The following is a 121896-nucleotide window of genomic DNA, read 5'->3' as shown; positions in this document are numbered from 1 at the left end:
CACACCCATTTTTGTCATGGCACGCTACTCGCCGCAGGTCACTTCCTCCCTCAAGTGTCCCTCATTTTGAAGTTCAAAAGTTGGGAGGTATGATTGAAGTAATTGTAAAGGTTTAATTTTTTTTTTAAATAACAAACATGTCATACTCACCTGCTCTGTGCAATACAGGGCAGCCCCAATCCTCTTCTTCTCGGATCCCCTGCCGATGCTTCTGGCCCCTCCCTCCTGCTGAGTGCCCCCAGAGCAAGCTGCTTTCTTATGGGGGTGCCCAATGTGAGACACACAAAGCGTGGCTCAGGCCTGCTCCCTCCTCACTGGCTGTGATTGACTTTAGTGATAACCAATGGATCCTGCTGCTGTGTCTCACCCAATGAGGAGGCAGAGTCCTAGGAGAGCTTATGCTTTCAAGCACATCATTGGATCAGGATGGGTCTCAGGTAAGTATAAGGTTGGGCTTGGGGGGGAGCTGCACACTAAACATTTTTTACCTTCTTGCATAGAGTGTATGAAGTTGAAAAACCTTAAGCCTTCAGCCATTGGTCCTTCTTCCAACCTTCAGTAGTAACGGGTAGAGCTTCATGGCTCAGACAAGGTTTTTTTTTTATTTTGTTATCTTAGTAATGGCTTTTTTACAGCCATTTGACCTTTTAAACCTGCAGTTTAAAGTCTTCTCTTCAGAGATAAAACAAAACTTCGGTACTTCGATCAGTGTTAAGCTATGCTGGAAGCTTTTGCCCTGTGAGCCGCCTGTCACATAATGACTCTCAGAAGCTTGTCTTCTGATTCTCCTTCACTGATGTGTGCTAATGAGACTGCACTGATGAGGCAGCACTGATGGGCTGCACTGATGGGCTGCACTGATGGACACTGATGAGGCTGCACTGTAGGGCACTAACAGGCAGCACTGACGGGCATTGATAGGAGACACTGATGGGCACTGATTGGCAGCACTGATGGGCACTGACTGGCAGAAAACTGCTTGGCAGGGGGGAGAAGCCAGGAGCACCAGCAGGGGACCTGAAAGGGGGTAATCAGGGCTGCTCTGTACAAAACCATTGCACAGAGTACATAAGTATAACATGTTTGTTATTTTATAAAAATCCTTCACATTCACTTTAATAATTAACCCCACCAGACAATAAAACTGAATAGCTTCTTTATAGCTCCAAAACTGTTATGTGCCCTGTAAATTGGGGGATGGCTGCTTTCATCAAAGAGCCATTTTGCTTGTAACAGATTCCCTTTAACCAATCAGGAAGCACAGAAGATTAGAACAGTTGTAGCCTCAGTGATCCCTTAAGTGACAAAATACTGATATACAGCCAAATGGAGGTGATTGTCTGAGCACCCCATACATTTGAGTCTTACTGTAAACACACTGGATATATCGGATACTCAGGTAAACTCGAGTCAGCAGTTGATTCTTCATGCTGAGTTGTTCTTGGGCCCCTGCATTCGCCTCTGGTGGGTTTTTATAGCCATCATACTTCAGTACAATTTACAAGTAAGAAGGTATGTAACAACATTTTCTGTTAATAGTTAAATATTTATGTACAAACTTTCACAGGAATTATATGTATTTTTATGTATATTTTAGAACTAGCCCCTATTGCACTACTGAAGAAGTGGAATCATTTCCAAAAACACATTAAGAGAAATCTCCATTCCTCTGCTGCATTAGCATATCCAAAAATACAAAAATGATTAACAAACAGTGCAGCACATAAAAAAAAAAATCCTAAAAATTATAATCTGATGTGCACATCCAGTTAATAGCACTTGAAAGTGAATTCTTTACACATATCAAACAACAGATGTCAATATAAATGTGTTCAAGCATAAAATATTCCTGACCAGCACACAATGCCAGATATATCTTTTTCAAACTATATTATGTGCAAAAACAATAAGTGATAGACCAAAAAACTATTATAGTCCATACAGAAGGAAGTCCCAATTCCATGAACAAGCTAGGCATAGGCACGTATAGAGTGATGCCGGGGATGCCATGCAAGCACAGCAGCCGCAGTGGCGGAGCTGAGAATCCAGGCACAAGACCAGCTGGAGGGATGCCGGAGCTGCCATTTTTGTAATTGCAGCAGTGAATACGGGGACTCCTGATAGAGCCAGGCAAGTAAATGCTGCATGGTTGTTTCTAGGGGGTGCTGGGTTGGGCTGTGGCCCCCCAGATTTCAGTTGCACCCCTCCACCCATAACCTCCCCACACAGCACATTTTACTTCTCAGGTAGGTATATTACCTATATAAGTGATCATTAACTTGTGATCTGCCCGACTTTTTCTGCTCATCAGCTATGCTTATTGTTAGTGTATTTTACAAAACAATTCCTCTTCTGCCAGTGTGGCCCAGGAAAGTCTAAAGATTAGACACCCCTGAATTATAACATAATGAAAGAAGCTTTTGACCATTTGATGATGTTCGTGAATTTTTGATAATGCTTTACAAATACAAACTAGAAATGTGAGGTTGTGTAATGTAAAGTAGGAATACATTTATTCCCAAAATTCAAACCCTTCAATCTGTCAGTATAATGACTATACATTGTTCATAAGAGGGAGTGGTTCTTTAAGCAAAGAGTGTTCTGGGTGTAACACCTCTATAATATTTCATCCACTGAGTTATCTGCCTGCAATTTTAGAGAGATAATTATATCTACAGAATATTACACCTTGCTATTAAAAAATAAAAAGATATAAAATAATAAAAATTATTTTTTTATAAAAACAAAAAATAGTATAAAAACAATATGATCTTCCATTTTTTCTTTAACTACTTGCCACCCAACATCATATCTCTATATCTGCAGCCTTGACCCAGCATCTTTTTTTTCAGCTGGTGATGTTGAATATATTAGAAATGATCCAAGCATCTAATTAGCCGCTGGATCACTTTAACATGGAGTGGAAGGGAGCCCCCTCCTTTCGCCTCCTTCCTAGGCTATCAACAGGGAGCCCAGAACTAAAGATAGTGGTTCCATCAGCTGAACATAGAAATGACTGAGGACCGAAAAACATCCCCAATCATCTCTATGGTCTAAGAAACTGGAAGCGACACGTATTTTACCTCTTCTGGTTTCAGTCTAATGTAAACAGACGATTAGCGGCCTATGAAAGCATCAAATCAAACTAGTCTAGGTTTTATCTGATGTTTGGAAGGGCAGACCCCAGATCTCTCTATGAAGAGGGCCTGTCATTGCTCCAGCTATCACAAGGGATGATGTTCATCCCTTGTGATAGCCATAAAAGTCCCCCATGTGCTCGCATGCAGAGGCAAATGCATACATTTGTTTGCACCACACACCTATGGTACCACCACAGACATTGTAGTGAGAGCAATAATTCTAGCACCAGGCCTCCTGTGTAAATCTAAACTGGTAGCCTGCAAAAAGGCTTTTAAAGCATCGTCTGTGGAGATTTTTAAGTACCATCTTTTGTCACCATTCTACGAGCTGGTGCAATTTTAAAGTGTGACATGTTTGGTATCTATTTGCTTGGCGTAACGTCATCTTTTATACTTTACTAAACAATTTGGTATATTATTGTGTTTTGTGCATTAAAATTAAAGTGTATTATTTTCCCTCAAAAATTGTGTTTGAAAAACCGCTGCGCAAATACCCTGTGACTTAAAAAAAATTGCAACACCCACCATTTTATTCTATAGGGCCTCTGCTAAAACATATGTAATGTTTGTGGGTTCTAAGTAATTTTCTAGCAAGAAAATGCTGGTTTTTACATGTATAAGAGGAATGTCAAAATAGGTCTGGGGATCAGGTGGTTAATGTTCTACTGTATATATTAAATATGGTCAAATATGCTAGCATTTTGTGTTTGGATTAATAAAAACAAGCATACAGTATTGCATCTCTCCCCCGCCAACGTTAAGACCAAGAACTGGGTGATCACATGACCATTGATTGCTCAGTTCTCAGTCTTCACTGAGCAGAGAGCGGTGACTGTCAGGTCAGGCATCTGGGTGGATCCCAACATTATTGCTGGGATCCTTCCAGAGCCTGGACCAGCTCTGCGATGCAGAAATAAGTGCACTCCCATGACCCTCAAGAGAAGTATGGCCAAAAAAATCTCTTAACACCTCCTTGGGCTCCTTGACTGCAAAGACTATTTTATGGAAAATATTACTCTAGCCTGTAGGTCCCATTCACAACGCTGTCACATGAAATTTTTTCAGGTTTTTTTTGCATGTTTGCATGCGACACACTTAGGGCAACCCATTCATTGGTGTGACAAAAGTTTTATTACGTTTTTTAAATAATATTGTATACCGTGAACATCAGCATGAGACATGGATATACCAGTATACAGCGAGAGAAGTACACATTCATTATTATGGGCTGCCCAATGTGTAACAAACGTGCCAAAGAAACTCCTGTACCTTTTTGGGGTGTTAAGCTTTTTTTCTTTACTGCACATCTGCTGTCTGTGTTTGGGGTGCCATTAATAATGAATGGCTTCACAAGTGTGATGGGCATTTTTTGCACATTCACAAGTAAACGGTAAACAGATGTGAATGGAGCCTAAATAAGAGATGTTTAGCCCTTTGCTGCCTGCCCACAGAAGTTTTACTGCAGATGGGGGGAACAGGCAGGCTGGGCAATGTACTAGTATGTTGTACACTAGTGTACCCCCTGAGGCAAGCAGTGGCACGATCCTGTTACTGCTATGTCCTGTGGACACAGATCACGGCGCTCAGTATCCGTCCACTATGAGCGGTCGAGGTATCATGTGATCACTATGATTACATATTGGTCAGTGATCACATGATTACAATTTAAGCAGTTTCCATTCACGGCTGCTTGCTTAGTATTGTGAAGCTGTGATTTGCTCACAGCTATCACATGGTACCTGGCTACCTGCACCATGTGATTAGCTGTAGCCAAACACATACAGTCAGGTCCATAAATATTGGGACATCAACACAATTCTAACATTTTTGGCTCTATACACCACCACAATGGATTTGAAATGAAATGAACAAGATGTGCTTTAACTGCAGACTGTCAGCTTTAATTTGAGGGTATTTACATCCAAATCAGGTGAACAGTGTAGGAATTACAACAGTTTGCATATGTGCCTCCCACTTGTTAAGGGACCAAAAGTAATGGGACAGAATAATAATCATAAATCAAACTTTCACTTTTTAATACTTGGTTGCAAGTCCTTTGCAGTCAATTACAGCCTGAAGTCTGGAACGCATAGACATCACCAGACGCTGGGTTTCATCCCTGGTGATGCTCTGCTGGGCCTCTACTGCAACTGTCTTCAGTTCCTGCTTGTTCTTGGGGCATTTTCCCTTCAGTTTTGTCTTCAGCAAGTGAAATGCATGCTCAATCGGATTCAGGTCAGGTGATTGACTTAGCCATTGCATAACATTCCACTTCTTTCCCTTAAAAAACTCTTTGGTTGCTTTTGCAGTCTGCTTTGGGTCATTGTCCATCTGCACTGTGAAGCGGCGTCCAATGAGTTATGAAGCATTTGGCTGAATATGAGCAGATAATATTGCCCGAAACACTTCAGAATTCATCCTGCTGCTTTTGTCAGCAGTCACATCATCAATAAATACAAGAGAACCAGTTCCATTGGCAGCCATACATGCCCACGCCATGACACTACCACCACCATGCTTCACTGATGAGGTGGTATGCTTAGGATCATGAGCAGTTCCTTTCCTTCTCCATACTCTTCTCTTCCCATCACTCTGGTACAAGTTGATCTTGGTCTCATCTGTCCATAGGATGTGGTTCCAGAACTGTGAAGGCTTTTTTAGATGTCGTTTGGCAAACTCTAATCTGGCCTTCCTGTTTTTGAGGTTCACCAATGGTTTACATCTTGTGGTGAACCCTCTGTATTCACTCTGGTGAAGTCTTATCTTGATTGTTGACTTTGACACACATACACCTACCTCCTGGAGAGTGTTCTTGATCTGGCCAACTGTTGTGAAGGGTGTTTTCTTCACCAGGGAAAGAATTCTTCGGTCATCCACTACAGTTGTTTTCCATGGTCTTCCTGGTCTTTTGGTGTTGCTGAACTCACCGGTGCGTTCCTTCTTTTTAAGAATGTTCCAAACAGTTGTTTTGGCCACGCCTAATGTTTTTGCTATCTCTGTGATGGGTTTGTTTTGTTTTTTCAGCCTAATGATGCCTTGCTTTACTGATAGTGACAGCTCTTTGGATCTCATCTTGAGAGTTGACAGCAACAGATTTCAAATGCAAATAGCACGCTTGAAATGAACTCTGGACCTTTTATCTGCTCATTGTAATTGGGATAATGAGGGAATACCACACACCTGGCCATGGAACAGCTGAGAAGCCAATTGTCCCATTACTTTTGGTCCCTTAACAAGTGGGAGGCACATATGCAAACTGTTGTAATTCCTACACCGTTCACCTGATTTGGATGTAAATACCCTCAAATTAAATCTGACAGTCTGCAGTTAAAGCACATCTTGTTCGTTTCATTTCAAATCCATTGTGGTGGTGTATAGAGCCAAAAATGTTAGAATTGTGTAGATGTCCCAATATTTATGGACCTGACTGTATATTGTATAGCTCTGTGCAAACTGTTGGTGCTATATAAATGCTGAATAATAAGAATAATAAATGACAGGGCATTGTTTACTCCTACTGATACCAGGGCATTTTTTTACTCCCACTGGCCAGAGTCCGGCCCCTATAAAGTCTGAAGGACAATAAACTGGCCCTTTGTTTAAAGATTCCTGATATATACCATAGTTTGTGGACTCTATAACTTTCACACAGACTAAATATTATACACTGATTTAATTTATTTTTACCAAAGAATGTACTAGATTACATTTTGTTACCTTTAAGGAGGGATGGGCTCCTCCAGGCACACCTGCCCTTAACTTAACCTATTACCTGCCCTTAACCTATCCATTGATACATGTGCTCCCACTTTGGAGGCTTTGGAAAATTTTACTTAGGTTCACAGTATACAGAGGCCCCTTGACGTGGGACTGTGGCTTAAGCATGTATCTGCAAATGTGTGCAAACAAAATCCTCTGTAACGCATACTGTTGGATAGGCCCAAATTGGTTGTTTCGCAAGCTGGCTGGTAAGTGTTGCTGGGAAATCTTTTGTTTTGAGATAGATTCAATTTTGGCCTAAATTTATGAAGAAAATGTATTTCTTTGCTAATTTTATAACAAACTTTTTTTGTCAAAATGATCTGTATTTTTTCGTTTATATAGCAAATAATAAAAAACCCAGTGGTGCTTTAACCACTTGCCGACTGCACATAGCCGAATGACGGCTTCACCACGGCCGGCCAGTTCTGGGAGGGCGTCATATGACGTCCTCCCAGAACGCGCCCTCCGGCTCTCCCCCAGCGATTTCCATGATCACTGTGTCCTACGGACACAGCTGACCACGTGATGTGGTAAAAGGACAATCACAGCGGCCTTTTACCACGTGATCAGCTGTGTCCCATCACACAGCAGATCACCAGGTAAATGCAGTTGCCGGTTATCGGTTGCACTTTCCTTACGCTGGTGAGGAAAATACTGCCGATAACCGGCAATTGTCAGAGGACTGATGATCAGTGCCCAGCAGTGCTGCCCACAAGTGCCCATCAATGCCTAGTAGTCCCACCCACCTGTGCCCAGCAGTGCCACCAGTCAGTACCCAGCAATGCCACCTATCAGTGCATCCTCATCAGTGCCCATCAGTGCTGTCTATCCCTGCCATCTCATCAGTGCTTCCTATCAGTGCAGCCTCATCAACGCACATCAGTGAAGGAGAAAAAAATACCTGTTTGCATAATTTTATAATAGAAACAAAGAAAAACTTTTTTTCAAAATTTTTGCTCTTTTTTTGTTTATAGTGCACAAAATAAAACACCCAGTGGCAAGTACATACCACCACAAGAAAGCTATATTTGTGTGAAAAAAAATGATAAAAATGTCATATGGGTACAGTGTTGCATGACTACGGAATTGTCATTCAAAGTGCGACAGCGCTAAAAGCTGAAAATTTGCCTGGAGAGGAAGTGCCCAGTAGGCAAGTGGTTACAGACCGCCAAAAGAAAGCTCTATTTGTGTAAAAATGATAAAAATGTCATTTGTGTAGTGTTGCCAGTTAAACTAGCACGGTGCTGAATAGCACAAATGCCCTGGTCATGTAGGGGGGAAAACTTTCCAGCAGCAAAGTGGTTAATAGGCACATTCCTCGGTCATCTCCATCCCGATTGTGGTCACAGACTCTCATCATTATTGTGCAGCTAGAGGAAAGGTAGAGGGCACCCCCACGTGATCGCCGTGCGCACACTCTGAACTGTTGCCAATAGTTGTTACTAAACTTCTAAAACTTCTCTTCTACGTCGGAAGCAAAAATGTGACAGCTTTGCCCAATCACAGCGACCTCTCCCGGTGCCCACATCAAACATGGCTGCAGCTCGTCTTCCCATTACAGTAAAGCAGACCCAATCAAGGAACAAGTCAGTAGAACTCCATGCCACGTTCCGTTGCTACGCAGTGACATCAGAAGGCAGGACGACACCCAGGGTCGGACAGGATTGGTGGATTGAGGCTCCGGGAGGCGAGGCCTGTGTCGGTGAGGTCACGGTTATGTAGAGTTTGGGCGTGGTTTGCTGGCACGGAGTGGCAGTTAGTGGAAGTCGGCAAGCGATGATCTGGGGCCGGGGCTGAGCCGGGTACGGAGCGCCGGGAGGATCACAGCGGCCGCTATGGAGGACGTGAACTCCAATGTGAGTGCCGACCAGGAGGTGAGGAAGCTGCAGGAGCTGGTCAAGAAGCTGGAGAAGCAGAACGAGCAGCTCCGCTCCCGCTCCACTCAACTACCGAACTCAGCCCGAGCTCCTACACTATCTCCGCCCGGCCACATCACCAACACCGCCGCCGCCCTACTACTGAACCCGTCCCCGGCCATCCCTGACAAGGCTGGAGGCGGGAGAGGGGACGGAGCCGCCTGGGAAGAGTTCCTGGAGGCCGTGTCCGAGGAGAGGAGAAGGGAGGACAGCGCGCTCCTGCTGGACCAGGTGGTGCCGCTACGGCCAGAAGACATGGACAGGATGGTGGACTTCACCGAGGAGGAGAGCTGGTAATCCTTCCCCTTCCTATACACAGGGTGGAGCCCCCCTCTGATGTCATCTGTACCCGTGATGTCAGAGACCTCTGATGTCATCTGTACCCGTGATGTCAGAGACCTCTGATGTCATCTGTACCCGTGATGTCAGAGACCTCTGATGTCATCTGTACCCGTGATGTCAGAGACCTCTAATGTCATCTGTACGCGTGATGTCAGAGACCTCTGATGTCATCTGTACCCGTGATGTCAGAGACCTCTGATGTCAACTGTACCAGTGATGTCAGAGACCTCTGATGTCATCTGTGCTCATGGTGTCAGAGACATGTGGTGTCACCTGCACCAGTGATGGCATAGACCTGTGGTGTCACCTGTGCCCGTGATGGCATAGACCTGTGGTGTCACCTGTGCCCGTGATGGCATAGACCTGTGGTGTCACCTGTGCCCGTGATGGCATAGACCTGTGGTGTCACCTGTGCCCGTGATGGCATAGACCTGTGGTGTCACCTGTGCTCGTGGTGTCATAGACCTGTGGTGTCATCAGCTCATGTTTACGTGTGATATCATTGGGCTATGATGCCATCAGGGTTTTCTTTACACATGGCCTCATATCACCTGTCATGGAGCCAAGTATACCTGTGATGTCATGGGGCCATGTATACCCGTCATGTTATTGGGTTATGTATACTCATGATGTCATCTAGCCATGTTTATATGTGATGTCACCATATATGCTGTCCCTTTGACAACGGAATGCCATTTACGAGAAAGCTGACGATGTTATTTATAGCTGAACTCCAGCCTTTCTTTCACTTGAACTCGTTTGTTTGGGACATGCTGGCCATAATGAACTATTTCCTACACTTAGCCCTGGTGTACACTACTGAATTTTTTTTTTTTAGCAACTTCTGGGCGATACGTAAAGTTGCTGGTCATGTGACAACATGTAGATTTTAATGGGTGCTGTCTTAATCGCAGCAACTGTAGTCACTGTGACTTTTGGGCTACTCAGGTGCAGCATGAATTTATAGACTTCTGTGTAAAATCACCAGGAGGTCGCCTTGTGTCTATCTGTGTGACTTCTGACACCCTGTATTGCTATGTTGGCTGCAAGCAAAGTCGCAAAATATCAGTTGCTTGGAAGTCACACCAGGTTGCCTGGAAGTCATACAAGCAAAGTCGCACGAGTGTGAACCAAGGCTAACCAGTGTGCCCAATGTATAATCTGTACATAACCTCAGCTATATACAGTGTGCAGTGCTGTGTTCCAGCAGTGAGACGAGACCTTCCCCTCCTGATACTGGAGCAAAATTGAGTTGGGCTGAGTACTGCTCAGCCATTCACAGGAAACCTATTCTCTGAATGAATATAAATCTTCCTCTGATTGGATGAGCAGACGCCATCCATCTGTCTCAGCCAATCGGAGGAAGCTTTGTATTCAGAATATAAAGTTTCCTGTGAATGGCTAAGCACTGCTTAACCCAGCTTGATTTTGTTCCAGGAGCAGGACTGCCGAAACACGGCACTGTATGTAGCTGATTCTTCATATAGTTTATAGAACACACACAGCGGGCACACCTGTTTGTAGGAAACGGTTAATGTGGGCCAGCTTGATCCAAACAAACTAGGTAAAGCCGAACTAAACCCTCCTATACTTTTCAGCCAAGGAGGCTGCCATCTAATGCCTGGTGCACCATGATGAGAAAATCAGCCAAAAGAAACACGCATTCCAAGCAGTCGTCTGATAATCTATTCATTAGTACACACATTTCAGAGCGATCGTCAGATAATCTATTCATTAGTACACAGCTTTCAGAGTGATTGTCAGATAATCGATTTGTTAGTACACAGCTTTCGGAGCGGTCGCCTGATAATCTATTCATTAGTACACAGTTTTCAGAGCGATCGCCTGATAATCTATTCATTAGTACACAGTTTTCAGAGCGATCGTCAGATAATCTATTCATTAGTACACAGCTTTCAGAGCGGTCGCCTGATAATCTATTCATTAGTACACAGTTTTCAGAGCGATCGTCAGATAATCTATTCATTAGTACACAGCTTTCAGAGCGATCGCCTGATAATCTATTCGTTAGTAACACAGCTTTCAGAGTGATTGTCAGATAATCGATTTGTTAGTACACAGGTTTCAGAGTGATCGCCTGATAATCTATTCATTAGTACACAGCTTTCAGAGTGATTGTCAGATAATCGATTTGTTAGTACACAGCTTTTAGAGCGATCGTCTGATAATCTATTCGTTAGTACACAGGTTTCAGAGCAATCACCTGATAATCTATTCGTTAGTACACAGGTTTCAGAGCAATCGCCTGATAATCTATTCATTAGTACACAGGTTTCAGAGCAATCGATCGTCTGATAATCTATTCATTAGTACACAGCTTTTGGAGAGATTATCTGATAATCTGTTTGTTAGTACACAGCTTTCAAGAAACTATCATGAAAGTTCATGCAAAAATATCCGAAGGGACAAGCACAAAAATTTTTCTGTAATTTAGTAGTTGTAAGAAATAAATTGAGTGAGAGCTGATTCACACATGTGCGGTGCTGATTGAAGCTCAGGTTTCACAGCTAATTGACACAGTAGTTGTTCACCGGTTCATGTCAGGTTTACATCAGGTTCAGGACAGGATTACCTCTCGGGATTGTGGTATAGAGACAGTTCCCATAGAAGTCAATAGCCTGTAATCTGCACCTGATCCGGACTGCACTGCTCAGAAATCGGACAGGACTCTTTTTTTCAAACTGCACTGAATCTGCACTGCCAATGTATCCGACATGCACTAGATTGCCAAAACTATTGGGACAGCCCTCCAAATCATTGGATTCAGGTGTATAAAATCAAGCACCTAGGCAAGCGTGGTACCGTGATAGGTTGCCACCTGTGCAATAAGTCCATCTGTGAAATTTCCTGGCTACTAAATATTCCCTGGTCAGCTGTTAGTGGTATTATAACAAAGTGGAAGCAACTGGGAACAACAGCAACTCAGCCATGAAGTGGTAGGCCATGTAAAATGACAGAGCAGGGTCAGCAAATGCTGAGGTGCACAGTGTGTAGAAGTTGTCAACTGTCTGCAGAGTCAATAGCTAAAGACCTCCAAACTTTGTGTGGCCTTCAGATTAGCACAACAACAGTGTGTAGAGAGCTTCATGGAATTGGTTTCCATGGCTGAGCAACTGCATCCAAGCCTTACATCACTAAGTGCAATGCAAAGTGTCGGATGCAGTGGTGTAAAGCACGCTGCCACTGGAGTCTAGAGAAGTGAACGTGTTCTCTGGAGTGACGAATCACGCTATACTATCTGGCAATCTGATGGACGTGTCTGGTGTTGGCCAAGAGAATGGTACTTGCCTGACTGCATTGTGCCAAGTGCAAAGTTTTTTGGAGGGGGGATTATGGTGTGGGGTTGTTTTCCAGGGTTCGGGCTTGACGCCTTATTTCCAGTGAAGGGGACTCTTAAGGCATCAGCATACCAAGCCATTTTGGACAATTTCATGCTCCCAACTTTGTGGGAAGAGTTTGGGGATGGCCCCTTCCTGTTCCAACATGACTGCACCAATGCACAAAGCAAGGTCTATAAAGATGTGGATGAGCGAGTTTGGAGTGGAGGAACCTGACTGGCCTGCAACCACTGTCCTGACACCAATCTGATAGAACATCTTTAGGATGAATTACACTGCAAGCCAGGCCTTCTCGTCTGACATCAGTGCCTGACCTCACAAATGCACTTCTGGAAGATCAGTCAAACATTCCCATAGACACACTCCTAAACCTTGTGGCCAGCCTTCCCAGAAGAGTTGAAGCTGTTATAATTGCAAAGGGCGGGCCAACTCAATACTGAACCCTACGGACCAAGACTGGGATGCCATTAAAGTTCATGTGCGTGTAAAGGCAGGCCGACCAATACTTTTGGCAATGTAGTGTATGTGAACAGGCACCATAGGAACCAATGTTATTTCACATGTCATGTTCAAACGGCATCCAATCCGCATGTATGTAAACCAGCACTGACCAAGACAGCACATGATAAGAAACAAAAGAATACATTTAATGTACATTATATCACTTCCAAAGTTATATTCTGTCTTACAAGAATTTCCGTAACTTTAGTAAGTTATTCATTTCGATATGAGACTAGCATGCAAAAAAAGGGCCATCATTCGTCTGATATGATCGTGTGTACGAACCCTTAGCCTCTCATGGATCTGAAACTGCCATGATGCTGCAGGTATGATCAGTTATGACTCCAGCCATCTGATGGCTTGACAGTTCAGTTGAGCGCACAGGTAAATGTGACGGCTCTCCCGGTATGCCTGGAATGTAATTGTTTTTGAAACTGTTAAATTGATGGGTTTAGTTCTGCTTTACAGTGAAAGTAAAGCTGGAAATCAGTTTTAAAGCCAAACTCCAGCTTTCTGTCACTGTAATATAGTTTGGACTAAGCTGGCCCAAATGAACTATTTCTTTCAGCAGATGCAGCAGCTGTGAGTGTTGTATAAATTGTATGTACCATCAGCTATATCCAATATACAGCACTGTGTTTTCAGCAGTGGGATGAGAGACCTTTCTGCCCTGCCCCTGGAACAAAATTGGGGATGGCTGAGCACTGCTCAGACATTCAGAGAAAGCTTTGTATTTAATTGAGTACAAGGCTACCTCTGATTGGCTGAGGTGGAGAGGTGGGCGCATGAAGTCATGGTCTCCACTTCAGCCAATCAGAGATAGCCTTGTATTTATTCAGAAAATACAAAGTTTTCTGTGAATGACTGAGTGGCTTTCAGCCCGACTCAGTTGTGTTCTGTGAGCGAGAACATGGGTCAGTTCACTAATGATGATCACATGCAGTATTTGTGGGGGCTTTTTTTTTTCCGATAAAACATGCAATAATAAATGAGCAAATTCATCAAAGTGCAATATGAGATTTAAGGTAAATACCCCCTAAAAATGAGATAAATCACTATTTAGTCAATTCACTAAATTGGTCATTTATCTCATGGTACAGACAGTGGATATGTTAGGAATGTACAAATATGGGGAAACTCCGCTCTGGGCAATGAAGTAAATGTATACAATGTATCCATGTAAAAGTGTTCTGTCCTGAGCCCAGGAAAGGAAATACATTGTAACATTTCACTGGAAGGAGATGGTTCTGTGAATTAGGTACACTGAAGATGTTTCCATAGACTCACAAGATTTCTGTGTGCCTTCATTCACTGAACAGTCTTCATCTGGTGAAATGTTGGCCTGTGAAAAAAAACTGCAATAAAACAACTTAATATGTCACTAGGTTTCAGTGCCAAATATTGAAAAACATAAATATTTTAGGCATTTGTTAGTGAACCCTTTTTTTAGTGAATTGGTTACTTCTGAGATACATATGGAGTTATTTCAAGGCAAAAATCCATGTGCCATTCATCTCTTCGTGAATTGAGCCCACAGCACTGTATGCAGCTGATGATACATATGATTTAGCCTGGGCTCACATATGTGCAGGGCCAGTTTGCAGTGAAATTTGTAAAAGAGTCTGGCGCAGTTTCATTCAGTGGTTTAGGTGCAATTACAATGCGAATTGTTAAAGTGTATGACATTGGAAATCACACTATGACCGGCCCACACATATGTAAACTGGCTCCATAGAAAAGGATTTTGGTTTGTGCAAATTAGGTGGTGTTCATAAGGCATCCAATTCACATATATATGAACAAGGTTTGAGGCTAGGTTCACACTTGTGGGTATCTCACCTGTTCCTGCACCCAAATCGAGCTGCTCTTGTGAGACATACATGGCTGCTATTAATTCTGAATGCCCCCCCCCCCCCCCCCCATGCATCTCAGCCACAGCACATTTTTCCTGTAGGGAAACGCTGCACAGCAGCCCATTGAAATGAATAGGTTGTCATGCCCAAGCAAACACAGGCCGCGCAGCTCACTGTAGTGTGAACCAAGCCTACTACATTCCTCCCACAGAGATATTGCATTCTGACAGTAGGGAGACTTCTCTGCTGCCAGAATACACTGATCAGCACCATTGGCTTTTGCCAGCGGTGCTGATGGAGAGAAACATTTCCAACGGGCTGGTTCGACACAAGTTGATCAATAGATTGACATGTAGAACCTGACTGCCCATACCTGGATTTAAAATTTGGCTGATCCTTGCTGAAGTGACTAAATTTGTTTCCATTTATGGCTGGTTTTCGTGAAGGTAAAATTCAGCAGCCAACTTGCTTCAGACTATTTTAAAGTGACAGCTGGAGTTTGGCTTTAACCCACGCATGTAGTGATGGTGCAATACAATGTGATTGTTTCTGCAACCTGATTTGTGTAGTAAATGTAAATGATTCTGCAGTGTGTCAAGTTTTCTGCACTGCCTGTGTAGATGGGTCATATAATACACCTGATATGCCAACAACATGTATACCATTTTTTGTGCTTAGCAGATGGTTTTGTACCCCATTAGTAGAACTATCTATGTGTACATTTATAATTTGCACAATCCATCTTGTGATAACAAGTTTCTAAGTGTGAATAGTTTTGCTTTATCTCAGACCTTCACTGAACTCCAGAGTATAGAGAGGAGACATCCTTATGTGTCTGTACTGATGGTCATCACGTCATTCCTCTATCAGATACTAGTTCTTCCACTGATGGTTGGGGGATAAAATGGTGAAACGTGGCAGGTTTGTCCTGTTGCTTACTCTGGTCGAATGTGGCTGGCTTCAAGCGTCACTTCACCCTATCCAACACCAAGAGCCCTATTGCTATCTAATACCTCTTGCTTTAATGTTTGAATTATTTAATTTTTTTTAATTAACTTTTAATTTTCCAGCCACTTTTTGCCCCTTGTCGCCACGGCCAGGTACACAATCTCCGGTCTCCTGCTGACTCTTGGAATATCAGCGTCTTCAATCCCAGGAGTCAATGGGCATTCTCCGTTTCTGGCATTGTATTATTTCAAAAGTGGAAATGATGGAAAAAAACAGACAGGCTGGTTGTACACAAGTTGATTGATAGATCAAATTGTATACAATCAGCCTGCCCATACATGAATCAAAATGCATCCAGTCCCTGATGGACCGGACTAATTTTGGTCAATGTATGGCCAGCATAGACAGTTCTAACCACGGTTATCTTTTTTTTTTTTTTACCATTTTATGCTACAGTGATTGGCTATCACCCTGTTTGATCCTGTCAGTCTTCTGAGAATGAGATCTCTCATTTCTGGACCTGTGATTTCTGTTTAGGGGGTGTCACAATGAATGGGAGTGATTTATGAAAACTGTTTGCAATGAGGGGTCTTATATCTGCTTGTCTGATACTCTGCTGATCCCTTCTCAGCTACAATTACAAATAACAGTCTAAAGTGGGCATCCAAGCCAAATCTTTTTTTGGGTTTTGGATATATTGGGAAGATCCACACTCACTTTCCGTCCTAGTGACAATTGTCACCAAATAAAATGAAATCTTAATTTTCACTGGAATAGGAGGAAATAGGAAATTTCCAAAAGGGGACAACTTATTTGGTGACTATCAAAGGTTGGCTTTCTTGACAGTGACAGTCATGGGACCAATGACGGTGACACTTGGAGGTTCATAAACTTGTCATTAGTAAACATATTACAAAATCATATTAACCTGTCTTGCTGCTCATGTTTAGCATTGCAACATAATTGAAAAATGTCCCTATTGTCTTTTTGATGTTTTGTGAACACCCATACATCTGAGTGCTATTGAGATGTTGTGTGTGCCCCCATACATCTGAGTGCTATGGAGATGTTGTGTGCAACCCCCATACATCTGAGTGTTATGGAGATGTTATGTGTGCCCCCATACATCTGAGTGCTATTGAGATGTTATGTGTGCCCCCATACATCTGAGTGCTATTGAGATGTTATGTGTGCCCCCATACATCTGAGTGCTATTGAGATGTTATGTGTGCCCCCATACATCTGAGTGCTATTGAGATGTTGTGTGTGCCCCCATACATCTGAGTGCTATTGAGATGTTGTGTGTGCCCCCATACATCTGAGTGCTATGGAGATGTGTGTGCCCCCATACATCTGACTGTTATGGAGATGTTATGTGTGCCCCCATACATCTGAGTGCTATTGAGATGTTATGTGCGCCCCCATACATCTGAGTGCTATTGAGATGTGTTTGCCCCCATACATCTGAGTGCTATGGAGATGTTATGTGTGCCCCCATACTTCTGACTGTTATGGAGATGTGTGTGCCCCCATACATCTGACTGTTATGGAGATGTTATGTGTGCCCCCATTTATCTGAGTGCTATTGAGATGTTGTGTGTGCCCCCATACATCTGACTGTTATGGAGATGTTGTGTGTGCCCCCATACATCTGACTGTTATGGAGATGTTATGTGTGCCCCCATACATCTGACTTATGGAGATGTTGTGTGTGCCCCTATACATCTGACTGTTATGGAGATGTTGTGTGTGCTCCCATACATCTGAGTGCTATGGAGATGTTGTGTGTGCCCCCATACATCTGAGTGCTATGGAGATGTTGTGTGTGCCCCCATACATCTGAGTGCTATGGAGATGTTGTGTGTGCTCCCATACATCTGAGTGCTATGGAGATGTTGTGTGTGCCCCCATACATCTGAGTGCTATGGAGATGTTGTGTGTGCCCCCATACATCTGAGTGCTATGGAGATGTTGTGTGTGCCCCCATACATCTGAGTGCTATGGAGATGTGTGTACATTTGTTATATCTTCTGAATCTTCCCTCTTACTACTCTGGTAATGATTTCTACTAGAATGGACAAATGAATTAGGAGAGGGGATGCTTGAATGTGTTTTACTAGTGTAGGATTAGGTCTTGTCCGACTGGTTGTTCTGTAATAGCCTGCTTTATAGCTAATGATAGATGTAAAGCTGGTTAATCCACAGGCATCAAGTGGGTCAAGCAAGATTAGTGGCTTCTGATCCCATCTATCAGATTAGAAACATGCGTCAGATAAAAGGAAATATTGCCACTTCTTTTACTATCTATATGTACCATAGACACCATTGCTAATTACTTTACATTTTGCAATGTTGACTAGAAACCTTTATTGACCCATGGGCTTAATCGTGACTTGAGTTTGGCTCTTTAAACCAGTGTTTCTCAACCATTTTTTTCAGTCAAGGCACCATTTAAAATCCTCCACAATCTTGGGGCACCCCATTCTAAAATGTAAAAAAAACCCCAAACTAATAGCTCTATATAAACCAACAATATCCACACACATAGGATATCCGATATTAGAGGTGATTTGTTCTTCCATAGCAAAGACATCTTTGCCTACTGGTACTGAATAGTATTCTAATGTTTCTTTTCTCACCCAGCTAATGTGACCCTAGTGCTGACGGAGATGGGGGGGTCAAACAAGAATGCCGTGCAGGTACCTATAGTTCTTCTTACCAACCGATGACATCATCACTGTTGTTAGGATGTCGGCGGCTAGAAGTTTGTAATGGTTCACAATGGAGACCTGTGGCTTTGTGTAACTACTGCTAAAGGCAGGATTGATCCACCAGCTGACTTGTATACAATGTTTGGGCGCATTTTATGCTAAGTCACCCCTGAAGAAACCTGAAGGCAGCCTGGTTGAAAAAGGCTGTTTTAAGCCATTGAATGCTTATTTTTCTTTTTCAATCTTCATTGTTGACTGAGGTTACAATGTAATTTCGACCCCTTCAGGATTGACATCCATGTTTGAGGTTGTTGCCTATACAATATCTATGATAGTGTTTTTGCATTATCCAGAAATGATGTAAATGGCCCTACACTCCATTACCATTCCATTTTACTGGATGAGATTACTTCTTTAGGTAGCTGTACAAGTTATGAGATGCATTTGCATTAGCCAAAGCTCAGCATTTTCACAAGGAGTACTTGACACTAATATATATGTATGTCAGATATGTTATTTATGAGCTGGAAGAGCTCCCCTGATTGCAGTATTACATAAATGCACTGGAGCAGCAGTAATATGTCGCACTAATTACGCTGGTGGTCATATATATTTCGGATGTGTGATGCAGAGCCCCTTGTCATTACAGCGTATATGTAAACCCTAACTACAAACTTATGTTATTTGTTCTCTTTTGGGTCTATTAAATATTTCCTTTAAAGGGTTTTTCTTATATCTGTTTGATAAATTAAAAAAAAAAAAATCTTTTGATCCTGCCAAAACTATTGTCAGCTGATAACTCCCAGTGCTTTCTGCCTCTACTGGCAGTCCTTAGCAATATTCTCAGTTCTCTTTGTGGACTACAGGACACTTCCCCCATGTTATGGTAATGAGGAGGCAGTGTTCTGTAGTCTTCAAGTACTTCCTGTCTTAGGATGACAACACTGCTTCTCCATAGATACAGTGAAGTGCCAGGACAGGATCACCAGGTGAAACTAAGGGGGAGAAAAAAACTGAAAAAGTAGTGCAGCCACTAAATCTATGGTCTGGTATGCTGCAATATATTACATTTTTGTTCTAAGGAATTAGGTAAGCTTTAACATTATATTCTTTAAAGCCTTGGGCTGAAATCAGATGGTCAATTCTGTCACCTGAGATAAATTGGCAGGATAGTTACATTCCTATGGAATTGTCATTGTCCCCCTCGCCAGTTTTGTACTAGCCTGTCCCTGATCCAGTGACATGCCATTGATAAAGCTGCAGACAACTTGTCAAAAATCTTCCCTGCTGGGCCAGTTCATGTGTTGTGCGCTCCCATTCATTCCCATGGAGAGCTCTGGAGTGCAAGCTTGCACTAGTGACAAACTTTCCATAGGAGTTAACTGCTTCCACTCCATCCTATAGCAGAAACACTGCTACAGGACGGCACGGGTGTGCAAAATCACTGATCTGTTCGTGATTTTGCAGTTCTGGGTAGGAGGAGGGTACGCCCTACCTGCGCTGCCATTCGCTGCCTCAGCTGTCAATCACCAGGTCCCAGCCGGTGATTTCTCGCTGGCATCCGGTGATCGCCAAGTATCTCTGATAGCAGAGAGACCTGTGTGCAAAAACAACACAGATCTCTCCCCTGTCAGCTCCTGCACACTGCATAGTAGAGCCATACAAAGCAATGTGCTTACAGTAAAACACACACCGCACACCGTTAACCCTTTGATCGCCCTAGATGTTAACCCCTTCCTGCCCAATGCCATTAGTACAGTGTCAGTGCTTTTTATTAGTGGTGTCACTGGGGATGTCAGTGACACTAAGTCAGTTCCCCCCCAGTGTCAGAATGCCCACCGCAGTCCTGCTATAAGTCACTGCTCGCCATGATTACTAGTTAGAAAATTCCAGTATCTATACCGCCATTTGTAAACGCTATAACTTTCATGTAAACCAATTAATTCACTTGTATTGGGATTTTTTTTTTCAGCAAAGACATGTAGCAGAATACATTTTGGCCTAAATTTATGGCTAAATTAGATTTTTTTTTTTTTTTTTTACTGGACATGTTTAATAGCAATAATTCAAAAATATTGTTTGTTTTTTTTTTCTCAAAATTGCCGTTTATTTATTTATTTTTTTGTTTATAGCGCAAAAGAAAAAAAAAAAGCATGGGCGATCAAATACCACCGAAAGCTCTATTTTTGGGGAAAAATGGACGTAAATTTAATTTGGGTGTAGCGTTGCATGACCGTGCAATTGTCAGTTGAAGTAATGCAGCGCCGTATCGCAAAAAATGGCCTGGCCAGGAAGGGAGGGGGGGGGGTAAATCCTCTGGAGGGCAAGTGTTTAATGAGAGAGCAGAACACATGCACTGGCCCAGGATTTTGGCAAGTTGGTGTACTGTCACATGTCCACAATTGCATGTGTGATACATGTAACACCTATCACAAATCTTTTACTAAAAAGAAAAGGCTGTTTGATTTGTAATAGATATATTTCTATTCTGTCAATAACTTGCTCAATAGATCCCCTTCATTGCAGTTCATTAAGGCTAGGTTCACACCTATGCAGTTTGCGTTTGATCCATTTCTGCAGTGCTTTTTGCAGTGCGTTTTGCATTGTTTGCACATGCGTTTTTTCCCCTTTTTTTTTCTTTTTGCTAGGCAGATTAAAATGCAAAACGCATCAAAAATGCAACAAAATGCACTACGAGCTTTTCTGCAGCGTTTCCGCTGAAGTCTTTCTATAGAACCAAAAACGCAACTTTTTGCATTTAAAAAAAGAAGTCCCTGACTCTTTCCAAAAAATGAAGCAGGTGAAAACGTGGAGATGTGAACGTGTCCCATAGGTAATTTTGTTAAATGGACTGTAGTGAGTTTATACAGAACGCTGCGGAAAACACTTAGGTGTGATCCTAGGGTACAGGCTTGATAAAGGGCAGCCATGCGTGAAGCTGTCACTGATTTGAGAAATAAGAGATGTGGGCTGCAGTCTCATTTATATAGGAGTTCTAGAAGTAGACAGCTGTTACTTCACTTGACTCTTTTTGTCAGTTACATTGCAGTATTACATGTGGCTTTACAAAAGGCCTGAACCGATCTCACTGTGATCTTGGAAATAGCTGAAAAATGTTTCAGCCAGCAATAGACACCCGGTCACCAGGGTTATTAGTATATTATTTATCTGACATGGAGACATACATTTACAACCGCTTAGTAAAAGTCTATGTGTAAATATATCTGTAGAAAAGACCCAGCGTTTTTTTTTTGTTTTTTTTTTATTTTACAATTACACACTATACAAAGGAATAAATATTAAATAATAAAAATGCATACACACCTTGCTAATGCATAATGTCCCCTGCTCAATATCTCACACACTGATGAGTGGTGTTCCCTGTGCAGAGTGTCCCCTGCTCAATATCTCACACACTGATGAGTGGTGTTCCCTGTGCATAATGTCCCCTGCTCAATATCTCACACACTGATGAGTGGTGTTCTCTGTGCATAGTGTCCCCTGCTCAATATCTCACACACTGAGTGGTGTTCCCTGTGCATAGTGTCCCCTGCTCAATATCGCACACACTGATGAGTGGTGTTCCCTGTGCAGATTGTCCCCTGCTCAATATCTCACACACTGATGAGTGGTGTTCTCTGTGCATAGTGTCCCCTGCTCAATATCTCACACACTGATGAGTGGTGTTCCCTGTGCATAGTGTCCCCTGCTCAATATCGCACACACTGAGTGGTGTTCCCTGTGCATAGTGTCCCCTGCTCAATATCGCACACACTGATGAGTGGTGTTCCCTGTGCAGATTGTCCCCTGCTCAATATCTCACACACTGATGAGTGGTGTTCTCTGTGCATTGTGTCCCCTGCTCAATATCGCACACACTGAGTGGTGTTCCCTGTGCATAGTGTCCCCTGCTCAATATCGCACACACTGATGAGTGGTGTTCTCTGTGCATAGTGTCCCCTGCTCAATATCGCACACACTGATGAGTGGTTTTCTCTGTGCATAGTGTCCCCTGCTCAATATCGCACACACTGATGAGTGGTGTTCCCTGTGCATAGTGTCCCCTGCTCAATATCGCACACACTGATGAGTGGTGTTCCCTGTGCATAGTGTCCCCTGCTCAATATCGCACACACTGAGTGGTGTTCCCTGTGCATAGTGTCCCCTGCTCAATATCGCACACACTGATGAGTGGTGTTCCCTGTGCAGAGTGTCCCCTGCTCAATATCGCACACACTGATGAGTGGTGTCCCCTGGGCACACACTCTTGTAACTAATGTATGGTGTACCCTGCATGCATACGTACATATGTCACGCACACACACGCTTCCGGCTCCCAGTTTGGTGCAGTCTTTACAGATTTACCAGCCTTTGAAACTTTCTTCTATGAGTTTTCACCTAATGGGTCTCTGTCTTGTGCGTAGGATGCATGTGCAGTTGGGGGCCACTGCTTTTCAGTGCCCTGGCGTTGTGCCCCGCCGATTCAGTAGTGGCTTCTGTCTTTCTGAAATCGGCTCTGTGCCTGGCTGGTGCATGGGCAGTACCCTTCTTTGAAACCTAAGCACAACACTGCCCATGCACTGGCAGTGCACAGCATGAATGGCTCCTACTGCATGTGTACCTACTGGGACCAGCACCAGATCTCAGACAGAAGCACGATCCCGAGGGGGGGAAAAAGGCATCAAAGCATAAGGGGTGAGTCAAAAAAAAGTTACGCTTTTTGCATGGACACCGTGACACACAAAAAAAAAAAAGTGCTTTCACAGTGCAGAATCCATAACAAATTTTATCTTGAACTGGTGAATTCACAGCCCACCTCGACACTGCCTCTATGCAAAATGGTTTGTGTTTCAAGAGCGTACATAGTGTCCCAAGGACCCTGCACATACACCCGTAACTGATGGCATCCCCTGTGCGCACATCTAATACATATGTCCCCTGCAGTCACACAGGTAACTGATGAAAAGGGTCTTGTTTGTGTACACAAGTGTCTGAGGCATAGTGTCCTCTCGTGTACGTGTATATCTGTAACCGATGGATGGCGTCATCCCATGTACGCGGACACTTGTAACCTATGGATAGCATCCTCCCGTGTACACATACAATTGTAACTGATGGATGGCGTAGTCCCGTGTACGTGGACACTTGTAACCGATGCATAGCGTAGTCCCGTGTATGCGGAAACTTGTAACCGATGGATAGCGTCCTCCCATGTACACGTACACTTGTAACCGATGGATGGTGTCCTCCCGTGTACACGTACACTTTTAACTGATGGATGGCGTAGTCCCGTGTACACGTACACTTGTAATTGATGGATGGCGTAGTCCCGTGTACGCAGACACTTGTTCCCGATGGATGGCGTCCTCCCATGTACACGGACACTTGTAACTGATGAATGGCGTTCTCCCGTGTACGTGGACACTTGTAACCGATGGATAGTGTAGTCCCGTGTATGCGGAAACTTGTAACCGATGGATGGTGTCCTCCCGTGTACACGTATACTTGTAACTGATGAATGGCGTCCTCCCGTGTACGTGGACACTTGTGACCGATGGATGGCGTCCTCCCGTGTACGTGGACACTTGTGACCGATGGATGGCGTCCTCCCGTGTACGTGGACACTTGTGACCGATGGATGGCGTCCTCCCGTGTACGTGGACACTTGTAACCGATGGATGGCGTCCTCCCGTGTACACGTACACTTGTAACCGAAGGATGGCATTCTCCCGTGTACGCGGACACTTGTAACCGATGGATGGCGTCCTCCCGTGTATGTGGACACTTGTGACCGATGGATAGCGTCCTCCCGTGTACATGTACACTTGTAACTGATGGATGGCATAGTCCCGTGTACGTGGACACTTGTAACTGATGGATGGCATAGTCCCGTGTACGTGGACACTTGTAACTGATGGATGGCGTTCTCCCGTGTACGCGGACACTTGTAAACATTTGGATAGCGTAGTCCCGTGTACATAGACACTTGTAACCGATGGATGGCGTCCTCCCGTGTACGTGGACACTTGTGACCAATGGATGGCGTCCTCCCGTGTACGTGGACACTTGTAACCGATGGATGGCGTCCTCCCGTGTACGCGGACACTTGTAACTGATGGATGGCATAGTCCCGTGTACGTGGACACTTGTAACCGATGGATGGCGTCCTCCCGTGTATGTGGACACTTGTGACCGATGGATAGCGTCCTCCCGTGTATATGTACACTTGTGACCGATGGATGGCATCCTCCCGTGTACGTGGACACTTGTAACCGATGGAACACGTCCTCCCGTGTATGTGGACACTTGTGACCGATGGATAGCATCCTCCCGTGTACACATACACTTGTAACTGATGGATGGCGTTCTCCCGTGTACGTGGACACTTGTAACTGATGGAACACATCCTCCCGTGTATGTGGACACTTGTGACCGATGGATAGTATCCTCCCGTGTACACATACACTTGTAACCGATGCATCGGGTCTCCTTTGTGCACACACATGTAACAACTAGTAACAGTTGCCTTGTGTTCCGACATTTCCCCATACCAAGACCCTGGTTGCAAACTTTTTTAACTATGCACCTCACTGATCCATATTCACAAACATGACACTAGGCTAATGACAATTACACTAGTCCTGCACTAGTCCTGCGGACACACAAATATGCGTTCAATACTGGAGGGTCTAGCAAGCACAGATTCTCGGATTTAAGGCCTCATGTACACTTGAGCTCCAAAAGCCTGTTTTGCACGTGTTTGATGTTTGTTTTTTTGTTTTTTTTCTGCCCTTAAACACCCGTCCATGTTAGCCTGTGTGTCCATGCACACGTACGTGTTTACAGGAGTTTAGTCTCCGAAAAAAAGAAGCATTACGTTTGTGTTAGAGAGAGGAGCATTTTCATAGAAAACCACCTAAACGCTCCTACTGTGTGTGTATATCTGTCTGTTTCTCTGTCTGTACACACAGGGCTTTTTTTCTGCTGGAATGCTGTTCCTCCACCTCCGGCATCCCTCTCCTCTCCTCTCCAGCCTATCACATAACACAGAATCCAGTAGAGGAAGTTTTCTATACCAATCACTTCCTCTACCAGCTTCTGTATGCTAGCGCCAGCATCTAGGGCATGTGCCCACATCTGTTTGATGGATGCCCTGGGACTGGGTCCAGATGCTGCAACTGTTAGCCTTTTATGGGGGAGAAGGTGAGCTGTGGATGGGGGGGGGGGGGGGAGAGAATGTGAGTCTTGACCACACCCATTATTTGGCAACACTTCTTTCATGAGGAATTTTGGGGTGGGAGAAGTGGGCTGGGGGCAACACACACACACACACACACACACACACACACACACACACACACACACACACACACTTTTTTTGTTTAGTTCCCTCAGTGGCTGTGCAGAGTGATCAGAAGATTAATAGAACAACCACTGTCAGACCTCAGGGGGCTTTTCAGCTTCTAGAGTTGATAAAGTTAGAACCAGAAGACAGGTTTATACTGATGGGTGATTGTGAATGATCAATGGTTCTCCTTAGGCTTTAGCTTTCAATTGACAGCTGGAACTTTTCTGCTGATAGGGTCTGTGTTTGATATGAGAACCATTCTGACCTCCTCCCTGAGGCCATGCATCGTTCTAAAGCTTACCCTAGATTTCCATTTTATAGTACATATTTGATATAGTTTAGCCCCTTGGATCCATCTCCTTTACTGGGATTTTTGGTGTATCTGTGTTACAAAGATCTTTGTATTGTGTGCCATATACAGCCATAGGCAGACAGCGTTCTGTATGACATTTACTTTGCTCTCTATTTCACATGCCAGCATTTTGACTATTTTGTAATCCATTGTCAGTGTAAACAGTAACTTGGCAGCGCACATGAGCAGTCTTTTCCATTTATAGATGTCTAATGAATGTGGTCAGGAGCACACAGTATTTCATTCTTTTCTACTTCACAAGATTTGCCTACGGAATTCATACTGGGCCTAATGATGTCATTGTGCTTTGCTCTGACAATGGGTCCTCCATAAGGGACTGTGGAACTCTCATAAACATAAAGCCTATACAAGTCAGATTTACCCCCCGGTGCATCAAAGCCGTTTTTGAAATCGTGCGACTTACAGTGAAGTTGCACGATTTCAAAATTTGGTGACCTGCTGATTTCATTGCAATTTGCAAGACATCTGACACAGATGTCTATGCAAATCACAACAAAAGTAGCAATACTTTAGAAATCGGTGTGGCTCTGGCCAAGTTGGAACCGCACCGATATGACCACTCTAATAGCGGACAATAATGTGCGACTTGGCATACGATTCGCAAGTCGCATGAAGTCACAACCGGGTTGCTTCGGGAGCCATTTACAAAAACTGGATCCCAAGTAAAGTGCTTTTTCATAGAACAATTTCATATATTCTGCAGAATGATAATTGATGTATTCTATCATGTTATTGCTGAGTTTGTGATGGGAAAGTGTGATACTCCCGTGGACATTGCAGCAATAAATTGGGGAGAGGGAATGTGATGTTTTTCAGGTACATAGTGCTGCATAGGGGGATGCAATGATGTTTTTAAGGGCTCTGCTGTTCCAGGAATTGGCCACATAAAGATTGCCAGATACAGTGCTCTTTTAAGTGAGGGATGGGGGCATTGTGTCAACTCCAGGGCCTCTGGTGCTAAATGGGGAAAAATGCAACAGATAAAAAAAGTGTGCACAAAAAGTTGTGTGCGTGTGTGTATATACAATAGATATAGAGATGTGCTTTTACTTATTGAAATGAAAAGTTTATAATTTAGTTAAGCCATTAGATCTCACGCAGCATCTCTGATTCTGAAATATGTGAGTGTTTTATGCTTGGGCAAGGCATCCAGACATGACAAGGGTCTTAGGGCTCATGTACACTGCAGCTGAGAAACTCACATTTAGGAGCTGTTCAGCGTTTTTTTCAGCAGCCCCTGAACTCACCCTAATGTTTTCCTAAGTGTCCATGTACACAGTCGTTTACAGTTGTTTTTTTTTTTAATGCCGAAAACTTGCGTTCAGCAGTCGATTTTATTAGCGTTGCAAACGCAGAACGCTTGTAAACGCGGCAAATCGCGTTTATAAGCGTTTGCGTTGATTTTTTTTTTTAACTCTTCCAGTTCCCGATGCTGTGCAGAGCCTTTTTTGTATCAGGAAAAAAGCATGCAAAGCATTTTCAAGGTACTCAGATGGACAAAACGCTGAACACAGGATGTTCCTACCAAGCTTGTCACACATTGTAATGACCAATTTACAGCTCAGACCTCTCCCACCCTTGGAAACAAAAGATATGTTAATGAACATTCACACCTCCAATTCCTCATGAAGACCCCCTGCCAGGTGACCTTAATGACTCACTCCACCAGACACCTTCCCACCCTTGGAAACAAAAGAAATGAACAACTTACACCTAAGCTAATCTCAACACATACTGCTGTCTCTGCTTCTACTCTCTGTATTTCTCTGAAACAGTCTGAAATAGTTAATAATTTACCACTTTTCAGTGCATTCTGGGCATTTGGGAGGTTCTCAACCTATGGCCCTCCAGCTGTTGCAGAACTACAAGGCTCATGCCTCTGCCTTTTGAGAGTCATGCTTGTAACTGTCAGCTTTACAATGCCTAATGGGACTTGTAGTTCTGTAACATCTGGAGAGTCACAGGTTGAGCCCCATGCTTTAAAGTATATGTAAACTGTCACCTTGTAAAACAACCCATACAGATTAAAATATAAATGAAAGGTAAAACATTATAAATATCTTTTAGCCCTTTTTTAATAAGTGATCAGATTAGCTGCGTAAGGAGAAGGAGAGGACAAACAACAGGACACTAGTCTTTCCAACACCCGGCATTTCACACAAATGAAGCAATACAAAGAGAACCTATACTTTTTCATATAAGTACATGATACAGCAGGCACATATCAGGAATATGAAATTTTGGGTTTACATATAAACAAACTCCTGAAGCTTGAATATACATCTAATATGTTTTGAAATGCACATCTAAATCATTTGTCTGTGTGCCAAAACCCTCAAATTAAACAGCCTGAAAATGATTCTACTCAGGTATATATGCAGCCTTACTACTGTCCGCTAATGTTTAGCAGGGAATTGTCCTAGGCTGGGTATACACTAGTCAAATATTTAGACCCTTTGCAATTTGCCTACCAGCCAGGACTGGGAGTGGAGGATACTATCAACTTCATGCTAAATCGCATGTATGCACACTTGGATCAGCCAGCGAGCACTGTAAGGGTCATGGTTCTTGACTTCTTCAGTGCTTTTTCATACTATCAGGCCGGATCTCCTGAGCGAGAAACTAGCAGCGATACAGATTGATGTTTCCCTTGAGTCACTGATTGTAGACTGCCTGATAGGAAGACTGCAGTATATGCGTATGCAAGACTGTGTGTGTCAGGGTGATTAGCAATATTGGGGTTCCACAGGGGACAGTTCTCTCTCCTTTTCTCTGTACTGTCTATGCCACTGATTTCAGTTACCAGACAGAATCTTGCCATCTTCAGAAGTTTTCTGATGACTCTGCGGTAGTAGGATGTATCAGGGATGGGGAAGAGACTGAGTATAGGTTTGCAATGGAGAACTTTGTCTTCGTCACATTTAGATGCATGATTATCCTCACACCATGTGACACAGAAGCTGGTTGTGGATTTGAGGAGGAGGAAGGCACCAGTGACCCCCGTCTCCACCTTAGGAGTGGATGTAGTAGATAATTACAAGTATTTGAGGGCGTACATAATAATAAGCTGGACTGGAGTAAGAACACATGAGGTGCTCTATAGGAAGAACTAGAGCCGCCTCTATTTTTTTAGGCGACTGTGGTCTTTTAACATCTGCCAGATGATGCTGAAGATGTTTTATGAGTCTGCAGTGGCTAGTGCTCTCCTGTATGTGGTTGCATGCGGGGGAAGCAGACTTAGGGTGGCCAACACCAACAGACTCAACAAACTGTTTCGCAAGGCCAGTGATGTTGTTGGAATGGAGGTGGTCTTTAAAACGATTCTAAAGGCATCACTTTTTTTTCAAAACAACAAACGTCTATACTTACCTGCTCTGTCTAGTGGTTTTGGGGTTTTGGACAGAGCAGCCCAGATCCTCCTCTTCTCAGGTCCCCAGCTGGCGCTCCTGGCCCCTCCTTCCTTTTGGGTGCCCCCACAGCAAGCAGCTTGCTATGGGGGCACCCGCTGCTCCGTGTGTCCATTCACACAGAGCTGCGGCTCATCCCTGCCCCCTCTCCTCATTGGCTCCCTTGCTGTGATTGACAGCAATGGCTCCTGCTGCTGTCTCAGCCAATGAGAAGAGGGAGTCCTGGGATAGCTGAGACTTGAGTGCATATCTCTGGATTGAGAGGGGGCTCAGCCTTTACAACCCCTTTAACATTGTTTTAGAGGAAAATATTGTTCAAGGTCCGTTCAGTCTTGGACAACTCCTCCCACCCACTCCACAATATACTGGTCAGTCTGCGGAGTACCATCAATGACCGATTGTTACAGCAACAATGCACCACAGAGCGACAAAGGAAATCATTTTCGCCTGTGGCCATCAAATTATATGATTTTTCTCTGTGAGTGCTGGATGTGAGGATTTAATTTGGTTTATGTTTTGGATTATTTGTAGTTTTTATAGTTTTTTAGTATTGGGTTACTTATGATTTGGGGTAATGCTAGAGAAAGTGGTGGATTATTTGCGTTTTGGTAGTTTGGTTTCCTGTTTTTTTTTTTAAATCTGTGTTTATGCTATGTTGTATTTTAATAGTATGGATGGTTTATTAGAGTAAAGTTTTAATTTAGTTTTATTGCTGGTATTGGGAATTTTATTGTGTTATTTTGTCTTTTTCCATTCCTTTGTTGTGTTCTTGTGTTGTCTTCATTGAATGTGGCTGTATTTTAGTAATTTCCCTTTTGGGATTATTGAAGTATTCTAATTCTGAATTTTGACTGAAAATTCGCAGAACATTCAAATGTTTGAAAAGTAGCTCAAGATTTTGTTTGCTTGTAACATTTGATTTTTAAATTACTGGACTTTAGCAAATGAAAACTACATACACTGTTAGAAGTTCATGCATTCAAGAAGTTTCCATCCTGCTGCTTTGAATATTCTTGTTACAGAGGTAAAAACGAGCGTTGATTTGACCCCACTAATGATTAAAAAATGAATGTTCTCGCAATTAAAAATATCGAACACAATTCTGCTAGTGTATACCCAGCTTTACTTGTGCAGCCATTATACACCATGGTATTTCTGTTAAAGAAAGCACATATTAATTTCTGAATAATGATTGCAAGATATGTTCCAACTGGCTCTCTTGCGCCCTGTTCACACTGGTATTAGAAACAGGCATTTGGGACCTGTTTTTGACGCTCCCCAAAGGCCTAGCAAAGCAGCCTACAGTGGAAAATGTGGATAGTGGACAGAGCTGTGCACATTTGAAAAACATGTAGCGATTGCGTTGCTGCACGGCTAAAATGAAGCTACTTGTTGAGTCTGGGAGGAGTTGAAGCTTGTCAAGCCATAGTAATGCGCTGCAAAGCCTATGGTGTTTCCAGCGCAATTAACAAGTGGTTTATTAAATATCCGTAAGGTGAAAAAAAAAACACTTAATTTAAAAAGTTACTTAGAGGCCTTGGGTGTATTTTTCTAATGCTTCTTAAAGTGATTGTAAACCTCAGACATGAAATATGAACAAAGCGTATCTCTCTATAGTGTGTTACTTTTCTCAATCCAGACCACTAAGTGTCATTTCTGTCTGCTGCCCCTTTCCTCTGCTATCAGCATAAATCACTTCTGTCAAGTTTTCCTGACACCAAGAGAAAAATGGTGATGGGTGGGTGCTCCAGCAGATTGACAGCCTCAGATCTGTTCCTGTGTGCTGTGGGGAGGGGTGTCTTTCTTCCAATCAGCTTTCAGAGCCCTCCTTACAGAGCTCTGCAGTGTGTAATTTCAGCACCCCACCCTGTTTCCTGAACTCTGAGACAAGCTTTATAAATTCAGTATTTTGAACCGCTGTAGAGCAGAGAATACTACAGATAAACAGGTACAACTTATGTAGGAGAATTTGTTTAACCTCTGTGTATCACCTGAGGCCATTCACTTCACTGAGTATATGTAAGGGTTTACAACCAATTTAAATGCATGTCAAATGTGTTGAAAACACACATTAATGCTAGAGGCACATTGTTTTTTTTGCACGTGAAAACTTAGCCTTACAGTCAGCACAATAAAGAATATCTGTTGAATAGTCCACATAGATTTGTTGAAATCTTGTCAGCTATGGCCATCCTGAGGCTCCATATGTTTTTGCCACATTTGCAGAAAAGCTGCTACTATGTGTTCAGACTTTGTGGCAAGAGCGGGCCGACTTCTCTGTTGAAGAATTTTTTTCCAGGATTCAATATCAAATCCGGCTCTAGTATTTACATAATTAAAACCTGCTTATCCTTCAGAATCGTCATCTCTGGGTTTTCCCATTAAATTTCTTCAGCTGATATAGAACCTCAAATGTATGTTGTCAAGAGAACACCAAAAGATAGCAGCCATTCCGGAATATAAGGCTAGAAATGTAACTGAAATAACGATCTGTAAATACTAGAGATCCCTCATCATTGTGGGCCGCATTCCTGTCTGATTGATACAACGGTACAGTATTTAAATTACAGTACAAAAAGTGGTTCATGTAAAAAGGGCGTTAAAGGCCAAGTTTGCGTTTTGACAAGGGTCATGCTCGGTGCATGTAATGGGCATGTGTGCATTTCAGCACATCATGTGTAGGGCAGCTAATTTTATTTCAATGGGCTACCCTACGCAGAAAAAACACAGAGGAAGTCCTGACCCTTTTGCCAAATTGTGCCACACTGAACCACATGGTGCTGCGGCACCTTGTGTTTTGGCATGCATTACGGGAGCCATTAATAATTACTTGCATGGCTAAGTGTCTATTAACCACTTGCCCTCCAGAGGATTTACCTCCCCTTCTGACCAGTCCCTTTTTTGTGATACGGTGCTGCGTTACTTTAACTGACAATTGCACGGTTATGCAACGCTGCACTCAAATGAAGTTTATGTTCTTTTTTTCCCCACAAATGGAGCTTTCTTTTGATGGTATTTTGATCGCTTCTGCATTTATTTATTTTTTGCACTATAAACAAAAAAGACCAACAATTTTGAAAAAAAGAACAATATTTTTTATTTTTTTTTCCTATAAAACATATCTAGAAATAATAAATGTAAAAAATCAAACTTCGTCATAAATTTAGGCCAAAATGTATTCTGCTACGTCTTTGCTAGAAAAAAAAAATACTAATACGTGTAAATTATTTGGTTTACGTGAAAATGTTATAGCATCTACAAATGGCGGTATATATGCTGGAATTTTTTTTTTTTTGTAATACTAATGGCAGCAATCAGTGGCTTATTGCGGGACTGCGGCAGGCATTCTGACACTGGGGGGAACTGAGTAACTGCCACTGATATCCCCAGTGACATTACAAGCAGTGATCAGTGCTAGTAAAATGCACTGACACTGTACTAATGACACTGGAGAAGAAGGGGTTAACAACGGGGCGGTCAAAGGGTTAGCTGTGTGCTGTTTTACTATGTGTCCTGTGTGTATGTTTTACTATGTAAGCAGGCTGCTTTGTAGTGCTCTGCAGAGCACTACAAAGCAGCATGCTGGTGCTGACAGGGGAGAGATCTGTATTGTTTACATACCAACCTCTCCCCTGTCAGTGTTCCTCGGCAATCGCCGGGTGCCGGCGGGGAATCCTGGACCTGGTGATCGACAGCTATAGCCGCCAATGGCGGTGTGCCCCCTATCCGGAAATGCAAAATCACGTATATATACATGATTTTGCGCAGCCCTGCCGCCCTGTAGCAGTAGTTCTGCTATAGGGCGGTCAGGAAGCAGTTAAGGGGGTGGTGCGATGAGAAGGGCTTGTCTGTTGAGCGCATGATTTTTCACATGTTCCTTTTACACAAAGTGTGCAGCTAGTCTTCAGGAAAATTGCCTGTACAGTAAAGGGACCCCAGTAGGTAAAGAAAAAGATTGAATATAATTGCCATACCTGTAGGCCCCAGATGCTGAGGGGAGGAGAATCTGTGCAGGAAATGTACCACATCACTACTTGCAGACAGCAAGGTACCATGGGATATGTAGTCCTTAGAAATTGAAAGTAAACAGCAGAGGAGTAGCTGCTGCAATGCATGTAGGGAATCCAGGCAATTGTGGAAATAAACAAGCAGCAGACAGGCAGAACCCGCAAAATGAAAGGAGATTTTCCAAGTAAGCTTCTATTGGATTGTCAAATATAACTTTTGTTTGTATTGTTGGTACAATGTTATAACTATAAAAGAGTGTATACTGTGACTTTACTTTTTGTTATAAAAAAATAATTTTAAATAAGGTTTTCACAATTTCCCCCTCCCTATGAAATTCATAGGCTGCATCATAGGCCTCAGAACCTATACTGGCCCAAAGAGAACATGAACTGGCCTTTCACATTGGATGATTGTCTGATCTAAATTCTGTGTGGGGCCACATAGCTTTGCTGGGGATGGCAAGGGGGGACCAGTTGGGAACACCTTATTTATACCTATAGTTATCCTTTTAAGCATTAAAATATATTTAAACCCAACATTTCATATTCCTGGTATGTGCATGTTGTACTACAGTATGTACTTATATGAAAAAGTATCCTGTTCTCATTGTATTGCATCCTCTGTGTGAAATCCCTGGTGTTCCTGCCAGTCCCTCTGCTTTCCTATTGAAAACTGACTATAGTAGGCATGAGAGCACAGCGTGGTCAGTTCTCTAGCTGTGTTGGGAACTCAGCCTGCTCTTCTCTAATGATCAGACTTGTGCTGACACGGCCCCCCCCCCCCCCCCCCCTACTGCTGCTGTTTCTCCTCCCTCGGCTTTCTGTGCTCCTTATGCAGCTGAGAACAGAGGGAATGGAATCACTTCTAAAAAAGGGAAAAACAGTTTATAATGTTTTTAATATCTACTCACAAATGTTTTATCTATAATTTCTATTTTAAACTTAATGGGTTGTTTTACAAGGTGAGGTTTTATATATACTTTAGTTCTGAAATTGTAATTAATTGAAATTCTGCTACAGGCAGCAAATGTTGTATTAAGCTGTAATAAATCTATAGCATGTAGGAGTTGGAGTGTAGAAGTATGGCTTCATTTGCCAGGAAAAGAAATGCAAAGGGGAGGTTGATTTTAGGTCACTGGATAGTTTATAATGCACATTACAGAATCTGATAGAAAAAAAAAGCTTCAGGCTGTAATGTTGCATGACTCCAGCAACTGAGGAAGATGAGAAGAGACAGCTCAACATATCCAGGAGAGGTCATGTTATACGAGTGTGCAGACTACAGCTCTACTTTCATTCTGATTAATAAAGCAGTTGTACTCATTCAGACATCCTTGTGTCTTGAGTCTTTATATTTTAAAGATATATAATTTTTTAGAAATGGTTACAAATAATAACCATAATAATGAATTTGAAAGTTTAAATTTGAACTCTGGGAAACCTGAAAGACCTTTCTTGCAGTGTGGGATTGCCTGCACTGCAAGGGTTAACTGCTTGCATACATATAGGGAACAGGTTACAACAGTTTAAGACCTTTATTTAGACTTGCGGTTGACAGACGGCAAAAGTGCGCGGTTGTGCCATGTTTTTGCGCCATCAATTTACGCAGTGCTTTACATATATATTGTACATTCACATCAGTCCCTAACCCTCAAGGGGCGTACAATCTAAGGTCCCTAACTTACATTCATACATACACATACTAGGGCCAATTTAAACAGGATCCAATTAATCTACCAGCATGTCTTTGGAATGTGGGAGGAAACCGGAGTACCCGTAGAAAACCCACGCAGGCACAGGGAGAACATGCAACATGATCCTTTTCTCCCTTGGGCTCCTCTGCTCTGCTAGACCAGTCCCTGCAGCCTCTTCTCACCTAAACTCCAGTGGTCTAAGGTCAGCTGGCATCATCAAGACCAATGCAGGGCTCATAGCCCTGCACTGCATGTGGGGATGCCAAGGGACAGTCTATCGCCAGAATGTAGAGAAGTGCCAGCTGTTGTGAGTGGAGAATCGGGTAAGGAAAATTGCTGTTCTCATCTCCTTGACACAAAAAGTATTTTAACCCTTGCAATGTTTGCACAGCCACAACAAAGGAGTATGTTTATCTATACCAAATATGGGCTTTAATAGTTTAAATAGTCAACCCGTGTGTTTACTAGAGGCTTTTTTTTTTTTTTTTTTTTTTTTATTCACACACTTTAAAAAAACACATACTAGGTTTAAAGATTAGTTAATACCCCCAATGATATGTTTTCTAAAAACAAGACCCTGGAGAATGAAAGTAGTACTAAAGGCAAAATCAGAAATGACATCTATGAAGCAGTCAGTCAGTATCATTCCCACAGCAGTCTGTCAGAAGAGATCCAGGGCATTCCTTGTAATGGAATGTCAGAATACCTTCTTTGATCGATTGCTTGAAGGAAGAATAACTGCATTTTATTAAAGGATTGGGAATACCTAGTCCCCTCCGTAGGTTTTGGTAAAATAAGCAATTTCAACTAATTCTGGCTGGAGAATGTGCCCAGAGAAATTTGGTAAATTCCCTTTGTATGCTTTTCAAGAGAGGAAGGAATATTCTATTAAACTAACGTGTAAAGTAGTTCTGGTATTGTTTTTTTTTTCCTTTTTTTTTTTTTGTTTTGTTTTGTTAAAGGATATGTTTACCTTTTTGGCATAAAATAATAAATGCACATTTTTTTTTTTTTTGCAGGTAAAAAAATGTACATTTACTATTTTTTGATTTAGGAGCCTGGAAAGCATTGTATTCCTGCTAATCGCTGGTGCAATACATAACTCTGCAGACCTGTCTATCTGTGTTCGCACCTCATAGGAGCAGACAATTACACTGACAAGACACAATGAACTACGACAGCGTTCCACAGCACCGTGGTAGTAGTTCATTGAGAACTACAAGCTGATAACCACAAAGGCTGAATGAGTAATGCGGCCAGGCGGGTGGCGCCCCACATGGCCACGTTTTTTTTTTTTTTTGTGACAACAGGGGGGGGGGGGGGGTCGAGAATGAATAGTGACACTGCTTGTCGCCTACATCTACTATGAGGAAGTACTGTAGAAGGTGTCTCAGTATTACAAAGAGAGACTTGCTAGCTGCAGCAGGCAGTGCATTTTGGAAAATCTTCAGTGTGTTCATAGGGAAAAGTATACCTTATGGTTCTGCTCCAAGCTATGGATGGAAGGGAAGGGATCACCCCACCGGCAAGTGAGCGGAGGGGAGCATGAGTCCGAGCAATTCCAGTGTCTACCAATACAAGTGAAGGGATGGATGCTGCTCAACTGACCCCAGGAGTCCAATATTGAGGAATGGCACCAGCAGCCATTCTGGCCACGCCCTCTGATGTTTCACCCCGCCCTCTGGGGGCTTGGTCACAGAGGCAGTGAGGATGTGTACCTCTGTGACCAAGACCCCGGTGCACGGGGTGAAATGAGTCAGAGGGCATGGCCAGAATGGCGGCTGAGGCCATTCCTCAACGTTGGACTCCTGGGGTTGGTTGAGCAGCATCCATCCCTGCTTGTGTGTTCAAATACACAACTTTTACACTTTGCCTTAAAGTGGTTGGTAAGGCTCAAGGTTTTTTTTGTTTTGTTTTTTTACCTTCATGCATTCTATGCATGAAGGTAAAAAACCTGTGTACAGTAGTCTTACCTGAGCCCCATCGCAATCCAGAGTTGTGCATGAGGACCTCAGTTGTCCGGAGACTCTCCCTCTTCATTGGCTGATTGTCGATCACAGTAAATGAGCAGACGGGGCTGGGCTAAGCTGCGGCTCTGGGTTTGAATGGACATCCAGAGCAGTGGCTTGAGAGAGAGCCTGCTTGGGTGTCCCCATAGCAAGCTGCTTGCTCTGGGGACACTTGGCAGGACTGAGGGTTCACAAGCAGGTAAGTATGAGATATACATATATATATATATATATATATATATATATATATATATATATGTGTGTGTGTATATATACATCCTGTTCCAAATTATTATGCAAATGATATTTTTCTCATTTACCTAAATAATTGATGTAAATAACAGTCAGCATAATTCTCATGTTATCAACTATTAAGTTCAATTCAAATTTTATTGCACAAACCTCCTAATAACAGTATTTTTTTTTTTAAACATAAAAAACTTACAATGCACTGTTCCAAATTATTACGCACAGTAAGTTTCAAAACACTTTATAGGTTGTAAAGAACTGAAAATTGTCATTTGTTGTGTTTGCAGCATATTTACTGAAATCAAAAGCTATTTCAGTCAAACTTTTAACAACATTTTAACTTTTTAAACATTTTAACAGGTCACGTTACATTTTAACATATGACCCCTTATTTGATAGCAGCTTCACAAGTCTTGCATCCATTGAACTTGGGAGTTTTTGAACAGTTTCTGCTTGAATTTGTTTGCAAGATGTCAGAATAGCCTCCCAGAGCTGTTGTTTGGATGTAAACTTCCTCCCACCCTCATAGATCTTTTGCTTGAGGATGCTCCAAAGGTTCTCAATAGGATTGAGGTCAGGGGAGGATGGAGGCCACACCATGACTTTCTCTCCTTTTATCCCCATAACAGCCATTGATGCAGAAGTATTCTTTGCAGCATGAGATGATGCATTGTCATGCATGAAGATGATTTTATTATGGAAAGCATAGTTCTTCCTTCTGTACCAGGGAAGAAAGTGGTCAGTCATAAACTCCACATACTTTGCAGAGGTCATCTGTACACCTTCAGGGACCCTAAAGGGGCCGACCAGCTCTGTTCCCATGACTCCGGCCCAAAACATGACTCCACCACTGCCTTGCTGATGTCGCAGCCTTCTTGGAACAGGGTGGCAGTCTACCAACCATCCACTACTCTATCCATCTGGACCATCCAGGGTTGCACGGCATCATCAGTGAACAGGACTGTTTGAAAATTAGTCTTCATGTATTTTTCTGCCCAATACAGTCATTTCAAAGGCACTCCTAGATTGTAAGCTCGAAAGAGCAGGGCCCTTGATCCCCTCATGTTTTGCATTGTATTGGTATTGTTCTGTCACATGTTCTGTCTCCCTTTGTAATGTACAGCGCTGAGCGAACTATTGGCGCTTTATAAATACTGTATAATAATAATAATAATAATTTCTGCTTGTGAGAATTGGTTAGTGGTGGCCGAATAGAAGGTTTATGCACAGTTGCAAGACTCTGGAGGACTGTACACCTTGATGTCCGTGGGACTCCAGAGGCACCAGCAGCTTCAAATATCTGTTTGCTGCTATGTAATGGTATTTTAGCAGCTGCTCTCTTGATCCGATGCATGGATCTGGCAGAAATCTTCCTCAATGTGCCTTTATCTGCACGAACCCGTCTGTGCTCTGAATCAGCCACAAATCTGTTACTAGTGCGATGATCACGCTTAAGTTTTTGTGAAATATCTAATGTTTTCATACCTCGTCCAAGGCATTGAACTATTTCACTCTTTTTGGCAGCAGAGAGATCCTTTTTCTTCCCCATATTGCTTAAAAATGGTGCTTTGCTTAATAATGTGGAACACCCTCCTTTAGTAGTTTTTCCTTAAATTGGGCTCACCGGCCAATCTAATTATCACAGGTGTCCGAGATTGTTTTCAGTGATCAAAAGAGCCCTGACACACAATGCCATCCATGAGTTAAACTGAAAAACAAAATATTTAATCTTTGTGACACTTAAATGGAATTTGCATAATAATTTGGAACGCGGTGTGTGTGTGTGTGTGTGTGTGTGTGTGTGTATGTATGTGTGTATATATATATATATATATATATATATATGTGTATGTATGTATATATATATATATATATATATAATCTCTTAGATTGTACGCCCCTTGAGGGTTAGGGACTGATGTGAATGTACAATATATATTTAAAGTGCTGCGTAAGTTGAGCGGCGCTATATAAGTACCTGAAATAAAAAAATATATATATATCAAATTTTTTTTCTCTTTTTTTGCTTTTTAAATTGCCTTTTATTATCACTTAAAATGTGTGCAGAATAAACAGCTGTGTATTGTGTATTGCTTGACCTATCACATCCAGCTGCGCTGACCTCAGACACTCTATAGGAGTTGTAACACTTTTGTACAGTTTGGTATTTTAGCACTATACATCTATTTCTATATCTCGGGAAGTCTAGCTCCAATGTCATATGCATTCCTGTAAGCTTATCAGACAGTCTGCTGAATCTGTGTAGAATGCAAATAACCAGTGGTAAGAATCCACCGAAAACAGAGTCTACTTTACATACATATTTTGTTAGTGAGCGGAGTTCCAGTCAGTTCTGTGTTTGTTAAAAGTCAGCATCTACAAAAACCGTATATCCATTTTGTTTCTGCCATTAGGTTCTATGAATGTATCAATATGTGTAATAAGCATGACAAGGCTGGGATAAAGGGTTAAAGTATAACTAAAGGCAAATTCTTACTTATTACTTCACCTCTCGGGTTTTTATCAACATCTGCACCCCCCGCTAGGGAGATCCACCCTCTCTATTTATCCTGTTTACTGTTCTCACCAATAGTGAGAGAAAATTCCAAATTTTGGGTTGTCGCCAGAACAAGAAGAGAAGGGAAATCTAAGAATGGGGACACTAATTCTGGTGACAACAAGGGATTCCCTCACCTTGGAGTAAATTCCTTCTTGCTTCCTTTTTTCTGGCTGTGGGACAAGAAATGCAAGGAGGTCTCCCCATTGAGACACAGAGGCCAAAAAATGTATTGAGGTGTTACTCTCCCTTACTCTATCCAAAATGACCAAAAGGTTTTGCCTTTAGTTCGACTTTAAGAAAAGTTAGTTTAAGTGGTTCTAAAGGGCTAGTTCACACTAGATGCAGTTCAGTGTGCTTTTTTTTCTGCATCAAAAATGCATGGACAGTGTTTTCCATGTATTCCAATGGCCCTAGTTCTCACCAGTGCATTCAGTTTCCGGTGCAGAAAAAAAAGTAAAGCATGCTGCATTTTTTCTTCACAGAACCATACTGGAACATAGTAAACTTTATCAAAACTGCACTGGAATGGAGTGTGGTGTGAACTGTAAGAAAAAACGTATCCGGAGTGCATTTTTATACTGTTAACTGGCCCTCAAGGTTTTTTACCTTCATGCATTCTATGTATGAAGGTTAAAAAAAAAAACCTCTGTGCTGCTTTCCTCTCCAGCCCACCTAAGCCTTAATACTCACCTAAGCCCCCTCTCTATCTAGCGATGTGCACTGGATTCTCGGGTCTCATGGGACTCCTCATTGGCTAAGACAGAAGGGGGAGCCATTGGCTCCCACTGTTGTCTATCACAGCCAGTGAGCCAATGAAAGAGAGGGGGGAGGAGTTGAGCCGCCTGTCCGTGTGTGAATGGATGCACAGAGCAGTGGGTACCCCCATAGCAAGCTGCTTGCTGTGGGGGCACCCAACAGGAGGGAGGGGCCAGGAGTGCCAGCAGGGGACCCGAGAAGTGGAGGATCTGGGCTGCTCTGTGTAAACCACTGAACACAGCAGGTAAGTATAGACATGTTTTTTATTTAAAAATAAATAAGCCTTTAGAATTGCTTTCAATTTACTTTATAAAATGTATATATGGTTTGTGAATGCATTACAAATTTATAAAGCACTTTCTTGTGATTTCAATATGTAAAAAAAAGCGCATATTTTTTATTTGGGTTTTTTTTTTTTTTTTTAATCGTAGAACTTGCCTGCTGCAATCCCTGCTCACTCTGAGCACTCCCTGGCATTCCATACTACTGGTGAGGTGCTTGCTCCCCTTAAAAGCACTTCACAGGTTATGAAGTATTAATTTACACCAATAAGCCATAACATTATGACCACCCACCATAACTTCTCAAGGCATGGACTCCACTTGACCTCTGAGGGAATGCTGTGTTTTCTGGCTTGTAAGTGCTTTAAGTTGCAAGGTTGGGCCTCCAGGGATTGAACTTGTTTTTCTTGCACATCCAACAGTTTATCAATTGGATTGAGATCTGGAGTATTTGGAGGCCAAGTCAACAGCTCAAACTCATTGTTGTGTTTCTCAAACCATTCTTGAATTCATCAGGTCAGGCCACCTTTTCTCATTGCCCTGTGGTCCAGTTCTGATGCTCACATGCCCATTGTAGGTGCTTTTGGCCATGGACATGGGTCAGCATGAGCACCATACACAACAAACTACAATGCACTGTGTGTTCTGACACCATTCTACCAGAACCAGCATTAACTTTTTGAGCAATTTGAGCTACAGTAGCTCTTCTATTGGATTGGACTACACAGGCCAGCCTTCCCTCTCTACCTCCATTAATGAACCTTGACTGCCCATGACCCTGTCGCCAGTTTGCTGGTTTTCCTTCCTTGGACCACGTCTGGTCGATCGTGACCACAGCAGGCTGGGAACATCCCACAAGAGCTGCAGTTTTGCAGTTGCTCTTGCTCATCTCGTCGTCTAGCCATTATAATTTGGCCCTTGTCAAAGTCGCTGAAATACTTACGCTTCCCTACTTTTTCTGCTTTCTACACACCAGCTTCAGAGACAACATGTTCACTTGCCACCGAATATATCCCTCCTACTTTCAGATGCCTTTTTAATGATATGATCAATGATTCACTTTACCTGTCAGTGGTCATAAAGTTATGGCTGATCAGTGTATATTTTACATTGGAGAACAGTAGGCAATCCATCCTGCCCAGCCTTCTTTTAAAACATCTTTGGTGTCCTGTCCTTTCTGCAGTTGTTCTTGTAGTGATTGGCCTAGTGATGGAAACAATTTTGTCTGGGATGACCTCCTCTGAGGAATGGTAGGGGTTGTGGCAGCCATCCTCTGTGTTCTGTTCAGACAATACTTTTTATAGGCTTGTTTGTAATCTGTCAGAATTAGCAGCTGTTGTCAGTTTTGCCTTTAAGCTATCCTGCTGCCACCTCATTATAGACAGAAGCAGTGATAAGTTCAGCCCTGCATACCTTGCACACATAGTAACAGATTTATAGAGTCGCAGAACTTGGTGTGTGACAGATGTGTGCGTTTCATGTGACAAGGCTGATCTTTACTTAATATTTCAGGGTGTGGTGAATCCACACAACACAGGCAGAGTTTGGTCTTCTTTTAATCACTGTTTTGCAATCTGTTTAAAATGTTTTTATTTAATTATCTGTAAAAGTTTGTTTTAAGCATGTAATATAGCCACGCTTTTTTAATATACGATTACATTTTAGTACTAGGATTGTCGTTTGAGTATATTTTATAGTCTAGTCTGGCTATTTTCAAGCAGGGCCCCTTCAGAGGTTGTTAGGGGTTCTTGTGGCTGGGTTACCTCCAAACTCATGGTGCCTGCATAGTTCTGAGTCCAGCACTTCTTGGAAGCAGGGCCAGATTTAGAAGGGGGCAAAAGGGACAACTGCCCTGGGCCCCCCTCTATATAAAAGAATATAAAACAATGTTAAAAATTATATAAAATATATATTTTTTAAAATACCGGTATGTATTAAATTACTTTCTTTTATTAAATATATCTTGGTGAGTAATATTTTTCTGGCCATTATCTGTAAAAGCTTTTACTCTGGACTGGTATATTGTAATTTTGGTGGCTCAAGTGAACCACTTTTATAGAGCGCCATGACTGCATGTGTGCATACGTGACCTCCGAATGACATTGTGTCATTCATTTTAAATACAATGTTTGACGATCACTGAGAATGTAAACCAAGTCTGTGTAGAAGGAGCCCCCGAAGAAAGAAAAGCAAAACCAGCGCTCAGGTCCATAAACGTCCTAGGAACACGATAACGGTCACTCGCTGAGGTGCAGTCCTCTGAAGATCTGGGAATCTTGATAATACTGGAAAAGAGCAAAAAAGGGCGCACTCTCCTCATGCATTACCGTGATAAAAAAAGAATTTGAGAATGACAAAAGTGTATACTCACAAACCAAGAGTCATAAATAAAAGCAAGGAACCAATGTGACAGTCCCAGCAAGTGGTGGTCTTGTGACAGGGTGTGCTAACGCGTTTCAGGAGACTAGCTCCCTTCCTCAGAGCCCCCCATACCCAAAGTGCCCCCAGTCCCCCAAAGTCTAAATTTGGCCCTTCTTGGCTGAGCCAGCAGTATGACACCAATGATCTTATGTTTAGATGTCTGGCCACCAACGTAAGGGCATTTTCCCAATGACTGTCCAACAAAGAAAGCATGCTCTATTGCAGAACACCTGGGAGACAGGGAACTGGTGCTCTGGCCCAATTGCTTTTGGAATGTAGCAATAATGCTCTGATGCAACAAAGCCAGTTACTTGGTAACATCCATTGTGTAAATTCCTTATCAACTACATGGCAGGATACATTAGTAACATGCTAACGCTTTTTGGCCAAAGCCTTTTTCATATATCAGTTACTGTAAGTAAGGCTTCAGCCAAAACACATTTGTTGTTTACTACTGTTTCCTGCCGTGTAGCCAATAAAGAATTGATGCAATGGATTTCCCAATGACTCCTGAAGGATTTGAGGGTTCCGTAAGACCTAAAAACTATTGTAAGGGTTCCTGTGGAGTAAAAACGTTGAGAAAAGCTGGTCAAGACCTTATTCCTTATTGTATTTTTCATTCCGATTCAGAGAAGATTTAGTGACAAACATACTTCAATTTGTGTGCCTTTCGAATAGTTTTTCTTTTTATCTGCCCATAGGGACCAATCAAATTGTGTTTTCTGAGAGTATTATGTTGGTTGCTTTGGGCAACAGCAGTGGCGGTGGATTTTCATACTTCTAAGCTGAACATGCACTGTACACATTTTTCTGATGACTTGGCTGAATTTTGCGTGAGTGGTGGTGTTGTCTCCTTCCTTCAAACATCCTTCATGTAAAAAAACTTGAAGGACTCTGGCAGAAAATTGTCAGCTGAATAACTGCTACATCTGGTTGTATGCACCAACTGTTCAGCCATTCATTGTGTAGGAATCTATATGTGTATGGCCAGCATAGTCCGGAATCCTGATAGATAAGACTGCGTTCTGTCATCATTGCAGTATTATGTTCTATGAGTTATAAACTACTTTAATGCCTAGTTAATCAGTGTTTAATTGATTAACAAAAAAAAAAGTCAGCATTTCTATACGTCATGTGAAACCAGTTGATTTTTAGTATTTTATAAGTAATTACTTTGTCTTTTTTTCTCGTATGAGCAAAGCATGTTGTGAAAAGTTTACCAGGCAGCCAGAGGGGTGTTCAGACAGCAGAGGAGTGATGGAATGAAGAGAGAGCCCAGGCTCCCATATTTTCTTTTGATAAAAGGTTTTCCGTGCTTCATACCTTCATAGAGAGTATATTCTACACTGTTGAAGTCTCCCCTTCCTGCAGTGAACCTAAATGAACAGAGATGCATGCATTTCTCGAAGTTTAAAGTAAAGGGTCTTTGTGCTGCTCCTGGCTGCCGCCCACATGTATGCAGAGCCTTCTCTACCCTCTTAGAGTCACATAGCCTATATTCACTGTATGTGTTCCCATGAGAGACTTGTTTACATTTCTTGCTGGTGATGTCCCAGAGATTTGCACTCTTCAGGAGTGATTGATAGTCAAGGGCCTCCGACAGCAGGATGTGCACTGCTCCCTATGCCGTATATCAAAGGGGCAAATCGGTGGCACTTTTGATGGGGGGAACTTTATCTGTACATTAATGAGCTTGACTATTGACTATATGTAAATTCTGTAAATATTTTCCTGTTATGTGGGGGGATGTAGACCGCTGCTTAAAAAATAATTGTTTTCCTATAATACCTAGCTTGTCCTCATCACAAATACACTCATACCCAGTGGTGTATTTAGGTTTTCTGCTGCCCTAGGCAACACAAAAATCGTCTGCCCCCACGGACACCAACCAGCACTCCCTCCACCCCTGACATTGACCAACAACACCCCTGCCCCCCACCTGGGTGAACCTTCCACTACCCCCCTTCCTGGCAATAGAGAGACACTCATCTTCACAGCTCTGGACATCCCTGGGAACGAGAGTCAGACTCTACATACACCATCAAGCAGCCCACAGCCTCTCTCGGATCCCACCTGGTTCCCATGGCGCACATGTCCCTTCTTTCATCCCTTCTTCTGGGGCGAGGGGCTGCCCCCTGAAAAATGCCACCCTAGGCAAATGCCTTGTTTGCCTTGTGGTAAATACACCCCTTCTCATACCCGTAGCTGACAGCCATGGCCTGTATAGTCCTAGGGCATAGGGAAGCGATTCACTAAAATTATAGCGACAGTTTTCTAGCATCGTGGCTGCATTAGAAAATCCTGCATAAAATCCATGAAAGCCGTGCAACAGTTTACTTGCTATTTCAGATTGTACCAAATTCATGTAGTTCTTTGTTCAACACTTTTATATGCTGGTGCTATGGCCATGACTAATTAAGAAATACCACCATGTCCGAGATCATAAAATTGGAGGTAAATAAGACCTCTGCCATGGTGGAGTAAATTGTGTCACATTCATGAGTATTGTGCCACAGTATAGTGAGCATTCAGCCCTGGTCCATACTGATGCAGTGAGGAATTCACATCGGTTTCTGTGCGATTTCCACACCGCATCATAATTGCACCCCGTTCATGGGAACCGCTGCGGGTGTGTATTTTAAGTTAACATGCAATGTGCATAATTGGATCGAATGGGTGTGAACGCACATGTGATCCGATTCTGATGTGGGCAAAAAAAAAGGGTCTCGCACTACAAAATGTATGGCTCAAATTGCACTGCCCAGAAATTGCATGTGATTTGCACAGGAATGCGCTGCGGTTCCTGCGCAAATTACATGCGATGTGCCGCACCGCATCAGTGTGAACCGGGGCTCATAGCTAGATTTTGTTTTTTCTTTTAATTTGACTTGAGAGCTTTCTATATGCTAAACCCCATTTTCCTTTTCAGGTTGTATACGTCACCAAAGAAAAGGTTATCGTCATCGCAGAACACAGTCAGTCCCCTGGTTTGGTGTCGGCAGGTTTTTGACAGTCCCACACCCGACGTGGAGTGTGCAAAAAAAAACCTTATTCACAGACTTGAACAAACAATGTCAGGTGAGTACTACTTCATACACTGTTCACATTACATCGCAATACATGGCTGAGGCTCTGCTCTCCTTATTGTGGTCAAACCATTATGCAGGAAAAGTGGGGAAAGATTAGAACCACTTTCTGTGTGCTCACTGATACAGGTAGTAGTGGGAAATCCTGTCAATGGAAACAGTCTTTATCAGGCTTTTATAGCTGCTTGCATTCTTGATTCTATTTCCCACTTAGTTCTGGGCTGAGTGTTAGGAGGAGAGGGAGAAATCTCCTTGCACACAGAAGTAAAAGCCTGACAGAGGCTGTAACTCTTTTCTACACCACCCAAAAAATGTCATGACCACAGGAGTTAAATACCAAGCTTGTTTACAGTTTTTAAAGTATGGACATTTGTATGATCTATTGACCACAGATGTGATACTAAAGCCAAAGACTGTGCAGTTGCACTATTTCATTTTTTCTAGAGTTTGAATGTGGGAAAGCGCTGCTGATTTTCATTATCCAATCACGTGCAAGCAAAAGTAAAAATGCTGTTTTTTTTTTTTTTTTTTTGTTTTTTCATTTTGCTTTCACCTGATTGGGTATTCTTTACAAAGTGAAGTTTCCCCACATTCATTCAGCTCTGCAGAAAATGAGTGGAACAGTTTGTTCTTTAGTAAATCAACCCTTAATGTGTGGACAGATCTTGATGGGTCAGATTAGTCTAGGTGACTGTGTACTGAAATGTTCAGGCTCTTGAATATATTTTTTTTAAAAGATGCAAATACTTTGGGACAATTTCCAGTGTAATTGTCTTTCTTGGAATGTTACATAAGGAGTGTTCTTTTCTCAACATGATGTGCATTGGTTGTATTTTGAAGCCATGCAAAGTTGTATCTGTCCTTGCTGACTTCTAAACAAGTATAACCACTGAAATTTTGTTTGGATGTCCTTAATAGAGTTGCTGACCACTATGTGTTCTATAAAAGATAGGTTTATGCAGGCCATAGATGGGTCGAAAATCGGCCGATTTTTCGGCTGAAAAAAAAATCGGTCGATTTTCGGATCGTTAGTGGGCTATTTGTTCGGCCGTTTTTCGGTATTTTGGCCGTTTTTTTTTTTTCGGTAAAGTTGGAAAAAAATCGGCCGATTTTGCCGATCGGCCGATTTTCGCGGCAATAATGGGCAAATCGCCCGATTTTTTTACCGATAAAAAATCTGCACATGAGCAGTGACCTGCAAGAGGAAGACAAAAAGAAGAAAAAGAGGAAGAAGAGGATGAAGATGATGATGAAGAAGAGGATGAAGAAGAGGATGATGATGATGATGAAGAGGATGATGATGATGAAGAGGATGATGATGAAGAAAAAGAAGAGGAGGATGATGATGAAGAGGAGGAGGATGATGATGAAGAAAAAGAAGAGGAGGATGATGATGAAGAAAAAGAAGAAGAAGAGGATGATGATGAAGAAGGAGAAGAAGGATGAAAAATAAGAGGAATTCCAGTCCTGCAAAAAGTGTCCCTGCAGAGAGCTCTGCTATTTCTTTGACAGTTCCTTGACATTTACAGAGGTTGCAACATTGTATCTATTTGTTTCCGAATAAAAACATCTGTATCCTAAATGGATACAAATAGATACATTGTTGCAACCTCTGTAAATGTCAAAGAAATAGCGGAGCTCTCTGCAGGGACACTTTTTGCCGGCTGTAGACGGGATGAAAAACGGCCGATTTTCTTTTTTTTTTTTTTCTCCATTGGTGGTAACGTCGGCCGCTTGAACGACCGATTTTTCGTTTTTTAAAAGAAAAATCGGCCGTTTTTCTCCCCGTCTATGGCCTGCATTACTCCATGAAACATTATAGGGGAGGTTCACTAAAACCGGTGCATACAGAATTTGGTGCAGCTGTGCATAGTAACCAATCAGCTTCCAGGTTTTATTGTAAAAGCTTGATTGAACAAGCTGAAGTTAGGAGCTGTTTGATTACTATGTATAGATCACCATTTTTAGTAGGTCTCTCCTTTTATGGGCTCTTTCACATGGGACGGACCCATTTAGCGGATCCGCTTGCTGAGCGGGGGAGCTCTCTGCTGATCCCTGCTGAGCAAGCGGATGACCGCTCTGTGTCCCCTGCACTGCTGCAGAGCAGACACAGAGGTGCTCGCTCTCCTCAGTGGGCGATCAGATGAAAACGGACCGCCTGTACGATTTTATCCGATCCAACGGATGGAAGGAGAATTGGTTCCCCATCCGTCCCTTTTTGGCGGATCAGATCGGATGTTGGCGGGTTTAAACGGACACATGTCTGTTTACACCTGTGGCTCCATAGAGGAGAATGGAGGTTCCAATCAGGTCCACCTGAAAAATGGGCAGGTGCACTTGATCGGAACGTATGTGTGAAAGACCCTTATGTCTGTCAGTATGTTCATGTGCATATAATGCAGTATTCGATTTTTGTCAGATTTCCAAGCAAAGGCTTTATTTTTAATTGTTTTCATATTACAAAATGTATGTGTTTACTACTTGAGAATAATGCAGTTCTTTCAGATAAGACTAGCACAGCAGACTTTTTCTTTGGTCACAAGCTGTTTTGTGAAGAAATTAAAACCTAAAGGCAAGAAATCCTTCTCAGATTCTGATGTTTTCAGATACAGTTATTGCTTGTTACCAGTGCAACTTATAAAACCACATTAAGCGGAATTTATCAAAACTGGAATGGATATAATTTGGTGCAGCTGTGCATAGCAACCTATCAGCTTCTATTTTCAGCTTGTTCAGGTTAAGGAGAAGTACAGCCAAAGGTTTTTTTTGGCTGTACTTCTCCTTTGGATAATAGGAGTACAATTCGCTCTGCATTCCTGTGACCTGTTTTCTGCTGACCGTGGGCTTAAGCCCTCTGTCGGCTGCTGTCACTTAGCCGGTCAGGACTGGGGAAAGAACCCGAGTCAGGATTTAAAGCCAGGATCTATCCTAGAGTCTGGAGCAGCACCTGGCTCAGCCTCTCAGCAGTCCACTGCGGCTCTCTCCCCTCCACAGCCCAACGGCCAGAACAGAAAGCGCGTTGACTGACAGTCACTGCTCTCTGCTCAGAGTGGCTGTGAGAACTCAGCGATCAGTGGTCATGTGATCGCTGAGTTCTCACACTTAGAATAGGCAGGGGACAGATGCAGCAGCGGGAGTAGGCAGGGGGCAGGTGCAGCAGCGGGAGTAGGCAGGGGACAGATGCAGCAGCGGGAGTAGGCAGGGGGCAGGTGCAGCAGCGGGAGTAGGCAGGGGGCAGGTGCAGCAGCGGGAGTAGGCAGGGGGCAGGTGCAGCAGCGGGAGTAGGCAGGGGACAGATGCAGCAGCGGGAGTAGGCAGGGGGCAGGTGCAGCAGCGGGAGTAGGCAGGGGACAGATGCAGCAGCGGGAGTAGGCAGGGGGCAGGTGCAGCAGTGGGAGTAGGCAGGGGGCAGGTGCAGCAGCGGGAGTAGGCAGGGGGCAGGTGCAGCAGCGGGAGTAGGCAGGGGGCAGGTGCAGCAGCGGGAGTAGGCAGGGGGCAGGTGCAGCAGCGGGAGTAGGCAGGGGGCAGGTGCAGCAGCGGGAGTAGGCAGGGGGCAGGTGCAGCAGCGGGAGTAGGCAGGGGACAGATGCAGCAGCGGACCGAGGTAGGCCAGATTTTGGCTGCTCAGATTTTGATAAATTCCCCTCATAGCTTTTTGTTTTGGCTCCATGTATATATCTTGAAGATTACAGAACAGCCATTTATTCTAACTGACCCAAGATAACATATAGTGCAGCTATCCGTGTGTGTGTGTAATGAAAATAGGAATATGGATGCTACCATAGATTTAAAAGTTGTAGACTACATTGCTCTGTTATCCTGTTCATGGCATTACTACCTGATAATTCACTGACCTAAATCGAGTGTAGAGGGGAGCAGTTCATATTTTCCAGATTTGGGGAATGCTTGCTTGTTCTGGATCCCTGACTCACTAGTTGGTGAAACCAGAGACTGACAACATTGGAGCCAGCACTTTTTAAGATCAATTTATAAATATGGCACTCACCATTGCTGTCCCCACAGGTTCTCTTTAAGGTCATTGAGAACTAGGGATAGCCTGCTGCATCTGTGCCAACATTGACCTGTTTGGCTTTTTGAGAAAAAGGAGAGCTCCAAACCTCTTAAAGAAAGGGGGTGGAGGACCTGTGTTTGGTCAGTCAAATCATAGCTGTTATTGGTGGGGTTTGGTCTACAAAAAACACTCTTCATTCTCATAGGTTATATTTAGGGATTTAAACAGTTCTACTATAAAGCCAACTTTGTGTAGTTATACAGTTCTGTTGTACATTTTTTTTTTAAGTAAACATCTTATATTTTTGCCTGCTCTGTGCAATGGTTTAGCACAGAGCAGCCCTGATCTTCCTATTCTTGGGTCCTCCATTGGCGCTCCTCCTCTTCTCAGGGCATCCGCTTAGCAAGCCGCTTGCTCTGGCAACACTCCCGAGTCCCACTCTGCATGTCCATAAGACACACAGAACAGGGCTCAGCCCCACCCCTGCTCCTTCACTGGCTGTGATTGACAGCAGCAGGAGCGAATGCCTCTCCTGGGAGAGCAGCCACTCTCGTACACATCTCTAGATCGCGATCAGGTTCGGGTAAGTATTAGGTGGCCTGCAGGGGAGCTGCATACTGAAGATTTTTTTACCTTTGTGCATAGAATACATGATAAAAAAGCTTCAACCTTTACAACCACTTTAATGTCTGATCACATTTGACATACTAAACTAAATATTTCTCTGTCTTACAGCAAACAAGAGGCAGAGTATGTACAGCATTCCTTATAGTTCATCCAGCTATGCTAGCTCCTACAGTCCCAATCCCAATGGAAGTCCATACAACAGCGGCTTCAACTCCCCATCCCCCACTCTAGTAAGACCTCCAGTAGTGCGGCAGCTGGTTCTGCCTAGCAACACAGGTGAGTAAACATCAATATTTACTTGACAAGTACGGGTTCCTTTTTTCACACATTATCTTTTCTGTGCCATTTAAAAATGTGTCTGCATTATGTATGTGCTTTAGGAGTTTTGTTTATGGATTTGCATGTTTTATCAGCACAGACATGTTGCTTTCTTCTTGGTAGTTACAGCGATGTGGGAATCTTAGATGTCCCCCATAGGCTTTCTTGGTAGCTTTAGCTGACTTGTACAACTGCAGAAGGGCAGACCCATACCGCTTTAGGATTACATTTATGACACAAATATTATCTTCTTTTCCAGACACCTACAGAATTTATTTTGTCATAGCTGTATTTAGCAAATGGTTTAACCAGTCAAGGGTATTTGTTCATTTGTTCGGGCAGATGCAATAAAAAAAAAAAATTACCGTTTCAGTTGTCTGTTCTTAATAGCAGGATTCTATGAAAATAGCAGCATGGCCTTATCCAAAAAGAGTTTTCCCAAATAGTTTTCCAGGACAGCATATGAGATGTAGGAACCTCCTTCAACAGGAACAGGAAACGCATCACTAAATAAACTTTAATAGGAAGTCCTTCCATTGAACTGGTGAGTTTTTGTGTTTTTTCTGGCCTGAGGCGATGCATCGCCTGGAGCCTGGGTGAGAGGGTCCTCTTTCTCTGGCTTTCCTTATCGCCCACCTATCTGGCTCTCCTGAGAGGTGCTAGTAGGGTTCTTGGCTAGATTGCCCTCAAAGACCCCTCCTCAGTATAGGAAGGAGGTGGCTGGGTTCCCAGTCGGTGTGCCTTGGTGCGTGCACTGTAGGGCACTTAGTGGCTGGGTCTTATGCGGTAGCTGCATTGTTGTGTGGCCTGGCTGTGTTCCTGTTGGACCGGATGATTCAGGGGCGTTAATCCCAGGTGGGGTGAAGCCATTTCCAGGTGCCGAAGCCTGTGGTTCTAAGCCTTGTTCTCGGTGAAGGGGGAAAGGTTTGATGGTGTCTTCCAGTAGAGGCTTCTTAGAATGCTACAGGTAGAGAAGCTAATACTGCATTTTGGATTCTTCAATGCCAATTGCAGCTCAAGCGGATAAGTTGGAGATTACTGTACCTACTTTCACTTTTTCCCTAGGTTTTCACCTAGCGTGTAATCTGTCATCTGGGGCCGTTTGGTGTTGGGCTTTCCCTATCTAGGGCTTTTTAGAGGGAGTTTGGGGTTTGTGTCTTGTTTCCTCTCTCAGAGAGGAGGAGTAATCTGCCAGTGCTTATAGCAACCTTCTCTACAGTGAAAGAGGAGTTGACCTCTACCTTGCAGTCTACCTTTGCCGATCGGCCGATTTTCGCGGCAATAATGGGCAAATCGCCCGATTTTTTTTTTACCGATAAAAAATCTGCGCATGAGCAGTGACCTGCAAGAGGAAGACAAAAAGAGGAAGAAGAGGATGATGATGAAGAAGAGGATGATGATGATGAAGAAAAAGAGGAGGAGGATGATGATGATGAAGAGGAGGAGGATGATGATGAAGAAAAAGAAGAGGAGGAGGATGATGATGAAGAAAAAGAAGAGGAGGAGGATGATGATGAAGAAAAAGAAGAGGATGATGATGATGAAGAAGAAAGAGAAGAAGGATGAAAAATAAGAGGAATTCCAGTCCTGCAAAAAGTGTCCCTGCAGAGAGCTCTGCTATTTCTTTGACAGTTCCTTGACATTTACAGAGGTTGCAACATTGTATCTATTTGTTTCCGAATAAAAACATCTGTATCCTAAATGGATACAAATAGATACATTGTTGCAACCTCTGTAAATGTCAAAGAACTGTCAAAGAAATAGCGGAGCTCTCTGCAGGGACACTTTTTGCCGGCTGTAGACGGGATGAAAATCGGCCGATTTTTTTTATTTTTTTTTTATTTTTTTTTCCATTGGTGGTAACGTCGGCCGCTTGAACGACCGATTTTTCGTTTTTTAAAAGAAAAATCGGCCGTTTTTCTCCCCGTCTATGGCCTGCATTACTCCATGAAACATTATAGGGGAGGTTCACTAAAACCGGTGCATAGAGAATTTGGTGCAGCTGTGCATAGTAATCAATCAGCTTCCAGGTTTTATTGTAAAAGCTTGATTGAACAAGCTGAAGTTAGGAGCTGTTTGATTACTATGTATAGATCACCATTTTTAGTAGGTCTCTCCTTTTATGGGCTCTTTCACATGGGACGGACCCGTTTAGCGGATCCGCTTGCTGAGCGGGGGAGCTCTCTGCTGATCCCTGCTGAGCAAGCGGATGACCACTCTGTGTCCCCTGCACTGCTGCAGAGCAGACACAGAGCAATGACACTATAATGGCTGAGGTAATCGCCTGTATAACACTGTCACCGCAGGCCGGTTATACAGAGGGTTAAACAGAGTAGCGCTCTTTTTAGAGGCAGAAATTCGGAAATTGCAATAAAGAGCTATAGAAACCGTTCAACACTTTCAGAAGTGCTATCTGGAGTATTCGGTCCAGCGAAAGCAAATGCCCTCTAGTTTAAAGGGAGAGGAGGATGATTCTTTCTGTGTGTAAAGTTGCTGATTCCCTGGCAGTATGTGGATGTCCTTTTAGGTGCTCTCTAGTAAGCTTGGCATTCAAGGTAAAGTGTCTGTTTTTGCATACTGACATGTACAGTATTAGCCCTTAAGGGAGGAAAAGGTTTTTCCAAACCAATGTAAGCTCACAGATCACATTAATTGTTCTTAACTGTTTCTATTAGCTGTTACTTGGGTGTGGCTGTCTCACAGTTGTTGGGCTTGCCTTCCTACACACAGTACAATTTGCAGACTATTATCACAATGCAGCCAGAGCCACCAGAAATTTCACCTCCACCTCTCTTCACAGTGCTTTCTATTCTCACTAGAGAGGAGCTTGAGAGGCTGAATTATATAAAATGTCTCAGCTCTTGATGAAAGCCTTCTTACCTGATATAGTATGGCCTTCACTCCTTGGGATCGGGCTATATAGACCTCAAATATACTGTATACCTCAGTGGTTATGTGGGGCTACATTCACATAACCTCACCATATACTTTCCATTGAGATCTCTCTCTTTGGGTAAGCCTTCGCATAGGTCTGTGTTTTTGTTTTTGTTTGTTTTTTTTCTTTCATTTTAGGCCTAAGGTTTTATCTTGTACTTCTCATCTAGGGCCTGAGGTGTAGTAACCATTTTAAGCTGCTGGTTTTGCATGTGAAGTCACATCATGTCTGCATGGGACTCTTATACTTAGTCTTGTCAAGACCTTAGGCTTTTCAGGTCCAGGCTTTTATTATACAAGTTTACTTACTGCCACCTCTAACTTCTAAGGATCCTCAAAAAATGGGATGTTTCAAAGGGTTACATGTTATAGCTAAGGCTTATATGCATTTTTTTATGACTTCTTAATTTGGGAGATTCACATTCCTTATCCACTTGTGGATAAGGCCTCCAGGCTCATTGACCTTACATCTAGTATTTTTTTCTACAGGCTGGGGTGTTTTTTCATACCTTACATTGGGAGGATCCCTATTAGACTATTTAATGTATTTGTTAAGGGACCTTATGTATTGTTTTTTTATATAATATAGATAATTTACTGTTCAGTAAACCATGCTCTTGATTACATTCAGGTCTGGCAATGCAGCAGCAGAGGCTTCTGTCAACATAGTGTTTGGCAGGAGGGTCCCCTGCATGGCATTTAGGTGTCAGCAGAAGATATTTGACATTTTACATTACATAAGTTGTGCCTTTTACAAATATTGTAGTGGGGTTATCCTGTACCACATTATTAACCTTTTACAAGACTTCCTATGCATATGCTCTGACGGTAGAGGTTTAAAATATTTATGTAATGTATTATACTGCATATCACAGCTTGTTTTTGGTCTCATGTTGCAACAGTTACACTGGCTTTTGTCAAATGGTCATGTTGGAAAACCAGCATTTGATCAGCGCTTGAAGCCAATGGCAGCAAGTGCTGAGCAGTGTATACTGGTGGGGGGCAGTTCCCCTGTCAGAATATAAAGACAGAGAGATTCCTGCATCACATATTGTGATATGTGACATGTGTTAATGAAGGGATCTGTCCGTTTTTTTCCTTTTCAACCAGTTGGAAAAAAAAACTGTGTGTGTACTCAGCTTTGGCATTATACTATGGTTGGTCAGCAAGTGGTTAATAAATAAGCCCTTATTACATTACATATTTTGGTAACTTTTTTACTTAGTAGAGGTTTATGATAGAGCTCTGTATATGCATGTTGTCTAACACATAAATGTAGCTGAGAACTATGGATCTATATTGTTAAACTAAAATGTAATATATTGCAGCTGACTAGTCCTTTGATGTGCTGGCTGCATTAAAGGAGAAGTTAACCTTTGGGAACATGTTACATGTTCCACCCATTTTTAGGGTGGAACATGTAACATGTTCCAACTCCTCCAGCTGCTGCCTCCTCCGCCACTTCTAGTGACTGCAAGTGGGGGATTTTCTCCCCCTGCTAGTTGTCACAATTTTAAAAGAAAACACTCTTCCCACCCGGCTGCGTCATTCATTCACAGAGTTCTGTGAATGGGAAACTACAAGTACTGTCAGCCTTTACGGCTGTCGGCCTGTAGTTCTCAATGAACTACTATGGCGCTGTTGAGTGCTCTGGTAGTTTATTGTCTCTTCCTGTCGGTGTGTATCTTCCTACCCATATGAGGTACGAGCAGACAGATACACTGACAGGAGTCCTGCATGGCACCTGCGATCTGCTGATCAAGGGGACAATGCTTTTGCAGGCTCCAAGTAAAATAAATAAATGCACTTTTTTTTGTACCTGCAAAAAGATGTGCATTTTTTTTCAAGGTGAACTTATCCTTTAACTTTCATTTTTCAGGTGAATATTGTCAGTAAGTGCAGAAACTACCAGTTGATCTTGGCAGCAATGTAGTGTCTTTGTCACTTTCTGTCAACAGAAAAGACAACAAATAAAATCCTCAATTTGTTTTGCAAACTATTAAGTTCATCAATCAACCATGCAGTAAATATAAACAAAGGCATACAAGTCCAACATGTGTGAAAGCCATGGTTTTGCCCTAGATACAGTGGAGAGGTGAATGTAGCCATGAAGGGACAGGAAGTGTGTTATTTATTTACCAGGTGAAAATGAAGAAGAAAGTTTAAAAAAAAAAAAAAAGTTAAATAAAAGAGAACATGAATGCAGCCGCTACATCTATGGATCAGTAAACTGCAGTATATTTAATTTTTTATTTTTTGGTTTAGAGTTTGAGTTTAATGATTCTTTATCAGCTTCTTAAATATAGCATCTCAATATTTATTTTAGGTATGAAGCTTGGTCTATGAATATTTTTATTACTTTACCCTAGGTTCATACCTAAGCATTTTCTGCAGTGGTTTGCAGAAACACAGTACATTCCATTTAACATGATTTCCTATGGGACATGTTCACATCTGTGCATTTTCTGGAAAGGGTCAGGGACTTTTATAGACTTCAATGGCAACGCTGCAGAAAAGCATGTATTGCGTTTTTGATGCATTCTGCGTTTTAAATCTGCCTAGTAACAAGAACAATTTAAAAAAATTAAAAAGGAAAAACGGAAAAGCAACAAAAACGCAATGCAGAAATGGCTCAAATGCAACCTGCATAAATGTGAACCTAGCCTCGCTACTGAGAGACTGAACTAATGTTGCCCATCACATCGGATGAATACCGCTTTCGAAGAGATCATACGATAATCTGATCATTAGTACACAGCTATCGAGAGCCGATCATGATAGTTCATGCAAAATTATCCAAAGGGACAAACATGATACCAGAACGTACGATTTTTGTTTATTCAGTACAGTGTTCACCCGAAAAAATCTCAAGACCACGCATGCTCAGAAACTAATACAATACAGTACATCACTTCCGAAGTTATATACTGACGTACGAGAATGTTCGTACTGTGGTAGCCTCTTCGTGATCGATATGAGACAAGCATGCAAAAAAAAAAATATGGATGATCATTTGCTATTTTCATCGTGTATGAGGCTTTACAAAGATTTTATTGGGTGTGTAAGCCCTAGACAAAAACTGGTTATAAACATGCAAATGTGAACAACCAGATTTCCCAAACAATCCGGCAAAGTATATCTGATTCGGCACCTTGTTATTTCTGAGCATGCCCAGCCACAGCATGAGGAATTAATTTTAGATGGCTCAGCTTGCTTTCCTTTTCTCTGATGATCTGGTTAGGGGGTGTAGTGTCATTATGTAGGATCAAGCTGTATGCTTGGCTGCAAGGGCCCCTAGCAACCAGACTCTTTGGACATCTCTAGCCAACGATAACAAATCACTTCTACAGTGCAAACAAGCAGGAAATAGAGTAGATAGCATTACCATTATTTCTAGACATATCTACAATTATGCTTATCAGTTAAAATGTTTAAGTGGAAAATCTCTTTAAAGAAGTCCTTGACATCATTTGATCGGGCTATGTTATGCTTGGTCTGATTCCTGACAGTATTTCCAAAACACATAAACACATAATTTTGGCTTGGCGTACCATGTAATTTGTGTTGGAAAGTGAGCTTGTGCCTAATAAGGAACTGAAGCATTCACTGCTATACCAGTTATATTTAAACACCAGAATCAAATGGAAAGTGCCCTTGTAAGTAACATATATTATGTGTAGAAATGCATGCTTATTGTACATATTTGTTAGTATTTTTACATATTTTTTTCAAATAGAAGTGATTACTAAAGTTGATATTCCTAGAGTTACAAATCACAGAGGTCTCTTTATCCCATTGAAGTTGTTCTCAACACCCTGACCCTGTACGAGTATTAATGTTCTTAAACCCAGGACCCTGCTTTAACTATATCCAGTCTCCCACAGTACACAGAACATGGAAATGCAATTATTTTAGTAAATATAAACTGCTAAATACCTTTTCTCATCAGCAGTATATAGCATTCTTGTGACTTCTGTCAGTGTCTAGGAGAGCTCTGGTTAAAGCTTGTAGGAGGAATTTTCTTTCTGCTCTAGGAGGATGGAAAACCCCTGACCTCTGCTGATTGGCCCTGTGCTGATCACATGCACCCTCCCAAGAAAAAAAAAACCTCTAGCAATACACACCAAACTGAGCATATGCATGTGACCACGGGTTCAGTCTGTATCAGGTGGTCATTTCAAGAAGAGGAGGGGCAGAGAAGACAGGATCAAACAGCCTTTTTACACAATGCGGAGGATTAACCCCTTAGGTTCCACAGTGAGTATAACACACATGCTTTACTGCATATACAGACTGATTTTACTGTTGTGTGTTTAGTAACACTTTAAGGCAGTCAGGGGTGCAGGGGCTGCATGAAAACAATAGCTGGCAGATGAGATTCCTCCATCCACCCTGTTTTTAGCGTAGATGGAGAAATCTGATTATGAATGGCTAAAGCTGGCAATAGATGGATCGAAATTCAGCTGGTTCAGCAGGAACCAGACACATTTCATTTTTGGGCAGGCTGGTTGTACTGAAGTTGATCTTTCAATACAACTTGAGTACAAACAGCCTGTCTGGATTTTTTCACTGCTCACTGCCAGCAGGACACAATAGCACTTTCCTTCAACTACAGAAACTTGCATGATGTATGGCCTGCCTAACTATATTAGATGCCAAACTAGTGAACCCTAAAAATGTCAAACATCAGGACAAAAAAGTAATTCTCACCCTACTAAGAGACCTGAGGGTAAAGGTTTTCTTTAAATGGGTTAAACGCATACTGTGTATATGGCAGAAAGTGTCTGATATTGGTCAGAAAAAAACCTTGTTTTACTTTATACTGTTTTAATGTAAATAAGACTTTTTTCATTTTTAATAATGTATGTGTTTTATTGCCTAGGACTTTATAAAAACTCATCTGACAGAAACCCTCCTCCTGACAGCCCACAGTCCTCAGTGGACAGTGAGCTCAGCACATCCGAAATGGACGAGGACTCCGTAGGTTCAAATTACAAGCTAAATGATGTCACAGATGTCCAGATATTGGCCCGGATGCAGGAAGAAAGTGAGTATGGAACATTTAATTAGAAATATATCCTGCTTTATTCATATAACTCGTTATAATACTAATTATCTACAGGAAACCATGCTGTTGTCTTAAGATACAAGTTTACAGGCTCCTTATATTATGCCACTGAAGTGAGATGTATTGTCCAACTTTTTTTTCTTTCTTTTTTTTTTTTTTTTTTTTTTTTTTTACAGCAACACAATACCATCCCACCTAAAATTGTTTCTCTTATACAGTGCCATTTCTATTATGTTTAAAGTGATACTAAAAACATATTTTTTGTAAAATAAACCTGTCATACTTACCTGCTCTGTGCAATGGTTTTGCACAGAGCTGCCTAGATCCTACTATTCTTAGGTCCCCCACTGGCGCTCCTGGCCTCTCCCTCCTGTTGCAGTTTGCTATGGGGGCACCCGCTCCTGAGCCGCTGCTCCATGTGTATTTTCACACATGGAGCCACAGCTCAGCCCCACCTTCTCTCTCTTCTCATTGGTTCATTGACTGTGATTTACAGCAGTGGGAGCCAATGGTTCCTGCAGTTGTCTCAGCCAATGAGGGGAGGGAGTCTCGGGATAGCCGAGACTCCAGTGCACATCACTGAATCAAGAGGAGGCTTAGGTGAATATTAGGGGGGCTGCTGCACGGAGAAGGTTTTTTACCTTCCTGCATCGAATGCATGAAGGTAAAAAACCACCAGTTTTTACAACCACTATAAATACACTTGACCTGGTCTTACACGTTTTGTAAGGTAGCAGTAGTGTCTGCAAGTACCTTTTGTTAGTTTTCAGGGTTTAGCCCCTCTCTCAGGGGTGTGGAAATTTTTTTATTTTTAAAAGCTACTTGTCCAAGGGACTAAATCGTGGTTCCAATCTACTTGCCCCTTGTGACAATCAACTTGTCCTGATAAAAAAAAAAAAATAAATAATTTTAAGCAAAACCGTATTTAAATGTGAGGTGCTTTCAGGAATGTCTGGGGCTTTTAAAAATGACGGGCTTTATGGCGACTTAAACTTTTAATGTATTCAACATTGCGCTGCTTCTCTCCTACTCATCTCCTTGTCTATCTCCAGCACCGCCCCCGGGGAGTGGAGAGACCTTGCAGTGTAATGAGCACTGATTGGGTGCTCATCAGGAAAGGGGAGTGTCAGGCACTTTTAACGCTAAGTAGAAGCTCATCTGCTGAACGAGTAAATAAGGAGCCGGCCCTCATTGAGAAAATAAAAACTTTATTCCTTCAGGTTACCCTTGCACATGGAAGTACTGGGTGCTCAGTACTAGCACCTGCTGAGGAGCCAAATCAAGCACCAGTGTCCGCTTCGGTAGGCCCCGTGCATACCTGGGCGTTTTGGGATTACGGCAGAATCGCTGCAATTCTGCCTGCAATCTCAAACCCACTACAGTCACACTTCTCAGATTCAGGTGTCATTGTTTTCACTGACACCTAAAATGCAGTGCGGTTTTGCCATGCGATTTACTGCGTGGCAATTCACATCATGTGAAGCTTGTCCCTCAAAAAGGAGAATGAGCTTCTTTTAAGTGATGAGCTTCACAATATGCAATTTGCTGCAATTGTCATGCGATTTCACATCTTGTGAAGCTTGTCACTCAGGAGCTTCTTTTGGCCGACAAGCTTATTGCAATGCGATTTGACACGCAATATTCTTGGCAAAACTGCACCACGTTTTAGGTGCCTTTGATTATAATGGCACTTTAACCTGCATTTTGAAATTGTGGGCAGAATTTGCAGCGATACTGCTACAATCCCAAAACACTGAGGTATGAATGAACCCACCCTGGTTGACACATAGTGAATCTGCACCACTCCTGAATTCGGAGTCGTACTGCCACTTTCATGAAGACTGTGCCTGTCTGCGCTACAACAGGATGAAAAAATGAATGCACATCAGTTTACATTATCACTGCTAATTCCCAAGCCTGTAGCTTATGAATCGGCACTTGGCCACACTTAGCCCTACCCACTGCTTTCTGGATTGACAGCAATGCATATATTGCAGAAACCTTCCCACTGTGAGCTGTAGTGTCTGGGAGGGGGAGTGTGTGGGAAACATATGAAGGAGGCTTAGCCAGGGGAGGTAAAGGAAGTTTTTTGTTTACCCTATGAGGCTTGAGCATCATCTTTTTCATACAGGGGACTTTAGTTGTACTTTATTTTTGACGTGTTAGACCAGGGCAGGTTCACTTTAATTTGCCCACCCTGATTTGTTTAAGCCTGTAGGTGTGCCTTGCACTTTCTAGGTTTCCTTTTAAAGCTGAGTTTAGACATTTTCGCCTGCCATTCGTATTGTTCATATTGCTTGCTCTCGCGCTATTCATTGTGTTTCTTTGAACACTCCTCCATTTACAGAATGCAGTACATTGTGGGAGAATAGTATTGTGAGCAGTATGAATGACAGAGTGGGCAGAAGGGGGCAGGTGAGCCGTGTAACTTTTCTCAGTAGCAGCGGTGCTGCCAACATTTACAACACCAGAAGCTAGCCTCTCAGGGCTGTATCCAGGCATTGCAGGGAAGAATTTTTACCCGAAGCAGCTGCCACATCATTAAGCATAACTATTTTTTTCTTTTTTGGATACATCACCAACGCACTAAACTTCCTCTTTCAATTAATTAGCCATACCCTCGGTACTTTTTCTTACACTTGGCCTACGTATTTCACACTGATCCTTTTACACTTCTGATACAACATTGCCAGTATTTTTCACATTCTGGTAACAGATATTACTTTTTTTTTTTTTTTTTTTTTACAAGAAACATGCCTGCTCGGGCATCAGTACACAGCGGCTATTAGACCTGTCAGTTCTGTGTAATGAACATTTTAAAAAACCCTTGTGTCTCTGTGTTCACTTCAGGCTAGTGATCATAGTGTCACTGGACAGTTGTGGTATTATAATAATGGACAGGATTGTGGGATTAGGGTTCCGTAAATGCAGCTTTTTGTTTTATTTATTTCTCTATTGATTGAGCTGGATGCACTCCTAGCTCCTTTCAGATCAGTTTTTACTTTTTATGTATTTTTGTAGGTGAATAAGAGAAAAATGTTTCCCGTTCTTTTCTCATACCAGGAGTAAAAAGAAAGGCCAGCAAGCTTTATACAGTGCCAAGACATAGCCTGAACTGTACTGGGGGAAAAAAGAGCAAATGGTCAAAGTTTCAAGTCTCCAAATGTGCTGCAGATAGCAGTAAACTGCTATTGAGCTTATTGGTCCTTAGGGAAAAATCATGTTATTTGTGAAAGGTTTCTTCTCAGAGGGTTCTGTTGGCTCACAAAGTGTCTTCCTTTTCTACATTAAGGCCTTCGACAAGAGTATGCAGCTTCAGCTTCTCGTCGCAGCTCTGGTTCATCATGCCACTCCATGAGAAGAGGGACGTATAGTGACCAGGAACTTGATGCTCATAGCTTAGAAGATGACGAAGAAGGAAGTCACCATTCAGCTCACTTGCCTGTGAGCAGATTCTCACCCTCACCACGTCACTCTCCTCGCCCCTCTCCCAGACAGTCTCCCAGAAACTCTCCACGCTCCAGGTCTCCGGCACGCAGCTTGGATTACAGAGGTGTGTCTCCTCAACCCATGCTTAGCCGCCTACAGCAGCCCCGCCTTTCGCTTCAGGGGCACACCACAGACTTACAGACAAACGTGGTGAAAAATGAAGGTAAATTACTGTTTAAAAAAAAACACATGTGCTTTCTGTTGGATAGCCGTTGTTTTAGAATTTTCGTGTAATGTGAACCTATTTGAGAGGATTTCTACTTTCACAGAAGAAGTATAAACTCCCAACCACTTGTCCAAGGCTAATGTTTGGGGATCTCGTCCGTTAAAAACCCATGGTGATCAACTTTTTAACAGCTGAAGCAATCGTGTAAAGCTACCACTGCTCAAGTGGCATCGTAGGGAGACTCCGGAATGTTCCAGATGTGGAGGCTCCACTGCGGACCTCTTCCACATGCTCTGGAAATTTCCAAAACTAGTTAGATATTGGCGCACTGTAATTAATGTCGTAAATCAAGCATTTCAAACACAAATACATAATGATCCACTAACCTGCATACTCAGATTCCTAGGTGAGGAACTTTTCACCCTTCATACCCAGACTTCTATCTCCAGATTATTTATAGCCCGCAAATGTATTCTGAAATGGATCACCCGAATTCCTGCACCTTCACCCCCCAAGATCACCCCAATTTTTGCACCTTCACCCTTCTCACCCCAGATCATTCTAGTTCCTGCATCTTCACACTTTAGTTTAGCCCCAATTCCTTCACCCTTCAGGTCACCTCAATTGCTGCACCTTCACCCCTCTGATCACCCCAATTTATACACCTTCACACCTGACATCAGCCACAATTTCACACCTCAGATCAGCCCCAGTTCCTTTACATTCACACCTCAGATCAGCCCCAATTCCTTTACCTTCACACCTCAGATCAGCCCCAATTCCTTTATCTTCACACCTCAGATCAGCCCCAATTCCTTTATCTTCACACCTCAGATCAGCCCCAATTCCTTTACATTCACACCTCAGATCAGCCCCAATTCCTTTACATTCACACCTCAGATCAGCCCCAATTCCTTTACCTTCACACCTCAGATCAGCCCCAATTCCTTTACCTTCACACCTCAGATCAGCCCCAATTCCTTTACATTCACACCTCAGATCAGCCCCAATTCCTTTACATTCACACCTCAGATCAGCCCCAATTCCTTTACCTTCACACCTCAGATCAGCCCCAATTCCTTTACATTCACACCTCTGATCACCCCAACTTCTGCACCTTAAGACCTCAGGTCAGCTCCAATTTCTGCACCAACACCTCATATCACTCTAATTCCTGTACCTTCACCCTTCAGATCACACTAATTTTGGCATCTTCACACTCCAGGTTAGCCCCAGTCCCTGCGCCTTCACAGCTCAAATCAGTCCTAATATATGCAGTTTCAGGCTGCAGATCAACCCCAATTCCCGCATTTTCAGGCTGCATATTAGCCCAAATGCATGCAGATTCAGACCTCAGATCAGCCTCAATGCATGCAGCTTCAGGCGACAGATCAGCCCCAATGCATGCAGCTTCAGGCCACAGATCAGCCCCAGTGCAAGCAGCTTCAGGCCACAGGTCAGCCCCGGTGCAAGCAGCTTCAGGCCACAGGTCAGCCCCGGTGCAAGCAGCTTCAGGCCACAGGTCAGCCCCAGTGCAAGCAGCTTCAGGCTACAGGTCAGCCCCGGTGCAAGCAGCTTCAGGCCACAGATCAGCCCCGGTGCAAGCAGCTTCAGGCCACAGATCAGCCCCGGTGCAAGCAGCTTCAGGGCACAGATCAGCCCCGGTGCAAGCAGCTTCAGGGCACAGATCAGCCCCGGTGCAAGCAGCTTCAGGCCACAGATCAGCCCCGGTGCAAGCAGCTTCAGGCCACAGATCAGCCCCGGTGCAAGCAGCTTCAGGCCACAGATCAGCCCCAATGCATGCAGCTTCAGGCCACAGATCAGCCCCAATGCATGCAGCTTCAGGCCACAGATCAGCCCCAATGCATGCAGCTTCAGACCTCAGACACCCCTCAATGCATACCTACGCACACATTAAACCTCTGTTCAGTCCAGTGCTTGAATGTACTTCAGACTACAGATCAGTTCCAGTCTCATACAATTATGTATTTCGAGCACACAACCTTTTTAAATTAAACCTGAACTCCATGAAAAACTTTAGTTTAAATATTGGTAACTATTACTTTTAGAAAACTCTGACTAAATTAATATACATGTCATGACTAGATGTCCAGTGGGAACATTATGACTTATTATGTTTTGACTTATTTATTTTGGACAAATAAAGCAGCAGAGAAGCAACTCTCAAACCGGAAACACACTTTGATTTAATAGTGGACTGCAAGGTGGGTGCTCAGGCCCCAAAGTGTCCTCCAAACACTGGATACAATATATGAAAAACAGGAAGAGCTGGCAACTCCAAAATCCGTATGAAAGCTTTTATTGCTGATAAAGTAGTGACATAAGAGCACGCTGATGTATTTCAGCAAGCAGCTTTGATCACTGCATAGTGTTTAATAAAAGAAATTGTGTGTGTGTGTGTGTGTGTGTGTGTGTGTGTGTATATATATATATATATATATATATATATATATGATCTCCACCCAAAAAGGATGGTTCTAAACACAGGCTCTCACAAAAGGTCAGTATCTATAAACATAGAGAAACAAAAGATGGGAAAGGATAAATGAAAAACCACAATATATCTAATAGATTAATCTCAAGAAAAGATCCACATCCCATATTAAATTCATTCCGACTGGGCTTCTAGTGTCCAGGGTGAAAATCCACCAAACCTCTGTCTCTTACAACTTGCGGTGGAATTTACCACTATAGAGAATGTTTAACTTTTTCTATCCCACAGAAAGAAAAGGATTGCATATCACCTGCGTATACATGTTTGAAATGCCGGTAAACCGAAGATATATTTCTGTCCTTCATATAGCTAGCCCCATTGAAATGTACCGAGATCCTAATGCAAAGAGACCTAGATGTGCATCCAACATACTGTATCATGCATGTGGTGCACTCAATAAGATAAATCACATTTTTAGTCGCACAATTAATAAATTGTTGGATTTTGTATTCTTTCCCACTGGATTGGGAAATACTGTTTTTGTTTTTTCTGCTGTGTTTACTGTAGTATCTACACATCCTAAGATCACAGCAGAAAGACTCAACAATGTTAGGCCAAGTGTTGTTTAAGGGAGAAGAAGTAAACAAACTTGGGAGTGATATATCACCCAAAGTATTTGCATGCCTGCTGAAAAATCTGCATCCATCAGATATAATAGGCAAAAGATCTTTATCTGCTGACAGGACCGATAAATATTTTTGAATAATGTTGATCTGTTTGTATTCTTGCGAAAATGTAGTTACAAATGTAACAGATTTGCTACACTGGTAAAACGTCCATCTTTTTTGACAGTTTTATTCACCAAAGCTGATCTATTTTTCCTGGACACAATATCCATTGCTCTGTTGATATGCCAATGGCTATAGCCCCATTCCCTTAATCTATTTGAGACATTTCTACACTCCTGTGTGAAATCCACCTCCGTAGAACAATTCCATTTGGCTCTGGTAAATTCCCCCACAGGAACAGATTTAATAGTATGTGCTAAATGACAGCTTGTTGCAAAGTAGTAAGGAATGACCAGAGCACACTTTACGAAAGGTACGGGTGTTAACAATACATGTGGTGGAGTGACTCAGGGGATTAATGTCAAGAAAACAAATTCTGTTTGAACCACTATCAAAACTAAATTGTAAGTTTTTAGATTGTTATCATTGATGTAAGAAACAAAAGAGGGAAGCGTACCATCTACATTATTCCGCACTAGTACAAGGTCATCGATGTACCTCCCATACCACATGATCTTGTCAGTAAATGGGCTTAAGTGGGAGAACAAAAAATGTTACTCCCACCATCCCATATATAAATTGGAGATGCAGAAAACATATCCCTCATGGAAGCATCCGTGCACTGAAGATAAAAAATCCAACCAAAAGTAAATAAAAGGTCAATAAAAAAATCTACCAACATAATTAAAGACTTCTTAAGTTCTGTGTATGAACTATAGTGCACCAGATGGAATTCCAAGGCCTCCAATGCAAGATCATGTGGTTTGCATGAATAAAGAGATTTAACATCTAATATGACCTCTATGAATGTATTCTTCCAGTGTATATCTTGGACATGTGCCAATACAGACAATGTGCCCTTTATTTAGCCTGGAAGTCTGACTACCAGTGGTTGCAAATGTTGGTCCATCCGAGCACCAAGTCTCTCCAAAAAGGTACCAATCCCTGCCACTATGGGGCGGCCTTTAATTGGAGTTTCTTTTTTGTGGAGCTTGGGTAGATGATGAAACACTGGAACCACCGAACAGTCAGGCATGAAATGCTCAGCTGTTTTAGGGGATAACACCCCTGTCTCCCATCCAAAATCCAAAAAACGTGACAACTGTTCTTTAAAGACTGGTGTAGGGTCCATTTTCAGGGTCTCGTAGGTAGAGGTGTCATTAAGTTGGCATAAAGCCTCTAGTTTTTTAATCCTCTGAAGAAAGAATCACTACTGTTCCCTCTTGTCAGCAGCAAGTATAACTATCCTTAAGAGATTTCGGCCCATTGAGGGCTTCCCTCTCCGCTTTATTTAAGTTACCTCTGACATGGGTGGAACCAGCAAGCGATCTCTCCTTCAGATTAAAAGGTTCTTTCTCTACAAGGCTCTGAAATGTATCTACAGCAGTGCTCCTAGCCTGTATGGGTTAAAAAAACTTATTACCCCTATGTGTAGTGTCCAATTCTGAGCCAAACAAACCACCTGAAGAATCCGACTGTAATTTATCCAGAGCAGACCTGGCCATCAGGTCCTGAAACACAAATTGTCTACATCCTTCATACTATTAACGCTCTGAGGAGAAGACACAGCTGGTACCTCATCAGCGTGAAAGTGTTTTCTTAACAAAATATTTCAGTTAAATCTATTCACATCTAACAATGTATCAAAAATATCAAAATGGAAGACTGGAGTGAATGACAAGCCTCTGGAAAGCAAGGAGATTTCAGAAGATGTGAAGGAGAAACCGGACAAATTCACAACATTAGTAGTAGAATTGCTACCAATAATCACCTCACTCAGTCCTTCTTGGTTCTCACTTGCCCGGGGATACTTGTTTATGCTTGATCTTGTTGCCCCTTGTTTTTCTTTTTGGAGGGCACAGAAGCCCCTTGGTTTTTTGGGGTTTTAAAAAGTTCATCATCAGAGGCATCCCTAGTAAAGATTAAAGTGACTGAATCTCTTGAGGCAACAGAGGCTCCACCATCTGCAGCTCAGATTGAGTGTCTGGTTTATTAGGTGAACTGCAATTAACATGCATTTGATTCCTTCGTCCCATTTTTTCTTATTTTTGAGAATAGAATGTAGCCTCTCAGACTTGTTACGGACCTACACAGTATCCTGTTCATAGTCCTGAAGATCTCTTCGGTATTTATGCCTCTTAATAGCCATTATCTCTTGTTCCAATTTGTTAATGGACTCCGTCAGTTCATTATTTCTAATAGTATGAAGATCAAGTGATTGGTAGGATCTCTGAGTCCCTTAACAATTTCAATCTCCAGGTTAATGGTCCATAATAGAGCTTCCTTCTGTGTTACAATTAGATCCATCAGTTCCAATAAGCAGTTGGCATTCCAGTTAAAAAAAAGACTAGGAATATACAGTGGAGGGAATCTTAATTCATAAGCTCCTCGGGATTATAGCTTCACTGATGTACTTCTTGAAAAATTGGTGCACATATGGCGTCAGGAGGAAGAGTTGTTGGATCTCTGGTATAAAGCTGGGAGATCTTAGATTGGTGGTCCATGATCCCACACAAAATACGATCCTTGTTCAAAGAACTTGAACCCGAAGGTTCCAAGGTCACTGCCGCAGCCATTCCACAGTCAAGAAGCAAGGATGGTGAGTGCGGTTTATGTTGGTGTTGCACTGGTGGATGGTGGAAGCACATATCACAGAAGGATAATCAAATTTGTTATTGAAGCACTCTGGAGTTTGGGAGAAAGGACGTTGCATTGTTTGAATTGTTTTCGACACTAAGTTTTTTTTTTTTGTTTTTTTTTTGACACTTTTATCCAATTAATAATTGTATATGTTTTATGATTTATATTATGTATAACATGTAAGTTATCTGGTTTAGGTATTGTTTTGCGCTGTTTTCATTTGATAAACATATAAACCTATCCCCTGTCTACAGAGTCAATAGCTAAAAACCTCCAAACTTCTTGTGGCCTTCAGAGTTGCACAACAATTGTGCGTAGAGAGCCTTACATCACCAAGTGCAAGGCAAAGTGTCAGATGCAGTGGTGTAAAGCACGCCACCACTGGACTCTAGAGCAGTGGAGACATGTTCTCCGGAGTGACAAATCACTCTTCTCTGTCTGGCAGTCCAATGGACGTGTCTGGGTTTGGTGGTTTCCAGGAGAACGGTACTTTCCTGACTGCATTGTGCCAAGTGTAAAGTATGGTGGAGAGGGGTTATGGTGTGGGGTTGTTTTTCAGGGGTTGGGCTTGGCCACATAGTTCAAGTGAAAGAAACTCTTAAGGCGTGAGCATACCAAGACATTTTGGACAATTTCATGCTCCCAACTTTGTGGCAACAGTTTGAGATTGTTTCTTTTAGCTCGAGGAAAGAAACTAAAAGAAACTGTTTCTTTTAGCTTGAGGAAAGTGACATCATTCTCTGAGCTATATTGATAAAAAAAAAAAAAAAAGCCGGTAATTACTTTTAAAAACCAGCACTGACATGTAGTGACAGCCAGTTTTCGGCCGATATGTTTTGGTGGCTGAAATTTCGGTGCATCCCTAGCAACGGTTTTAAAATAAAAAAAACACTAAAGTTAATTGTGGGACACACACACACACACTTTTTTAGTAATATATAAAATATGAAGTTATCCCAAGTAAATAGCTACCCAGCATGTCAAGCATTAAAATTGTGTGCACCCGTGAAACACTGAAAAAAAAATGTCAATACCCCATATTTTCCATAGGTAATGCTTTAAAAGCCCCTACAGGTCACCAGTTTAGCTTAGCCCATGAGCTCTGGTGCTGAAATTATTGAACTCACTTTGGCGTGCATGGTAATATGTAACGTGTAGTACAATTGCCATTTTTTCCGTAGTTACCCCAACTGTTGCATTTTTTAATATATGCCTGTGTATGTGGGTGTGAGGAGATGCATTTTTTTTTTTTGTGGGGGGGTGGGGGGTTGTGTTGTTTTTTTTTTTTTTTTTATTTAATTCTCATGTGTCTTAATTTTTTTTTAACTTATGATTTTATTGCTATTACATAGGGGACCAATATTCCCTTGTGTAATAACATATAAGTGACAGGTCCTCTTTGTTGGGGTGGGGGGCAATGTGTGCAATAAGCGGGGCAGACGAGGAACAGTGTATGCAGTGTACACAGACAGGCTCCCTCACGTGCGCTTGTTGCCAGTTTTAAATGTGATTGCCAGCATTTTTTTCTTTACAGTGCTGAGAAGAAGCTTTCATTCGCCCCTGCTAAAGTAAAAAAAGGGGCAGTGCTATCCCCATGACCCCACCCCTTTGTTTACTTCAGTAGCACATGAATGACAGCTCCTTTGGCGCTATAACGTAAAGGTGAAAAAAGCCGGCAATTACATATAAAACTGGCAATGTCAGCGCAACTGAGGGAGCCTGTCTGTATACACTGCTCCCTCACTGTATACACTGTTCCTCTCCTTTCCTGCCCCCCCCTCCCACATTGTCTGTAGTGGACACAGCCCCCCAACCCCCCCCCCCCCCCCCCATTGATTATTCGTCTTTACATAGAGATGCATTGATGTCCGCTGTCATCCCATGGATGAAATACAGACAGTCCGCAAGTGTGAAAGGGGCCTTAAAATCTGAACACCCTTTTTTGCACAGGCATCACAGGAAGTGAGGGAAAATTTCCTCAATGGGGTTACAGCAGGACTATAACAAAGTTAAATTCTTACTTTTCAAAAAGGGGAAAACGTGTATTTGGCTGGATTTGGGCTTTAATCTTCAGGATTCCTGTGATCTACTTTATGTGATATTGTCTCACACCCATAGTTACTTTGCATTGTGTAATGTCTGTGAAGTCTTCTGACCACACAAGTCAGGCAATCAAACTGTGCTGCAATTTCAAGCTTTGAACTGAAGCAGCTGGTGCATTTTCTTCCACTTTCCCACATCAGAACTTTTCCTATTATTATTTAGTTTATTGTTGTGCTGCCCCATTATAGCACTCTGTAGAGTAATAACAATCCTAATATGAAGTGTGTGATCCCCTCCCTGCCGTCCTTTATGCTCCTGGAACTGTCATCTTCTGGAAAAAGGATTCCCTATACTGTATATACCCACCTTTATCAGATGGTTCAGTAATTTCCTGACTGAAGCTGTAAGGCTGCTGTGACAGATTACCTGCAAAAGAGACAAATAATTGATGTAAAATCTCATCAGTATTCCAAGCCATGTTATTAGCGAAGCAAAATATGTAGAAGGCATATAAGATGTGAAAACTTGTAAATATGAGATGACTGAATGTCCATCTCCCTTTACATAGGTAAAAACGAGACTTGTATCAGTTCAGATCTCTTTTAGGCACTTGAGCTTATACTACTCTTTACTGCTTAGCACTCTTTACCTATATACTGTTTGTATTTTATTTGCACAGAGAAACTGAGACGGAGTCTTCCAAACCTCTCCAAGGCGACGAGCATTCAGACAACGGAGGCTGTGAAAAACAGCAGAAGTTGTGAGTCAAATCTGCAGGTGTCAAATGGAGGATCCTCTCGAGCACCGAGTACTTCCAGTAAGTGAAAATTGGTGTTGCATCACACTGCTTACTGAGTTATATATTATGAGATTTTATGTAATGACAGCAGGTTGGTAATGTGATCAAAGAGTGCTCAAATGTTAAAGGGGTTTTAGGGTTAGTGCCATTTTTCTCCCCACTAATTTGGTATTCTAAAAGTCCAATAGGAAAGTAAACTCAGGATGCCTAGATGACACATCTGTCAGCTTTCAATAATGTAGACATCCCTTAAAATGACATTACATGTGTTCAAGGAGTAGTGCTTTCAATTGGGATCACAGAGAGACGTTTGGCAGTCATTATCATTTATTACATTTTATTATATGTGATTAAGTTTCATCACGGCTATAGATTGTTGCTTGTGTAGCATGAAGGGACTTGCATCTCAGCTCCTCTGTTTTATTTGAAGCATTGATTGTATTTTCAAATTTCCCTACACTATGAGCAGGAAAAAATTGGCATCATAACATGCTGAAATATATGTACTCCTACTGGTGGTGTATTTCTAAATAAGTTTTGGCAGAGGAAAGGTTTACAAGAATAGAATCACATTTTTTTTACAAAGTAGTTGTAAAAGATGGAGACTCATTTGTGTTATTACACAGATGTGTCTTCAGCAGGGGTCACCTTAAGGCTAGGTTCACATCTGTGCGGGTGGTGCCGCTGCGGATCCGCACGAAAATCGTTGCAGCTGCACCACCCGCACAGAGGAATGCGGACCCGCGGGCGGGTGCCATTAGTTCTAATGGCACGCCGCCTGCACTGGAAAACGCAACCGTACTGGGAACCGCGGTTCCCGTGTGGGTTGCGTTTTCAGATGATGTGCAGGGACGACTTCTCTGCGTGGCACGGGAGTCCATTCAAACGGCCGCATATATGTGAGCCAGGGGTTAGTTTAGGGCGGCAATGGAGCAGATGTTGATCTACCTTGATGTTCCCTCATGGCGAGTAAGATTTTGTCGTGAATAAAGTACCATTCTTTTATTTCACCTGTAACTCTTTTGCAAGTGTATGTCTAACAAGTATTTTTTATTTTATTTTTTATTTCTTTTTGGGGCACTGATAGATCTTTGCCTTATTTACAGTCCTGGTGACAACAGTTTCACCATACTGAAAGTGAGGGAAAATCTGCAACAGTGACATAGACCGCTTAAAAAAAGCTTTGGGTTCTAAACTTCTTTACTAGTTAAAAAAAAAAAAAAAAAAAAGCTTCTTTATTCTTTTGTATTTTTTTCGTGTTCCAGATTTTCCCTGCTTCCAGTGTAACTTGTTACCAGGAGGGTAATTGAGGAAATATCTTTCTAACAGAGCCCCAGATAGCAATAGCAGTCCAAACCTGATAATAGATTTAAATCTGTCCTATATTATCCATGAAATTTGACGGGACATATTTTCACTTAAACTTGGGATGAAGCTAGGCAATTCAACTTGGTCATAGATCTAAAGATAGAAATGAGCTGAGCTTGGATCTGCCCTTGCATGAGCATCCATATTGGTCAGTGAGGCCAACCATGGCAAAAAAGAATCAGTAGCGATTATCAGCAGGGGACAAGACCCAGTTAAGATTTTACTGGAATCCTGTAGACTTGCTATTCACTCATATCTCTAGATCCACTGCTCAATCTGACATGAGGTGTCCACTGAAATTAACTTTTGCTCATGCATTTTTCATCGCTTGCGCAGTCGGATTTGCCTTGTGTGTCACAGGTTTATTTGAAATAGCTTTGTAGATACACCATTGCTGTTGCCTTCATTTTCTAGTTAAAAATAAACATATATTTTACATTTATGGTATTTCTGAAAATCTATTTTATTATTGCATGTGAAAATACATGAAATAGTATACTTTAGACTTACGGCGCAATGTTCTTATTTGGTGTGCATGTGTGCCTGCCAGCTGCTGTGGTGCATGTGCCCAGTTATGCAGTCTGCTCCCCTCTGTGCTTCTCACTGATATTTGAACTGAGAAGGGCTCTGGTATAGTTAACTTTGTGCAACTTGTACTTGGTTTATGTTATGTTTGCAATAAAAGCTATGCCTGTGAGGTAGTATTCGCCTTTTTGGCACTTTTTGTTTACACATGACAATCTTGCTAGAAAATTTCTTAGAACCCCCAAACATATATTTTTTTAAGCAGCGGCCCTAGAGAATAAATTTGTGGGTTTTGCAATTTTTTTATGCCGCACAGTGCTTTTTCAAATGCAAAAACACAATACATAACCCACTTTTTTGTAAAATATAAAAGATTTTGTGGCAAGTAAATTTACCAAACCTGTCATGCTTTAAAATTGTGCACGTCCGAGCAATGGTGGCAAACAACATAACTTTTTTGATCCATAGGCGACACTTTAAAAGTCTTTACAGGTTACCACTTTAGATTTAAAGAGGAGGATTGGTGTAGAATTACTGCCCATGATTTGACATTCACGGTGATACCTCACATGTGTGGGACGATTGTTGTTTGCATGCATGCAGAACCAATGCATGCATTACCTTTGTGCACAAGCATGGGGGGGGACACTGAAATTTTATTTTTTTTATTTATTTTTTACACTGTTGCTTTAAAAAAAATACCTTTTTTTGGATCACTTTAATTGCTGTCACAAAAAAAATGTAAACATCCCTTATGACAGCAATAGGCCTGTCTCAAGTACTCTTTATGGAGGGATCTGGGGTCAATTAGACCCCAAATCCCACATCTGCCCTCAAAAGCATTCAATCACACCAAGATCAGTGTGATTGAATGCTTTTATTTTTTAAAAATGGAGTCTTGTATTTCCACGTGAACCGGAAGTGATGTCAGGTCACCACTTCTGGGTTACCATTTAACAGAACCGAACAAAGCGAATCCGGTCTTTATGTGGCTTTATAACCAGCCAGTGGTAGTGCCGGCTGATCAATCGAGATTCTTAAAGAGAATTGAGATCCTGTTAAAGCCATGAGAAGGAGGGGGCTTCCCTTCCCGCTGCTTGTAATAGTAATCGAGTGGCTAGTTAGCTGCTCCGATTGCTATTATAAGAAATTTGACTGTCGGCTCTGCAAAAAAACAGTACTGGGATGATACCTGCAATGCGGGCATCATCCCGGTATAACCACTTGAAGTTCAATGATGTACCAGGTACCGTATTTTTCGCTCCATAAGACGCACCTGACCATAAGACGCACCTAGGTTTTTGAGGCGAAAAACAAGAAAAAAAATATTCTGAACCAATGGACTGCAGGCACAGTACAGGGGATGACCAGAGACTGCGGACACAATACAGGAGATGACCAGAGACTGCGGACACAGTACAGGAGATGACCAGAGACTGCGGACACAGTACAGGAGATGACCAGAGACTGCGGACACAGTGCAGGAGATGACCAGAGACTGCGGACAAAGTACAGGGATGACCAGAGACTGCGGACACAGTGCAGGAGATGACCAGAGACTGCGGACACAGTGCAGGGAATGACCAGAGACTGCAAACAGTGCAGGGAATGACCAGAGACTGCAGACAGTGCAGGGGATGACCAGAGACTGCAGACAGTGCAGGAGATGACCAGAGACTGCAGACAGTGCAGGAGATGACCAGAGACTGCAGACAGTGCAGGAGATGACCAGAGACTGCAGACAGTGCAGGAGATGACCAGAGACTGCAGACAGTGCAGGAGATGACCAGAGACTGCAGACAGTGCAGGGAATGACCAGAGACTGCAGACAGTGCAGGGAATGACCAGAGACTGCAGACAGTGCAGGGAATGACCAGAGACTGCAGACAGTGCAGGGAATGACCAGAGACTGCAGACAGTGCAGGGAATGACCAGAGACTGCAGACAGTGCAGGGAATGACCAGAGACTGCTGACCTTTGGTGAGTGAGGGGGAGCGGGTACCTGAATTTGACAGGTACCCGCTCCCACTTCCGCGGAGTTGTCCTTCGCTCTTCTTCCCGGGCTGGCTTCTGTGACAGCCGGGTGCCCACTGCGCATGCGCGAGAAGCGCTGCGCTTTGTGAATGGCCCGGCGCCTTCTGGGACCTGTCGTGTCCCAGAAGACACCGGATCATTCACAAAGCGCAGCACATGCGCAGTGGGCACCCGGCTGTCACAGAAGCCAGCGCAGGAAGACTGTGCAGCGCTGGAGCGAGGAACAGGTAAGGCCCTGCAGGAGAGAACAGCTGAGTGGCCGGCCCGGTATTCTGACATGGTGGCTGCAGAAATACCAGACCGGCCGCTTTAAATTCGTTCCATAAGACGCACTGACACTTTCCTCCCTTTTTTTGGGGGAAAAAAGTGCGTCTTATGGAGCGAAAAATACGGTATGTGACTGGTCGACAAGTGGTTAATTTGTGATAGACTTTTTTATTCAAATTTTTAATTTTATTTTTCTGTCTTATGTTTCAATATATTCGTATTCATCTGAATAAATTGACCAATGAATATCAGAATTCCAGGTATTTATTTAGGGCAACACATTACTTGATCTAATCAGCCTTCTCCTGCACAGGCGTAGCATGAGTCCTGGTTCCAGTCTACACACAAATATATAATGACAGTCCTTTGACCTCTGTGAGTTAAACTTCCATTGATCTTTCTTTAGCTTCATGACACTTCCATAGATCAGTTTCTAGATCTTCTGGTCTTTAGAATCCACCCACTTGGCAGACAGAAGGCAGCTTACCCTTGTACTCCCTTGGCCAGACCCAAAATAGGTTCTTGGCAGATTTTGAGACAAAGTGTGGTAATCTAAGGCAAGAGCAAACATTCAGTTATGGGATGCAGAGAACAACGGGTACCCTCTTTGGGGTCATTTTGCCATAAGCACCTGTGGGTTTGGTTTTCAAGAAAAGGGAGATGCAACTTGTAAATTGATATGATCTTGGTGATCAGGTGAAATCAAGTGAAAGAAGATTACTTACAATGGGGAGGGTGCCAGAAAACACAAGGGATCTACAACCTAGCTTGAAGAGTTTGTGGAGAACATATCGTCTCCATGCAGACACTTTTTCCATTAGTGTATATTGGCGCTCAGTATGCCAGGTCCTTTTCACTTTCACTTTTTTTGGAATTGCTATGCCATTCAGAGCTCTCCCCAGCTCTCCTTTCTCATTTTTTCTTCTATTTTTCTCCTGCTTTTGGAGAAATGTTTCAGATGTCTGGGTAATAGCTGACCATGTATTTGTATGTACTAGATGTCTGTTTATTGACATTCGTTATTTGAAATTTCAAAGATTTACCTAATACTACTTATTAGTGGCAAACCTTAATAGCTGCTTTCACCCTGAACTATTATTTCCACCACGCTTCTATACACACCCTTTTTTATTCTAGGCTTCACCAGCTTCTCAACCCACTATGAATCATAACATTTTATGTTATGCATTCTCACTTTAATATCCTCACCTAATTAACTCCATGTTCCACAAAATATTATTTTTTTTTTTTTTTAAAGAAATGTAATATTTCCTTGTGTTCCTACAGCATCAAAAAGGCAGATAAATATGCCACGTACAACCCAGAAAGCAAAACAGGTTGTTGCAGGCCCTAAAGGAGGTAATGTTGAGACACTACAATGTTCACAGATGTGTTCAGTGTAGCACGAAGTCAAGACGAGAGGAATTTATTAAACCTGGACCAACCAGAATCTGAAGCAGCTGTACATGGCAACCAATCAGCTTTTAGCTTTTATATGCAAAGCCTAAATAAACAGACTGAAGTTAAAAGCTGACAGGTTATTATAGACAGGTGCTCCAGATTTGGTGTGTTCCAGTTTAATAAATTCCCCCATGGTCTTTGGGTGTAGTTGATTGGGCTGCGCAGACCCCTGGAAGATAAAACTGCTTTGGGGCCTGTGTTGACAGACTTGGGGCTTATGTCAAAGGTTTGAGATACTTCTGAGATCATTCAAAATACATTAACAGGTACTGTACATCTGATTGCTTCAAGCAGGTATTGTATTCCTATAGAGTTGTATGAGAATTCAGTGCCTTTCTGACAAAAACAAAAGCCTGTCAATACAGGCCCCTCCCCAGTAGTAGAACTTTATTTCTACAACAAACAGTCCAGAGCTACTGATCTCCTACCCTAACAGAATCCATTAGATATCTTCTATTTGTACATTTTTTGAGAAGGCTGAATATTGGTTTGTGCTTAGTTTCTGTGGAAAAGACCCAACTACTAAGTAAACCCAATGATCTGTAGACCATCTCTTCTTTCCTGACCCCATTTATGTTTATAGTCAGGGCCTCTAGGAGGGGAGTACACTGCAGCCTGCCTCCTGACTTATTATTAATACCATGAAGAATGATTTCTAGCAGCCTGTAGTAACCTTTATCACTTATATTTTGTCAATTTAGAGTGAGCAGAACAATGAATTTGAATAGCTGTTATAACTGTGTTGTGGTTTACTGCCTTATTCATTTTAGCAGTGCGGATGGCAGTACTGATAACCAAACTCTCTAGTGAGCAATGCCAATCATTGGATGTCCCGTTACTGATGGCCAAATACTGACAAAGAATATTTTGTGGCTACAGTGTATCACTGCACTTTTAAGATTGCCCTTTGTTTAAAGTGATACTAAGCATTCAGTTTTTTTTTCTTTAAAATAACAAACCTGTCATACTTACCTGCTCTGTGTAATAGTTTTTGCACAGAGCAGCCCCGATTCTCCTCTTCTAGGGTCTCCCACCAGCGCTCCTGGCTCCTCCCCATCACCCATGCGTGCTCACTCCTGAGCCAGCCTTTTGTGTCCATAACACACGCAGAGGATGGCTTGGCCCAATCCCTGTTCCTTTTTCACTAGCTGTGACTGACAGCAGCAGGAGCCAATGGCTGCTGCTGCTGTATCTGAGCCAGTGAGGAGTCAGAAAGGGGGAGGGAGCCTCGGCTCTCATGCACATCGCTGGATCATGATGGTGCTTGGGTAAGAATAATAAGGGGGAGCTGGGGGGGAAACTAGATGCAGAAAGTTTCTTTACCTTCATGCATAGAACGCTGGAAGGTAAAAAGCCTTCTGGCTTTACAACCACTTTAACTACCTAAGCCAGGAGAGTCAATGTTAAGAGAGAATGAGCTCCTGAATGCAGTCAGGAGTGTAGTTCACCTGCATTCTAAATTAACTTCAACCATGCTGATTAGCGTGCTTGTAGTTAATTGACTCCTGCAGCTCAGTAACGGGATTCCCCTATGGAAGTATGGGCAGAGAGCTGTACTGAGTGGCTGCAGGAGCCTGATATTGCACCCACAATCCACTGGACGTGGCCGCAATGCTTTGCAGGCTGCAGTTTAAAAAGTAAAAATAAGTGCACATTTTTTTTTACCTGCAAAATCATGTGCCTTTATTATTTTTTTTCCTGAAGGTGAAATTGGGCTTAAATGTTACTTATACAGGCTGTTCATGTTTTGAGATGAATACTTCTAAGGTGGTTGCAAACAAAAGTGCTGAGTAGAAGCATGCATTCTGAATTGACGTATCAGTGTTGCCTGTGTTGTCATATTATCAGTAAGAGACTGTAGAATGAGGATACATTTGCAGTTTTCATGTTCCTCACCATTTTTCTTCAGTGCCCTTAAGACAGTCTTACCACATGATTTGTTTTATTTGCCATCTGTTCTGCAAATATTTTATTACATTTACCAAGCAGAATATGAATCTATGCAACTCTGGATTCTCACAGCTACTCTTCTCTGCTTGTTTGTGAAAGCGATTTTACTGATCATAGAATGGAGAGAATGCTGACAGTTGGTGTAAAAGCTGTACTAACCATTTTTTTTTTCTCCCTGGACAGTACCTTCCCCTTGCAAGTTCCGCTCCCCTGCAGCACCCTCTCCACTGGCATTACGGCAGCCTATGAAGGCTTTGTCTAATCATGGTTCTCAACTTGCACAAGAAGCAACCTCTGTTGCACAGAACATCCCTCAAGCAGGGCCACCTCCTAGCCAGCAGTCTGGCTCTTCAAGTCCCGTTGGACGAGCCAGCACGCCAATGAGGAGTGGACTGCCCAGACCTAGCACACCTTCAGGAGGAAGTATACCAGTGCCTCGCAGCAAACTTGCACAGCCTGTCCGCAGGTAACTGTTAGAAGACACTTTCGTAGTGTTAGGTTTACTAAGTAAAGCAAAGGTTACTGAAAAAAAACACAGCAATTCTGGCAACCAATGAGAATCTATCTTTCATGTGATCTCAGGCAACTAAAATCTGGCTGCTGTAGGTTAATTCCCCTTACACTTATTTATTATTCTGTTTATGCTTTATTAAATAAACCTTTTTTGACTAAAAATCACATTCAGATTGTATTTCTATCACTTTGTTATGAAACAAAATGTGTTGATAAATACACCAATCAGCGAAAACATTATGACCACTGACAGGTATAGTGTAACACTGATTATCACGTTACAATGAAAGTGGGTGGCATATATTAGGCAGCAAGTGAACATGTTGTCCCTGAAGTTGATGTGCTGTAATGGCTAGATAACTGGGTCAAAGTATCTCTAAAACTGCAGCCCGTGGGGGAGGTTCCTGATCTTCAGTGGTCAGGACCTAACCAAAAGTAGCCCATGTAGTCTGATCAAATCGAAGAGCTACTGTAGGTCACATTGCTGAAATAGTTAATGATGGTTCTGATAGGTGTCAGAACACAGTGCATCACAGTTTGTTGGTTATGGGGCTGTGCAGCCATAGAGTGTCCATGCTGACCTTTGCCCAAGGCGACTACAATGGGCATGTGAGCATCAGAACTGGACCATGGGGCAATGGAGGAAAATGGCCTGGTCTGATGATTTCCAGGAGGAGTTTGATGTGTTGACTTCAAGTATTCCAGATCTTAATCCAATTATGCATTTGTGGGATATGATGGAAAAACAAGTCCGTTTCAAGGAAGCTCCACCTCACAATTTATAGGACTGTAAGGATCTGCTACTGATGGCTTGGTGCCAGATACCACCGCATACCTTCAGAGGTCTGGTGGAGTCCATGCCTCAACGGCTTATGGTGGGTGGTCATAATGTTATAGCTGATTGGTGTATATTTACAGTGGCTGTACCTAGTCTTCATTTATATTGCGGAGTGATGCAATTAGTGTGTTAGGAAAATCAAATCCACACTGTACACTGCTGCCTAATTTAGCTTTACAGCTTACTGTGTCACTCGATGTTCACTGGACAGAAGTATTCTTGCCAATTTAGTATCTAGTGAGCTAGCTGGAAACAGGGCAGTAGCAAAAGATGCTTCATAGCTGAAACAGGAAACATATACTACCTTCCCAGCTGTGCAGTGTGCTAGATGAATCACAAGACTTGCAGAGCAGACTTTCAAATCTTTTAACCTTTTCACTGCAAGGTCTGTACAATGTACGTACCTACAGTACTGCTTTCAGCAGGCCAGGTCTGTATGCTGTACAGATCTACATTCCTCCTCTGCTATAAGCTCATGGCCACTTCAGTTTCCTGATCCTCACCAGCAGCCCCTATCGACTACACCCTAAGCTCACACTTTCTGCATTCAGGGCCATGCGTCCACACCCACGCAGATGTTAGTTTGGAAGAAGCAGCTGTGCCTGTGCAGCCGCTGCATCCCAATTGACATGAATGGGACTGCCTGCACAGGGATGCAGAGAACACCTGGGTGGGTATACACAGCCCTCTATGGGCATACACTTTAGTATGCCCCATGTGAATGAGGCCTTAGTAGAATTTTGTAAGTTATGTTGTGTTTGTATACAAAAATAATGAATTTAGTGTATTTTTTGTGAAAATGGTTTATAAACATTTGCGCAACTATTGCAGGGCTTGAAGAATCAGTATCACTTTTTTTTTATATTATACAGGTCATGTTCTTTCAGAATATGTATGGTTTGGGGGGTCTTTTACAAATTCTGAAAGCTGTAAGTGAAAAATAACCTCCAGATTTTTAGAGTAAACTGGTTTTATTGTCAAACTCTCCGCATCTATACGCCCTGATGTGAAACCTTTCACCTCCCTCAATTGGCCAGCACTCCTCTCACCCTCCTAATATGCCACCTGTACTCCTCCTCCTCGTACTCCTCTCCTCCGTTCCCAAAATCTCCTCCCTCTACCCCCCTACTCCCCCAAAACAACTTTACATCAGACTCTCACTACTTCATCTCCCCTCTGCGGCTCTCACCACCTCCTCCTGATACTCCACTCTCCCACTGACCCACACACCACCACTAACAGACCTACACGCTCTTGCACATCCCACTCCCATGCCACCTTTCTCACCCTTCTAACCGCCGGGGATATCTCCCCGAACCCTGGCCCCTCACCACCTCACTCACCCACTAGGCACCCTCCTACTCCCACAAACCTCCGCAACCCGCTCAACCTTATACCTGTCCCCCTCCTCCCCGCATCCACCCCTCCACTCTCGGTTGCACTCCTGAACGCCCGATCGGTTTGCAACAAGCTCACCGCCATCCATGACCTCATTATCTCCCACTCCCTCAACCTCCTAGCGGTCACTGAAACCTGGATCCAAGCCACTGACTCCACCTCCCCTGCGGCACTCTCCTGTGGAGGTCTCGTCTGGTCCCATTCACCCAGACCGAGCGGTCGTAGAGGTGGTGGGGTCGGCATGCTCTTGTCACTGCTGAGCACCTTCCAGGTCCTCCCAAACCCCCCCCTCTCTATCCTTCTTCTTCGAGGCCCACTGCATTCGGCTCTTCTCTCCCACCCCTCTGAGGATTGCAGTAATCTATCGGCTTCCTGGACCCGTATCCCGTATCCCGCTTCCTCGATGACTTTTCAGCCTGGCTACCCTTCTTCCTCTCCTCTGAGCTACCCACCATCATCCTTGGAGACTTTAATATTTCTATCAATGTCAACAACCCGGCTACATTCCAACTCCTCCACTTAACCTCTTCTTTTACACTCACACAGTGCACACAGTCCTCCACCCACACTGACGGGAACACCCTGGACTTCGTTTTTTCCCAGTGTTAAACCATTATCAACCGTAACCTCCGCAACCTGAACCCGGCCCCTCTCCACTCTGCAGCTGGCCATCTGTACGACAGTATCCTTCCACTGTCATGCCCTGACCTGGCCTCTGCTGCGTTTAACGACTCGCTGTCAACTGCCTTAGACTCCTTAGCACCCCTAACCACATGTAGCATTAGACCCCGACCGCTTCAACGCTGGCAGAAGGACCACACTAAAAATCTTAAACGATGCAGTCGCGCACTGGAGCGATTATGGCACAAAACCAGATCCCCCCGAGCGTTCTCCCTTTACAAATCCACCTTCCTCACCTACACCTCCTCCCTCTATGCCGCCAAACAAGCCTACTTCGTAACCATCATCAACACCCTCTCCACCTGTCCTCGCCGGCTCTTCTCCACTTTCAACTCCCTACTCTCTCCCCCCCCCCCCCCCCCCAACTCCACCCAGTACCTCACTCACCGCCCACGAGATTGCCAATCACTTCCAAAATAAGATCGATGCAGTCCGTAAGGACATCGCCAATGCTCAATCTACCTCCCCACCTAGCCTCCCTTCCACTATAACCCCATCAACTCTCCCCTCCTCTGACCTCGCAACTGCCCTGCCCCCCACCACATCTAACACCCCGCACATTATAACCTCCCCAACACTCCTCTCCTTCAGCCTTGCTACCACTGAGAAGGTCACTAAGGTCTTCTCAGAAGCCCGCCTCACCACTTCCCCGCTTGACCCTGTCCCCACAAAACTCCTCCGGTCACTCTCCTCCTCCAACCTACGCTCCCTCACCCACATCTTCAATCTCTCTCTCTCTACTGGCGCATTCCCCTCCCCCCTAAAGCACGCGCACATCACCCCCATACTCAAAAAACCCTCCTTGGACCCCTTTGACCTGAACAACCTTAGACCCATCTCCTTGCTGCCATTTACATCCAAGCTCCTTGAGCGCTTAGTCTACAATCGCCTAAGCTCCCACCTCGCTGACAACCTCCTCGATCCACTACAGTCTGCCTTCCGTCCCCTACACTCCACCGAAACCGCCCTACTCAAAATCACTAATGACCTGCTAACCGCCAAAGCTAATGGCCACTACTCAGTCCTCCTACTCCTCGACCTTTCCGCGGCCTTCTACACAGTTGACCACCCCCTCCTCAATAAACTACACTCCCTTGGCATGAGAGACTCTGCTCTCTCCTGGCTCTCCTCCTATTTATCCCAACGCTCCTTCAGCGTTACCTATAACGCTACCACCTCCCCCTCTCTCCTCCTCTCTGTTGGAGTCCCCCAAGGCTCGGTCCTCGGGCCCCTTCTCTTCTCCATCTACACCTTCTCCCCCGGCAAACTGATACACTCCCACGGCTTCAACTATCACCTCTACACCGATGACACGCAAATTTACCTCTCCACCCATCACCTCACCCCTTCAGTCTCCGCCCATATTGCCCACCTACTGAACGACGTATCAGACTGGATGTCGCTCCATTTCCTCAAATTGAACCTTTCCAAAACCGAGCTCCTAATCTTCCCCGCAGCCCGCGACCCCCCCCCCCCCCCCCATCCTCTCCATCACGACCAACAACGCCACCATCAGTCCCACCCCGCAAGCAAAAGTCCTTGGTGTCACTCTAGATTCAAACCTGTCCTTCCAACCCCATGTTCAATCTTTGGCAAACTCATGCAGGCTCCACCACCGCAACATCTCCAAAATACGAACGTTCCTAACCCCAGACACTACTAAACAACTCATTCACTCCCTTATTATCTCACGTCTGGACTACTGCAACTCCCTTCTCACCGGCCTACCCCAACACAGGCTATCCCCGCTTCAGTCTATCCTGAACTCAGTGGCCAGACTCCTCCACCTTACCAACTGCTCCACCTCTGCCACCCCCCTCTGTCATTCCCTGTCACCCCCCTCTGTCATTGCCCAACGCATTAAATTCAAAATACTAACACTGACATACAAAGCCATTCATAACGCTGCCCCAAAATTCCTCACTGACCTGATACCCAAATACCACCCAACCCTTACTCTTCCCTCCTCACAAGACTTCCTACTTTCTAGCTCCCTGGTCTCCTCCTCCCACGCCCGACTGCAGGACTTCTCCAGGACTTCCCCCATCCTCTGGAACTCACTACCCCAATCCATCAGACTGTCACCTACCCTCCTCACCTTCAGGCGCACCCTGAAAACCCATCTCTTCAGGGAAGCCTACCCCACCCTCACTAACAGCCAATCTCCTCCTACCACTCCATCCCCCACAGCCACTTCCTCCTGTACCACTATCCCCTCCCTCCTAGATTGTAAGCTCGAAAGAGCAGGGCCCTCGAACCCCTCGTGTATTGTTTTTTGTTACTGTATTGTCTCATGTTCTGTCCCCCACTATAATGTACAGCGCTGAGCAAACCTTTTGGCGCTATATAAATACTGTATCATAATAATAATTTACAATTTGGCTCACCTTCAGTTTTCACCATTTAACAAAAAGGCACAATTTAAAATTAAAAAATTTGTTATTAACTCAGGTACAGTTTTAGCTTTTAGATTTAGTGGGAACTTAGCATGAATTTTGTACGTTTTGCCATGTATGTATTCAATAATAATTTTAGTGTATTTTTAGTGAAAATAGCGAATTGTTAAACCTTTGTGCAACTATTGCGGGACCTAAATAAAATCAGTAGCACATTTTTTTTTTTTTTTTGTTCTAGGTCATGTGCTTTTAGAAAGTGTATGGTTTCGGGGTTCTTTTTCAAACTCTGAAAGTTGTAAGTGAAAAATGATAACTTCCAGATTTTGAGTAAATTGTTTTTATTTACAGTTTTGCAGATATATTTGTTATTTATTAGCTCAATACAGTTTTAGCTTTATTATTTAGCAGGAATTTTGCAAGCTTTGCCTTGTATGTATTCACTAATAATGATTTTAGTGTATTTTTAGTGAAAATCGCAAATTGCTAAACATTTATGCAGATATCACAGGGCCTAAAAAAATCATTAGCTCCTTCTTTCTTTTGCTGGTCATATGCTTTCAGAAAATGTATGATTTGGGGGGTCTTTTACAAACTCAGAAAGCTGTAAGGTAAAAATAAACAATGAAAAAATCGCAAAAATGGTCCAGCCGCCTGAGTTTAAAAGTGGCCTGTCAGTGAAAGCGTTAACAGGTAAAACAATCCACCTACAGTTAGGTCCATATATATTTTGACAGGCACAATTTTCATACTCTTGGCTCTGTGTGCCAACAGAATAAATTAAAACGAAACAATCCAAATGAAAGTGTAGACTTTCAGCTTTAATTCAAAGGGTTGAACATAAATATTAAGCACAAATTTTAGGAACTGCAACCATTTTTATACACAGTCTCTCCATTTTCAGGGGCTCAAATGTAATTGGACAAATGGATATAATCATAAATAAAATGCAAATTTTTAATATTTTGTTGAGAATCCTTTACTGGCAATGACTGCCTGAAGTCTGGAACTCATGGACATTACTAAAGACTGGGTTTCCTCCTTTCTGATGCTTTGCCAGGCTCTAACTGCAGCTGTCTTCAGTTGTTGTTTGTTTGTGGGTCTTTCTGCCTTTAGTTTTGCCTTCAGCAAGTGAAATGCATGCTCAGTTGGGTTGAGGTCAGGTGACTGACTCGGCCATTGCAGAATATTCCATTGCAGAATATTCCACCTCTGGGTGCTTTTGCAGTGTGTTTCGGATCATTGTCCATCTGTACTGAACGACGTATCGTATTCATCCGGCTGCTTCTGTCTTCTCTCACATAATCAATAAACACCAATGACCCAGTGCCACTGGAAGCCATGCATGCCCATGCCACCACACTGCCTCCACAATGTTTTACAGATGACGTGTGCTTTGGATCATGAGCTGTTCCAAGCCTTCTCTACACTTTTTTTTTCTTCCTGTCATTCTGGTATAGATTAATCTTAGTTTTATCCGTCCAAAGAATGCTTTTCCAGAACTGGTCGGGCTTTTTAGATGTTTCTTGGCAAAGTCTAATCTGTCTTTTCTATTCTTCAGGCTTATGAATGGTTTGCACTTTGTGGTGAACCCTCTGTATTTGCTCTTGTGAAGTCTTCTCTTGATTGTAGACTTTAACAATGACACGCCCACCTCCTGGAGAGTGTCCTTCACTTGTCTGGATGTTGTGAATGGGTTTTTCTTTACCAAAGAGAGTTTCCGCGATCATCCAACACTGTTGTCTTCCATGAACGTCCATGCCTTTTTATGTTGCTAAGCTCACTAGTACGTTGTTCTTTCCTCAGAATGTACCAAACTGTTGATTAGGCCACTCCCCATGTTTCTGCTATCTCTCTGATTGATTTGTTTCATTTTTGAAGCCTTACGATGGCCTGTTTCACTTGTATGGACAGCTCCTTTGAACGCATGATGTAGGTTCACAGCAATAGATTCCTAATGCAATTACCACACTTTGAATCAACTCCAGACCTTTTACTTGCTTAATTGATGAAGAAATAGCAAAGGAGTAGCCCACACCTGGCCATGAAACAGCTTTTAATTCAATTGTCCAATTTCTTTTGGTCCCTTGAAAAAGGGGCGATGGCTACTCTTAAGAACTGTAATTTTTAAACCCTTCCTCCAATTTGGATGTACATACCCTCAAATTAAACCTGAGAGTGTGCACTTTCAGCCCATATCCATTATATAACTATAGCTTGAATATGGTTTTGTAAATACATGAAAAAAAACTAAAATTTGGCCTGTGTCCAAATATATATGGACCTAATTGTATATGCATTTCAATTGTAGATTTAGTTGTTTGCCTGGATTTCTGCTAGAAGGAAGATTGTAGAAGGATTCCTAGTAGAATATGCCATCACCTTAGAGACCCTTTTATTTGTGGGTGGTTTTGAAATCAGTCCAGACTGACTAGGTGATAAATTAAAATTTCGGTGCATTATCTCTTCTTATCACATTTAATTTTATGTATAGTCATTTTTTCCTTTTAGTAAAACAAGGGAAAGGTTCCAGAGATTCTTGGAAACAGAATTTTTTTTTTTCTTGAACAGACTTGCTCATTTTGGCCTTGCAGAACGAGTAGCCACATACAACCTGGGTTATGGTACATGATCATTTTAGAGTGAAATATGTAAAATGTAAGTGTTAAAAAGATCAGTGCTGCGCTAGTCTGCCTTTAAATACTATACCCCTATTGTCCCATATGAAGACATATATGATACATGTATTTAGAGTTGTTTGTCATATGGGAGAATAGGGGTATAGTATTTAAAGACACACTAGCACAGCACTGATCAATTTCAGACATTGCTTTATGATTAGTATGAGGATCATTTAGAGTACATGGCTGCTGGTACACATTATTTTTAGTGTTTTATAATATATTATTTAGGATATCGGTGATTAAAAATGCACATTGTTTGCATTTTATGTGGTGGATTACTGGGGATATACATTTATTAATTTTATTTATATTTTTATTTTATGAAAGGCTAAGATGTCAGTAAACCCCAATGGAAGGTTTTTCGGGGGGGATTGTCTCACCTTTTGGTGACAATTGTAAAAATATTGATTTCCCATCGCATTCTGTTTTGGTGAAAACAAAACAGGTGAATCTTTCCAGTGTGGATAAATATCAAAATCATGAATGAGATTCTAACTACCCCCCACACACACACACATTCCCCAACATTATCCAAAACGTTAAATGTTTTGTGCTGTAGGATATACTTTATTTGCAGATTAGCCAGCAGGGGGCACCTTCAGTGGCTCAGTCCATTTACTGTGTTTGCATCTTCCTATTGAAGTAACAAATCAGGCACACAGTTCTTGTATTGTTTGCAATCGGTCAGCTGACTATAGACTTGCATTTTGAGAAGGTGCAATAAACACAGCTATTGCGTAGTGCTGCAAAGCAGGAAGCAGACCCTGAGTATCCAGTAAGAAAAAAGTATTCCCTCATGTACCTATGTTATTACAAATGAAAATAACCTTTTTCAAAGGATGAATACATATTGATAACATGTACATCAAGCAGATCTCTGTTATATGTTTATCTGAAAATCTGAATGGAAAAAATGATACATTCATTTTCTCAAAGTATAATGAACACAAAGTAAACCTATAATCTGAAAGTAAAACCGGGACATCAAAATGGTGTCGGTCAGATTAGCATCTGAATAGACTAGTAGTCTTCAACAAAATTGTGGCTGTCTGCACACAGGCACCAACTCCCTATTACATAAATGTGAATGAAATGGGTAACAGATGGATTCTGCCCCTGTTCTCTACCTGTTGAGAATTTCTGAGTTGCTTTTCACCCTTTTTGGGGATTATTCATGGATGTTTTGATGATTAATCTCCGAAAGGGGTGAAACTCATCTAAGGCATTCTCTACAGATGGAAAACATGAGCTGAAGCCATCTTTTACCCATTTCATTCACCTTTATGCAACAGGGAGTCTGTGTACGTTTTCAGACAGCCACCATTTTGTTAGTCTACTAGAGCCTGGCAAGCCGATCCTGTGTGTCTTGCACCAGTCTATTCACATGTTGACCTGATACAAGTTTGGGGGGCATTCCATCACTACTGGTTTTGTTTTGGGCTACATAGGTGCCATAAGGTATCGCAGCTTCCACTGCACAGTTAATCACCCTCAAAGTGCATATGCAATTTCTGAAGAACATGCCCCATGTCTCCTGTGCCGGTGCTTGGGCCCATCTGTACATTGCAATGTTAGATGTGAGCACATTAGGACTAATAAACTACCTTCTCATTAATGTCTTCACCTTCATTGTGTTTCCTGTAGATCATTGCCAGCTCCCAAGACTTACGGCTCAATGAAAGATGACAGCTGGAAGGAAGGCTGCTACTGACCCCTCTGAAATCCTAAAGCTTGACTGCTCAATGGACTCTGTCATCCACACTGTGACCACAGAGCAGCCCATCCTGATGGGACAATTTGGGATTTTGCTGTTTGATCCCAGGGTCCTCTGTCCGTATCTAGCACAAACGGGAGAGGTTACAAAAAGGAGCACTTTATTGACACTGACCATCAGATGTTTTCGTCATCAATCCCCCCTTCATGGTATTTCTCATAATTTATTTTTGTCGCCTGTAATCTTAACCCTTGGTAATCCAGAAACCCTGCATTATCATCTGGCTTCCTGGTAAACAACTAACTGCAAAATGAATAACTTTGGGTAGCAAACAATTTTTCTTTTTGATGAATATCTGGTTAATGCCAAAGAACAACTCCTCAAGCGTTTTCTACATATATCTGAAATATATATATATAATATCTTTAAAATTTATTATGCATATTAGCACTAATACTGCAAAGGTCTACAAGGGTATATCATTTGGTAGACTGTGTTTTCTTAAGACTGATTTTTTTACAGAGAGAAATTTTGTTGCCTTTTATTCTATGTAATAGCTGTTGAACCTTTCCCAGCTGTCACCTTCTCACTGAACTTCTGGCAGTGAACGAACTGTCACTTACTTTCCTAGAAGATACACAGGGGCTCATGCTTGAAACTTGCTGAGGAAGCATATGTCTAATAATTAGCACAATTTAACTGAGACAAGTAGACAAAGTTGTCTCTGACATCTTTACATTATTCCAAAAAAATCAAGGTGCTTATTTTTGCAATCCGTTATCCTGCAGTTTAATCATTTGCATAACAGCAACATTTAACTGCATGGGTAAAGTATTTACTATATGCTCAAAATGTTATACCTGCCTAGGGGTTTACAGTTCTTTTTAGCTGGACCGCTACCTTTGTCAACTGCCAACTGACTAGACAGTAAGTTTGTATTGCAATTATGTTGTCCATCTTTCCAATGAATGGTCTGGAGGTAGAAAGTTGACATGAGATGGGTCATACACTGTCTGGTAAGAATTGTGAAATCTCTGGCAAGTAATTCAGTTCATACAGTAAAACATTTTCAGTTTTATTTAGAAAGGTTGGAATATCTCTTCTAGGATTGTTTTATGTTTGAGACAATTTTGTACATTTGGTTTCAACATAAGACACTTATGTGCAAGTGAGTGACATGACATTAATCATGTGAAACCAGTAAACAGACATTCATGAATTTTAATGTACAGTATACCTGGGATTACAGCATGCTGCTGATCTGCGTGAGAGGCAGTGAGTGGCTCTACAGTTTTACATAGCATTGTCTTGTATTCTGAGCATATATAAGATGGGTGTTCACTGTTGAAGAGTTATTACACTAGAATTTTAAAATGAGGAGAGTCCAGGCAGAGACCTATGCACTTATTTCACACTTAAGTGGACTTGTGTATATGGAGAATAAAATACACAGATCAATTTGTAAAAGGTTCAAAGAAATTTTTTGATATACACAGAGGTATTATGCAGTTTTTCCATTGATAAACATTGTGGATATCCATACAGTATATGATTTTTAACCCACTGGACCTAGTTCACATGGGCTTCAGCTTGTATGAGAACAGTGTGTGCTGCAAAGTTTTTACCATACTTTCTTGACTCCTTTTAAGAGCTCTTTAGTTTCAGTTTTATGGTTGTTCACAGATCTTAATGGAGTGCTGATTTTTAATTTAAAGATTGTTTGGCCCTACTTCTCCTTTGCATTACAGGAGTTCAGTTCGTTGTGCACTCCTGTGACCCCTTTTTAGCCTGCTGTTGACAGACGTCAGTCAGTCCAAGCTCTGAATCGAACCCGACTTTACAGTCGGGATTCGCCCAGATGTCTAGACCAGAAGCTGACTCAGCCTCTCAACAAGCGGCTGAGTGCCTAAACCAGCCACTTCCGTCCCCTCCACAGCCTGGTGCTCCAGTGAGAGCTGATGACTGACTGCTTGCTGAATACTGAGAACCAAGCGGTCAGTGGTCTTTGATCGCTCAGTTCTCAGTCCTAGAAACAGCAGGGGACAGATCAATGCTGCATCCACCTAGGTGAGTGTAACTGTTTTGTTTTTTAAACCCCATACTTCTCCTTTAAGAAACCTGCTAGCAGGCTTTTACCAAGATTTACGTAGTATCAAAGCTTACTGAGGTCTGCTAAATTGTTCAAAGTGATAATCAGAACTTTCATCAAGCTCTGTATTTAACCACTTTATTTCTGCCAAATGTTCGTAAACCGCAGTGACATTCATTTGTGGGGCACCGTTTTAAAATAGCGATATGCTTACTACTTGTGTGCTGTCAAATGGCTCAGATCATTGGAAGAATGCACAGAGCCAATCAGGATGGACTGTGTGCCTTGTGATCACCAATTGCAGTGGTCACAAATGTAAACACTTCTACTGTTTACATTTGGGAGCCTTCCTCTTTCTCTCACAATGGAAGAAGGAGAATGTAATGAGTTAAGGGATCATAGACAACAGCAGAAGCAAGGTGGGGTTTTAATTCATTTGATTGTGGGTGGACCTCTATATTATCTCCTTCACTATCACCTCCCTCTGTGTATCACCTGTATAAATTAATGATGCACACTATCTAGTACACCATTAACAAGTTCCATATTTTAACCACCTAAATATCAGCATGTTTCTTCATTTGCAAAAAATTGTGTTAAAAGAAAAGGCATCAAACACAATTATATGAAATTCATTTGGATGCATTGTTGCACAACCGAGTAATTGTCAGTCAAACCATTAAAGCCCTGAAAACGGAAAACTGGCCTTGTAATGAAAGCACATATACAGGCTACTACAAGTGGGTAACATTCCAAAACTGGAGCTGCATTGTATATTAAAGGCTTCAACAAAGTTTGGCAACAGATCTACAACTGCTTTGAAAAATCTTCTGTACTCCCTGCTCTTATACAAGCTGAATCCCATGTGAGCAAGATCTTATACCTTTCACTTTCAGATACCATGTGGAGTGAATCCTTGTGCGCCAAGTATCCTGACAGCCGTTTGTGCTATAACTTTAAAATGACTTCCTGTGCTGATGAGGTTAAATTGACACGCTCCTGCATGTTCTCTGCAAACCGTTATCTTATGGGTTTTTTTTTTAGCATTTTACATTACATATGTATTTAAGATGTAAATAACATTTTTCCTCTTGGGCGCCTTTCAGTATTGCAGTTAATGTACTTTGCCTTACATATCCTATATTTAACATGATATATGCCAGCATTTGTCATTATTGACCTGTTTACAGTCTATTGTGGAATGTTACCACATACCATACAATCATTGTACTGAGTCCCATTATATGCATTTGTGCACACTTGTTCTATTCACAGAGTGGACCTATCGCCATATACCTTTTTTTTTATATAAGGCCTCTTCAAGTAAGTACATTTCTTCTGCTAAACATTTTATCCAATTTTGCTTTACATTTGCTTGCAGTATACATCAACTTAAATACGACTTCTGCTAAAAATAATAATTACATTTTTGGTTGGAAAGTAATGAGGCAGACATTGTGTGACATGTTCTTACTTTGGCAGCACCCTCATTTAGACTAATTCACAATTAGTTTAGTGATGTTGGAATGCAATTGGAAAGTAATGAAAGTGACAGCTTGAAACGGCACAGTAAAGAGATTTGCTGCATAAACGTCATGACAATAGATCTCTTCATAGGAGAATGTGTGACCCTTGTATATGAAAGTGGCAGTCACCTGACTGTGACTTTCCAATACCTGGAGTCTAGTCCAGTATCTAACATGATGATTCTACATGATATTACATATACTTCTATACAACACTTCTGCAGCCTCCCTATAGTGGAAAGTGCATAATATGTACGTGTGTGTGTATGTATATGTGTGTGTGTATATGTATATATATATATATATATATATATATGTGTATATATGTATGTGTGTGTGTATAAAAGTGTTGAAGCTGAGCATATGCTGAGAAAAAGTATAAGCCAAGACAATCTTCAGTGCAATCTGTATTTTCAAATATATAAGTAGTTGGAGTTATTTGCAAATTTTCCTGAAAGAGTTTGGTGTGGCACCATCTTCTTATAGGTCATTGATCATATTAAAGGAGCAGTTGGGTTAGCAGGAGGGTCCAGGGCCAAATTCTTGCCACTGAATGGAACATCTGCTAATGCATTTTTCTTTTTATTGCAATGAATGTTCAGTCTCTATTGCCAAATTTGTGACCATGTTCTATGATGATGTAGACCACATGTGTCAAACACAAGGCCCGTGGGCCGAATCCAGCCTGCTAGGCTGTTTAATGTGGCCCTTGCACCTCCTCTTGGGAGTGGAGATGAGGCACCCCCCTCATCTCTACTCCCACCTTGTCTCAGCAGTCGGCAGCAGAGAGAACAGACCTCCATTAGATCCTGCGCCTCTCTGTGCATCGGCAGCACCTGCTTATCTCTGCCTCCCCTGGTCTCAGAATTCAGCAGACTCCAGCAGCTGACTCTAGCCCTCCTCTGGTCCTGCACAATCTGCTTCCCAGCTTCTTGCCACCAGCAGCACCAGGCATGGGGGTGCATTGTGATGTAAGGTAGGGTGGGGGACTATTGACATCTGAAATAAGTGGGGGTGCGGTGCTCTTGACACCTATTATATTCCATACAACTAGCCCTTTAAGAGCAACCATGATACTGATGTGGCCTACGATGAAATTGGGTTTGACATCCCTGTTGTAGACAATCAAAAAATGTACAATATTGACATACATAGGGGGATGCCTATATGCCTGTGATTTTGTCTTCTGTGCCAGCAAAATAGAAAATGCTATAGAGACATGAGCCCTTGCGTCTTTCCACAAGTCTGCTTTCTGCACCACCCAACCAATGTAGTTATTATAACTTTGATCAGAAGCATTTGAATCAGATACATTGATCGTTGCTTTGCAGACATGACTTCCATTTTTTTTTCTTCATTTGAGCATAAGTACTTGTACTGTAAGGTTTACACTCCCGTGATTATCATACAACAAAGCCAAGACTTTCAGCCTAGGAACTAAAGCTGGCCATGCGAGGATCGAGATTCCCCGGTTTAGAAGTAATCGGCTGAATTTCTATCCATCTATGCCTATTCCTGTTCATGGGAAGTTGCTCTGATTGCTGCCTGATCCTCAGGGTCTATGGGACAGTGGGCTATTGCCTGCTTTCAATATGTGCAGTAACAGGACATGTAAGTGACTATATTTTGGTGCCCCTTTCTCCAGCCTGGAGGCAGACATATTGTCCAGTAGTTGATGTTATCCCAGGATTAAAGTGATTTTATAGTTCACAGTGAGGTGAAATCTTGGGCTTTGGTTTTGTATGAAAAATGGCTGGATCCATTGGCTAATTGTTGCACGTTTAATCATTACCATATTGTTATGTGATGAGCCTGTGGCTCATTCATCAGTTTTCTATTACTTCAATCAGTAGCAATCAGAGAAAACAGCAAGGGACCTGAAAGTGTGTTCCTCTTTGCTCTGAAATCATTTACAATACAAACTGCTGCATTATAGTGTCATCCCTTGTAAACTGATATTTAGTTTTGGGTTGATATGAGTGCTTGGTCCTAACTTCTTAAAAAAAGAACCTGTGCCCAGATTATACAAACTAAAATATATACATATTCTGAACCAGCAGTAAAACACTTTAAAGTGGAACTACACTGTATCTTAGAACCACAAACCAAAAGCGCTATTCAATTCATTTTTAATATTAAAAGCAAATGCTTTATTTTGCTTAGAAATCACTTTGAAAAACACCAGCAGAGCATTTCTGTTCGTGGTCATCTGGAGTAAGGGCAGATGATTCATGTAGTATTTACCTCCTGGAATCCATCTGCCCTTAGCTGAGGCATGCATACTGGAGGGTATGCTTAGCTGAGAAAAACCTTCCTCCCCTCTGAAGACTCCTATTTTTCTAGGCATGGAAACAGGAAGTAACTAAAGAAATGTAAAAAAAAAAAAGTTTCAAAAGAGTAAATATGATATACTGTCCTATCTGTTTACTAATGTTAGCAGCATAAGGATTAAAAATAGTCAATGTTGATTGAGAGAGTGCATTTCCAATTTAAAGAAGCCCCAGTTCACCTCTTTATCTATAGGCATTGTGGAACAATTTAAGTTTTACATTTCAAAACGGAGGCCTTGAAATCTTACATTTCTTTTCCAGATTAAATCCTGCATGCATAATTTCTTGTGTAAACAAACATCAGATGCTCCGAACCAACTGAATCCCCACTCTTTCTTGTAATCTTTGAAGATCTTTGAGAATAAATTACTTTAGAAAACTGGTCACAAGACAGGCTGCTGTGAGCTTGCTTTAAAGCTTTGTACTGTGTGTTAGGAATATGTAAATAGTTTAATGCCCTTAGTCTGAGCACAGGTCCATCTCTCACTTTTTTTTTTATTTACAATGCAAAGTATGCAAGTGAAGAATTGGAACTGCAGATGAGAAGTGTTGCAGAGCCAGGTACTCTGCTGCAGGCAGCTTGTTGTTTGGGCACTTAAACTAAATATGTACTAAAAGAAAGAGGTTTTTTTTTTTCCTACAGTGGCAGCCTTTGTTCTTCCTAGAGAGACGAGAAGCTATGGGGTAACTAATACCATTTGCCACCCATAATTACAAAAAATCAGATATGTTTTGTTTGAAGTAAGATAAGTTATTTATTGTGTTGTGAAAATGCGTCTTTCAAGTGGAATGCAATGCATGTTATACCATAGAGACGTTTCTGTCCCTATCAATAACACAGAAGGCTGCTTTTCAAATTTACAGAAGACACTTCTAGCTGTAGAAAATATAGCACAACTTGGACTCTTTAGTGCACTGCATGTGTACTTCTCAATCAAGTTACATGGGCTAGCCAAACACATCATGCCTAAAACCATGGGTCTGTTGCATTGTGGCAGAGACCAGGCTTTACAAATGTTTCCATCAAGTTTGTACTATTACCACATTTGGGTTTTAAAATTATTTAAAGAAAAAAAAAAAAGACAGTAGAGCCAAATTCGGCCTAGCATTCTTTCAGCCTTTCAGTTTGTGAACTGCTATGGTTTGATGTTTCCAATGAATAGTGGGAGATGTTCAGAAAATCATGTAAAGCAAAACATGGCCTTAAGGCAAAATGATTACATGTATCTAAAAAATTGTTACAATATATTTTGGTGTTACAAACAGCTTGGAATCCTCACTTACCTAATTTCTTTCCTAAACCAAGACTACGGCTTTGTTCACACTGCTGCCCCCAAAGTGGTGCGACTTGCCTTCAACTTCCTTGTGACTTTTGAGATTTAAAATGGCTATCTATGGCACTCAAGTCGCACCAAAGTTGGAGAAAAGTAGTGCAGAGCATTCTTTTTTTTTTTTTTTTTTCCATGCAACTTGAGTTGTATTGATTAAGATGGCACCCATTGAAATGAATGTGTTTACTTGTCATGCAACTTTGTAATAAGTCAAAGCAGTGTGAAGGGGGCTTACTGTGCCAGCCAGAGATCAACCTCTTCATAATACACAAGAACATTTGTATGTAAGTGTTACCATTTAATGGTTAAAGGGACACTAAACTCTTCCTTAAAAATATATTCTATTCAATTAGGGCTTCTTAACTTCTATTGCTCTCAGCGCCAAATTCTTTTTTTTTTTTTTTTTTTTTTTGAGGGTGGCTATGTTCATTCTCCACGGTCTCCCACTGTAAGGTACGAGCATGGCCGCCCTCTCATGCTTGCTTCTGAGATAGAGTAGGGATTGTTGTTTGCTTATAGCTATGCACAAGACCACAGCTCACACGCACTGCGTGTTAAAATGAAGGGGGCAAAGTGAGGTTCAGGAGCTCATAGAGGACATTACAAGGAGGCAAAAAAAAAACACAATTTCATGAAAAATGGATTATAGACACACTAGTGGATGTGTACAGGTGATTTTTGGAGAATAAGGATATTGTTTAGTGTCACATTTTAAATTCTGTTTCACAGGACCCAAACTATATTATTATACCCATACTTATATCTGTAATTGTTGCTGGAAGAATGGATCTGTGTGTTCCATAAGCTTGCAGTGCTTAAGCAGGTAGAAATTCAAAAAAGAATCATGGAGGCTGCCATTGCTATTAATCATTCTGAAAATGCTTTTTTCTTGGCTATCACTGTTGACTCTTTGAGCCACTAGCTCTGAGCAAGTATGTAACTAAGGGCTTTTCACTTTATGATCTGCATACTTCCAGGTCTGTGACTCAGTATAATAACCATACAGCTAGCATATTTCAGAAGAAGGTCAGCAAAGTATCCCCACGTTTCTTTCAGGAATGGTTTGCTTTAAGGGCCCATTCACTATAACGCAATGCATTACCATTGGACTTTTTTCTTTTTTACGCAACGTACATAAGTGTTGTGGTGCAGTGCAGGTACCCTGCACATAACTCTAACAATGTGTTGAAATACCATTCTAAATAAATAGCACAACACATGTGCATTAAAACGTGCATTAAAACGTATTAAGATCTTCACGTTAATGCAGTGTGAAGATTTGAATGGACCTCCAGTGGCACAGTATTTCACACAATACAGATTCTGCTCTTGTCTTCAGCTTGCTTGGGTATGTAATTTTATATCCCTTTGCCACTAGTGTGCCATATATGTGTGTTGTTTAGAACTAGACGTGAGCAGCCAATTTGCTATTCAGTTGGGGTTTAGGGTTCCTTTGATCTGCCTTGGTTTTACTATGGGATTCATAAAATAATAGTCTAACGAACAGGGATATGCAGAAATCCTTTCAACCAATAAGATTTGAACTTCGTTCAGTTTGTTGCCAGACTGACAGAACCACAGATCTGACTGGCTGCTGTAGGCAGACAAGGAAGTGACTCTATTGTGTTCTCTAAAAGTTGGTTAGTAAAGACCAAGCACATGTAGAAGAATTAACCGGTTTAGAAAAGGTATTGCAAGATGAAAAGATAAAATGAACCTGTCACCTAAGCATGGTGGTGGTGCCAATGTTCTGTGGCTATGAAATATTCAACACAACATACCTGCTCTCTAGAAACCTGCAATATCACAGCAGTATTGATGCACTTGATGTTGGCCTTTAGTAAATTCACAGACCACATCCTCTGCCGTTCTGGCTAAACTACAAAACTGTGCCTCCACTTTGTATGGGAACAAAGCCAAAGGCATAGCCTTCAACCTCTGACTCTGGGACCCTGGCTGCCAAGGTGTCAACCCCTGCCATACCCCATGATATGTCCTCTGCTTAAAGTGATATTAAATGGATGGAGGTAAACAAAACCTTGAGCCCTTAAAACCACTTTAAGCTGTAATTCAGAAAAGCTACATTAGGCTTGAGTGTACCTAGGATTTCATATTGAAGGAAGAATCGTGGCTAAGGGAGGTATATTGGTGTAAGGGCTTAGTCATCAGTGGTGCTCGTGAAGGACATAACCAAGCAAGTTTAATTCAGGCCTAGTCATTCAAGGAAACCAATTGTTTACCATTGACATAACATCCCCTTAACATAGCTGTCTCTTTATTTGAAACAGTGTTTATCCACTGTGTGCAGATGTGCTTTAATTTGACATGCCTACGTTTTTGGTACCTCTATTCATAAACATTTGAAAGAAGACCTTCCTGTTCTATTTTACTGTATCAGGAATGGGATTGACCTTCTATACTTAAAGATGTTTTTGAGAGAAGTGTGGATATGATAAATAGTGCCTATGATTTATTTATGTTTTTGTGTATTAAAAAGGATCTTTTGAATGTGGATTATTTTTGTGCCAATGCATCTTGTCATTTTTATGTAAGCAAGCAGATTATGTAATTTTACTGCTTCCAAAGGTATTTAAATTTTTGTATGTGTGATATTAAAATGTACAAATTGTAAAAATACAGATTTATTCTTAACAAGAAACATGTCTTGTTTTATTTCATGTCAATGATGTGGAGTGATGACTTTTATACTAAAATAGATGAAAAAAGATTTCCAAGCTGTAGAGAAGGCGTAGGCAGGGCCAGTGCTTCCACTAGGCAAACCAGGCGGCCGCCTAGGGTGCACTGCCACCTAGGGGTACCTGGGTGCAGCACAGGCCAACACTCTTTGTGTGGTATACCACCACGTCATGAATAATACTTCAGCTGAGAGGAGGGGCAGCAGAGGGGAGAAAGAAAGGACAGAGGAAGATGCTGGGTGTCTGGGGCCAGTGTAGCAGCTGAGCTGCTACTCCTTCCAGTGTTCCTCTCAGACTCTGTCCCTTACTGCAAGCAAGCTGGCGGCTGCTGATCACTGTGGAGTTCCAGTCCTTCTCTTCCCATTCATCAGAACAGGCGCAGCTGTGCCTGCAGAGGTAAGTAATGACTGATTCTGATGTCTTGTGTTTGTGTGAGTGTGACCCAGCCGGCCATACATCCATCACATGTCAGTGAGTGATGACATCATCACAATCCCTGAGCCTGCTATTCTAGTGCCTGCTGATCTGTGTCAATGTTCCTGGTGGTGTGTTGTGTTGGATCTGTCACTGTGGAATCGCTCAGTTTAGCTGCCTGCTGTCAGTGTTTTATCTCCCCCCATTGCCTGGGGAATTCCAGCCTGGGATCTGTCAGTGTGGATCCATCATCCTCCACTCACTGCAACTGTCACCCTGCCACTGCCAGCCACAGATGCAGTCCATCCATGACACTGATTTTGTCTTTAATATTGGTGCTGGTTTCATGTTTTGTTGATTTACTATTTTCTGCTGTTTTGTTTTTCTACTGGGGGGGCGGGAGCGCAAGTAGCCACTGTTTGAACCTAGTGTGATGAAAAATGGTTGTAAAAAATTAAGAATGCCATATAGGGTAGCTATTAGAAATCATGGGGCCCTGTACAGCCTACCTGAAAAATCCCCCCCTTATACTTTTAACACACACACCCCACAACCTTCAAAAAATTCACCATACCGTTCATCTTTAGGACACAAGAAAGAGGGATACCTCTTGGAGTATAGGATCAGTGCCACAGCAAAAGAGTAGGTGTGGTTAAGTTACACTGAATATTGGTTGTGGTGTAATTGTGTGCGGTACAGCATGAGGCTCAGACTCAGAGTGCAGGGGTCAGTAGTGAGTAATGTTCAGAGGTCAAAAAGAAGTAAAGCACAGTGTGCCTCCCAAGCAAAAATGTAACTGAAGTGCACATATATTGTACACATATTACTATGAACCAGGGGCGGACTGACCATTGGGGAACTCGGGCACTGCCCGAGGGCTTGGGGTCAGTAGTGGGCCCCATGAGATGTCCCTGGTACCTTTTCATAGGCTTTTTTGGGTGTGGTTTAAGTGTAGGTGAGGACACGGGCCTCATGATCCCCTATTGCCCGGGGGCCCCATGAGTTGTCAGTTCGCTCCTGCTATGAACTGTTACAGAGTTGCCGCCTGTAATCTTTAATTGCTGCTGCTCCACTCTGCCGTCCTCCCTACCATCCTTCGCTTGCTCCTCTTCTCTGAAGTCTGTCTTCCAGTGCACAGCCCTCCACAATACTGGGTTCCTTGAAGCTGACTCCATTGAGAAGACTCAACTTTCATTCAGTTCTTTGCTAGCAGAATAGCTGACCCTACCTACAATCTGTTACTGTTATAAAAGACTGACAGAATGCTTGCATGTATCAAAAGCTTTTTGTACACATTATTGCACATAATTGTTCACCCATTGATGTAAACTATTCTGCAGGCAGTCCAAGCCATGCTAATTTAATCCAATCAATACTTTAAAAAAAAATGCCCTATTCCCAAAACCTAGTTTGGAACTTCTCATGTAAATGCACATAACTAGCTATGTGAAGCACTAGCAGTACAAACAATAATACAACATTTGGAAATACACTGCTCAAAAAAAATTAAAGGAGTACTTTGAAAACACATCAAATCTCAATGGGGAAAAAAAAAAAAAAAATCTCATGCTGGATATCTGTACTGATATGGACTGGGTAATGTGTTAGGAACGTAAGCATGCTCCATCATTTGATGGAAATGAAAATTATCAACCTACAGAGGTCTGAATTCAAAGACACCCTGAAAATCAAAGGGAAAAAGTGATGCTGCAAGCTAGTCCATTTTACTAAAATTTCATTGCAGCAAATCACATTGGTACTCACTAGTTTGTATGGCCCCCACGTGCTTGTATGCATGCCTGACAATGTCGGGCTATGCTCCTAATGAGACAACAGATTGTGTCCTGGGGTATTTCCTCCCAGATCTGGGCCTGGGCATCACTGAACTCCTGGACAGTCTGAGGTGCAATCTGGTGGCGTCAGATGGACTGAAACATGATATCCCAGAGGTGTTCTATTGGACTTAGGTCAGGCGAGCGTGGGGGCCATTCAATGGTATCAATTCCTTCATCCTTCAGGAACTGCCTGTATACTATCACCACATTAGGCCGGGCATTGTCATGCACCAGGAGAAATCCAGGACCCACTGCACCAGCATAGGGTCTGATAATGGGTCCAAGGATTTCATCCTGATACACAATGGCAGTCAGGGTGCCATTGTCTAGCCTGTAGTGGTCTGTGCGTCCCTCCATGGATATGCCTTCCCTGACCGACCACCAAAACATTCATGCTGAACGATGTTGCAGGCAGCACAACATTCTCAATGACTTCTCCAGACCCTTTCACATCTGTCCCGTGCTCAGGGTGAACCTGCTCTCATCTGTGAGCGAGCAAAATCCTTTCTTGTATTAAGAGGTATAGACTCCAGAGAAAGATATCATATTACCCCGGTACAAATCATTAGTAACACCTCATCTGGAACATGCAGTTCAATTTTGAGCACCAGTTCACAAAAAGATCATTGGGGAACTGGAGAAGGGAAACCAAACTGATAAGAGGCATGGAGGAGCTCCGCTATGAGGAAAGATTAGAGGAACTGAATTTATTCTCTTGAGAAGAGGAGATTAAGGGGGGATATGATCAACATATATAAATACATCCGTGGTTCATATAGTGAACTCGGTGTAGAGCTATTCACCCTGAGGTCATCACAGAGGACAAGGGGGCACTCTTTATGTCTGGAGGAAAATAAATTTAATCTTAAAATACGGAAAGGTTTCTTCACAGTGAGAGCTGTGAAAATGTGGAATAGACTCCCTCAAGAGTTGGTTCTGGCCAGCTCAGTGGATTGCTTTAAAAAAGGCCTGGATTCTTTCTTGGATACACAGAATATAACTGGATACTAACATTTATAGGTAAAGTTTATCCAGGGAATAACCGATTACCTCCCAGAGTATCAGGAAGGAATTTTTTTTCCCTGCAGGAGCAGATTGGATCATTCTTTGCTGGGGTTTTTTTTTTTGCCTTCCTCTGGATCAACTGTGGATATAGAATTATAACTTTTTTTTTTTAATGGTTGAACTGGATGGACTTTTGTCTTTTTCCAGCCAGACTAACTATGTAACTGGTTGTGTGTGAAAATCCCAGTACAGAAACAGTATTTGAACTTTTAAGACCAGCCCATCTAGCACCAACAACCATGCCATGTTCAAAGTCACTTAAATCCCCTTTCTTCCCCATTCTGATGCTCGGTTTGAACTTCAACAAGTCATCTTCACCACATCTAGATGCCTAAATGCTTTGAGTTGCTGCCATGTGATTGGCTGATTAGCGATTTGTGTTACCAAGCAATTGAACAGGTGTATAAATATAAATTGGCCGTGAGTGTGTGTTGTGACATTTCTGCCCCTATCTTTGACCATCCAGGGGAATCAGACAGTTGCAGTGTAGATTAGGTGCTCTAATGGACTGGTAAGAAGGGAGATTACATGTTTCCTTTTAACTACAGGATATAGGAACTAGACTACTGGTTTATGAATGTGGAGGAGCACCTTTTATGTCGTCTGATGATCAGGTCTGTAAATAGGCCGGTTTAGTTTTGTACTGACTCTCCTGTTACTACTTTTACGGAAGTATGTAAAAGGTTCTGCACTATAATGAGGCCGTGTTGCCGTGCACAGCCTGGGAATCACAATAATTAACCTGATGAAAGAATTTCTTCTATCTAAAGCAACATAATGACAGCTGTAATCGTTATGCGATTTAACATCAGTAATTACAGACTCTGTTTACTCACTATAAAATGAGCCCGAATAGCTGGTTTGCCTTGTTCACACAATGAATGTTCAGCCACTGTCAAGCTTCCCAATTCACACATCATACCTAAAAATAATAGAAAAAAATATTTCCCACCAAAAAAGGTTTCTTTGGTGGCTTGCCACCCAAGCCTTCAGATCTTTAACCCTTTGTCATGTTAGATGTCCTGCACATCATGCAACTGTTCACACAATGATTGTTTATCAGAGCATTCGATAGCTCCAGTTTGTAACACCATAACCAGAATACAATGCTGTATATATCTGATGCTACATACGGTTTATACAGTGCTCACAGCAGCAGCATGTATTAGTAAAGGAAATGCTTTGTTTGGGCAAGCTTTATAGCAAAGCTGGAGTAAGACTCGAAGACTTCATTCACACTTCTGCGACCTAAAATCCTGTGATTTGCATTGTGACTTTAAAGTGCAACTTGATGCAACATTTTATGAGTGTCACTTTGGCAAAGGATGATTGTTTGTGCTGTACAAAGTTGCACAGACGTTGCATGTATAACATTCAGGGGCAACTTTCATGCCACTTTAGAGGGTTTACATTGAAGTTTATGGCCTTCAAGTCGCATGAAAGTTGGACTAAAGTAGTGCAGGAGCTACGTTCAAGTCGCTGCGACTTGAAGTCGCACAGATATGAATGGGAAACATGGGATGCGACTTTGGACCCCAAAGTCGCGTGACAAGTCGCACAAGTGTGAATGGGCTCTAAAGTGGTATTAAACCCAGAAACCGTGTACAGGCGTACCTCAGTTTATGATTTTAATGCATTCTCTGGGATGTTCCGTATTGTGAAAAATTTGTAAACCGAGACGTAGTTTCCCATAGGAATACATTGAAAACCAATTAATCCGTTCCGGAGGTCAGAAATAAGTTTAAAAAAAGTCTTTTATCTGTTAAAAACTCTTTATAAAGTGCACTTTAAAGGCACGGGCCAGCTCTATAAACCGGCGCAATGCATCCTGGGGAAGCTTCATATCTCGAGAAAAATTAGTAAACTGAGGTATTATTTTCAATGGATTTTCATTCGTAAATAGAAAATTACGTTAACCAAGCCGTTTGTAAACCAAGGTACGCCTGTAATATATTGCAGCTTACTAATCACTAGATTAGAAAAAACACAAAATGCGAAAAAAAGACAAGTGTAAAAATGCAAAGTGAATTGCAAAAACGAATCAAAAGCAACCTGCATTGGTGTGAACCATGCCTTACAGCAGTGTTTCTCAACTGCAGTCATCATGGACCCCCAACAGGTCATGTTTTCAGGATTTCCATTATTTTGCACAGGTGATTTGATCAGTTTCACTGCCTTAGTAATTACCACAGCTGTTTCATCTGAGGGAAATTCTGAAAACATGACCTGTTGGGGGTCCATGAGGACTGGAGTTGAGAAACACTGCCTTACAGTAAGAAAGCTATCCATATAATCCTATATCATATGTTGTAAGATACCAAGCACTATCCTAACATTAGCATTTTCATATGTGAGAAATTTGTCTGGATTCCACTATCCAAGATATGGCTGCACTGCCAGGCACTGTAACTGTAGTCACACCTTTGTCTCAAATTCACCCACTCACACACATACATATAGTAGGTCAATTTCAAGAAGAAATATTGTCCAAACAGAAAGAATTCAGTATATGATTAGTCCATAAATCATTTAAAGGTTAACTCTACTTTAAATTAAAAAAAAAATACTATAGCATACTGTATATCATGTAATTGTAATGTTATTAAAAATGACCTTTCCTTTTTAATCTACAGCCTCAGTCATTGTCTGTACAATTCAATGCAATATGGTAACCTGGAGATACCATAATGTCATTTTTGTTTTTGCTTGTGTGATTGGCTCACTGATTTTCCCATAATTTTGGGTACCCCCTGCAACAGGAATTTCAGTTTTGATTAGATACTCCCCAAGGGATAAATACTTCTAAAGGGAATAAATATAGAATGTCATGCATAGGAAAGCGCTGGAAATATATATGAAGCAGCTAGCACAAAGGTAAAGGTAACAACTCCTTATAAAATATGGTATAAAGTGCAGCGCTAAAATGAAATAAAAACTGTGAAGCAATCAGGTGCAGCGCTGATATAAGATACCGCGTTAAGATAAATAATTAATGAATATGCAACAATCAAGTGCAACATATAAAGTGGGAAAAGTAATATGAACAGCACAAAAATAAATACTCAATGCATATGAAACAGTCAAGTGCAACCTATAAAGTGGGAAAAGTAATATGAACAGCACAAAAAACAATATTCAATGAATATGGTCAAGTGCAACATACAAAGTGAAGATGAATAGAGTCTATATATATATATATATATATATATATATATATATATATATATATATATATATATAATATGTCTGTGGGACTATACGGCACAGCAATCACGGTGAAACACTGTGAAATGATCCAGTGAAGAAAGCCGCCACCTCTGTCAGATGTAAACTCACCAGAATAACTACTGGTAAACAGCATGTAAGCACTTCTCATCAAGACATAGGAAACAGCAAGAAGCCTCTATATGGAATATTCCTCCATGGGCAAACTGCAGATGGACCCTCTCCTAGGAAGAACAGCTCACCACAGGAGCCAAAAGTAATATATAGTGTAGTACTTTATTATGAATTAGGTAAAAACAATCCACGTGGAAAGTAAGGAAGTAGATGGAGTACTGAGATGGCCGCCACTCCGACCTTTGGCAGCAGCGGCATGACGTGCAGCTCGACCCTCTAAAGGGAGGAAGACCCTGCAGCTTCTTTCTTTAGAACACCGAGGGTGCACCAGGTGATTATATTGAACCAGACCCTCCCAATCAGAATCAGTCTAAAAAGGATACAGTGAAACAAACAGCTTTTCAGAGCACCAGAAGGTAGGAATCTGCTACAAAGTTTGTTAAAATCCCTGTAATGTGCACAGATCACCCACTGAGGATTGTTTTTTCTCAGTAAAAGTGCACTTACTCTTTAATCCTTTAACACAAGTAGTATGATAACAATTTGTCTCTGTTTTTTCTTGTGTGACTTAAATTAGAATGGCCCCAAATTGGCAAATTAGCTAATCTACTGAACTGGAATCATTTGTGCCTATTCTGCATTAAGAATTAAGATGATTGGGAGTGAGCAGGAGCCCTTCAGTGTCAACACCTGTCCCCACCGTCATGACAGACACATGAAAAACTGGAAGGAAAGCTGGTTTCGGTTAATAGGGACATGCATCATGCATACAGATTACCCCCCCCCCCCCCCCCCGATTCAGACTGGCTATCTGTGGGATGCTGAAGTGGAGAGACCAAATATGATTGCTAATTTTTAGAACTCTCTCAAATAAGTGACTGTTAGGCTCCATGTACACGGGACACTTCTGCACGGTGGAAACTGACTGCTGGAAAACATAAATTAAAAAACATCTGTTTAGCCGCATTTGCATACCGCGTTTTTGCGTGTTTATGAGCGTTTGCTTTTAACAGCGTTTTTTTTAGGATAACCTCAGGAGACCTTACAAAATGCACTAAAAAACAGTAAAACATTTACTATTTCAGACATTTTGAGAGAAATAGAGAGAGCAGAAGCAGAGAGAGCAGTATTTGTTGAGATTAGCTGTCTTTTTTTGTGTGGTGTTTGGATGTGTTCCAGCTCATTTCTGTGCAGAAATTATTGCAGCAGTGTCTAACATAGTTTCTTTCATGCGAAACCTCAAAGTCCATTTGAGTACCGGGAAAACACTTTGCATGCATTTTTCATGATGAAAAAAGGCTCTGGACAGCATCTGGAAATGGAAGAGTTAAAAATTGTTTTCAAATGCCTATAAACACTCCAGTTTTAGTAAATAACCCCCATAGTTTCTAGGTATTTTCAGAAATGTTCCAGGAAGTGTTGTTTTTCTGAAATGTCACTTTTTTTTTATTAGTTTAATTAAAAAAGACATTTAGCTGTTTTCTTATTTAAAGCGGAGTTCCAGCCCTTTTTGTGTTTATTAAAAGTCAGCAGCTACAAAAACTGTAAACACACACCTGTCCCAGAGTCCAGCGATGTGCTCACCCGCGCCATCCCTTCTCTTCTTCTCTCCCCGGCACTGGCATCTCAACTGTGGGCACTGGGCTTGCGGCTTCACAGCCGGGTGCCCACTGCGCATGCCAGGGTGCCCACTGCCAGACCAATGATAATGCAGAGCGTGACTCGTGCATGCGCAGTGGGCACCCGGCTATGGTGCCCACTGCGCATGCGCGAGTCACGCTGTGCATTCTCATTGGTCCAGCAATCTTCTGGGACCTGTGAAAGTTCCCAGGAGACTGCAAGAGGAAGGATGGGGCCGGACATCCAGCTCACTTCGCCGCAGCGAACTGAGCCAGAAGTGGGAGCGGCTACCTGTCAAAACCAGGTACCTGCTCCCCCCCAAAAGGTGCCAAATATGGCGGGGGGGGGGGGAGAGGCAAACAAGTGGAACTTCCACTTTTGGGTGGAACTCCGCTTTAAGCATCAAGAGATGCTTCTTTTTCTTGAATAAACAGCTATAAAAGGCCAGTTCTTTCTATGTATGCATATTTCTTAATTACAAAAGAATTTACATGTGTCTCTGCCCATGGGAAAATTTGGAGAAAGGACAGACTCCTCATGCCTGCCTGTGCGGTTACTGGAATGATGAACATTAGGAAAACCATAAAATCTTTCAAACTCATGATCGGTATCACTCCCCTGCAGGGACGGACTGACAACTCATAGGGCCCCCGGGCAATAGGGGATCATGGGGCCCCTGTGTCCTTGCCCAAACTCAAAAAAGCCTATAAAAAAGGTACCAGGGGCATCTCATGGGGCCCCCTACTGACCCCGGGCCCTCGAGCAGTGCCCGAATTTCCAAATGGTCAGTCTGCCCCTGCTCCCCTGTGCAGTACATAACTTCTGAAGTTGCACATTGCAGCAACAAACCCTTTGCAGCTACCAAATAGGATGAGGAGATATTTAATATCTGACTTTCGGGTCACAGCATACTGTACAGTAGAGTGAAGCAGTGTGATGTAGTGCTTGGTGTACAAAGTGGTGTTTTGTGGTGTATATATATATATATATATGTATATATATTACAGCAAGAAATAGTGGTGTGGTGGGATATAATGTAGAACAGTGGTCGGCAAGCCGCGGCTCGCGAGCCACATGCGGCTCTTTACACATTTTAATGCGGCTCTTCTGTGTGCCGGGCGCCCGCTCCCCTCCCTCCTCTCGGACGGCCGAGGACTCTGCAGCTAGCCCAGCAATGATTGGCCAGTCTCGCTGCCACTCACATCCTGATAGCTAGTGATTGGCTGTCAGGATGTGTGTAGGCGGGGCAGCGTGACGAACGTGAGGGGAGCTACGCTCCTCTCACAGTCCGCCCTGAAGGCCGGAACGGCGCGGAGAACACGGCGAGAGGAACGCGTGGAGCAAAGGTAAGTGAATTGACACAGGGGGGACTTGGCTTACTACTTGCTACTTACTTACTACTACTATATGAGGGATGAATTACTATATGGGGGATGAATTACTATGGGGGATGAATTACTATAGGGGGGATGAATTACTATATGAGGGATGAATTATTATGGGGGATGAATTACTATATGGGGGATGAATTACTATGGGGGATGAATTACTATATGGGGGATGAATTACTATGGGGATGAATTACTATATGGGGGATGAATTACTATATGGGGGATGAATTACTATGTGGGGGATGAATTACTATATGGGGGATGAATTACTATATGGGGGATGAATTACTGTATGGGGGATGAATTACTATGGGGGATGAATTACTCTATGGGGGATGAATTACTATATGGGGGATGAATTACTATGGGGGATGAATTACTATAGGGGGGATGAATTACTATGGGGGATGAATTACTATGGGGTATGAATTACTATATGGGGGATGAATTACTATATGGGGGATGAATTACTATAGGGGGGATGAATTACTATATGGGGGATGAATTACTATAAAAACTTATTGAAACTAAAAACAGTGTACCATCCTATGTATTTTCAGTTTTAAAAATGTGGCTCTCAAAATAAATTTCAATCGTGGTTTTGGCGAGATTTGGCTCAGTTGAAAAAAAAGGTTGCCCACCACTGATGTAGAACATACTGTACAGAATGCAGTGCAGTAATGTATATCATGTACAGCACAGTTTACAGAGTGGAAACATAAAATATAGGCATAGCGTACTGAGTGAAGCGGCCTGCAGCATATACTGAAGAAATGCTAACAAATATGGTGTTCAGTCATATGCAAAACAGGAAAATCTAACTGCTCATGTTAAGTCTTTCAGTTATGGGTCAGTTATATATTTTTTAAGTTTATACATTTTTACACTCTTTTATACTGCTTTTAATGTAGTTATACAACCATTGTTTAACAAACGACCATTTAATACATGACAAAGGATCCCCAAAGCACTATAGATAGGACTATGGGACAATCAACAGATTAGTCATGCTTCATTTGTTAAATTGAAACCTCTTCAAAGATGTCCATTAAAGTGTTACTAAACCCAGGACCCTGCATTCACTATATCTGGTCTCCAACAGTACACACAACATGGAAGTGCAATTATTTTAGTAAATATAAACTGCTAAATAAGTTTTTTCCTCAGCAGTTAAAGCAGTCTTGTGACTTCTATCAGTGTGCAGCTGAGCACTGGGTAAAGCTTGTAGAAGGAGTTTTCATTCTGTTCTGACTGTCATATGAGGCTGCATATCCCCTGACCCTCTGTCTGGACAGTGATGATTGGCCTTGAGTTGATCACATGCACTCTCCCAAAGGAGAAAAGAGCTCCCTAGCCACATACACTAAACTGGCATTTGCAGAGTGACTCCCAGGGCTCTCTGCTATCAACAGATGGAATGGGGACAGTAGAAGAAGGGGAGGATCAGAGAAGACAGGATCAAACTGCATTTTTACAGAATGCGGAGGATTAACCCCTTAGTTTCCATAGTGAGTATAACAAGCATGCTTTACTGCAGATACAGACTGATTTTACTGTTGTGGGTTTAGTAACACTTTAACACTTGTAGGAGGAGTTTTCATTCTGTTCTGACTGTCATATGAGGCTGCATATCCCCTGACCTCTGTCTGGACAGTGATGATTGGCCTTGAGCTGATCACATGCACTCTCCCAAAGGAGAAAAGAGCTCCCTAGCCACATACACTAAACTGAGCATGTGCAGAGTGACTCCTAGAGCTCTGTACTATCAGCAGATGGATTGGGGACAGCAGAAGAAGAGGAGGATCAGAGAAGACAGGATCAAACCGCCTTTTTAAACAATGAAGATGATTAGCCCCCTAGGTTCCGCAGTGAGTATAACAAGCATGCTTTACTGTATATACAGACTGATTTTACTGTTGTAGGTTTAGTAATGCTTAAAGGGCAAGTGCCTGTTTTGATGAATCGTTAAGGAAAGAGGGTTTTTTCGGGCACACCATAGAAACTCAGCTCAAATGTATTTCTGCATGCACTTTTTTTATGGCTTCCAGTGAAGTTTTTTTCTCCTCTTTTTTTCTTCATCTTAAATAGGAACATGTGCATTCTGGTGAGTGTTTGATGTGTTTTGTCATGTTTCATTATAGTTCAGAGCAGAAAAAATTCAACATGTTCCACTTTTTTTTCTGCTCTGGAGCTGACCACAATGGTATGAACTAGGCCATTGGAACCCATATAGCCTACTGTCCATGCATTTTTGATGCAGAGAAAAAGCACACTGGACTGCATCTGGTGTGAACTGGCCCTTGATACAGCAAAAAGTGATACAATGCTTCAGATGTGAAAAGTAGGCTAGAGGTCTATGGGTTCGCTGGATAACAACTATATAATATTAATATGCAATATTCCTTGTTTGCCAAACTAAAAAATATGTAATTTTTTTTGATCTGGCTACATTAAATTAAATATGTACAAACCCACAATACAGGGGCGGACTGATCATTTGGAAACTCAGGCACTGCCCGAGGGCCCGGGGTCAGTAGGGGGCCCCATGAGATGCCCCTGGTACCTTTTTCATAGGCTTTTTTGAGTTTGGGCAAGGACACAGGGGCCCCATGATCCCCTATTGCCTGGGGGCCCCATGAGTTGTCAGTCCGCCCCTGCCACAATACATTCACTTTAACCACTTCCTGTCCGGACACTTTTACCCCCTTCCTGTCCAGGCCAATTTTCAGCTTTCGGCGCTCTCACATTGTGAATGACAATTACTCAGGCATACAACACTGTATCTAAATGAAATTATTAGCATTTTTTTCAAACAAATATAGCTTTAATTTGGTGGTATTTAATCATCACTGGGGTTTTTATTTTTTGCTAGAAAAATGAAAAAAGACTGAAAATTTTGAAAAAAAACATGTTTTTCTTAGTATTTGATACTAAATTTTGCAAATCAATATACTTTCTTCATAAATTTAGGCCAAAATCCATTGTGCTACATTTTGTTGGTAGACATAACCCAAATCAGTGTGTATTATTTAGTCTTTGTGAAAGTTATAGAGTCCACAGACCACGGTATATATATTTGATATATTTGAAAATATATCAATCCTGATGCACGGACTACCTATATAATTTCTTGGGGCCCTAAAATGCCAGGACAGTACAAATACCCCCCAAACGACCCCTTTTTGGAAAGTAGACAGTCTGAGGTATTTAATGAGAGGCATGGGGAGTTTTTTGAAGTTGTAATTTTTTGCCAATTTTTTAAGGAAATGATGAAAGTAAAAAAAATTCTTTTTTTTTTTCCCACAAAGTTGTCATTTAACAAGTTCTTTCTCTCACACGGCATAGGCATACTTGCAATTACACCCCAAAACACATTCTGCTACTCATCCTGAGTATGGCGATACCACATGTGTAAAACGTTTTCACAGCCTAACCACATAGAAGGGCCCCACATCCAATAAGCACCCTTAGGCGTTCTAGGGGCAAAAATTACACATCTAATTTCTTGACTGTCTATCACAGTTTTGGAGGTCCTGGAGCACCAGGACAATTGAATTACCGACAAAATGACCCCATTTTGGAAAGAAAACACCTCAAGGTATGTTTTAAGAGGCATGGGGAGTCCTCTGAAGACTTCATTTTTTGCCACATGTTGGAAAATGTGAAAAGAAAATGAAAATGTATTTTTTTTTACACAAAGTTGTCAATCTATGAGATATTTCTATTACACAGCATAGGCATACTTAAAATGATACCTCAAAACGCATTCTTTAACTCCTGCTGAATATGGCGATACCAAATGTGTGAGACTTTTTCACAGTCTGGCCACATAGAGGGGTTCCACATCCAATAAGCACCTGTTAGCGTTCTAAGGGCAAAAATTACACATCTAATTTCTTGACTACCTATTGCCGTTTTGGAGGTCCTGGAGCATCAGGGCAATGGAATTATCCACAAAATGACCCCATTTTGGAAAGTAAACACCCCAAGGTATGTTTTAAGAGGCATGGGGAGTCTTCTGAAGACTTCATTTTTTGCCAAAAGTTTTTGGAATATGTTAAAAGAAAATGAAAATGTATTTTTTTCTATGCAAAGTTGTCAATATAGAAGATATTTCTAATACACTGCATAGGCATACTTAAAATTACACCCCAAAACACATTCTCTAACTCTTCCTGAGTATAACGATACCACACGTGCAAGACTTTTTCACAGCCTAGCCAAATGGAGGGGCCCCACATGCAATAAGCACCGTTAGGCATACTAAGGGAAAAAATTACACATCTAATTTATTGACTACGTATCACAATTTTGGAGGTCCTGAAGCAGCAAAGTCTTCTGAAGACTTAATTTTTTACACAGATTTTTAGAAAATGTGAAAAAAAGTAGTTATTTTTTTTTTAATGCAATGTTACCAATAATAACATATTTCTAACACACTGCATAGGTATTCTTAGAATAACACTTTAAAACACATTCTGCTACTTTTCCTGAGTATGGGGATACCACATGTGTAAGACATTTTCAGTGTTTGGACTGATTACTGGTCATTGCAACCTGTTTATCACAAAAATTAGCAAACATTATATATCAATAAAGCATAGTGTAGCTTCACCTACAGCCTGTTCCTAAAAGCTTAAACTACTAGTACGTGGCTGTCCACATAGCACTATGTTCATTCACCAAGAAGTTGAACAAAAGATAAACCAAAGAGTACCTGTTGTTTCAGTGCAGAGGATGGGTGGCACCAGTGTCTTGCAGGAAGGTAGCCAGTGGGATGTGCAGATGGGTCAGTACCGGTGTCATGCATAGACGTGGTGAGCAAACAGGCAAAGTAGTGGTCCAGGAAGAAGACAGGAACATGGTCCATAAAAAGGCCACAGTCAATACAAACAGCAAGCAAAGACGTGGTAAAAGGATTGGTCCAGGCAGAAACATTAAGCTTAGGGCCTTGGTTAGGTAAGACTAAACAAAGGGGTAGAGGCTTCATCCCACCCAAATCTCTTCGAAGCCTCTGGTCTCCAGACCCTGATACGGGAATTAAAAAACCCAAAGAAAACAAAAAAGTTTTCTCTGCTCGGAAACACTACTCTGGATCCCCTCACATACGTGAGACCTGTGTTGTCTTGAATCCCACTACTAAAGTGGGAGGGCAAAAGATCAGTCCAGGAGGCAGGCAGAGGCATGGTCGATTAACAGGCCGAGGTCAGTTCAGGCAGCAGGCAGAGGCATGGTCGATTAACAGGCCGAGGTCAGTTCAGGCAGCAAGCAGAGGCATGGTCGAGTAACAGGCCGAGGTCAGTTCAGGCAGCAGGCAGAGGCATGGTCGATTAACAGGCCGAGGTCAGCTCAGGCAGCAAGCAGAGGCATGGTCGAGTAACAGGCCGAGGTCAGTTCAGGCAGCAGGCAGAGGCATGGTCCATTAACACGCCGAGGTCAGTTCAGGCAGCAAGCAGAGGCATGGTCAATAAACAGGCCGAGGTCAGTTCAGATGGAAGGCAGGAAAATGAATTCAGGCAACAGGCAGAAACGTGGCAGGGAAATAGCAAACAGAGGACAAAGAAATATATCTTCACCGTACTTCACTAATAATGTAGTGCGGTATGGTAGATACGGAAGCACTCTTCTATACAGAGACCAGGCTTTGAGGGACACTGGGGACAGTAGTATCGGGTGTCAGATCGAATTCTATGTTTGGACCATACCCGACATCTCTTTTGAGGATTGCGGTCTGTTTTGGTAGGGGAGACGATATTGGGGAAATGTCTTTCATGCAATCGGCTCACTGCATCAGACCGAATTTGTTCAGGTACGGGTCTTACTTGATAGATGAGGGATGTGATAATCTCTTCCTGATATTGTAAGAAGGTGACAGGTCTTTGTGTGGACTTCTGGAAAACGATGTAGGAATTGTACAGGGCCACATGGAAAAGGTAGAAGGATACTTTTTTATACCAGTAGATTGATCTTCTGTTGGGTATGTAGGGCTGTAACATTTGATCATTTAAATCCACTCCCCCCATGAACAGGTTGTATTCGTGTATGCATTGGGGTTTTCGGATGGGACCGCGACTTCCTTGAATTTCCAATGAGCTGCTGTTATAGATAGATGAAAGGACATACACATCCCGTTTGTCTCGCCAATTAAGGGCCAGGATCTCTTCATTTCTCAAGCTAGCTGACTCCCCCCTGTTTAGCTTGGTGGCAACCAATTGTTGTGGAAATCCCTTCCGATTGGGTCGAACAGGCTACAGTGTCCTTGAGATAAAGGTGGCGGAAAAGGGGCAGGCTTGTGTAGAAATTGTCCACGTAAAGGTGGTACCCCTGATTGAAGAGGGGGTATACCAGGTCCCAGACAATTTTTCCACTAATCCCCATATAGGCTGGGCATTCAGGGGGCTCTAGCTGACTGTCCTTTCCCTCGTAGATACGGAACTTGTACACATACCCTGTGGCCCTTTCACAGAGTTTGTTCATCTTCACCCCGTATCTGGCCCGTTTACTTGGAATGTACTGTTTTATGATCAGCCTCCCAGTGAAATGGATTAGGGATTCATCGACACAGATGTTTTTTTCAGGACAATATATTTCTGAAAATTTTTGGTTGAAATAATTGATTAGTGGACGAATTTTATAAAGTTTGTCGTACTCGGGGTGATCTCTGGAGGGGAACAGGGAATTATCGCTGAAATGTAGAAAGTGCAGAATTGTTTTATAGCGGGTCCTGGACATAGTGGCAGAAAAGAGTGGCATGTGTTGAATGGGATTTGTCGACCAATAAGCATGCAGTTCATTTTTTTTTGTTAGTCCCATATTAAATGTAAGGCCAAGAAACACTTTAAATTCTTCAACTGTGAGGCATTTCCACTCAAATGTTCAAGCATAACAGGAGTTGGGATTTTGAGTGATAAATTGCTGGGCGAAAATATTGCATTGGTGCACAACTGAATTCAAAAACTCTTCAGTGAAAAATAAATGGAAATAATCAATGGCTGTAAAATTTTGGGTTTCTGCCTGAATGCCTGGTTGGGCTATGAATGGGGGAATTATAGGTGCTCCTGATCCTGAAGGTAGCCACACAGGGTTTAAAAGAGCATCTGGGACAGCAGTATGGGCCCTAATCCTTGGTGGCTGATGTGACACCTGAATACTAGAACTTGCACTTACAGTGCTGGTAGTAGCCATATCAGAAGAACGTATTGAGCTGCTGGTGGTTGCTTGCTGCTCCTTGGAGTTCCTCATTCTTTTTATTGGAACACCTTCTTCTGATTCAGAGAGTGAACCGCTGCTGTGTTCTGGTTCATATACAGAATCAGAGTTTGACAGTGAGAGTTCTCCGTCACTCTCATCTGTCATACTCAGAATTTGAAATGCCTCCTCGCTTGTATATGATCTTTTGGCCATATTTTTGACACTGATCAGGACCCACTGGTATGGCAGTGATCAGGATGGTGTTGCAGTGAGGGACAGATATCTGGCTGCAGTTGGTTCACACTAGTCACTGTTGGGCAAAAATCAGAGATACAGTGAGGTGGCTGGCAATGTTTTGTGAGTGTGTGTAAACTCTGTGCAAAGGCTGAAAATTACTCACAGTTAGCTGTACTGGATCTCTCTCCTCACAGACGATGGCAGTGAACAGGATCCACTGGTGTGGCAGAGATCAGGGACACTTTATGAACAGGCAGACTGTAAGGTGATCAGGGACACTGATTGGGCCACTGTATGGTGATCAGGGACACTGCTGGGCCACTGCGGTGATCAGGGACACTGCTGGGCCACTTGTGTGGCGATCAGGGACACTGTGGCAATCAGGGACACTGTGGCGATCAGGGACACTGCTGGACCACTTGTGCGGCGACCATGGACACTGCTGGGCCACTGCGATGATCAGGACACTGCTGGGCCACTTGTGTGGCGATCAGAAACACTCCTGGGCAGCTGCGGTGATCAGGGACACTGCGGTGATCAGGGGCACTGCTGGACTACTTGTCCGGTGATCAGGGACACTGCTGGCCACTTGTGTGGTGATCAGGGACACTGCTGGGCCACTTGTGTGGTGATCTGGGCCACTGCGGCAATCAGGGACACTGCTGGACCACTTGTGCAGCAATCGGGGACACTGCGGTGATCAGGGACACTGCTGGGACACTGCGGCGATCAGGGACACTGCTGGACCACTTCTGCGGCGATCAGGGACACTGCTGGGCCACTGCGATGATCAGGACACTGCTGGGCCACTTGTGTGGCAATCAGAAACACTGCTGGACTACTGCGGTGATCAGGGACACTTCGGTGATCAGGGGCACTGCTGGACCACTTGTCCGGCGATCAGGGACACTGCTGGGCCACTTGTGTGGTGATCAGGAACACTGCTGGGCCAATGTGGGGATCAGGGACACTGCTGGGCCAATTGTGTGGTGATCAGGAACACTGCTGGGCCAATGCGGTGATCAGGGACACTGCTGGGCCACTTGTGTGGTGGTCAGGGACACTGCTGGGCCACTGCGGCAATCAGGGCCACTGCGGCGATCAGGGACACTGCTGGACCACTTGTGCGGCAATCAGGGACACTGCGGTGATCAGGGACACTGCTGGGCCACTGCGGCAATCAGGGACACTTCTGGGCCACTTGTGTGGCAATCAGGGACACTGCTTGGCCACTGCGGCGATACTGCTGGGCCACTTTTGTGATGATCAGGGACACTGCTTGGCCACTGCAGCGATCAGGGACACTGCTTGGCCACTTGTGTGGCGATCAGGAACACTGTGACGATCAGGGACACTGTGGCGATCAGGAACACTGCTGGGCCACTATGTGGCGATCAGGGACACTAACAATCAGGGACACTGCTGGGCCACTTGTTGGGCGATCAGGGCCACTTGTGGGCGATCAGGGCCACTTGTGGGTGATCAGGGCCACTTGGGGCAATCAGGGACACTTGGGGCAATCAGGGACACTTGGGGCAATCAGGGACACTTGTGGGGGCGATCAGGGCCACTTATGGGCAATCAAAGCCACTTGTTGGGGCAATCAGGGCCACTTATTGGGGTGATCAGGGACACGTGGGGCAATCAGGGCCACTTTAGGGGCGATCAGGGCCACTTTAGGGGCGATCAGGGACACTTCAGGGGCGATCAGGTGTCACTGAGGTGGAGGGCAGTTAGCTACAACCTCTTCTTCGCTGTTTCTCCTCTCACAGACAACTCCGTGTGAGGAGAAGGAGGCGGAAGCCGCACCATGCGGCTTTTGTTTACACTTAAGCTGTGTCCTTATTGGACACAGCTGATCACATGGTATGGGACCGATTTCATTGGTCCCATACCATGTCACGTAATCCACCGTGTCCGTCGCACTCGGCGATCATCGGGCTCGCGGGTGCGCGCTCTAGGAGCCGCGCACGAGCCTCAGATACAAGGTGCCGTTTAGAGACGGCAACCCGCTCCTGGAGGTGTCCCGTCCTGCCGTTTATAAACAGCGGCCAGACGGGAAGTGGTTAAACACCAGTCTCCCCAAAAACGATATTTACATTATTTGTAGATCTGGATGTTACTTGATCTGTGTTGTCTTTTTTTTGGGGGGGGGGGGGTTCTCATAACAAGAGTTCTAGGGACAGTGAGAACCCTTTTAATGATAATGGCAAAAAGTTGACAGGTTCCAGGTTAATGGCAAAAGGTTGACATGGCTGGTTCCTTAAAATATGTTTGCCAGCTGAAACAAAAAAAAAGTGGAGGGTTGACTCATTGACTCATTAGCATGTACATAAAGCTCAACAATGTGTTTAATGGCTTCCTGGATTAGGTAACATAATATATCAGGAAATGTATTTTATTTTCCCCGTGCTGTCAAATAAGACAGATATTTTTCATTGTTTGAAATAACGATGATAGATGTATCCCTGAGATTCTTGCTCACATCACGTCATTGACTCACACCACCTTTCACTTGTTCTGTAGACATCACGTCACGCTCTGCTTTGTATTCATCTAGTGGCACATCTTAGTGACTCTGTGTTCAGGTGGATATTAAATCTTTCAGTGCTTAGATCATTATCATTCCTTCTTTTCTCCAGTGCTGAAAATGTTCAATAGTTTCAAGCATCAAGGACACGGAGATAGTCCCCGGCTCATTCTTCCAGATAGCCAGTCACATTCTCATGTGCTACAATCGTGCTTCTCATTTCCGGTTTAAAGTTATTTTCAGACTTATTTAATAAAGTTCTGCCAGTGACTGTAATCTGATTATCCGCTATGGCAGTATCCCTGCTTTAGTTTAAAGTGATTTTATCACACAGGTCCAGTCATATAATATGGCTACAACATTTTTTGGGGGGTTTCCCACTAACATTTGTGGGTTTCACTATAATATATATTTCCTTCATTGATAAAGGTGTTGGGGAAGAAAACCTGTGGCAAACTGTCTTGAACTGGAATAAAAATGACTGAGCATTGCTGTCTACTATAATGTGACCCCAGGTCCAAAAATATGGAGAACTATTTGTGGATTTGAGTATACTGCTCATCATTCAACATGACATATGGGGGGTTATTCACTAAAACTGGAGGGTGCAAAATCTGTCACAGCTCTGCACAGAAACCAATCAGCTTCCAGGTTTTATTGTCAAAGCTTAATTGAACAAGCTGAAGTTAGAAGCTGATTGGCTACCCTGCACAGCTGCACCAGATTCTGAGTACTCCAGTTTTAGTAAATCTATCCCATTATGTCATCTAACCTGCATCAAGGGTACCACTGCAAGGAAGTCATAAACCACAGTATCTCCTATGAATCAATCAATCAATAAACCTCAGATTCCCAGAAAAAAACAGGGTGTTAAATTTAGTTATGTATCCCTAGGGCAGTGGTGGGCAACCTTTTTTTTCAACTGAGCCAAGTCTCGCCAAAACCACGATTGAAATTTATTTTGAGAGCCACATTTTTAAAACTGAAAATACATAGGATGGTACACTGTTTTTAGTTTCAATAAGTTTTTATAGTAATTCATCCCCCATAGTAATTCATCCCCCATATAGTAATTCATCCCCCATAGTAATTCCTCCCCCATATAGTAATTCATCCCCCATATAGTAATTCATCCCCCCTATAGTAATTCATCCCCCATAGTAATTCATCCCCCATAGTAATTCCTCCCCCATATAGTAATTCATCCCCCATATAGTAATTCATCCCCCCTATAGTAATTCATCCCCCATAGTAATTCATCCCCCATATAGTAATTTATCCCCCATATAGTAATTCATCCCCCATATAGTAATTCATCCCCCATATTAATTCATCCCCCATAGTAATTCATCCCCCATATAGTAATTCATCCCCCATATAGTATTTCATCCCCCCTATAGTAATTCATCCCCCATAGTAATTCATCCCCCATATAGTAATTCATCCCCCATATAGTAATTCATCCCCCATAGTAATTCATCCCCCATATAGTAATTCATCCCCCATATAGTAATTCATCCCCCATAGTAATTCATCCCCCATATAGTAATTCATCCCCCATAGTAATTCATCCCCCATATAGTAATTCATCCCCCATAGTAATTCATCCCCCATATAGTATATCATCCCCCATAGTAATTCATCCCCCATAGTAATTCATCCCCCATATAGTAATTCATCCCCCATAGTAATTCATCCCCATATAGTAATTCATCCCCCATATAGTAATTCATCCCCCATACAGTAATTCATCCCCCATAGTAATTCATCCCCCATATAGTAATTCATCCCCCATAGTAATTCATCCCCCATATAGTAATTCATCCCCCATATAGTAATTCATCCCCCATAGTAATTCATCCCCCATATAGTAATTCATCCCCCATATAGCAATTCATCCCCCATAGTAATTCATCCCCCATATAGTAATTCATCCCCCATAGTAATTCATCCCCCATATAGTAATTCATCCCCCATAGTAATTCATCCCCCATATAGTAATTCATCCCCCACATAGTAATTCATCCCCCATATAGTAATTCATCCCCCATAGTAATTCATCCCCCATATAGTAATTCATCCCCATAGTAATTCATCCCCCATATAGTAATTCATCCCCCATAGTAATTCATCCCCCATAGTAATTCATCCCCCATATAGTAATTCATCCCCCATATAGTAATTCATCCCCCATAGTAATTCATCCCCCATATAGTAATTCATCCCTCATATAGTAATTCATCCCCCATAGTAATTCATCCCCCATATAGTAATTCATCCCCCATAGTAATTCATCCCCCATATAGTAATTCATCCCCCATATAGTAATTCATCCCCCATATAGTAATTCATCCCCCATAGTAATTCATCTCCCATATGGTAATTCATCCCCCATAGTAATTCATCCCCCATAT

The 121896-nt window shown here is 42.4% G+C and overlaps 1 protein-coding gene across 1 annotated transcript; it reads left to right on the top strand.

Moving 5' to 3' along the window:
• The first annotated feature begins 8610 nt into the window (after window positions 1–8610).
• SLAIN2 (SLAIN family member 2) lies at window positions 8611–99823 on the top strand. The gene is made up of 8 exons (XM_089690116.1): window positions 8611–9111; window positions 46567–46715; window positions 51471–51638; window positions 59497–59661; window positions 62975–63334; window positions 71943–72080; window positions 79851–80133; window positions 89819–99823. The coding sequence occupies exons 1-8, from the start codon at window positions 8738–8740 to the stop codon at window positions 89883–89885; spliced, it is 1704 nt and encodes a 567-aa protein (XP_089546242.1). The 5' UTR covers window positions 8611–8737; the 3' UTR covers window positions 89886–99823.
• The last annotated feature ends 22073 nt before the right edge of the window (window positions 99824–121896 follow it).

This window comes from Staurois parvus, unplaced genomic scaffold, assembly GCF_062004578.1.
Source record: "Staurois parvus isolate SC_StPar_1 unplaced genomic scaffold, SC_StPar_1.0 ptg000517l, whole genome shotgun sequence".
Classification (NCBI taxonomy): domain Eukaryota; kingdom Metazoa; phylum Chordata; class Amphibia; order Anura; family Ranidae; genus Staurois; species Staurois parvus.
Note: the sequence above shows the minus strand (reverse complement) of the source record. Positions and strands in the feature narration are given on the sequence as shown.

Excerpts from the sequence above, each read along its gene's own strand:
- SLAIN2 (XM_089690116.1), top strand. The coding sequence starts at position 8,738 with ATGGAGGACGTGAACTCCAATGTGAGTGCCGACCAGGAGGTGAGGAAG. Across the intron at positions 63,335-71,942 it reads AAACGTGGTGAAAAATGAAG|AGAAACTGAGACGGAGTCTT; the intron begins GTAAATTACTGT and ends TTATTTGCACAG. Across the intron at positions 80,134-89,818 it reads CTTGCACAGCCTGTCCGCAG|ATCATTGCCAGCTCCCAAGA; the intron begins GTAACTGTTAGA and ends TGTTTCCTGTAG.